This window comes from Strix aluco, chromosome 20 (genome assembly GCF_031877795.1).
Source record: "Strix aluco isolate bStrAlu1 chromosome 20, bStrAlu1.hap1, whole genome shotgun sequence".
Classification (NCBI taxonomy): domain Eukaryota; kingdom Metazoa; phylum Chordata; class Aves; order Strigiformes; family Strigidae; genus Strix; species Strix aluco.
The window spans coordinates 15,080,899-15,214,432 of record NC_133950.1 but is presented as its reverse complement, the minus strand read 5'-3'; the positions used below and the strand labels follow the sequence as shown (position 1 = coordinate 15,214,432).

The 133,534-nt window shown below is 43.3% G+C and overlaps 2 protein-coding genes across 5 annotated transcripts; one reads left to right on the top strand and one right to left on the bottom strand.

The window, feature by feature from the left end:
• Nucleotides 1-12,154: 12,154 nt before the first annotated feature.
• PSMB7 (proteasome 20S subunit beta 7) lies at nucleotides 12,155-38,963 on the top strand. Its single transcript, XM_074846594.1, has 8 exons — nucleotides 12,155-12,280; nucleotides 12,384-12,477; nucleotides 12,834-12,931; nucleotides 13,237-13,377; nucleotides 14,661-14,776; nucleotides 22,591-22,649; nucleotides 36,709-36,860; nucleotides 38,765-38,963. Exons 1-8 carry the CDS (start codon nucleotides 12,219-12,221, stop codon nucleotides 38,874-38,876), a joined length of 834 nt encoding a protein of 277 aa, XP_074702695.1. The 5' UTR covers nucleotides 12,155-12,218; the 3' UTR covers nucleotides 38,877-38,963.
• A 932-nt stretch (nucleotides 38,964-39,895) lies between these two features.
• NEK6 (NIMA related kinase 6) lies at nucleotides 39,896-109,127 on the bottom strand. 4 transcript variants are annotated; one of them, XM_074846595.1, is made up of 10 exons: nucleotides 108,919-109,127; nucleotides 83,468-83,592; nucleotides 74,289-74,429; nucleotides 72,888-72,950; nucleotides 67,322-67,432; nucleotides 63,675-63,783; nucleotides 62,303-62,410; nucleotides 52,361-52,455; nucleotides 45,857-45,970; nucleotides 39,896-42,017 (listed from the first exon to the last, which is right to left on the bottom strand). In XM_074846595.1, the coding sequence occupies exons 2-10, from the start codon at nucleotides 83,558-83,560 to the stop codon at nucleotides 41,907-41,909; spliced, it is 945 nt and encodes a 314-aa protein (XP_074702696.1). In that variant the 5' UTR covers nucleotides 83,561-83,592; nucleotides 108,919-109,127; the 3' UTR covers nucleotides 39,896-41,906. The 4 variants fall into 4 exon arrangements, with proteins under 4 accessions (XP_074702696.1, XP_074702697.1, XP_074702698.1 ...); XM_074846596.1 differs by having other exon boundaries at nucleotides 83,468-83,589; XM_074846597.1 differs by lacking the exon at nucleotides 108,919-109,127 and adding an exon at nucleotides 91,445-91,464 and having other exon boundaries at nucleotides 83,468-83,589.
• Nucleotides 109,128-133,534: the final 24,407 nt, after the last annotated feature.

The following is a 133,534-nucleotide window of genomic DNA, read 5'->3' as shown; positions in this document are numbered from 1 at the left end:
GAGCGAGTCTGGAAAGCGGGGTCCAGTGCCCAATCCTGCTGGACGCTGCCTTTGGACCTCAAGCTCTGCGGAGGATTTCCTGCAGCCAGACGCGCACGCGGGCACTGCCACCCGTCTGCTCCTCGCCATGGCAGCACAGTCGTCGCCACCAGTGCTGGTAATTTGTCACTATATCGGCACTAATTCCCACAAAGTAAATATTCTATCAGTCAGCTGTCTCCTTAAGGCAACTGCAGCTCCTGAAGACAACCTCCATTCATAAGTCTCAAAATAAATCAGAAATAACAGAGTTCTTAGAGTTAAGAGGTGTCCATCCAGTGCAAGAAGACCTTGGCAAGCAGACATGAACTTGAGACAGTTAGATGGTAAAATCCCAACGTACTTCTAATGCCTGTAAATCTCTCTAATAAGCAGCTGAGCAGAGGGCAAATTGTCTTGTGCAGTTTGGGTGATGCTGTCACTCTGGGTTAGCTTATTTTTAAATAGGTTGCAATTCTGTTTACATGCAGTCAATTTAAAAAATCAGCTCAGGTGCATTTTAGGAAGCGTTATCCTTACCAGCCAGTAAACCCTCATCTGCCACCCTCAAGGCACATCTTTCACACAGCCCTTGGAAGAGCTTCCCAGCACATGGGCTAGCAACATGTTAATCTTTATAAATCAGATATTTGCCAAGTGGAGTAGAAAGCCACGTGTCTAAGCAAGATGCATTGAAAACTGGAGCAAGGCGCTGTGTGTGTCAGAGATCGCTAGGGCGTGTTGCAAGCCTGTCCTTGCAGAGTTATCCTTCAAAATAACATTTCCCTAGCCCAGCTGTAGATGTTACTGCACTCCAGTTTTTTCCCACTTTTTACTGCACAAAACTGTTCCTCCCTCTGACCCAGCTCCTCTTCGTGGAGTTTAATGTCACCCAAATTTTGTCTGAATTCAATTGGGTTTGGAGCCGAGACAGGGCTTGCCAAGTGTTGACTTAGGAGGCATTGGTGGAGGAGATGCAGGCTTACCTCCCTCCCCCCAGTACTGGGGCTGTGCAGATATGTTACATGCCTGCCGAATCTCAATTATTTTACACTTTCACACATCTGAAACTTTCACAAGCTGCTGTTTGCTGCTGATGCCTCACAGATACCAGTGCTGCTTCTGCATTTCAAAACTCTGTGGTACCCTTATTTATCTGCATATGGATGTTCCTCCTTGCTTCTGCAAGGGATACTCCTATTGCAGCGTTTGGAAGGAACTGAAAGCACAGAGTCTCCATCCTAATAAACCATCTTTGACTGTCCAACTACTTATTACTCAGAAAGAAGAGTGAAGCAGTTGCTGCTTCTCTCTTGGCTAATGCTGAGTTCTTGACAAGGGGCAGTTGGGCTGTTTGTGAGTGCACAGGTAAGAACTGGAGCTTCTGCTGCCTCTCATTCAGGCACTTTATGAGTGCAGACAGAGCCCAGATATCTCTCACATGCAGAAACTAAAACTTCAAGATGCCTCTATGGGGTCAAAACACTTCTGCTTTCCAGTTCCCCCCAAAAACCCTTTCATCAAATGCCCCCCAGCCCTGCAGAAGGGCATTGCAAATGGGCGGTTTGTGACTTCCACAAATAAAAGTCTGTGGCAGATTTAAGGCCGAGAATGGACAGTCTACCACTGAAACAGGAACAGGACTAATGGATTTCTGAGCGTGTTCTCTGCCTGTATATTTAACACAACCTAAAGCTCCTCTCCTTTTCCTTCCCACACCCCTGAGATTCCCACATGTGAAGAGAAACGGGAGCTTTCTGTCCCATGAACTCCCTCTGGCTGAAAGGCTGCTGGCTTCTGCTCCTGCAGGACCTCCAGGTCAGCTCTCCTGAAGGAAGATTCATCAGCGTTCAGGAAGCAATTAACACTCCATTGCAGCGATCCGGTCATGGCACAACTTCCCGCGGTTCCAGCTGACAGGGAGACGTCAGTCCAGGACATCCCATGTCTGTCACCCCAAGCAAGCTGTTAACAGACGTTCTCATTCTCACACGGATCAAGTGATCAGAAGCAGCAATGCCTGGAAAAATCTAGAGAACTCTTCCACCTCCTCTGGACAAAGTCACGGCATCACCACCCAACCTCCACATGCCCATTACCCAGAAGACTGGTCTGTAGCTACACAGCAACCACTGACTGGCCAAGCTAGCTGGCAGCAGTCATCAAGTGCACAATTTGCTCTTTGGACTTTGGATCGTGGATGCAATTTCACATTCACAGCTCTGCAGGAGAGAGGCAAAGAGCACACGTGTTCAAGCTAATTCTTCAGGTTTCCAAACAAGCGTCCTTATTCTGCACACTAAATGTCTGTGCTGATTTGCTTTTATGGCCAGACACCTGCATGTTTGGCGATGCCATTATTTGTCTAGTCCTCTCAATTTCCTCTCCCCCTCTCCTTTTAAGTCTGTCACATCAGGGTTGACCAAACTTCCTGATGCTTCACATCGAGATTCTGGCACGTCAGGGATATGTCCCCCAGGAAGCCGAGGGGAGGGCACAAGTTCACAGGCAGGGAGAGCAACACCTCCCCAGGGGGACAGAGTGACCCAAGCACGTAGGTCTCAAGAGCCTGTCTGTACCACACAGCAATTCACTCTGCAGTCCTCACCCCACCATGCCCCCGTTAGCAGGAACGTGGCCTGCCTCCAGTACACAAGCCACACCGCAACTGCTTGCAAACAGGGAGCTGTGCAAGAGCTCTGCAGTGAATATCTGTGTCTCCTCTCCCTGTTTTGTGCACTGCCGAATGTCCAGTGTGGGATCGATCACTGAAGACCCACAGCAGACACTACTTCGTGGCATATGGCAATCATAAGTTATATGCCTGGGGAGATGAAACCAATAGCAAGGAAAAGATTTTCCTAATTTACCTCCGTGGCTTTCCTGATGCCTGTGTGTTGGAACAACTCCTGCACCAGCAGAAAAAAGTTTGAGACTTGCTGACCAACTTAGTTCATTCTAATAGCTCTCTCTGCAACAGCTGAGGTGGTCAGCTGCTTCCCTTCCAGTTTCAGTACTGGTCACAAGAAGCAGCTGAGACTCCTTGTGTTGCTGCATTGCTTTCAGGGCCTTTGTAGGGTTAGTAATTTGGGAGACACTTAAACACTCAGAATGCCAAGGTGGAGTATTGCCCAGGGCTTAGAACTTGCATTAGTTGGGTAAAAAATCTATTCCACGGATGCTGGTGCTTAGGCCTAGTCCTGGCTAAGCAATACAGAACTCCCACCGCAGTTTCGGTGCACAGAACCCCCCTTGGTGTTTATGTCCTGTGATACACCGCTGACAGCTACAACACATCTCAGCTGAGAAGAAGGTCTTTCCTCCACAACTCCAGGCTTATATTTCTAAGGCAAACAATCCAATTCCAGTGGTATTTTGTTTTCTAGACTTGTTTGTACAGTTAGATTTAACCAGGGTTTTATTTTGTTGGTTTTGTTTCTTAAACGCCTCCAAGTCGCAGCGAGGTTTGGTTCAGCAATCTCTTGCGGACACGCCAGCCTTAATCTCACTCTTCCAGGCCCTTCTTATTGTCTGGGATGAAAGCGCAACACAGAGCCTCCCCTGCTAATTGCCAGCTTTCTCTTTCCCAATGACAGGTGTATTGTCTGGAGGAAGAGACCCAATTGTGTCCCTGCGCAGGAGGGCATCAGCTGCTGGTATTAGAGAGCCTTTCAGGGGAGCTTGGGCACGGCTGGTTATTTAGTGCCATCATTTATAACAAATCTGTGTAGCTTAGAAACTTTTAAAAGAAAAAAAATAGGACCTGCCTTTATTATTCATCTTTGTTTTTTTCTCAAGCTACTAACTACTCCTAAATCTCTCATCCTCCTACCAGCAAGACAGGGCATTTGGTTCTGATCCTCTTTGAAACACTAAATCTCTCTGATATATTTTTTCATAGCTTTCTAATAAAGGGGGTTTTGCTGGGTTAACCAGACACCCACTGTGCATCTGCTTTAACCTGTAATCACAGCTAGCAAAAAGTTTGCAAACTGTTATTCCCGTGGGGTGCATTCTGAAGCAGTGGGGCTAGTTGATATGCACGGGCTCAGATTCACAAACAACACGAAGAGATGGTTTATACCCTCTGGAGATCCTGAGCAACAGCCCTGAGGCAGGGAGCTCACTTCAGGGCCAGTGACTCTGTGTCTGCTTTATCAGGTAAAAAGAGGGGCTCTGGTGCTTGCACAGAGTGAGGAAAGGCAGCAGCAAGAGAGCTCCTGAGAGATAAGAGGAAAAAGTACAGGAACAGTATTAGACCCAGATTGCATCTGTCTTTCCCATTTCTCACATTAAAGGGTGAAGCTTTCCATACGTCGCTGTTGCACAACAGCAGAGCTCCAGCCAGTGCTGCAGCACCATGCGACCAGAAACGCAACAGACCATTAAGCAGATGGCCCAAGTTTTCGCTGCAGGAACCTGGCAATAGAGAAACCATCTCTTTACTGGATTTAATCACGTCAGTCACGAGACAGGAGGGAGGGTCTGCAAACAACCATCATAAGCAGTTCAACCTCAACTTACAGGAATACAGATGCTGAGAAAGAGGAAGCATGTTGTGTCTGGCCGAGCCCTGGGTGCAATTTTGGAGCAGTGTTTTGGTCAGACTAGCACAGGCATCTGCAAGGAGGTTCCCCCTTATTTCTGCTCTCTCCCACACTGTGACATCAATATGTGCATCCAGTGACCAGTGCTGGGGGACCTGTGCCTACAGGCAGGTATCCTGCCAAGGAGCACGGGCAGCCCCGCCATGGGGTGGCCATGGAGTCACAGCACCTCCCTGCAGTATGCACTCTTGCCCAGCAAAGCAGATCCACCCACACACAAAAGACTCTTTAAAATACTTTATTGATATTTATACAAAGCAACAGTGAGTGGTAAGAAAAGTAATTATGGCTTTTATAGCTTAAAAAGGATGTGAAGCTTTGCTTCCACCAGGTACAGAGCGAAGCTTTTTCCCAGTGCCAGCTAATTAATCCTGTGAGGCTGGAATGATCAGTTCAGCAGTTGATCAGCTGCCATCAGTATCTGACCTACTCTCAGTTTTATCTCTAGGATGTTCAGTGGTTCCTGTTGTGATCCCAGGGAAGACAAAAGGAATTTGGGGCCCACGGGATGAAATACAGACTCAGCTCCAAAGCAGTAGCACAGGTTTATCATCACTTGTCCATTTGAATGAGACAATTGGACACTTCCCTACTCATCAGCTCTTCCCATCTTTGTCAGAATCGGGACATCAAATGAGATTCCTGGCACAGAGACCCCAGTAAAAAAGGTTAAATGTGGATATTTGGGGCTATAAATTATAGACCACAGAATTATAAAATATGCTCAGGTGTTACAGTAGAAGGTCCACATGTTGCTTTGAAGCTCACAGAAGAGAGCCATCTCTTCTAACACTGCCTTGGCTTTCCCTGCCCGAGGAACGAAGCGGTAGTACTTGGCAATGAAAGCCCAGAAAGAACCAAAAATTCACGGGACGTGTAATTGCTCCCTCAAGGACAAGTCACTGCTCAGATTCAGGCTGTCACACGCTCGCCTCCTTCCATCCCTTTTGGGTGCAATCCAGGTGATCCTTTAGATTTTCTAGCCCAGTGTCAACTTTACTGTACTCACGTGCTTTCTGCAGGTGGAGAGGAAAAAACGCAGCAGTCTGGGTACAGACCCACCCTTAGATGGTGAAGGGACAATCTGCACACAAGGCACCCACAAAGCTAGGAAGACCCCAGTCTAACAGCTTGCCCATTTCTAAGAGACTCCCTCCGCTCTTCCCAGCCATCCCTGGTGTAGCTGAGCCTGACTGCAACCTTTGGAAGGCGCTCAACCCACTAGAGGACACCAATATTCTCAGACAGGAGCAAGCAGAGCCAGGGAAGCTGTGGGCCATGATCCACACACACCTGCAAGAACAGCAGCATCTGCCGCAGGTTGTTTCTCAAGAGCCAGGCATTGCTCCCCACTTCCCTGCAGTTTTCTCTATGCTGGATTGCGGAGCTCCAGGCAGCCCAGCTCCCCATCACCCCAGTTTAAGACTGGCTCCTCGCTGCTCAGTATTCCCACTGTATTTTTCTTCCCACCTCACTCCCATTTAGTGGTATTCCTCAGTGCAAATGGGAGACACTTTTCCTGCAATACAGCAGGTTACAGCCATAATGCATATACAGCCTCTACCTGCTGCTCCAAATGTGTTCTGCAAATGTGAACGCTGACAGGTTACCAACACCTATTTTTGGAAGTATAGCCTGTCTTAAAAACGGCTGTACCTCTGCAGTCATGTTCAGTCAACTCAAATGCATGTTCACAGTCCAGATGGACTCCCCACTTCACATCCCTTTTAATGACATGCAGCAGCATCTCAGAGAGCGGCACAGAGACCTCTTCATACCTGAAACTCTCTTCCTCCTCTTTCAACTTGTGTAGTTTTGCCAGCTTGTTCTGCCAGAACCTAAATAAAGCTGAAAACTTGATTCCAACACTACTAACAGAAGGACTTTTGCAATTGTCAACAGAACACCAGAAATTCAGGCACTTCTCCTAAACAGTATTGACAAGTGATAGACAGTAGCATAATGATTTGAGTATCATAATGCTAGGAAATAGCGTAAGATCAGCACTGGGTTTTCTTGAGTTTCTAGCCCCACAGCATTTAGCTGAAAGCAAGCAGAGGGCTCCCCGTGTACTTCATTTATCCCCCTCCCTTGGAGGGAAATATTCTATTTCTTAGGTCTACACCTCTGCCAGCAACTATTTCCCATTCAGAAAATGGTTCTTTTGGAAACCCTCGGGAACTTGCTTCACATTTCAGTGCATCATCCCCTTGACTGCAACACTTGCTTGCTCCCAGCTTCAACCTCTTCTTTCAGTTTTCAAAGCAATGAAGACACCCTCTTGGACTCAGGTCAACTCTCTATTTCCTGTAATGAGTTTAAACACCTCAAATAAATCTCCGGCTTTTGGAAGCCACAGTTGCACAGCAAAGAAGATCCCCAAGAGATCACCTTCTGTCCTGACCTGGGCAAGCACTTACTTGATTAGCATTGTTTTAGCCACAGGTTGGTAAAGTTTTAGTCTATCTAGTTCTGATCTTGTCAGAATTGTATTTAAATTCTTCTGACAGATTCTTGGCCTGCAGTTTGTTAACAGATCGTTGTTGAGGCAAGATGTTTGAAATTAGAGTGGTTTTGAACAGGAGAGACACATGGTGCATTTATTCTCCAGTTCAGTGATTATCTCTCTGCCTGGCTCCACTCCTAACACAAGTTCACCTTGGGACATTACAGGAGTTGCTGGCTAGTTGGGGAACTAGTGAGTGTTTGTTGGAATACGCACAAGACATGGCCATGACGAGGTGATCAGGTGCAACTGCAGGATGTGCTTTCAGCTTCTGGGCAATTTGCATTGCCTCTGGCCAGCTCCAATGAAAACCAGTCCCATGCAGGGTTGGACGGTGCAGGGCCCCAGTATATTGTCCCACGAGTTCTGCAGACACATGTTGAACGTAAGGGCAGCCAGCCATTCAGTTATCCCTGCTTCAGGCAGCAGAGATGTAAGTGTGGCTACTCATAGCACAAGAAAGCTTTTCTTGGGTTTCTCTAATTGACTGTCATTTCACATGTATGTGCCAGGGGTGATTTGTTACCTTTCCTTTTGAATGGTTGTAGGCACCAGTCCCATCGCCACAAGCTACTGGGCACCACACTCCCACCAGTGCTATACTGGGATTCTAGCTTACTTCTACCTAACAGTGCTGCAGGCTTCACTGGTGCACCACTGTGCGCTCGAGACTCCGTGTGTGCAGCTGTTGGGCTGACTGTGGCTATCAGGGTTGGCTGGCTGTCCTTTGAAACCCTTAAACAAACAGGTTTAGGTGCCAAGTTATTCCATCAGAGAGTGCTGGAACAATGGAAACCCTCTGCCCATCACTCTATCCTGTTACATAAAACCACTCCTGCCTCTACAGGATCAAAAGCCTCATCTGCCAAGACTTTACTTTTTGCAACTCCCTTATTCTAGAGAGCAAAAAATTCACTGGTGATTTACACTTGTTACCCTGAATAAGCAGCACGTTTGTCTTTCATACTGCAAGAGCAGGTGCAAGCTTCGTAGAGTAAAACTGTACTGAAGATTTTGTTAAACATTCCAAGTTACCCAATGTCTCTTTAAATAAGGTCCAAGAATTCAAGATGTCATTTGGCACTCACGCACAAAGAAAGCACTGAATACAAACCCGGGAAACCAGGCAGGGTATAAATGCAGACACCAAAATACCTGGGAGTTTATACATTATATATACACACATACTGTAAAGACATAGGCCTCAGCTTGAATGCCCACCTGTTGAGAAAAACACTAACATTCCTTGTATCCCAAATAAGTTTTCAAAAACGTTTCTGGAGTGCTATTTAACTTCCCTGTCAGATGTCTTGTAGGATGATAAACCTGGATTGCAGCTTTGTTAAGGCTAGAAACAGACTTCAGGACTGCTTAAAAAAAATAAAGAGAAAAGTTTGCATTCTTCAGGCGTCAGCACAGTTCATCATACCAGGTGAAGGTAAGCCCTGGAAGTATGTAGCCCTAGATTTTCAAAGAGGATATTTCAGACAGTACAAAGATGATCTTCCTCACACTAAACAGAAACTGCTGAACAGACCATTTGCTGTCTGCCAGGAGACCATGCAAGCCCTCCTTTATATATTGGCCCAGAACCTCAAAAAATCATTTACCTTGACACTCTTTCCCTGAGTCTTCTTTCTTCTAAACACTTTTAGACTTACCAAGCTCTTTGGAACAGGACTATCACATTATGCCTCTTCCAACCCAGTACAGTGGGTGCCCAATGACAGCGGTTATGCCTAGTGATGCCACCCATTACCGCATCATCTGTTCAGTGGCAGCTGTCAGGGTTTAGTGGTCCTGATGACACCTGCACTGGAGGACTCTGAAGGGCTGTAGAAAACATGAACAAAACATCTGTGTGTACAGTGGAGGGCGTCAACCCAGGAGCAAAGTTTGCAATACAACGGGTGTGAAAAAGCCCATGTAAGATGTTCAGAAAAGGTCTTATTCTTAAGACCATCAGTTGTATCTACATATATGGGACTAGAAATAGGTATCCTATAAGTTAGGAGGGAGAAGCAAGTGTTTGTCTGAATCTCAGCCAGCTGTTAACCAGCAATAGATGGAGCTAGTGGTGCACTAAGATGGCTTTGAACTAAGGAAGAGATGTACCTGCACATCTGCAAAAGAGCCAGTCGCATACCTGGGAGGATAGGAAAAGACACTATATTACCAGAAGGTAAAACAATAATTGTAGGACATCTGCTTAGTTGTCAAGGACCAAGAGGGAAATAAAGCTGTTGTCCCCTCTAGCTAAAACCTGCTGTTTCTTTTTCCCCAGACTCCCAACCACCAACTGCTCTACAGTTTGTATGCCAATCCAATTTTGACGCCTGTAATTCACCCCAGAGACTGTTTATTTTAACTTTATCAAGTGAAGAGAAAAACAACTGTGTTAGAATTAAAAAAAGAGCATCTGGCAGCAGGATATTCTTTCTTTCAGACAGCTTCCCAGCCTAACTGGTGTACAAGAAAATGGGATTTAATTACTCAGGGTTGAAAGAAGAGAGAGAAGAGAGTGCAAATTCTCTGTGTGCTTATCTTAAAGATGATCTTTCGTGGTCTGTTGGAACAAATGCTCTCAGTATACTGCGCTCCACCCCAAGAGGCAGCCCAGCCTCATCTGGGCCCTACAGGACACATCAGCGACGGATCCACACACAGGACACTGTCCGATGTAGCCTGTGCCAAAAAAGTGACCTCTGGAACTCCACCAGCTTAGTAACGTATCCCTGGGAGCCCCCGGGCTGTCTGGGACAGAGCAACACAGCTTCCTGGCAGTCGAGAGAAACCAAAGGCACTTAGGAAAACAGACAGATCCGTTCCTTTTTCCAGATTTCGGGTATCAGGCGCCTTTCCCCCTTCTTCAGCGGCACAGCAACTTTGAGCAATGTCAGCACATGTCACAGAGTTTGCCATCTGCAAGGTGTCCTCAGTGAGAGCTTGTAAATCAGAGGATCTCTCGTTTCCCGATCCCTAACATAAGCTCATGCTTTCATATTTCATGACAGGACTTTCCTATTCACTGGCAGGGGATAGTGCCACGCTTGGCTCTGCAGCTCCTCCACTCTCAACATGGCTGGTGGTTTTTTTCTGCAAGACTGGCACAATCAAGAAAGACGCTGGGGTTTGGTTTTCTTCCCCGTGGCTCTTTTTGTTCCCTCCCATTGGCAAGTATTTTTGAACATTGGAGGAAAAAGCAGACGCCGCACAATAGCTTTGCCCACCCACCCTATTTTTGTTTGCATACTTTCATCTGAATAACACACGGATGGACAACACTCATTTTTAAATAATTAGGAGGGACACTGCAGACACATAGATTTGGTCTGGACACATGGGACCCTAGTTTCACTTTTAGGCCATCTGCTAATTGGGTACCGTTCAGAGGGAGTCTGCAAGATGTCTGGCTCGCTTCTGATGTATGAGCCATCGTTCCTCTTGGAATGAAACGCAGACCTGCTCCTCTCAGCGACGCCACCTACTCTAACGATGTCGTGTTCTGAGCATTAACTACCTCAAGAAGGAAGAAGACACTTTACTCAGTAAAATACTTGGAGAAAGTTTCTTTTAGGCAAGAAGCCAGTGCACTACTTACCTTCTTGTGTTGTTCTAGAAGAGTGAGGGTTTCAAGTAATTAACATTTAATGTTTGGAGCAAATAACATTTTAATTTTTTTTAGTTTCAAGTAATTAACATTTAATGTTTGGAGCAAATAACATTTTAATTTTTTTAATCAACAGGATTTTTAATTTCAGGCATTTATACATCTAGAAAGCAAATTAGATATAAGGTAGACTTTGGAAAAATCTCGCTACATGGCTGCCTTGCTTTAAAACGCATCCTTTCTTGAGATGTTGCCACAAGCTCTTCTTTCTACAGATACATTAGGGCATTCCCTTTGACAGATCAGTAAACTGGAGGAAAAGTTAAGTGGAGGTGGGACGTAGTTTACCCAGAAAATACTAAATTAATTTTACTGATCCCTTTGACATACAGCAGTACTTCCCTAATTTTGAAAAGGGGCATTTATCTTTTTTCTTTCACCATATAACCATCACATTAACAGCACAGCAATTTTTGGTAGGTTTCCATTTTCTCATGCAGTTATAGGTTCTTTGTAAGATCTAAACATAAAAGTTTGGGATTTTTTTCCCTTTTTGTCCTTCACCATCATTTTCTTTGAAAGTTGCAAAGCTTTTTACAAAACCCATTAGACAAGTCCTGCAACCCAGTAAACACAGCTTTATTTCCATTTTAAAACAAAGGCAAAGGAATAACAAGACAGCCCAGGTTCACATGTGAGAGCACGGGCAGAGCCTGGACGAGCATCTCCTCCATTCTTGTCCCTTCCTGCTCCTGCCAGTCCTGTCCCAGGGACCACGGCACCTTCTCGACGAAGGATCACTGCAGCAGGTCAGGGCAGTCGGATGCGGAGATGAAGGAGCACAGTTTAGTGCTAGAGGATAGACCAGCATCAACTGCTTAGACTAAATCACATGTAAATTTGAGGTTTGTCTGTGCGGGCTTGGCCACTGCTCCTATGGGCCTGGAGCAGGAGCAGCACCAGCACTCGCTCCCCGAGGCTCAAACACCTCCAGCTTCAAACCAGGGACAAATCCTGCCCCGTCCCACCTGCCAGCCACAGCCTGTCTGCGGGTCTGTGCTAAACTGCGTGCGTCTGACAGACGAGTGTGCACAGCACCTGCTGCTACCAGGCTCGGCCTCCCTCATGATTTGCGCAGCTTTCCTCCTCACGACCCGCAGGGTTTGGTTTGCAGTTGCCCATGGCCAGAACACCCGCAGGCCCCACACAGGAAGGGAAGGTGCAGACACAAACCAGGGCACAACCAAAGCCGAGCCCCCAGCGCCGGCCCTCCCCGACACCCCCAGACCGGCAGCCCCGCAGAGCCCCTCCCGCGGACAAGATCCCAACGCTGCCCTCAGCGCCCGGCACCCGCCGCCGCCGCCGCCATTTCGCGGGCCGCGGGCAGGGAGAGGCGGCCCCGCCCCTGCGAGGCCCCGCCCCGGCGCTGACCCGGAAGCCGTCGGCAGGGCTCGCCCGTCCCTGCCGCAGCGGTAAGATGGCGGCGGTCTCCGTGTTGCAGGCGCCCAGCGGCGGCTTCAGCTTCGACAACTGTGCTCGGTGAGGCGCGGGGCGGCGCGGGCGGGGCGGCGGGCCGGGGTCCGGGCGGCAGCGGGCCGGGGGGAGCGTCCCGCCCGGCCCCACTTGCCGCCCTGTGTTGCAGGAACTCCCTCCTGGAGGCCGAGCTCACCCAGAAGGGGCAGCGGCTGCCCGCCGCCCGCAAGACGGGCACCACCATCGCCGGCGTCGTCTTCAAGGTGAGGCGGGCGCTGGGCGCGTCCCTCCGGTGCTTCTGGGCCGCTCCTCCGCCCCCAGGCCCAGAATGGGGCCGCCGCTGTTGCCGCCCCTCGCTCTGGGGCCGGGGAAAGGCCGCTCGGCGCCGCGGCGGCCTCCTCGGGAAGCGGCGGCCCGGCGCGGCTGGGGGCGGAGGTTCCGCCGTGCTGAGTCATTCTCGGCGTCCCCGGCCCCGCATCTCGGCCTGTGCGGAGCGAGGTCCTGCGGCCCCCCCACCCTACCCCGGGCCGCCCTGGGCCTTGCAGCCGGTCTCACCGTAGGTGCCAGACAGGTGCCCTTTGGAGATGGAGGCGTTGGGAATAATTCTCCCTTTCTGTAGGATGGCATCGTCCTCGGAGCAGATACGAGAGCAACGGAAGGAATGGTTGTTGCTGACAAGAACTGTTCAAAAATACACTTCATCTCCCCTAATATCTAGTAAGTCGTTTATTGTGTAATGGTGTTGGTAATAGTATTGGGCTTTTTAGCCGTGTCTTTTGCTAACAGCAAATATTAAGGTGTACTTTGAAATTATAACTTATTAGTAAGGCATGGGGATTTTTGGTGTTTCATTTACACTTCATCAGGCTATCTTGTTTCATGCTCTGCAAATATTGACTGTATGACAACTTAATTTCCTCAACTTTACAATGGGAAAACTTCTACTTGTTGGATAAAGCAGAGAGTTATTTGATTCCTCTGTCCTCCCCGTCTTTTCCTAACTTGCTCGTAATATTTTTCAGTTGTTGTGGTGCTGGAACTGCTGCAGATACCGATATGACAACTCAGCTGATTTCATCCAATCTGGAGCTCCATTCACTATCTACTGGACGGCTTCCAAGAGTTGCCACAGCTAATCGAATGCTAAAGCAAATGCTTTTCAGGTAACCGAATGGGTTTCTTGTTTATTAACAATGCTGTTAAAACCACTAGATAACATTTAAGCTTCTGTGAAGGAGCATCCTTCCTCAGCCTACTTAACATTCATAACAAGACTTTAGAAAAGATTTAATAATTGCTTTCTACTTCATAGGCTTTTGAACTGAGATGGAAGAGAAATCAAGCCTACAGTGTTTTAGAGGATTGATACTATAGTTGTACTGTGTTAGTAGTATTTACATGGCAAAAATAGAAGGACAGTAGTTTAATAAACTGTTGATCACACCCATGAAAGCTGCCGTGTATCTCTGCTGAGGTGACTGAACCAGTAATAATCTTGTAATGTGCAAGCTTGTAAAATTGAAAATTTCATATGACTTGTAATAGAATTGCTACCTCAAAATGTATTTTATTTCCAAAGGAATGAAATGTTTGACCATTTGAAGCCCACAGCTGTTAATATAGAGGCCTACCAGTGGTATAATGAGACAAATGAGTAAACTGGTTGGAAGTTGTACTAAGTTATCCTAAGATTTGAGTGCTTGACTGGTCACAGGCAGTCAGTGGCAGTTGAGTTTCCTCACCAGCAGCCTGACATAGAACCTGCACTTAGAGTGAGGGCAGACTCTCCAAACCTTTAAGTATTCCAGTACTGTTTAGTGCTGTCTTTTGCAGAAGTAGAAAATGCTGTTGAAGGAGAAGGAAAGAAACAAGTGTATTCAATTAAAGATATTGTTCAAGCTATTGGAAAGTCTTTAGGAAGGTGAAATAAAACAATGAAAAGAAAATTCTTTGTGCAACCAAGTGACAGAGATAAATGATAATAATTCAGCTCAGTCACGTAACGCTGTATTGCTAGGCAGTTTGCCTTTTTTAAAGTGTCACAAAACAATAAATTAAGAAGTTAAAGCAGCCAAGAACATCTCATGGGGGAAATGAAGAAATTTCTTTGAAGTCTTTAAATAAAAATTTAATTGCAGATACAGGAATTTCATTTAAGGGTTGAAAACTGATTGGAATTCTCTCCCTGTTAGCACAAATGTGTCATCCAGCCTACTTGCTTGTCCAGTGCTTGTTCATTCTGCTTGACACTGAAATACACCATATTTTATTCAACTTTTTAATTTAAACTATTGCTCACAGATAGTAAAAGTAGTCTTTCAATAGAAAGTGTTGCAGAGATGTACCTGGTGTAATTGTGAAAAAATTTTCAAATGCGTAGATTGTGTTAAAAAGAACCAGAGCTTTATTGTGGACCTTCAGATTCACGTATAAACATTGCTCCTAGGTATCAAGGCTACATCGGGGCTGCCTTGGTTTTAGGGGGAGTAGATGTCACGGGACCTCAGCTTTACAGCATATATCCCCATGGATCGACTGACAAGCTGCCTTATGTGACCATGGGTAAGTGCTACTCCCTTAGTACTGTAACACAACTGTCTGTTAGAAAGGGTGAACAAATCAAATTTAATGTGTTTTTACTTAAATTCCGTTGTTTGCTGGGAGCTGTACAAACCTCAGACTTCAAGGATAAAGTTGTACCCATATTTGTAAGGCAGGTGCAGTGTTCTATTTATTTTCTAACACTTCAAAAACATGGGCTGTTATACTATTTAAATCTAAGCTGCCAAAAACCTGGTATTAAGAGAGTTACTGTGTGCATTCCCAAGCAGACCTTAAAGAAAGAGAAATGTGGGATTCCCAAAAGCTTGCTGCAAAAAAAAAAAAACCACCCTAGAGACTTGATTTGCAGGTAGTCCTAACTCATGGTTTATATGAAGTCTCACTTGGGGAATTACATTCTGCCTAATTTTTTCTGTAGTTTCATTAGGAGGAAAATGTGCCTTGCCTCTCCTTTGGGACTGTTGTATTTATGTATTTCTTCCTGAGTAGCAGCTGTATTTTACTCGAGGTGCTTCATTGTAGTGAAGCAACACCTGGTTTACTTGCTACATATAATAGTTGGTCTTAACTACTGTATGGAGCTTTTCAATAAAGAAGTTTAATTCTGTCTATTGCTGGGGTCAACTTGACATTAGTAGCCCCCCATCAGGTTGTTAAGTGTTAGTACCCCAACTCTTCTGTCTGTAATGTTTTCTGTAATAGCAGTAATTTGAGCTATAGGTATGTGCAGTTCTGTGTATGTCTCAGTTTCAAATTCAGGACTGTGATAATACTGAAAGCTGAAACCACAGATTTTAGCATGCTTTTTTGGCATTTAGGTACTGTCAAGACCAATTACAAAAGCGATGTTTAGGATACATTGTAAAATACAGTCTTGGTAAATGTATTCTTATTTGCTGTTATTTCAACTATAAACAAGAATATGGGATAATGTGGAAGTAGGTACTTCGTGGTAGCAGAATGTAAATCATCGGTAGTTTTCCGGAGTGTCTTGTCTTTCTTGCTTAAAAAGCAGAAACATTGCTCCGTTACTTCCCAGTTCTACAGAAGATGATGAAGAATACCTACAGGAGAGAACGAAACTTTTGAACTCCTCAGTGCTGCTTTGCAGTAGCAATATTTTAAAGTTGTGAAGTGGCTCTTGAGCGTATACCCTTTTACCTGTGATCTTGCTAAACAACCCGATTAGAGGCCTCTTAGGAGTATATTCAGGAAAACACTGTGTTACGAAATACAAAATCTTCATTCATTTCTAACCTTGATTTGTAAATTAAACTTGTCATTCCACCTATGTCTTCTAACTATTCTTTGTCCATCTCCTCTAGATAAAATTGTTTCTTTAGATGTCTTGTTCTGTTTTGTGATTAGCGAGGGATGCTTGGAGAGTTCCTGCGGTAAGAATCCTGAAGCAATAAGCTGTAATAAGCTTTGCGACTTGCAGAAGAGCCTTAGTGATCACCATCATCCTCATATTTTTTGAGAAGGGAAATAACACCTGCATTGTTGAAGGGAAGGACGCACACATCTTGAAATATTACAGAACTTGCCCAGTCTTTGCCAAAGGGAGTATTTTCAATAGTAGTGTCAGCTTGTTTGATTAGTTCTGAATTCTTTTGTGATTAATAGGCAATAATCTGGGAGTAGAGGGTAAAAAATGGTAAGAGATGTCACTGAGACATTGGTAAGATTAAACTAGAGCTTTCTGAGCTAATAATATTCTTGCGCAGTTTCATCTGTGGCTTTTAAGGTTAATGCCCTACTGAGAATATCATATCTGGAAAAAGTAAAATTCCAAACGTAACCAGGGTTGCAGTCATTTTTACTCTCTGATCACTCAAGAAGACACTGTATCATTTCAGACATGCATTTCATTTTGAAGGTTTGGATGATTTTAAGTGAAGGCTTGGTTTTGGTAGAGCTCTGGAAGAGTAATGTAGAGTCCAAATACATCAGAAAAGAAAATTGATCTGGAAATGAAGTGTGTCAGGTTAGTACATCAGATTCAGCCTGTGTGTGATGCAGTTTTTATGCTGTGATAGGAAAACACAACTTTAGTTAATCTTCTTCTGTTCATGGTTGACATCTCTAGATAAAACACCTGCTTCCGATACACTTGGAAATGTGAAAGGTTTTTCTTTTTCTTCTGGGTCTCTGCACTGCTGAAGCAGTACAGCTTTTAACCTGATCAGCTGGTTACACCCGAGTAAGAACTTCTGACTTGCAGAGGCGGTGCCGCACCAAGAGATGGTGCCGTTACCTCAGGAACCGGCCGAGTACTCGGCAGATAAAATCCACTGAACGGTCAGGTGATGTCATTGTTCAGCCTTTGATACATAAAAAAAGTAAATTTCTGATTCTTATAGTTGTCTTATATCCAGTATTGTAGTACACTATAAGTGACTCCATACTGAGAGCTGAGCTGCTGGTAGTCGATTGCCTGAAAAAAGTCACGCAGTTTATGTTATGTACATGGTTACTTTCGTGCCTGTTTTAAAAGCTTTAAAATGTGGCATTTCTGAAAATCCTGGCCACTCCTCTTTCCTTCGACAAAAATAAAATAGTAGCAGAACAAGTTCAAACAAGTAGGAAGTAGAATATAAATGGATTAAGTTTATTGTAGTTTAACCTTTGATTTGCTGTCGGCTTTACCAGGTCTGTGTCTGGTGATTACATCTTACTTTTGGTCATGCTGTCAGACAAAGCCCTCAGCGTAAATGTCCTTCACCTTTCTACGCCTGGTACACTGCTGCTTTCTCGAGTGACTACAATATATTTTAATAAAAAGATTAGCTTATGCATATAAATGAAAGAACTGAAACAACAGAAAAAGTATCAGAGGTCAAATCAGAGGTAGTTGGAATTGCATTTCAAATTTAGACTAATCTATCATTTGCTTTTTTCCCCCCACAGTGTTCTAAGGGCAGTTTATTAAGTCAGGGTGGGTATTTTTGGCTAGTTAATTTCTGGAAATTCAGTGTTAAATAGGAAAGGTGGTTGAGGTGTTGGGGTTTTGTTTGTTTTAATGTGCTGGAGTGTGTTTTTATTTAGCTGGAGTGTGTTTGTGGATGGACAGAGTGGTGTCCTCCCTTGCAGGGGAGATTTAAAAGATACTCAGTGCTTACTCAGGAGTGAAAACATCAAATTAAACTGTTTATGCTGACAAAGGACAAAATTGGATTTCAGCAAACGATGCAAGATTGTCTGATTGCTTGGCTTGTCTAGGAAAGCTTCTGGCCAAGACTTATAATGAAATGCATGCATAAAATTAAAGCACTTGAAGTCTGTAGTTCAGCTTTCGGAAACAGTAAGTATGTTCCTGTAGTCTCTAGTGGCTAAAGCTGGTCCCCTGGTACCGATGTTGCTTCATATTCATAAATCAGCTCTTCATGCATTGGCAATGTCGTCCTGCAGAGCAAGCACTACCACTGCTGAGACTCAGCCCCTCAGCCAGGAACCGGGGTGAAAAATGATCCCAATCGATGGGGCTGTGGAGATCACCGAATTTTTACCTAGAATGAACAGCAAATTGAATAACAATGAGTGCATGTGAATAAATGCCCTGTCAGGGAGCCCTGACACTGATGGATTAGGAAGTGCTAAATGTTGCTCTCTCAAGGCTCTGTACATCCTCCAGTGTGGCAAGCTGAGGTAGCAAACAGGTCCTTGGGTGATGAAAATGGACTGTGCTTAGCAATAAGAAGTTGTCTTCAGTGAATGTTCGGCTAAAAAGATCCAGTTCATCTGTTTAGAAAAGCTACGGCAGTTGCAAAACACGGTGGAAATTACTGTTGGTTGGATTTTTTTTTTTGCTATGTATCAATAATCATCTTTCACTTTAAATCAATACTGAAGTGGTAGACCAGATGGGATTTTTAAAGTGAGGTTATTACAGTTGAGTCCAGAAAATTCTTAAATAACTTAGTTGTGAAAACTTATGAAATGACCAATGTTTCTTAAAGAAGAAGAAAAAAAAAATGTTATGGTCACATAACTTACCTGGTTCATGCTAATTATCAGACTGAAAAGCATTTGCCTCGGAATAGAGCTTTGCATCTCAGTTTCTGTAGTTCTTTATAATTGTTTGTTAATCAGTATTTTTATTTAGATGCTAGATTAATACTTCCTGAATATTGGTTTCTAAAGTGTAGCTTACTGAAAATGTTTGCAAAACAAGTTCTTTGGAATTGGTACGGCATTTTTTTCTTGATGATTGTTTCCAGGGTTGTTGAAGTATAAGTTACTGGTTTTTAAAATCTGGCTGAAAGGTTTTTTCCTGAATGTTACATAATACAAATACATGATGACTTTACCAGTTATACTTTGTTTTAATTATCCTTATTGCTCATACACCGAACAGTTGTAAACTTCCAACTTTCTAAAAAAAATTCCAGCAAAGAAAATTTCCTATTTCTGCATTGGTTGTGTGTTGTTAAGATTTTAGACTAAAGTTGTCTATCCAAGATAAATACCTGGTTTGGTATTACTCTGAATCTGAGCTCTGTTGAAGACACTATTTCATGACACGTTATCGCGCAGCTTTCTTGAGTGTTTTTAAGATTTGAGGTTGAACTGCTGCATCTTGGCAATGCTGAATCCTAACTGGTAGTGACTTAAATCAGTTATTCTTGAGTATGAGGTGGGAACATCTATCCCTAATTAATGGATGGTGTTTTGCAATGTTTGGATTTTTATCTTTCTCCAGACATTATGTTTGGGAATTGTTAAGCTTGTTTCTACATAAAGGCAAAGCATGCTTGTTAAAAATGAATTATTGGTGGGCGCTGAATACATGGACAAGAGAACAGCTGTTTCCCTACATACAAACAGGTTCTCCATAGACCCTTAATATGTAAGTTTTCTGTGCTTTTATAGGTACTGCAATAAGAAAACCCTACTCCCAATGTTTACTTAAGTTCACAGACTTTATTGCCAGCTCTCCTGTTACAATGCATAGCTTTCACAGGTCAGTTGAACTGCTTGGAACATTGTGGGGTTGATTGGATCGTATGTGGAATTTGACAAGTAGAGGGAAGTCGGTGTAACTGGATAGGGAAGTTCACAACTGTGCTCACGAGCAACTGTCCGCTGCCGGCTTTCTGCGTGGAGAGTCAAGGGACGGGTTTCAGTCCCCCAGCAGTGCAAAAGGGGAGATGGAGGGTTTTTCTTAGTTAATGTGCTACAGGTGAATTATATGCACATCATTAGTATTTTTCAAAACAGCTCATGCTGCTGTTGTCAAGCAGCAGATGACTTGTTCTGATGGAGAAATACAGAAGTATACATCTATTGTGTTTCTAAAAACATAATGTTTACATCTGGTGCTAGTAAGAATAAAGACTTTTCATTGTGCTATTTAAGATTACAAAAATCTGTTCTTTCAGAGAATGGTTAGCTGTGCTGTGAGACTTTTGCTGAGGCACTTTTTTTAAAATGCAAGCTTATAAAGCTTATGTTTAAGATTTATAAGCAGTAGAGGAAAAAACCCACAATCGAGTTTATTCAGCTTTTCCAGCTTTACTTCCTGTTCTGTTAGAACCTCCCTGGGATCTTGGTTTTCAGATGTAAATGTCTACATATAGGTTTAATTAAATTAAGGCTTTCAACAGCTCTTTGAAAACTTACATTATAGGGCTGTCTGCATTTATTTATTTAAAGTTGATATTAGGTTTGGCATTTATTTGTGTCTTGGAAACACAGTGAGATAAATAATTAAATAATAGTCCTTTCTACATAATGGATTTAATGTAACAGAACGTAAGGTTGTTTCCCCCCCCCCCCCCCCCCTTTTCCTTTTTCTTCTTTATAAGCCTGCTGAGTTCTTGCCCATAGGTTATTTTGGAAACTTCTTTTAAAAAGGAGCTGGAAGAATGAATCCAGTCTGAGCCACACACGAGACTATTGCAATATTTGTGTTATTGATAATTTTTATTTGTCAGTAGAAGTTTTAAGAAATTAAGACCACTTTTTCTTAGCTCAGTAGCTAATATAGTAATCTTTCAGATACGCTACCTTTTATTCTTCCATTCTTGCACATTTTTTTAATCTTTACATGCTAATTTTTTTCAAAAAAACATTACCTAAGGGTAAGATTGTTTTCTAGTTTTGAGGCTTCCCATTGTGCACATGGTAGGCCTTCATTTGAGTGTAGTAAGAATGTGGTCTTCGTTTGAGACCATATCTCAGGGTTTTTTTTTTTTCCCTCGTTAGAAATGTTCCTGTGTCATTCCACAAGAAGAATTATTTTACGGTTCAAGTCCTGTATTTGTTTTGGAACACACCTCATTTTGACCTTGTTTGAAGGCTCAGTAAAATTCCTTTTATTCGTGATTTGTTCTGTGATATCAGCTGTTTGCATCAGCAGTTCATTTCTGCTTTTAGTTGCTTAAAAATCTTCTTTATTCCCAGTTTCAGCATTTAAAAAATGGAGTCATGTATTGCTTCAAGGTGTAAATGAATAGTCATTGCCTGTAATACAAGTACACACTTAGAGTGTCCTACTGCTTTTAGATGTGATGTATTTGGTACTGTAAAGGTAATGATCCTCAACCACGGCAATATTCTGTAACAGGAATATCTGTCATATTCATTGGGATTACCATGTTCATTGATTTGTGTCTGTAAATCTGCCGTTTCTACCCTTTAAATTTGATCTATAATTGGACCTCCTTAAATGGTTCAGATAAGGTAGTCTGTATTTTCTCAACAGTGTCACTGTCAGCTTCTCCTTTTTCATTATACATTCAGCAGACTTGATAAAATCAGCAGGACACCTCATTTGAAACTGTTTAATCGCTGCCTTTTTCTTTCACTAAACCATTGAGGTGGTCAAGCGATATACACAAATCATTTTAAATAGAAAATATGGCTTTCTCTGTGACCCAGCTAAACAGATAGCAGTATGCAAAACAAGTTAAAAAGTAATAAATGCCAAAAAATCTTCTAATTGGAGTAAAAAATTGCAGGTAACTTTACTCACTCCCCAAAAGTAGTGCGCTCTGAAATATGGTTAGGGCCACAGATGGACGAGGTATCTTCCTGAAGACTCACTCTTTCTGAACAAAGCAAGTTTACAGTTTCAAATAGGATCATACTGCTTTTCATATCAATTTACGGAAAGCACATTTATAACACCTGCAGTTCCAGTGCTTTGGGTAGAGATGGCTTCTGCTCCATTACTGCGCTTGCACTGCATCCGTTAAGAGAAGTAACGTTAAAGCCATGTTTCCCTATCTGTCATTTTGTCTATTCAGCTGTTATTGTTCAATGTAAAAATAATGGCACAAAGTAAATGCATAATAAACTGTTTAAAAGTAGATATGGGAAATAACCTGATGGCAGCAGCCAGCTACCCTATTACCATTGCTAGTTTACTGGTCCCCATGTGTAAAGGTGACTGTGCCAGGGCAGCTCGTTAAAGCAATCTATTCAGTCTGAGTGGCTTAGTATTAAGTGACATACCCTCTAATGTGGCCAGGCACAAAAGTGGGGCAGGAGAGATGGAGAAGTAGGATTTACAAACTGTGGCATTCGCTTAACTCTCTTTTTCTAACCTCATTTTCATATTTTAGTGTTCAAAATAGTAAAAAGAAAAAGGCTGTCAGAACCGGGACCATGACAAGTCTGTGTACAGTAGCTATAAATTTAAATTAAATTAAAGGACTTAAAGAGGGTAGAGACTTCGGAGTGTGTAGTAAGCTAAGGTAGACTTCAGTCTGGTTTGTGCTGCTGCTATTTGTTATCTTTTTGCTTTAAAAAAACCCCAAGCTGTATCTAAATACACTGGCTAATAAAGTGTCCTCATTTTGTTACCATAGGTTCTGGATCATTAGCAGCTATGGCAGTATTCGAAGATAAATACAAACCGGACATGGAGGTAAGAAATTTTTTTTTTTGTAAACCTCAGTGTTTCTTGCCTCAATAATCCTTATGATCATAAGAATTGAAGAGGTTTGAAGCTTTAAAAAAGTTAAATCTCCTCTAGTTTTCCTGCACTTAAAATGCACTAATGTCAGCTTACTGCAAAGCTGTAAAAATTGATGGGTAAAATAAATTTAAAGAAATATAGCTTCTTGCAAATTTATATATGGAAAAACTTGTGTGATTTGAATGTAGGTGAAAGCTTTAAAAACATACAATTTACTGATTATAGTTGACTTCAGGATTTTAACAGCCCCTGCATAGGCAATATTGCTGTTTTTCCATCAGTAGTCAGTCCTCTCTCTCAATCTTGAAAAGAGACTGTGATTGTAAAATCAACAAAAAATGTTCAAGTAGTGTATGAAACCAATTAGATTTCTGGTTGATGGGGTATGTTCAGAACTAGTAACTGCACTTTTTTTTGAATACCTACTTAAAAGCTGATTATCAGAAGATGTATAAGGTTGTGGGTTGTTTGTGTTTTGCTGATGATCTTGAGAAAATCTGAAAAATATTTTGTTGTTCATTATAAAGGATTGTTCAGGAGAGCTAAAAGCTGGAGTGTCATAATTAAGATCAGAGTAAGTTACACAGTTATGCAGTACATTATTTTTGTATTTTCTATAGTATTTCCTTACCCTCAGTTACACCATGTTCAGTGCCTGCTAAACTAAACAGTGAAAAATCCAGTTATCTGCAGATAATTGATGAAAATAAAACCAAAACAATTACAGGGCTTTCTGTGACTGTGTTTTGTAAAATGCCTCAGTAATGTCAAGCCCTCTTTAAACCACATTAATCTCTTCAGACTTTCTGTGAATGCTCCTTCTCATTCCAATTGATTAATAATTTCACAGTAAAGAAGAAAACCTGAGAATTGAACACAAAATTGAAAATTGAACCCATTAAAAATGACTTGTAACACTAACAGCTGCAATAATTTCACCCTAAAATGCAGATATAACAAATCTTACGGCTATTCAGTATCACTGAATATTGTGGAAAAGGGGAAAGTTGTTTTACTTCAGAAAAGGTCTTCAGATGTTCCTCATCTTTGTAATGCAACTGCTGTGGGTCATTTCCTCCCCTTCAAATGCACTACATTTTCAGGTGATGATCCCATAAGTCCACGGAGTTCCCCTCTAAATTTGATCAATTAAATTTAAAATCTAAAGTGATGTGTCGTATCCTGTTACATCTCCTGAAGAAATGTGGTGTGTAATACCAGTTGATTTAAAAAACCCTCAAACTTACTAAACTTGTTTTGAGAAGTTTTTCATTAAACTGCTTAAGATATAGTAATACCATTTTCCCAATTATTCCTGGAACTGGCTTCTTTTTCTGCCGGTATATACGAAAAAGTTGTAGGTGTGCAAAATTACAAAAAAGCATTAAGATCAGGATTCCTGTGTTGCTGCTATGTGTTAGGCAGTATCTGAAGACACTGGACTTCTGGCCTCTAGTGTATTTATAAATGCTATCAGAAATACTGGAATATTTTTAATAGGCACTCAAGTTTCTTCTGTAAGTAGTATTACACTAGATGACTGATGGAAAGAACCACTAGATAGAGGTAGACTCTTTTTTTTTTTCCCCTCTCCCCTCATGCCGCTCTAAGAATGACAGAGTCTTTTTCCAGCCTCTTGTGTGACACCGCACTTGGCATGTGTGCTATTCATACTGAAAACATGGGCTACAAATCCTTGGAATCAACAGCTACAGCATAATAGTCTGCTTTCAAAGATACAAATGTCAAAGAGCTGTGCTATGAAACTAAAAATTTCATCTTATTCTCAGCTAGTTTTCAAGCTTGTATTTTAAGTCATTCTTTGTGTAAGAGCAACCAAAAAAGGCACCAAAAATTGGTAAATCTCCAACTTTTCCTATTTAGAAAGGTCACCCTAATTAAATTGTCTTCATACACAACCATAAATGGCAGCAGATATTCACCATTAAAACAAGCATGTAGAAATGCAGCCTACTAGTTTGTTGAAATAGATATTTAGATCTTTGAGACTTGCATGCACCTTAACCCTTTGTTTTTACTTGAAATTCTGTTATAACAATTTAGTAATCATATTAACTGAACCAGTCACGTTTCCGGTGATAAAGCTCAATTGTACTCTTAAATACTTCTTCATATTCTGTTATGGCTTGCCAGCTTAAAATACTTACCTTTAAAGTTGGATGTTGTTGTTTTCCCTTTAAAGTAACAAAATAACAAATGATATTTCTATTGAAATTAAACCATATTAAACCAGAAGTATGCTACCTATATTTTACATAAAACTTGATATGAAATGGCAATGATGATAAACTTAAAATTCCTGGAGATTAATTTAATAAAATGGGTAGAGGATTAATATTTTTCTGTCAAGATCAATGCTGCTTTCTTTTGCACTAATTGTCAGAATATCTTGCTAGGGCTACTGGAGGGTAGTGGTGTGCTTCAAGACCATCACATCACAGAAAAATGATTCAAAGGCAAACTGTCCTGCACCCTCTGGTATCGACTTGCAAATTAGCATCTGGAATGTAATTAAACAAGCTTAATGAAAGTAGCAGCTGAATACTACTGGAAAAGACAATCAGCTTTTTTGCCTCTGATATATATTCTGTACTATTGAAGCTGATCACCAAACGCATCGTGTGAGCACAGTTAAAAAAAATTAGCATTTATTTGAAGAATAGGAACTGTTTTTCATTCTGTTATGCTTTTGGCATGCACTGGTGTCCCATGAGAGCCATGCCACAGCAGATAGTGCACAATATTTATAAATCCATGACAGGCAATAATAGCAACTTGAAAAATTCTTTTGCTAGAATTTCAAGTTGAGAGCTGCCAAAAGCTGAGAGGATCAAATCTGCAGTGGCAGCTGCTGTGCCCTACAGTTAGAATTGTAGACTTTGAAGATGCTCAACTTAAAAAAAATAAAAAAAAAAAATTAAAAAAAAATAAAAAAAGACGACTGCAGGCTTAGCCAGTTTTTGCAGGTTTCTAGAGCCCTGGCTCTCTGCCTTTTGAAGATGAGCTGCTGAAGCTTCTCCCACCGCCTGAGGCATGCTAACACCAGCAGGATGTGTTTTTTTCCATAGACTTAGTGTGTCTTCAGATTTAAGTAGCACATGCTTTATCAGTGCCAACTGTGATGGTCCTTTCCCTGGTTGCAATGCCGGGAGATGATCTTTACCCAACATCCTTCAGAGAAACTGCTAAGATAGATGGTGACGTACACAACTGCCACTTCTGCAGTCTGATTTATGGAGGCATGTTTCATTATGAAGCAAGTGCTGGCCTCTAGAGGAACCATTATAGATTGCTGAAGATGTGAACACTTTCAGCCCTGAAGGCCTGTGGATGCTTCAAAAATGTAATGCCAAGCACCTAACTACTGTGGAACAATATTAATCTGTCATGTGGGCAGCTATAGATCTACTTTAAAAAACATAAGTGGAAGAACAGCACATCTAATGGAGTGTTTTGAGCTTAGATCTTTCATTGCAGCCAATTTTTCTTTCAACAGAGTTTCAATAGAGTAGCCACCTGGTTTTCAAACCTTACAGTCAGAATTTGCAAATGCATTCATGCCTTCTGGTGTTAAACAATAGAAAAGAAATTCTCTGAGTCAGTGGATATGGAAACCATCATGATCTGGGAAAAAAATGTCTACAGTATTAAATGCTGGAATTCTGGCTTTATACTGTGGTTGTTGAATTCTGAGGGAGATTGGGGTAGAGGTATTACATTTTAATCTAGTATTTGACTTCTGTTGTTTGAAAAGAAGCAGCCTTTTGTCTGTAGAAGAATTACTTGATGTACAGCGAGGCTATGTCCTAGCCCTCTAACAAAAGCTTCATGTTTAAGCAAGGAAACAGGCTGCTTGTAACTTCATTTTTCTTTTCTGTATTTCATCAAAACAGCCAGGTTTAATAAAAAGAGGATCCAAAAGGGAGAGAATCGGTACAAGCCACAGAAAGCAGAACTATTGCAGGGAAAGGGAAGTAAATCTTTGTGTAATGAGTTCAGGGGCACGGAATAGGTGGAAAAAAATGGAAGGAGGTAGTCTGGCAGATATTTAATAATTATTTCTAAAATAGATCACCCCCAAAATGTGAGATTATATTTACAGTCATTTATTGTACCATTTTTTAAGTGTAGCAGGAAATCAAGTGGTACTGAATGAAAAGAAAAATACTCTGGAGGGGTAAGAACAGATTAAAAATAAGGAGGGGGCTGTTGTGGTTGTATTCCACTTGGAGTGTGGGTGCTTACCCTGCTGTCCAAAAAACTGCATCTTGCTCTCCTACCAGAGATGTGCACTCCTTCACCTGTTGGCCAGGTTTGCTTTTGTGCTCCTTCTGCAGTGATTACTTTTGCTAACTTGTTTGGTTTTTACAAACATGGGTTAGGGAACAATCTGAGGAGCCATTCAGCTGCCAGATTTGGGTAATCCTCTGTAAAAGGAGCAACGAGGAGCAGACTGGAGGAGTTGGAGGTAGTAACCTTTTCAGTTAATAGTTGTAGCTGTCAGGGTAGGTGTGTTCACAAAGAAATGATAGCAAGGAAGAGGACTGGAAGTTGCAAAATGTGTAGACTCAGGCTCTTCTGGTCCAGAGTTTTTTGTTTCTGCTTTTGCCACTGATTTTTGAGGTATTTTTTGAGCAGTCCCATGTCCCCAGCGTGAAGCAGCTGAGGCATAAAGAATGCTTTCCTCCAGATGCTTGATGTGTGCTGATGGGCTTTGCTGTTTCAGAGTAAAAAGTGGTCTAAATGCAACTTTCACTGTGTACCTCTTATTTCAGTTAAAAATACATGAGGCATAGTACAAAATACTATGAAAACATGTCAATTTCTTCCATTTTTAAACAGCTGAAGTACAGATCATTCAAATGTTTCTGCACTCATATTTCCTACTGTCCCTCAATATGGTGGTATTATTTTTGTTAACTACTGACAATAATACTGAGCTATTTTTGGAAACTGTCAAAATGCTCTAATCTTCAACAATAGTTGTCTCATCAGTCTTATTTAGCCTGCATCTGTGTGATTCGAGGCTCAAGAGCAATGACAAGCTGCATATGAATTCTGTATTCATTAGTGATGGTGATCAAAATGCCTGTGTCCCCGCCATAGGGCTCAGGTGTGGGAGTCTGCAGGCTAATCCCACCAGCTGACATTCGGAGGTTTAATGACTCCATAGGAAGGTGACCACTTGCTGGGAGGTTTGTCGGCTGAACTCAGACAGCAGACAATAGAGATCAAGCCAGACTATCAGAGTTAAGCTGGAGAGCCTGCCTGAGATACTTGAACCCCTGTTGGTGTCAAACACAGAGATTAAGTAAATGGGGGGGGGGGAGTTGGAAATCTGACTCTGTGAACAAAAATAAGTACTTAGTATTTATGTGCTCTGTGTATCTGTTTATTTCATTAGCCAGTGACAATAACCGAGATGGTTAGTGGCATATCTTCACTGCCTTTTCTGAGGGAGCTCATGGCAGTACAGGTTTCATGCTTTCCCTACATACCTGTATTATTGTCTCCTTCAGAGACTGCAATTTCCATGGGTATATATCAGGTGTTAGTGCAGACAGTCATCCAGGAAATAAAGACTTAGCATGCTGTTTCTTATTTTTAGATTATATTAAAATTATTCTGTGGTAACCTGGTTTCTGCTAGATCCACCGGGCAGTTAGTACTGTTCTCATCTTTCACAGAATTGTGCCCTGGATTGATTTCCTTTGCAGATCTAACTTTAAGCAGGAAATAAGAAGCCGATTTAAAATATGCTAGCTAGATGTGCTCTGGCATGGCTGGGATTACTGGGGAGGTGTTTTGAGATGTGTGTTCTGAATCTAGCAGAGCACGATTTCTGTGCAGGAATCAGGTGGGAAACTGCTGACAATACCAGTCTGAGTTACCAGTGATACCCAGTAGCACCTTCTTCTAGTTTCCTGTTTACAAACTAGGTTGAGGAAAGTAAATTTTACCTTGGTTTAAATTGGGCCTTCCAGCATGACAAAGAGCAACAATTTCTTCACCTTTATGAAAGTAACACTTAAACTTTGTAGGTAATAATGTAGACAAGCTGGTCAGAAGCAGGGCTCCATGTTAAGAGATCATTTCACTGCACAAGGTGGATGTAGGACAGGTAATTATTTTTGATGCATTTCTCAGGAGCAGGTGTTCCAGTTTAAATTGTTTCGGTTTGTATATCTCCCATAACTGCAGAACACAAGCAAAACATACTGGAAAATATTTCAGATGGCAGGAAGCCCGAGTGCTGCTCCTGTGGCGAGGGCTGTGGAGACAGAGTGCAATTTCTGTCTGAGCGGGGCCAGTGCCTGGGACTGAGGCAGAGGGTGGGAGTCAGCCTGCACTGGCTGAGCCAAGGAGCTTTGTGCAGCATTTTGGTGTATTAGGCAGGAAAAATTACCCGAGGGCCCAAGACTTGTTTTTCCAAATAAAATGTTGACCTTCATTCCCTTCCATCCTTTTTTCAGTGGTAGAGTCCCAGTCATATGAATGGAGATTTGCTTTACTTGAAGTCAGATACGTTATTGCTGGATATTAGTTTTTTGATGTGCAGCAGTACTATATAGTAATTTTAATTGTCATCTTTTGCATGGTTTACAGATCTGGCTACGTCCTGGTAGCTAAGGTCCAGTATGTTACTGTACAGTAATGCGGCTGTGCAGAAAATTGAGGATGTCGCAGTGTCAGAGTAGAACTTGCAGCCTGGCAGAACTTACAGCTCTGTTACTGTTGAGCGAGTTCTTTTTATTTTCAGAATCAGTTCCTTAAAAAAACCCATGAACTTCACACAGACATAAGTGATGGATTAAATGAATTTTCATATTCATCCTTAGTTCAGAATATGGGAATAGTATTAAAAGAAATCCTGTAGTTGTGAGAGGAGCTTGTAATTTAGTTCTGTACCGTTGGAAATGCATGTAAGGAATGACATATAGGAACTAATGTTATTGAATAGTAGTTCCGAATCATATAAGTTTCTTGCCTTGGCAGGTAATTTGGCATAAATTGTTAATGTAAATCCAGGTTAGTGGGGAAGACATTATTTTACTAAAAAAGATAAACTGCTGATTAATTCAGTATAGAACTCAATTACAAATTGAAAGTGTCTCTGCGGGACGCCAGTACCCTAAAGACAGCAGATGTTGAATTGATACTCCAGCATATTTCACACTGGTATGAAATATTAACATGGTTTATTATACTTGTGTGGTGTACAATATCAGAAAGGGGGAGGGTGGTGATGAGTCTGGGCTTGCAGGCTTCTACCATCGGAACATGAAAAAACTGTAATCGCTGAGAATAATAATTAGGGACTAAGGTGCATTTTATTTGAAAAGTTCTTCGTAGAAACCAGTTAGAAAAATAAACATTTACTAATATATTATTCACAACAAAACTGACATCAAATGCAGTGAAGAATTACCTGCTCTATGATTCTGTGACCTGGTAAGGAATGACTGTAGGTACACTTGTGTAAAAACGTGAATTGCTGTGAATTGTGTAAAAACGTGAAATTTAACAAGACTGTTAGGTCAGTGCTACGCTCTGATTTCTTTTTGCGTGATTTCCTGCCCATGCCATATTTGTGCTGAAGATTGCTACTTCCTAACAAAACTAACTTTTCTGTGTTTTTTTGTGTAAGGTAGGCAGCACATTAACCCTGGTGTGTTCATAATCCAGGGATTTAAGCAGCTTGGGGTTTTGTCTTTTAATGTACTGTTTTGGTGATGGTGGCACGGACAGGCTCTGTAGACTTTGCACTTGAGAAGGTGCCCAGTGATGAAGGGAGTAGTGGTGCAGGGAAATACAGGAATGTATGTAACTGATACTGGCCTCTGCTTTTTTTTTTTACCCCCCTTCTGAATAGAAGTCCAGCTTTGAAAGCTTGCAGAGAAGTTAGAATTTAGACAAACGTATTTGAAGTCACCATTCCAAACAGAAGGCATGTTCCACAGCGTTTGAACAGGATGTATTCTGGAGAGAAAATTCTAATCATATTTAATAGTCTTTGAGTCCTTGACGCTGTTTGTTGTGCAAATATTGAGTCATTCACTTGCAGGAAGGCAAGTGAATGAAAGTAATGTTTCAGAATTTGGAGCATTTCAGTTTGTTAAATAAGACTGTGGAAACAGAACTGGAAAATAACATGATACACATTACCCTGATTTAAAATAACTTAGCTGTGCAACACACAAAGTAATAGAGTTATTTTGCTTCCCTCCCCCCAAACTACTGAGTTTCTGTTTATCTTAAACAGCTGTTCAGTAAAGCTAAATAAACTTGTATATAATACTTGAAGGCATATTTTTTCTTTAAAGTTTTTTCTTTAAAGTATACGTGATTCCGAAATAGTGTATGGTTGAAATTCAGCAGAATGGATTATACCTGTACAGGGCATGGTTTTAGTCCCAATATTTGGATAATTTCTGCCCATTCATCTTTGTGCATGGACTGGTGGTTGTTCCCAGGACCCATCTTTGTGTTTTACTGCTCCATGTCTCCCAGATGCTGCTAATCTTACAGATTCTGATTTTCATAACCCCTTTGCCTTTGGTGTGATCATTGCTTTAAGTCTTTCTACTTGCAACTTCTGTCTTGTAGATGTTTTTGTGCTGTAGTCATTTGGCATGTCAGTTTAATGCTGTTTTCTGTGATTTGGAGTCCTGATCCTACATATTCATCACATATATCTATTTTAATAGCCTGTTTTGCATTGTTTGGACTGTTAAATCTCAGCATTCTGCCTCTAACTTCTTTTGTGACTTCTTAGAGCACAAACAAAAGATGGTGGAGGAAGAAGGACAAGGGGAAGAACCAGAAAGACTGGCTACTTCTAAATTTCATTCACCTGATCAAAGATGAAAGAAAAGCAAACTATTTTGATTGTAGCATAGGTCTCTTAAAAAAAAAAAAACGAATTAAAAATTATGAAACAAGATATGTCATTCATCTGCTTAGGAGGTACTACTTGAAACGCATACTTTTTTTTGGTGAAGACTTGTTAAGCCTGAGTGGTTTGAATTCCATGTGCCAGCTTCTTTCCAGCTTCAAAAGGTGGCCAAAACAAATTCATTCTCACTAATGGAGTCTTTCAACCTCCCCTTACAAGAAAAACACAAAGTACTTTGCTTCTCAGTTTTGTTATCTCTTTGGACTTAGCCAGCAGATTTTAGCATTGCTTCCAGTTACATATTGATCTCCACCGCAGCTTCTCCCCACAGGCAGACTTAGACATCCTCTCGCATGTTGTAGGCTGCTGATTACTCTTCCAAAGTCTAATTATGCTTCTGTAGGTGCTTATGTCCTTCAAGAGGTATCACTTCCCTAGCCCCAAATTCCCAACACTCCTTTATAGATTTATTTTTTATTATCATTGTGCTTCCTGAAGCTTCTGATATTTTTTTTTTCCCTTCTCCTTCCATGTAAGTCTTGTGGGTTCTCACTTTAAGTGGGATCAACGTTTTACACAATATAATTTGAACAAATTTCATTTTATTGTAAAAGAGACTTGTGATAAGTATTTGATTTTTTTAAATTTACAAAAACGGTTACACACTATCATATTAATTGTAAACTAATATTCCTTGTGCACTATATTTCAAATTCTTGGCAAGACTTACTGTTGGAGGACTGCGCTATGTGTCATATCTAACAGTATACTGGCGACCCGCAGACGCTATTAATTTCACTCTGGTAAGAATTAAAAAAAAAAATAAATCCTTTCTACGGTTTTTAAATCTGGAAAGGGCATCTCCTGTTTAACTTGCTTGCAGAGCTGCAAAATGTTGAGGAAATAATATTCACAAAGCCTTTCCGGCTGCTCTCTTTACTGCTGGAGGCATAGTGATAAACTTGTTTAAAAGCTATTAGTAAAGACAGTATTAATATGATGTAGAAATAGCCACTCTTCTGTAAGAAAGTCTCTTTCCCTTTCTCCTTCAGTAGCATTTGAAATCTGGAAATTGCTTAAGTGAGAAGAGAAACTTGATTCAAGTCATATACAAGAATAATGTGTAAAAGTTCCTTATTGGTGCTGTTTGGGACTTGCACCATAGCAGCTGGAGAGGGGTAATCTATCAGTTCCTGAGTGTCTACAAAATGCAACTCTCCAGATAACAGGTTTAAAGTAAAGATTTAATACAGGCTCTATCTACTATGATGTTGCAGTGACAGTTTAAAACTCATTCTCTAAATCTCAGCAGACTTTATAGCTAGCAGTGGGCCCATATAAAGCTTAATGGCATTACAACACATAAATCATCTTTTAAAGATGCTACCAGTAGCGCCAATATTAAATGCAGACAATTGTCTGTGTTATAAATAATTTATCAAACACCATTTCAGATTAGCCTTCCATGCTGAGTTATTTATTTTAGCCTTTACTGTACTATTCCTAAGACACGTTTTGAAAGATCCATTACTGGTCACTTTAATGAACTTGGGGGTCTGTTTCCCCCCCCCCAAGCACTGCGGTACATCTGTGGTGACCATTACACGGCTGATCTGGACCTCTTTGCGCCTTTTACAAGTGCTGCCCATTTGTCATGTAGTGGTAAATGGAGTTGCACATTGGAGTCCTGGGACACATTGTGCGATGCAGTGATGGAGACAAACAGATAGCTCTATAAAGTGCTGCTTGTCACCGCTGACTTGTGGTACAGCGCATCACTCTCGCTGTAATCTCATTTCAGAAGCAGTGTGGACCCGAGAGAATGATATTCCCAGTTAGCTTGGTCTTTGCAACCATAAAGTAGGAAGTGCTCCTTTTATATACTCTGAACTTTTAGGGTTTTTTAAGATTAATTATTACAGTGCCTCATTCGTGCCCCTGTACTTAAGCCTGTGTCAGCACTTCTCATGCTAACCCCCTATTTCCTGATGTAAAACAGCAGTCCTTGCTAGAACTTGGTGTGCAGGATCTCTGTCGAGGAAGGCTGTAGGTTTTTTTCTTTCTTGTGGCTATTCTGGTCATCTTTCTAAATTATGAGAAGAGGAGGAGGAGTAAACAGCATGGAAGCAGTGTTTTCTAAAATTAAAATGATTCCAGGTTCATGGACTAGGCTGCGCTGTGTCGGATGAAAGAGCTGAGGTCACATTTTAGGCTTTCTCAGTGTAGCGGATGCCTTGGTGCAGTTACAACTGAGCTCTACTGACTGCACTGGGTATTTTTAGAGTGATTTTGATAACAGTAGGTTGATAGAGTACACTTTAAAATGTAAATAAAATTTAAATAGTGAGAGGATTCTGTGAGACTTACATTGTTGTCTAAAACAGATTAAAAGGGAGAGTGGAACAAACCCCCACCAATCTGCTTTGGTTTTCCTAAGCTGTGGTGCTTTTTTTATACTAACACTCACGTAATAGCTTAAAATTATTCTGGTTTGCTACCACAATTTAAAAAAAAAAAAATACACACACTTCTTTATTTTAGTGTATTTACTGTCACTATAGTACTAAAATACCCTTAGCATGCAACAGATCAGTGAAAGTAGTCTTCTATCAGTTGAATGAGGAAATACTCACTTATCACAGTTTTATTACCAAAAACACTGAAGAAAGGTACAGGAATTATTTTTACAGCGTGGATGTTTTGTTCTAGTCAGCTTGGTAGAAACTGTAATTATTTTTTTTTTTGGTAAGAGTAATACTGATAAAACTGGGAGTGAAATAAGAATTTATGCTATTTCTATAGTTTACTGAGGAAAAAATGTGTCCCTCCTGGTCAGTGCCTTAATTAAGCTGTTAGAACAGGACTGCTGTTATTAAGAAGTTCTTTTCTAGAGGGCCATCGGAGAATGCGGAGTATGTGCTGGGAGCAGACGTGGTCATAGCTGAGCTAATTTTGGGCTCCTCTTCAGCCGCACTTGTACGCTGGGGCCTGTGCAGCTGCTCCCCGCTCAGACGCGCCGGGTGCGGGCGGTGGATCTCGGCAGCAGCATCTTCATGGGGCAGGATACGGGCAGACACCGAGGCCTTTAAGTGCAGCAGATTTTTAAAAAGCTGCATTTATCAAAATTAGCGTTGAATATTTGCTCTCTTGTTCACCATATCTAGTGGCAGAAGGTGATTCAAAGGTGTGAAGTATCAGCAAAGCAGGGATGAGCGATCGTGGTGAACCGAGCCCTCGGCTGTGATCGTGTTGGGCTGAGCAGCAACTGCCTGAAATGGCGGGAGGGTAAAACAGTCCAAATTTCTGTGCTTGTAGATACGGTTCAGTCTTTTTCTTTCTTTACTGGAACCTGTACGCTCTAGTCAGAGTTTTCAAGGAAGGTCCTTACACACCTTTGAGAAGAATTAAGGGTCTTAGGTGCCCTGGTGGGCACTTAAGAGGCTCCTGAAAAGCCCGAGGCGTGTGTAGGGGAGTGTGTGTAGGTGGACATAGTCCGTTTCTCCTGCACCCAGAGGCCTTTGGCAGGTGGTGGGAGCTGGCGCTGGCTCTGTGCAGGCTTGGGTGGCTCCAGAACACCAGGAACCGCGGGCAGGAGGGACTCAGCCCCCCAGGGCCCACCAGGGCTCGGGCAGTTCCCTGCCCTCAGCCGCAGGGACCGAGAATGTGCCTGCACCTGGTTTTTACAAGAGGGAAAATGACAGATCAAGACAGTTGTTTTGCAACGTTTCTTCACGCTCACCATCTTCAGTTACAGTGCGAAACTAAGCGTTCAGTGGCTGCATCAGATTATTTCTAATGGCACTGGATCTGGCGGTGATTTTTCAGTAAGCTGCCTTTGAAATAAAGCGAAGCCCTGCCTGGGATCTGTAGAGGGAGCCAGCGCCGCTGCGATGGCCTCTCCTCTCTTGTAGCGCCATCGGGCAGAGCAAAACGGCTCTTTCTGAGCCTTCCCATCAACACCCGTCATGGGTTGGACTGGAGGGGATGGTGATTACGGGTCTGTTGTAATATTTTAATGGAGAGTTTGATGCATTTGAAATGTTTCCTTGTCAGAGACACTCATCTGAATGTCACTTCTGTTTGTGTGACACAGGCTCTTGGTGTTTCAGGCTCTTTCGACACTTCTAAACAGTAAATTCCGGACAGTTAGGTGCAGGATGCGCATCTCAGCAGCCGCACATTTGCCCTTTTAAAAGGAAGTTGATACACAAAACCTCTAAGCAAACTTCAGAACTTCTGGAGGATTAGTGCCTGGCTTCAGAAGCAATAAAAAGCTTTATTTCCTGTTCTAGTTCTGTTGCAAATATGGTTCTACTAGCTGTACAAATTTAGAATTATGCTTTTGAAATATACAAATACTGTGTGCATTAAATGAACTATATTAAATACATTTTACTTTAATTACCAATGGAATTTCTGTAGTGTGTAGCAGAAAAGAAACTATAGCAAATTTTTATTTTTTCACTTAAATGGTAAGAACTTAACTACAAATTGCAGTATTTTGACAGAGGTACCTAGTTTGACCAGTATTTTCAGCAGGTTTCTTGAAATTCTCTGTACTTGTGTTCAGGACTGGAATTAAAAATATTAGCCAGCCCTGGTTCAGTGCAGACCAAGGGTGCTTTGCAACACAGTTACTATTAAGATGAGATGAATAAATTTTGAAAACCAGGCTATTGTACAAAATCACAGAAATCATTTTGGTGCTACAGAGGATGATTAAATAGTCCCTACCTAGGGAAGTCTTGTAACTAAACTAGTATGAATCTTTAATTTGTATGCGGTGTTACACAGAGGGCACTACAGGGAACTTGTACATGTGCACAAAAGCCTGGAAGATAAAACTTGTAGAATTTATTTTCTCCGTTAATTAAGGCAAAAAATCTTAATTTTGCTTCCTTGACTGTCTTCACCAAGTCTGGTCCGTCCTGGGGGGTGGGTGGTGAAGGGGGTGAGGTTGTCCCTGCCGATGCTCGTCAGCATGTCGGTGACTAACGAGGCGCTGGGATATCGCAGCTCCCGCCGCTGCCCGGCCAGCCCTCGCGGTGAAACGCCACGCGTGTGCAACAACGGCTTTTTTAACTCTTCCAGGAAGAGGAAGCCAAGCAGCTTGTGAGAGATGCCATCGCAGCTGGCATCTACAACGACCTGGGCTCCGGCAGCAACATCGATATCTGTGTTATAAGCAAGAACAAGTTGGATTTTCTCCGTCCATACGATGTGGCCAACAGAAAGGGGGACAGGTCGGTATTCCTGAAGCTCTGTGCTATCTGAGCTCTTCCCAGCAATCCCTATTTTCCATAATACTAAATTTTGTCAGTATATTGAATTTCAACTAAACAAGAAAACAAAACTAGTGGCTGTAGCTGCAGCTGAGCAGAGCTGCTATGGCAAGCACTGCTGTGTGAAGGAAACAAAGGAATTGCCTGGCTGCTTTACCAGGCCGAGGGGCTGCTCTGGAGTGTCAGGCAGTGGGAGGGAGTAATGCAGCGTCACACTTGTGACGGGGCAGATACTTGGGTTTCTTTTGCTGTCAGGCAGCAACGTCACCTTGTTTCCTGTGTTCTTGCTGAAATTCTGTGGTGTCAAAGCTGAGCGGCACCACGGTGCCCTCTGCAGTCCTGCCTGATCCCGGCAGGGGATTTGACAAGGTGCTGTTGGGCCACTGCGCAGTGAACCATGAGAAAACTCCCCGACCCCAGCCTGGGACTACAAGGTTGTGTTTGATTCTATTTCTAGAGGCCCCCTCCTAGCCAGGGACTGCAAAACATGCTCTGTGCAAGATTAAGACAACACAGGCGTGGTTTTGATCACTACAGTTTCCCCAAAATTGTCCAAAAATACACTGTGGTGTTGAAAGGACAGTTTCCAGCTAATGGCTAAATACAGCAGTCACAAGAGGTGGTTTTTTTAGCTGGACAAAACATGAGTCCCCTTTCATGTATAAATAAACTAAAAAGTGCTTGTAAGCATTCATGCTTTCCTAATCAAACAGTCCTCTCAACCATTTCCACTATGTAGAAACTGGAGCTTTTTTCCCCCTTTCATTTGACAGGTTCCATCAGAGGTTTCTGCACAGCCCCCCTTCGCAATTCTTGGTGTTCATTTCCTTAAGGCCCAGGGAGGGGTTACACAGCCTGGGGAACTATTGTTAATGCTTCACAGAGGTGACATTTACTCTGTCACTTGTTTCCTTAAGACAGTAATTCTGAACCTCTTAAATTTTTTGTCATGAACGTTCAAGCATGTCTGGGAACATGGGTACGTTTAAGTACGTGTCCCGTGGTCTCGTCCTACTGATAAATTCAGGATCCGGAGGTGATGAAAGTCTGAAGTGAGCGGAACTCTGGTAGAGGAGCTGGCAAACGTTACTTCTGAACACTCGGGTCTGTTGTTTGATGAACCGTGTTGCCTCATCAGTGAAATCACAGCCCCCAAGGCAGCTACAGGATTTTGCAATATGTACTTTTCTGTTATGTGTAACAAGTTGTGCAACTTCTCAATCCACTGCCAAAATAGTAGAGTGCAAAGAACTTGCTTTTCCCCTTCTTTTAAGGCAGTTGCTATTGCCACCGCTCCAGGTAAAGGATTTTGGATTTCCTCCTGTGCAGTTCCCTCTGAGCAGAAATGGCTATGGGAGCTCAGCGAGTTTTTATTACACGTTTTAAGTGAGATTTGCATTCTTCTCTGTGAGTGGGTGAAAAGGGTGACAACTCCTTTAGCCAGGTGCAGTTCAGGTTTTGGAAGCATGGCTCAATTCGAGGCAGTCTTTGTGTTAAGTGTAGGCTAATTTTAGCACAGAACTCCAAAGCTAACACATAGGTAAAATTATTCTAGCATTGCAACAAATAAATAATTTGCTTGTTCTTTGAGCAACGCTGTCCTACACGATAATGAGACCCCACTCCTACAGAAGAGCCTTTCCAGTTACTCAGAATTATTTTTTTAAAGACTGTGTGTTTCCTGAAAACACTGGTTTATCTGAAACTCAGTTACTGCAATTGGTTTAGATTTTGCAGTAAGCACAGTTCCTTTACTCTGGACTTTCCTAAGAAACTTCTAGAGAAAGCTGATCAGTTCTAAAATTTTAAATGCATTTTCCTATGTAACCATCTTCCAGCTTAATTTTCACCTATTTCTTTAACAGGTATGGTAGGTACAAGTGTGAAAAAGGAACAACTGCTGTGCTGACAGAGAATGTGGCACTGCTGGAAATTGAGGTGGTGGATGAGACGGTACAAACCATGGACACGTCCTGAACGGCCACGGGCGACCAGCGGGAGCTGTTTAGGCGCCTTCCGGAGAAACACACAGCCAGGACAGAATAAAGAGGGTTCTGACCATAATGAGTGTTTTTATGTGGTGCTGATTGCTGCTGCTTTTCCCTCCTTAAACTGCTGAAAAGGTGAGGATCATGCAGAGCAGAACGGCAGCCTCTTCCCCCTCTCCTCAGTGGCTGCCTGGGAAGGAGAACCAGGCTCCTGGCACTGGGGTGGAAAAACCACCAGCTGGTTTGTTACTTTACTCTGGGAACAGAACAGCCCGGGTAATGCCGGGCTTACACAGGCTGATTCGATGGGGTTTAATTTACCATAATGTTCTGTTCTTGATGGAGTCCCACCTGATCAAGAAATGATAGGAAAGTGGTGAGCAGGGGTGGTTCTGAGCTGCTGACCTTGACCTACAGCAGACTGCAGGGAAGGAATTCTGGTTACCAGGGGCTGTTTATGCTCCTTGCCTCCTTTCTGGGGGTAGAGACAACCCCCACACACTTTCATTTCTAAATCACGTGGCTGAAGACAGTGTCATTCAGAGTCTGTCTTGTTACTTGCCTCCACTTGGACTTCTTTTGTCCTAAAACCCTGAGCTTGTAGTGTTTGAGATGATTAACTGATTTCAGACTGTTTCATACACTACCACATAATCCTGGGGGGGGGAAAAAAAAAATCTAGCAGAAAATCCATTTGCAGACTTATTTTCTCATTTAGTGAAAAGAGAAGGGCCATCATCCATGGTTGGCTCCAGAAGGTTGACTGTGTCTGCACATCCCGCGACAACTGTCCGGAAAAACAGCTTCAGCTGTGCCACGGGTCAGAGGGTAAAGGCTCTCGTACTCAGTTTTCCATCAGGACAACCACTACAGATCACTTCCTGGAAAAGTATCTCCAGATGAGAGCTGGTAGGAAGAGTTTCACACATATTTAAGCCGGTTTTCAGTGGTTTGTTACATTTTTATATATTTCTTTTTTAATAGGGGACTTTTTTTTTTAAACAAAGATTTTTATTTTGTAAATCATTTTTTTATTTATCTAAAAAGGCACAATTGCAAAAAAATTACCTTTTGAAATACATTTACTTATAAGCACTACTAAATTTTATGTAGCAGGAAAGTGACTGGGCTCCTCGAGATACTCCAGTTGAAGCTGAGCTTCCCCGGAGCCCGAGCTCCTCTTCGTGTGCCACCGCGAGGCGCAGCACACCCGGCCCTCTGACTGTGCCGCCGCCGTGGCTGAAGGAAAGCTGCAGTAGACCAGTGACAGTCGTCACTCTTAAATCTAAGAATTGCTAAAGAAGCTGGGTATAAATTAAACAAGTTAGCATGGGAATGTTGGAAGCAATTTGGTGCCTCCACTGCATTCTCATGCTGATTTGAATTTCCTGAATCTCTCATGAGAGCAGCAGGCTCAACTTTCTGCTGAGAAGACTCAATAAAACAGCACCTTGCATTAATGATACCAACATTATTCACAGCAATTAATAGCTTCTCTTTGCTACCCTAGATAAATATTTTGAAATTTGACAGGAAGTACTTGAAGATGGCACTGCAGTTTTCCTTGTAAGTAGAGCAAATTAGGTTAAAAAAAAATCCACTAAAAGCATATATATGTATGTAACCCTCTAACCCTAACCTTATTTCCAAAAAATTAAGGATTGTATGCTTTTGAGAAAACAAGCAGGCACAGGCTGCATTTGAACTGTCACACACAAACCTACACTCGGCGTCAGCGGCCGCAGCGCTGTGACAGAACAGGCCTGGTTACTGCCCGGCTGTAGCCCTCCAGAAGGTTTAAGTGCAGCCCTGTTCCTCCAAACAGGCAAATGAAATGGAAACACTTGAACGTGAATCCACGTTTGTTCCTAAAGCAGTGAATATCTCATCGACAGTAATGAAACAAATCATTGATTCAATGAATGAATTTAGTTGGTTGAAAATTTTCATGTAGTTAAAGAAGATGACTCCTTCAAATCAGGTTGCGATTTTATAAAAATTCACATTCTGTAAATAATTAGCTTTCACAGTTAAATAGACAGGGGCTGATCCTCATGTAGAATTAGATACAGAAAGCATTTTATGTTTTTCTTTTTCAAAATTTTTCAAAGTGTTTAAAACACTGCTTTGCTTAAGTTTTACCTAGAGTACCTAGTGCACTACTGAACCTGTCAAAGTATCTTCACCAAAATCGAGTTGGCTTAGATAAACACTGGTTTTAAACAAGAACCTGTAGTCTAAAAAGAATCATGGCAAAGGGGAAAATAAGTTTAAAGAGAAATTATTTGCAGAAGCAATGCTTGTTTTGGGTTGGTTTGGCATGTTTTTCCCCAGGTACATGCTTAACTCCCCTCATTGGCCTCAGCCAAGTTACAGATAAATGCATCAGCAGAATACTCACTCTAAGGTTTCAATTAAAAAAAAAGAAATCTTGAAACAAATGTGTTTCCCACCCCCCGACCCTTCCCAGTTCCTAAGTCTGAAGAGGAGGGAATTAATAAAAACACATAAATGGCTGCTTTAAAATATACGAAGTAAAAACTGAATTTGCTATTAACCATTTGCAGAAGAGGCAAAGTAGCAGTTACACAAATTACACAAAATCTACTGTAATTCTTACATTAATATAAAGTGATTTCACTGAAGGAATTATTTCAATATTTCACATTACAGTTAAGATAGAAGGGCTGTGGCAGATGCTCCGACACCCTTGTTAATATCTATCCTAGATTACACACGACAGTTTTAAGAAAGGACCCTTAAATGATCTACATCTGTAACATGTTATTGGCCTTAAAAAAAAAAAAAACAAAATCACTTGCAATACCTCACAGAATCGTCACTTTAAAGCATGACCACCTTGTAAGAGTCCTTGTCAAATAACCTGCAGAAATAATGGAGCCTCTTGCTGAGTGCTCAACCCTCTCGCTGTGTGACTGGGCACCAGTCGGTTTCGTCTGAGAAAAAAAATTCAAGTAAGACTGAGCTGTGCTGGCTTCTTGAGAGCGTCTGCAGCCGTTCATGTGCTGGAGGTCCAAACATGCATTTGTTTTGCTATTTGGTGCACGTAACCAATGTCAGGTCTTTGATCTGGATCAGGGTATATGCACATGCTGACCAGCTCCCGCAGCTGAAAGAGAGAAGAGGCAGCAGAGGTGAGCAGAGCCGCAGCGCCGCTCCCTCCTGCCTGGAACAGGCTACGGGAGCCCAGGGCGGGCTGGGAACCTCCCTCCCGCGGAGGCTCCTGGGCAGACTGCAGGCTGTCCATCCCATCCCCCCCCACCCTATGAAAGGCCCAGGAAGAACCTTTTTCACCCAAACCTTCAGCACTGATGATTTAGCTCTTCCACACGACCCCGAGTGGATTTTACATTGTCATTTACAACGTGCTGCTGGCACACACGGGCCGAGGGCTGCCCCGCTCAGTCGTTAGCGAGGCTCTACAGAGAATGCAGCCACCACCTCTGCCCTGCTACTCCTGACACCGGGAATTTCAGAGTTTTTTTTCTTTTTTTCCTCTGAAAAATCTTTTTTCCTGGGGGGATTTTTGATTCACTTCAGTGAACCCGAGCAGAGATGACCAGTATCATCAGCTGACCAGCACAGCTCGTGGTCAACAGGAGGGTGAAGCAGGAGATGGCGGTGGGTCAGAGGAGCAGGGAGGGGAGCCCAGCGCAGGGGACCCCAGGAAGACACCAAGGGCCAGGGCTGGGGAAGCAGCGTGGGGCGGGGGGCACCAGCAGCATGAGCAGGGCACGGATGAAGGAAAGGGAAAATCACTGCCAGAAATCCAACCGAGCGCGGAGAGGCGGGGATGGACTGGCCATTGCAAATGGACTCTGAGGCAAGGGGGAGGTAGAGGGAGGGGTTTAAAACCGTGTCCTGTACAACAACTGCACCTCCCTTCCCACTCCAATCCCTCCCAACAGGCCAGCTCAAGCTTTTTAACGTACAAAGTCTGAACAGCACTTGTGTATCTTAAGACAGGGGAGTGCAGCTGTCAGACACCAGTGTTTCCTAAAAACCTTTGCAAAGAAGAGAGACTGGCCATTGATTATGTTTAATAAATAAAATGCAGAAGGGCTGAAGTCTCCCCGCCTCCCAACCCTCTTTATCGTGCACATGAAAGATTGTAGCTTTTAATTATACAGACGCTGAAAGCTGCTCGTACCCCCGAGGCACCGGGAGAAACAGCCTTGAGCCTCTGATCTTCTCACATCCTCCCAGTAGCCACAGTGCCAATTATTTTAATGGTAATTAAAAGCATGACCATACAGCTATCAAACACACAGCTTCAGCTGCGTTACCCAACGTACTGGAGTGAGGTTTTTGGCTCTGGACGGAGCACGGCCCTGTGCTTTGCTGGGGATTCCTGCCGGGCGGCCGAGCAGTGCAGGTGGGGTGGCGGCAGGGACAGGCTGTGACGCAGCCACTGCCGAGCGCCCTGCCTGGCACTGCGGGTGTGAACACCGGCCACAACACAACCCCCAGCCAGGCAACCTCTGGAGGAACCCCAGCGCCACTGCCCCGTCCTGCCCCGTTCTCTCGGAACGGCTCCGGTGACTTTGTGACTTGTCTGAGGGCAGCAGGGGTGCTGCCTTCGTAACCCCGAGACCCCAAAGGTTTAACACGTCCCTCAGACACAATCACCACAAAACACCCACAGACAAAACACTTCTAAAGCTCTGACCAGAGCCTGCGCTGTTGGTACAGTTTGCCCAGCCAGTAACTGTGCTCCCACTTAAGTCTAGCACTTAAACCCAGCCCTGGGGGTTCTGTCCTCGTGGGTGACCAGGACAGTGCCGGCCTTTCACCATCATCTACAGGGAACTGGTGGACCAAGCCCTGATGAGCACTGCCAACCAGTATCTCCAATTACTAGCAAATTTGTTCCCAATATAGAAAACTAATCCTGGCTGGAGTCCCAGCTCCTCCTCCTGCTACAAGCAGCATGCCAGCTCATCACGGGAGGATTTGGGCTGGTTAGCCACAAAAGGCTACAGAGAAGAGGCACGTCACTGAAAGGAAACACCATTAAAGCAGACATTCCTCACTAAATGCTCTGCCTTGTTCATCTACAACAACACGGCAACTAAAATATTCATGTGATCAGCAGTCAGCCTACAGGCGAGGCTTCGCCTCAAGACCGCGTTACCGCGGTGAAGGAAAGGTGTGCGGATGGCTCCGGAGCATCGCTGAACCTTGGTACTGCAGCATGGCCTAATGCTCGGCCCTGCCTTCGGGCCGGAGGGGGTAAAGGCTCTCCTGCTTTCCACATCCCTCACAAACCTGCAGCAGTGACAGTATCAGAGTGGTCGTAAAGACTCTGCCCTTTCAGTCTACAATGAGACATCTGCTCTTGAAGGAAAGGGTGTACGTCCAGACCGAGGTAACCACCCACCCACTGGCCACAGGAGCAAATTCTTTCCGGTGCAACCTGCTGCTGCAGGCATCTGCCTCTATGTTCCCAATCCTGCTGCCTGCACGGTTTATCTAGCTTGGCTGCTGCAGACACCAACACACCTTTCCCTCTGGCTATCCATTCCAAAAGCATCTGAAAATCCCATCTTTAAAATTATGTACTAAACCCGATATTGTTCACGGTGGAGTCATGTTTTAATATTCACAGAAGTGAAGCTCTGTGCAGTTCCAGTAAGGAGCAGCAGCTAATGCAGCGAGATGAGCTACAGCCAAAGGCACAGCCCTCCTCAGACTTCGTCAAGCATTCTGTTAATAGTGTATGAACACCATCTGGAGTCTAGTTCTCTGGGACCTGGCGCCTTTGAGCTTTAAACCATCCTTCTCACCCTGGATTGTATCACCACACTACACACACTCTTTAGCACTGCCAGAGGGAAGCAAACAGACAGTAATTGTAAAGACAGGAAACACATCTGTCAACTTACACTAATTCTTGCTGCCAGCAGGCATATCCTGAAATGCATGCTACAACAGCATGGCAAACGGGAATGCACAGAGCCGGGACTCGCTGCTACGGCAGCTTGGGGGGGGGGGGGGGGGGGGAAAAGTAAAAATTCACTTTTCCAGCAGAATTCTCAAATAATCTTCTCGCATGAGTTGCTTAGCAGGTAAAAAACTCAGTGAAATGTAAAAGGTGTGGTGCAGGGTGTCTCTCAGGGTAGAGACCAGACCGTCTGCTGCTGGCCTCGAAGGGTGCTTCCCCTGCATCCTACCTCTTGCTCCTCAGAACTCTGAGGTAGAACAAAACAAAAGAAAGCCCCCAAAGGATATGGTGAATATTTAAAAGCACATTAGCCATTTCCTTTCAAATAGAAGGGAACTGTAACGGAATGAGGAGGTAAGGAAAAACAGCTGTTTTGTCTAGGTAAGGGAACAGAAATAATTAGGAAAAACAACATGTCTTTGCAGCTGAAGTGAAACATTGCCGAGCAAGCATGCACAGTGACAACTTTTTTTTTTTAATATACTCCAGTTTAGCTACTGCTCTCCATCCCTTGCTTTCATATGCACAAAAGACAGACTTTAAAAAGCCCCCGTACTGCTGCTGTATAGATGCTTATTGCATTAAACAAAATAGCTTTCCTCCCTCTCTTTTTCTTAAAAAGCATCTTTTCCTCCTTGTTACACACTGAAGACTTCATCAACAAAAATTTAATCACTGTTTTATAGTATGTTATTTTAAGGGAAAGGAAGCAAAGGAGAGGGCTTTCCCACGGTTTGTTGTTGGTTTTTGCCAGCATCAGACTTTCGGTTTCAAAATATTCCCCACGTTAAGAAAGCTTCTCTTTCATCTTAATTTAGCTTGTCAATATTCAGACATCACGACAGTATTTCCTTAGCCAGCCCTAGAGGTACCCAGGACACTCTGCCCATCTCCTGTTCCTCCTCGGATGTGGGGGGGCTTCTCCTGGGCTCCCTTTCCCCTGTGTGGGAGGAACTTCCCTGCATCCCCCACCACATTCCCCTGCAAAAATGTTCCCAATTTACCTTTTCAGAATAATGTTCAGCTGGAAGAGGTGGGTAGTCACATTGCTCTATTTTTTGGCAAAGAGAAAACAGGTTCATCTTATCTCCATAGAAAGGACTCTGAAGAGCTGCCATCTGGAGAGAAAACAGAAAATATTTCAGAAACGCAAAGGATTTAATAGCCCTCAGTGCTACTGATGTGCAAGAGCAAATTTTATTCTTTGACAGGGAGCAAGTGGTGCTGCTGCTCTCCGAGCCCGTCCACAGCCACAGCTGCCCCCGGATCGCGGCCGTCCTGCACGCCGGGACGGCCGGTGTGACACGCGCTCCCCCGCGTCCCCGCACGCAGGCGTGAGCCAGCGCAGCCCCGGCCGCAGCTCCTCCTGCGACACAGCACCCCGGCCCTGGGGAAGACAGGGCAGTGCCAGCGGTGCCTGCTCAGGCCCCCGCTCCCCAGAGCAGCCCTGCCAGGCCAGCCCCCACCCCGGCATGCAGCCACTGGGCAGCACCCAGCCTGGAAAAGTCTGAGCTTTCCTGTCACGCTGATTCCCGATTCCCAAAATGTTTCAGATATGGAATGCTGAGGGTACACAGGCAATTCTGCAGGTACACAGAAAAAAGTACCTTTTTTTAAAAAACAAAACAAAACATAAATAGGATGCCCTGACAGTAGGGCAATTGGAAACCAACTGGCTTGAAGATGACTATGAAAACCTCTCATAAATACAATCATCTTTAAAAAGTAGCAGCTCTGTCTTCCGTAACGTATTGTGGTTTCAATCTTCCTCTGTTACGACCACGTTCAGTTCATTTGCTCCCTGTAACTGGTAGATTTTTAATAGACTGCTACAAAGAACAAAGGGATTGGTTTTGGACATTTAGCTACCTAGAGTACAAAGAATCTTATAAGCATGAGCAATGTACTTCAGCCTTTAAAAAAAACCCAAAATGACCTTAAAACAAACATCCCCTCCTGCGGAAATCTGCTATTTAGAAAAGAGTGTCCCAGGCAGACTTGGGAACCAAACTACTCAAAACTTTTCCTAATCAATCTGGTCTTTTTCCTCTTTCAATTCTGTTTTATGAATCCAGTATTCCCATCTCCAAAAATATGACAGATGTCCGAGATAAACCGGCTGTTCACACAGCACGGAGAGCACGACGGAAGGTGCTGGGTGGGGAAGAATTCCTTCCAGGGCACACGGAGACTCCTCACAAAGACATGTTTGTATTACACTTAAGTCTCAGGAAGGAAACTGCATCTTTGTGCGTGGAAAACCATTTACACTGCAAGTTCTCAACCAGGAGGTCTAAACGAACACTGAGTGACGAGGCTCAGAAAAGCAGCTGTAGCCACGCAGGCATTTTTGAACTTAGGAAATGGGGCTGAAGTCGTGTCTATGAGAAGCACCCACGAGGAGCTGAGCACCTTCCCCCTGGCTCGCCCCCAAGCCCAGCGGACCCACCCGCTCATGAGTCCAGGGTGTCACTCCAGTGCTGCTCATCACTCGCTGCCTGTCAGAACCCGCCCTGTGCAGCCCAGCAAAACCTCCTTCTCGTGAAGACCACTGGATAATCGTGGATATTATCCACCCTGTTTAGATCTTTTTAAACCATTTTGCTACAAGCCGCATCAAATCGGCAAGCTTTTCATACCGAGGCTAGCTGAACTTGATGCTTCTCACTGTGGCTTTAATAGGGGGTTATTTGACAATTATTAGTCTTTTGCTCATTACCATGCACTGTGAAAGCCATCTGAAGAACGCTGTCTTGTTGCTGACACACACAGCAAGCTCCCAGCAGAATTAAAAAAAGTCAATACAAGATCCTCCACTCTATTATCCTGCAGTTTAGGAATCAAGATCGATGGATTATTAGCGATTTGGTGACAGACAAGCAGTTTTGATTAGGGCAGGGTTTGGAAATGCTGCGCCTGGGCTGGATTTCCAGCAGCAGGACACGGCCCGGCGCAGAGGCGTCCCTGCAGCCGGGGCTGTCTCACCGAAACCTCCCTGCCATTAACACACGTCCAAGTGTTCAGCAGCGCAGGACACATCAAGATAAACGACTCTTGGTTGAAATCATAAATCTATCTTTTAAATAATTTAAAGTCATTATGTTTCTTTCTTGCTTATTTGCAAGACATATTGGTTCCTCTGTGAAATTAGGGAAAACACACCTCAGCTGCAGGGGTCACCTCGTGCAAGACAGCCCTGCAGGGGTAAGAGACCCTCTGCAATGAGTTCTGAGCCATTACGAGAAGTAGTAAGATGTATTCTGGACAAATCTCCAAGGTTATCTCCTTATATACCACCAGACTAAAATATTTTTCAGGAAGCTCTTCCAGAGGTAGTTATCAGATACTCAGAGAGGCTTATAAATGACAATAACAAATACACAAAGGCACCCAAACTACACTGAAGGACCTAACGAACTGAGTACACAGCTCCCCAAAACACCTCAGGAAATCCCAGGCTTGCTCAGTTTTGTGTCTGTAATGCTTCACGTAACGTAGCTTGAGATATCTGGTGCTAGTGACGTTTTGCTGCAGGCTGGGCGAGAAGAGGAATTAGGCCTTTAACAGCTGCACAAACCGGGCTGGGGAACGGGCACCGTTACCTCTCTGGTTTCACCACTACTACCAGTAGCACTGCCAAGCCATTCCCCATAACCCTACAGACCCGAGGTTGAGGAGTCACCGAACAGGCTCGTGTGGCTCATGGCAGCCCCATGCTCATGGCCTTTTGGAAGTTTTTGAAGGTAAAAGGTGAAGTTGTATCACCATTATTTCATTACTGTCATAACACTAACAGGCTAATCAGTGGGGGAAAAAAATTACGACTCCAATTAGAGACTCTAATCTCCAATTAAAGATTGATAGCAAACTGCTCTCAATCAATTAAAACAAAACTGGAGAGCCCAGCACACAAGATTGTTCCAAGAAAAACACTAATGGGCACATTAGGAAAGGCACAGACGGCAATCAAGGGTTAAACAAGGTCTCCGAGACTTCAATACACACGTCAATAACACCAGTAAGGTTGAAAAGGATTTCTCAATTCCCATTAACTTTTCCTTCCAAGTCTAGTTAAGCAGTCACGTGCAAAAGAGGAGCAATAAAAAAGGAACACCATGGGGTTTTGGGGTGGTAAATGCAGGAAATTCAAATGGCAAGAGATGGCACACACGTTCTGCCTAAAACAGCGAGGTCTGCGGGGCTGTGACACGGGCGCTCCAAATCCCTCACTAACAACACTTCGTGATGCTACGCTGGGGTTTGCTCCTGACATTTTGATTAGAGCAATTACCACAGGACAGCTAGATCTCCATTTCAAATGACCACCATGTAGTATGACTGGTTAAAAAATATATATATAGGAATCGCTGTTAGTGCTTAAATTGATCGTCTTGCCAGAACCGCTGAAGTCACTGCTTGTAGCTATATTCTGGGAATTAACAACTTATTTTTATCCCCTCCAAGTGATCTTGCTGACAAGATATCTACAGGAAGTGAGGGATGAAGACAGTTACTACTATATTGATAAGATTTAATAAAAATCACTGTATGATTATCAATGTCAAAGTTAAGTGGTGCTACGTGGCATCACATCCCAAACCCCTCAACGTGCCCTAAGTGGATTCCAGTGGACACGCGTGTCTCTGAAGGCAATTTGTACATTAAAGCTCTCTGCAGCTTATCTACACAATCTATCTGGAGAAATATCAGAAGTGACTCATAACCAAACAAACATCGCTTCCTTACTTCTAAGCCAAATGGAAAAACATTCTCATTACAAGAAATTAGTGAAGATAAAATACAGCTCCTTCAAAGACATACCAATTTGATTTCTAATTTTTCCAAATTCTAGAAAGTTTAAAAAGTCAAGTAGCTGTTTATCTACTGAACACAAAATTGGTAACTGTCCAGTCCTCCTTGGAATTTGCAAGATCTCACAGCTCCTGTTCACAAAGTTAAGGCTTACCTACGTAGGAAGTAAATTTAAAAACGCTTCACATGCCAAATCTTTCACATGTTACTATAGTACTGCTACTCCTACCAGAGAATTATGTTTAGTGCGCAATTAAGTCAGCTTCTTGAAATATAAGGAGTACCAAGACTACTGTGCCATAAGGGGACCATATTGCCTGCAACAAAAACATTATCTTAGCACAACGCTAAATATTTCTCTCTGCATAAATCTGGAATCCCATCTCCAGCAGCGCTCAGCCTCTGAACTGACTCCGAGCAGCCTGACGGAGAAGCTGCACACGACAGCAGCAGACGAGTAGCAGTGTCCAACTCGGGCGACTTTGACTGTTGCCGATAGACTTGGCAAGTCCAACACACCACGGCAGGGCCAAAGTCCCCAACTCAGCAAAGCCTTAAACCGAGAACTCCTCTTCAGGCCCAACCCATGAAGTGTACCTGGAACCATCAGCATAATGAGTTACGGGGAGCTGAGGTGCCTTCCCCCTGCCCCCACAGAGGAGTCTCCAAACCCCTTTTCAAGCGCCACCAGCAGACCCAGGGACATACGGCTCTACTGTACCATTCCAGTTTTCAGTATCTCATTAAAACACTACAAGCAAAACCATCCTTTATTCAAACATACCAGTTTTTGATGATATGTTGTTGCTGCTGCTTTGGGAATTATTAGGTCTTGAATTCTTTCACTAGAGGCAGCAAGAATTTGAGGATAGGCACAAAGCTGCTCAATTTAAGCTCACAATTTTCCAAATATTTTTGATCAAGTACCTAGGGTGTCTGACACCCTTTCTCTCCCTCCTATCCCATGGAATTTTAATAATAAAACAGTGACACAACTGCGTCGGGCTCCAGCATCTCCACCAAAGTGGCTCTTCCCTTCAGCAGATCTAGTGGCCATTTGCTGGCCCTAGTAAGGCCAACACTGGGACTCTACCCCACTTGTGGTGACTTACGGGGCATTTACACCAGACACCCCGATAAAGCTTCCTCCTTAATGAAACTGTGCCACGTCAAGTGTGCAGCAGCCAGCAGTTGTGAGCAGGCTGCCTGAAGCACTGTGGAGATACAGTCTTTGGATGGACACTCATAGGAGTATGAAACGAATGGGCAGTTGTGGGGTTTTTTCCCCCCAAGAGCATTTTTTAGACCACACTCAAGCCCATAACGTATCCGGGCCGGCTGTGCTGCCATCTTACATGCGAGAAGCAAAGAGCTGTTGGAGTTGAGCCCCCAGGACTGCCCAAGTGCCTTCAGCAGGAGTTTACTGGTTTATGTCAGCGAGTTCCCAGCACCAACCTCTCTCACTGAAGACACACACCCCATGGCACTTTCACACTCTGCAGCAGTAAATCAGCACCTATCGAGCTGCACGACTCGGGGCTTGGTAACACACCAAGGACTGGGAGTCACCTCACTGAACAAGCGTTTAGTTGTGTGGGCTGAGTGTTCCTCCCAGAAGTACGTAGCAGTGACAAGGTCTGCTGGGAAGACCAATGCTATGGGAAAATTTACTTTTATACTGTCTTAAGAGGTTTGTTTAATCAACTAGCTGATGTATGTGCTTAACTATAGTAGTCTTCATATCTGATGTGCTCACAAAACAAATTACATTTCTGTTTATTCTCTAATTCCATGTGGTTACAAGAAGTTGTAGCAAGAAGCAAAATGTCATCAGTTCACACAATTTATTATCCAAAGAGGATGTGAGCAATATTCTTACTACTGAATATCCCAGGGATTTTTAATTCTCTGGGCTGTGATAAAAGCCTTCTAAATGTTGACATGCACTTTCGCTTGAATTCAAAGATGCATACATCTAAAAGAAGGTTAAGATTGGATTATAAACGAGTACAAGACTGTTCAATACCCTTTGATCCCTGCCAAAAATGAAATCACAAAATTCAAAGTACCGTTACAAAATCTTAGCACTTATTTTCAGATTATACGGAACAGCTTTTAAGAAAAAGTTGCACACTAAGCGTGTAGTTCATACAGAGTGTGCCTGCTTTGTATCTGTGCATTTGGCTAGAAGACAATGTACAATTAGAAAAAATGCCAGCTATAGCCTAACAGAGAAACTGATTTCACATTACATAAAACCTCTATTTTTCTTTACTGAAAGCTCCCAAAATTAAAATATTCCAACTGGTCAGAAATCAATTTAACAAACCAGTAGCTTACATTCAAATGAATCTGATATTTTTAAAACAAAAGCAGTATTGAGGAGAAACTATGAATATGCTGCCCTAATAGCAGCTCTGCTCACAGTAGGAAGAAAGAATGCAGCGAGCTGGCTTGTTTATGTCTATAGCCTGAACATCTACTGTGACCTACTGACTTAACTTTGTGCAAGTACTGTGCTGTATGACACAATCCCTTTGTTGTTCATGCAAAAAGGCACATGATGAGCACAAGAAGAGTTAACTTTTCATAAAGTTTCTCAACAATTAAGCTAAAGTAAGTCTGACCTCCTCAATTCCTCTACCGTATTGTGTGGTTAAGACAAACCTGGGGAAAAAACGTTAGAAGATACTTGCCTCATACAATAAACAGCCCAAAGACCAGATATCAGATTTAAAGTTATAGCCGTTTTCATGTATTCTTTCTGGGGACATATAGTATGGAGTTCCCACTGTAAAAAACAAACAAACAAACGAGGAGTTATGATCTTAAAAAGTGACTGTGAAACCTGTATTATACAGAAGTTCGACTTCACTAAAGGATTAGGTTTAGCACAAATAGCTAATTAGAAGAGATTGGCACAAAAATCTGGAAACATCATGGTTTTGAAGGCGTAGAACCAAATATATCATCACATATAGAGCTAGAGGACTGGTGAACATTACTGAAAATATCTTCTATATTTTTGAAATTTGAGAAACGTTTTCTTCCCCCCCCCCCCCCCCCCCCTCCAAGTACCTTCAGAGTCTCTCAGACGGACAGAGCAAATCGTAAAGGATCATCCTCCTTTGGTTCACTCAACAGCACTGGAACTGCACGTCAGGTGTCATGAACGTGCTCTGCTAACACAAGCCCCCCATGACAGCCATTCACTGAGCGTTCACCCCACCCACGCTGCGCCAGCGGCACGACAGAGCGGCTCCAGGTACGGCGGGGTACCCTTTCTTAAGGAGACCATTTACCGCAACAGAGAAATGGAAGTAACAAGCCCAGCACCAGACAGGTATTCAAAAACTTTCTGACAGAACCAAGATAATAATTCCAAACTTTAAAACACTGCTCCAACTTGCAGTCACATCAGAAGCTGTGGGATTTCTATGTACTTCCAGAAGTCTGTATTTTATCAGAAGAAATTTACTCCAGCATTTTGGACAGAAGTTACAGGAAATTATTAATAAACTCCTTACCTCAAAAAGGTTCTTTTTTAAATCCTAAATAAGTTTCAGTTGTGGTACTGAAAATACAAGACATCCTGGCAGTCTCAACTACATCAAATAATCCTCAGATACATCATTTATTAAAACATCCAAGGACTTTATATGCTCTCTTTTCTCCTGCTTCCCCTGCTTGCCTGTCCCCTGTCAATTTTTATTTTTTTTCGCTTTTGGCATTCGAATGTATCCTTCTCCTAATTAAAGACCTTTCCTCACAAGATGGCAAATGTTTAATTTGCCTGTAACATTCAGTTTACAATTTCTCCATTTGAAATGCTGACTGCAGACAGCTGGAAGACTAATAAGCAGATGAAGGATGGTGTTAGAGGTGGAGGGGGAAGAACAGCCCCCACCTTCCCGCAATGTTCCTAAGGAGGGGTTCGCACACTGTAGGAAACAAATGAGTTCTGGGGCAGAAAGCAACAACTTTCTGAAAGGCAAAAAACCACCCCAACCGAGGGCACAGACAACCCAGCACAGAGCTGCTGCTATCAGTGCTGTATCTGAGCAAAATCACTTTGGGGTCCCTCTAGCTCAGACCATGCTGTGCCAAGCACACACGTCAGTCCAACGCTGAACGGCATTCCTCCGTCATCCAGAAAACTAAACACAGGCCAGGACAAAAAGACGTTTACAGCCCCAAGGAATTCACAGCACTTATATAAACCAAGACCCAGAGGAACAGTTGGACGTGGGGCAGCACCTGAGGAGTCGGGCAGTACTCGCTCTCAGTACATTAGTGTCCTAACAGAAGCTGGAAACTGGAGAAATACAGAAATCTTCTCTTAAGTTATTTAGCCAAAACAAAGAGCATTGATTTGAAACTAGTACTGTCAGCGCTAGCATGCAATTACCCAATTTACTCCAAAGCATCCCCAACATCCCCCCACATGTAGGTCTTGCTGGAAGTATGGATGCCATACGCACCGGATCCTCCCAGTTTATCCCATTACTGAAGTCTCTACCACATCAGCATTCTGAAGCCCCTAAGTTTTCTGTGGGGTAAACTGGGATCACGTTGCACCACCCACTCCACCTTAAATATCCAAGGCATTTTCTTCTCTGGGGTGAAAACTAGGCAGCTTACCTCAAAACAAAACCAACAACCCTCCCCCAGAAACCAGCACCCTTCAATCTTTATTCTACATTTTTGTCACACATTTATATGCCCAAACCTTGAGTCTACTGAACCACAACAATTTTTACTCAGAGCTATTCAGAAATGTAGCATATAGTGTGAAATTAATCCTATGGCATCAGTGTGAAACATAAGACGTTACAGGAATACATATATAAAACTCTACTTACCAAAATAGAACAAGTAACCAAGAAAGGGGACTGCTGCCCTGACTGGCTCATTTATTTGGTCCCCTGGGACTTTCAGTAATCAGCTGCTCTATATGATAAACTCGGCTTGTGCTTGCAGGTCATTCAAATAAGAAATTACTTCACTTTCAATGTGAAGAGTACCCTAATGAGAAGTTACATTTTTGCAAATTCTATACAAACTGCAACACAGGAAAAACAACACATGGAGATGATTATACTTCCATGCTCAGTACTACCACATCCAGCCTAGGAGCATGCCAGACTGACACTGTCCCAGATCTGGCTGGTTTTAATTGCCAGTGAAAGGCCTCTATATATGGATGAGACCAGAGTTCTGTTAATAGTTGCTAATTTCTAACAGATTGTACAGAGTAACTTGACAGAACACCAAGAGCAGAGAGGACTCATTCAAAGAGCCCAACAAGGCTTCCATGGATCTCTCCCACGTGCATGCAAGATGCACACGATGGACAGCACAGCTCTCCAAGTAATCCCCACACATTTGCCAGATTTCTGACTTGGTTGGAATAGCACTGATTCATTTTCCTGCTTAAAAATATGCAGCTGCAAAAGAAAGGGTGATTCGTTATGTGAAGTTCTGGAGGATGGTTCTGGAAGTCCCCACTGGGCACCAGTGTGTAAGACACTTCCCTACCTTCAACTTCTCAGTGCTGCTGCTCTTCTCAGCTCTGCCAGGAGAGCTAACGGAGCAGCTGAGCAGCAGACATGCCAGCCCTTCACTGAGAGCAAGTACAGGAGCTGAGCACGGCCGACAGCAGCACAGGAAGATCGTTCCCACTCCTGCCCCCCAAAGTCTTCGTGCTTCGGAGTGCTGGTGCCAGGGGCCGTTGCTGTTCTTGTGATCAGTTATTCTGGGTCACTGCGTGACAAGCTCAGAGCAAATAATAATGTGTGGGCTCTAAAGTTATGGCCTTGCCTTCCACGTTAGCAGGGCTCTGCTTGGTAGGCTAAAACTGTCATTTCACATAATGCCTTAAAACGACCTTCGATCAAAGCAGAATGACAGGGTTTATAATATGGATGAGTGCGTTATCGTCCGTATTTGATTTTCCGTGCATTAGTCTGTTCCATTATAGTAATGGGCCTGTGGAGCAGTACACGCCTGAGCTGGTTTTATGAAGTCTACCTTGCACATTTACCTATCATTACTGTGGTGTTGTCAGCAAATGTACGAACAAGCAGGTCTCTGCGTTTCAAAACTGAGGCATTAATTTTTAAATAACTGTCATGATAAAAGACTGACAAGCCCAATTCTCTTTATGGCCCGTCCAACATTACGTGGGGATCTCCTATAATGAGCACCTTCTAGAAAAGCGCACAAGGCTTCCAGTGCAATCAGTCAGGGCTCACCATTGCATTACATTAGTCAATTTGACAAGAATAGTCTAATCGGAGACTACTAATCAGGAACTTTCTTTGGCATTTCCCCTGCTGAAAATACAAAATATTGCTCAGACTCAGTATTAATCACCAGGTGGTAAAGTAATGCCTTTAAAGTTATAAAGGTCACAAAACTGTAGAGAAGATTATGACTAAGTAAGCATCTTCCCATTCTATTCCTGAAAGTTGAAACACTTCACTTGAATATCAGCCTACTTCAGCGATACCAGAACAACATTTCTTCCTACTCTCCCCAGCACTGTCTGTGTGCACAGCTACAACACCCACACGGAACAGAACAGCTCTGGGATATCTGCAACACCCAAGATAGGGAAATGCTAATTATTTCCAGTTAGATTAGGAGCAGAGTCTCTTGTTTCACCAGAAAAACACGCAGGCAAAGGCAGCAAAGTTATTTCAAAAATAAAATTCAAATTCCTCTCCTCTCATATATAGTCTGAATTAAAAACCCTACCCGTGCAACTACAGCAACCAGTGTGCACAGGCCCTCTGAGCTGAATTCCCACATCTGCCACAGAAACACCCAGGTGAAGAGCTATGTTACTTCTGAACTCAGCAAGTCTTTCACTACGCGGGAAAGATCAGGCTCACCCATTTTGAAAACATTTTTCAGCTTGAATCAGAGGAGTTTTGTTGTTGTGAAGGTGACAGCAGCTGGGTTATCAGTACAGTCACACACAGGATCGTTATCTCCTATACAGAGCTTCTCCCTGTGCAAATACAGTTCAGCCAGGGATCAGTGCTTCCTGTGAAATTCATCCTTAGCTGCTCGTAGGCAGAAACGAGAGAAAATCCGATTCATACTTTTAGGAGGCTCTATCAGAGTCTCATTCACTGAATTTAATGTACCACAGACAAGTCTCTTGCAGCAGCAGCTCTCCCACACCTTTAGGCAGATTTGTCATCAGACTGAAATCAATACACAATATTTCCAAATATTTTAATAGGCTCTGTATGTTGGATTTTTTTAAATGCTATAAAAAATAAGCATCTCTTGAAATTAATCAAAACTCCATAGCCATATTTGGCTGTGAAGTACAAGAACAAGTGATAAGGAAAGCTTTTATTCTGCCTTCACCAGCACCTTCCAGCTAATCTTTAATAGTGAGCTGAACAGTGTTTCTGAATCTACCACTCTTCTTTCTCACAGCAGGGAACAGAGTTCTGAATATGAAAGAACCTAACAAATTCTGACCTTTATTGTATCTTTACAGAGTATTCCCAGTTTCAAACCAAGAGATATCAGAGCGCAACGCGGGCCTCAAAGGGGTAATACTGATTAAAGCATTCCTTCATTCTAGAGATGTTCCACTCCTGTCAAAACAAACTTTGCAATGTTTTGAAATACTTGTGATTTTTGAAACATGCTCATTACAAATGTAAAAGGCAAAGAACTATGCTCAAAAACCTGAGGTGCCATCCGCGAATAACAAAATATCACCCAGTTTCTAAAATAATAATTATTTCCAGAACTATTAGCTTAGCTTTAACATGTAAGACACACTATTACATATTCCATGAACATACACATAGTTGAGAAAAATACTTTAGTATGTTTTAGTAATGTCCAGTGGTGCAAACACAGCAGGGAAGCAATTCTGCTTGAAAATTAAAGTCCACAACTCCCACCTGCCTCATCTCTCCAAGATTCTCTTGTAGGTTACCAAGAAAAATTTGCAGCATTATTTAAAAGAAGTCTAGTTCATCAGGTTCTGTTTCTAAACGTTTGCATTACTTGGGGTGTATTTCCAACAAGAAGGCTGAGGTCTTTTCCCAAAAGGATAATTTGGGAATTAGCTCAACTTTTGGGAATTAGCTGAAGTGCAACAGTCAAAGGCACTAAAAGATACTTTAAATGCCTTCAAATCTCAGTGTGAGGTACCCCCACTAATTGTTTCAAGGAGGGGAAAAAAAAAGAAAAAACTATTAAAAAGAATAAATATTTTCTGCATAATATTGCAGCTGTTTTTACAAGACCTGTTGCTCTAAGCTTTTTCTTTTTCTTTTTTACATGTAGGTAATATAATATACCTGCAGTAATTCTGCAGCAGTCTTTTCTTCCACAAATACCATACTACAGGCACAGACCAAAGGGCCAAAATTTCTCAAAATGCACAGAACATCAGCTGTTGAAATTTTAAGCAGATTTCTTGTGCCCATTTTTTCTTAACAAGTGCTGCTTACTAGCTCCTTAAAGTACTGTGATTTTTTTCAAATGGCAAACTGGCTTGGCAAGCAAAATAAGAGAGACAAATTGTCCATCCACAAAAGAGCTCTTCTCATGACTGCAGTTATTCCCTGTTCATCCTCGTATCCAAAAAGAAACCAGAAGGAACGTGTAACACCCCACGTACTCCAATCCACTGCTATTTGCATGTTCTAAACTGGGAAGCTTTGACTTATATGCATCCCCCAAAAGGAAAGTCTGCTCCAAGTTTACTCTTGCCCAAGAATAAATAATAAATCATCTGCTCCAAAACAAGGCTATTCTGTGTAAAATTGTTTTTTGGTTTTGAGGTTGTTTTGTGTTTTACTTTTCTCTTTTTTCTTCAATATGTAAAGCCAGTCAGAAGCTTTGGCTAAAAATGGGCATTATACCAGTTCACAATAAAGTTACCTATTTTAGTATTAATGGAAATTCTCTATATTTATTACAGCTTGTAGTAAAATGAAATCTACCTGCTTACTGTTAAGTTTTCCAAAGCCTATGCAGTTTTCTAAAGTCTATGCAGTTTTTAAATGTGCTCTGCTATTTGTAATTTTTGTCTTATAAGTAATTAGGTTTTTTAGCAAAGTTAATGACTTAAACTTTCCCACAAGCATATTAGAATAGCCTTAACTGACAATATATTCCTCTGGATACCCACGTCATAGAGCAACAGAATAAATAATGGACACAATCAAACATTAAAAACAGACAAAAAAATACTCCTAGTCCTATTAAATCTTGGATGAAAGAGATGACACCTGGAAGCACATCACACACCAGTACTATAAAATCAACCCAAACGGCATGGTGTCGCACACCTGAACTCCAGCATCCAGGTGTCATTTCATCATTTCTGGGTGCAAAGCCCTGGGTTCAGTATAGTAATTTTCTGTAGTGAAACAGTCTGTCAAACGTGTATCATATGGCTCCTGGGGGGAAAAAAATAACCATACAAATGAAAGAAAGAAAAAAAAAAGACTATGAATGTAGTATAAACTGCAAAAGAACAGGCTATAAAAGTTTTTCAAGAAAATCATAAGCAGTAATGAAAAAAAAAAAGCGAAAAGCATTCCTCCTCACTTCATGCTGAATTGTGCCCCTCTTCCCTCCTACACCCCCCAATAAAGTTTCTGCAATACAGGAGTCTGTCTCCATTAAATTCAATCCTGGAGCTTCTCCTACAGGGGAGCTTAAATTAGGGAAGGAAGAAGAATAAGCCACCGTGTTGTAACAAGTAGTAGTAAAATTCACCTTGGCTACACTCGTTACCTTTAAACATGGGAGAATTCTGGTAAAGCTTGTGCATGAAGAGCTCTCCCCTACGGAAAAGCATCTCCTGCCTTCTCTCACAAGTCACGCGGGGAACAGGGAAAGCGGCAGAAGTGGTGCCGCCTGGCTGGATTCTGGTGCTTATCCCCCACTCCACCCCACCGCTGCCTCTCCCAGCGCAGTTCTGTTACCCCAGGAGACAGGAGGTGCCCACGTTTCCCCTGGTGCAGGTCTGCCCGTGGAGGTTTTCCAGGGGCTGGAGCTTTCCCTGCCCGGCAGTCGCCCATTGCCCTGGCGATGCTCCCACCGGGCCGTGCCGCCGGTCAGGCATCCCGCCGTCGCTCCGAGCATCTCGCGAGCTGTGTACGGGCAAATCTTTCATTTTTCTTTCATTACCCCGGCATGTACTGTCACTTAATTTTTATGTATGCAATCCTTCCTGACAAATATGATCTGCTGCCTGGTAATTCATCTGACGTTCATTCTGTTCTTTGCTCTAATTATGGCTCCCATTCCTGACACGGCGGCGGCCGCGCCGCCGCAGCCCGGTGGTACACCTGTCAGACGGGTCGTGGTACTGCCTAATGCCCTTTCATGCCAGTCTGATGCTAGCAAATACAACGAAAGAAAAAAAAAATTAGATGAATATATTTGCATAAGCCACACGTTCAATTCATGGGTCAGCAGCCAGAGAAATGATGGTTCAGGGCGGTTGCCGGGGCAACGTGGCTACGGGAAGTGCCCAGCATCACAGCCTGGGTCCGCGCGGGTACCACACTCTGGTTTGCAGGGTGTTCATCACTCACACCTACTTAAACAAATGTCTTAATTAAACCAAACCCAAGATCAGTAGATTTCCTGCTGCTACAAAACCTGTATGTCTGGCAAATTACCAAAAAAAAAAAAGCTTCAAGTCTGCATATTTTTTTGATTGTTAAAGTGTTCTTTTTACTTGGATACAAGAACCACTGGACATGGTGGTGTGTCCCGCAACACAACGCACTGTCTCCAGTACCATTCACTGCTGCTCCCTCAGTGTTCTGCACCTTATTCACCTGTTTCCAGGATGCTGTTGATTTGAGGAAGGGCAAGGTTCTTGCAGAAGAGGCTTAAGTCTTCCTACACGAGCTTTCTCAATTAAGAGAGAGCAACCCTGGTAAAGGTCACAAGCTTGGCTTACATGCGCAGCCAGTTTCCAAGCCCCAATTTATTCTTATTAATATAAGTGCAGCAGTCAAACTAGATAAGATCATATAATTAGACATGATCATATTTTTGCCTGTTCAGATCATGTGATTGTAACTTTCTCTGAAGAGGATCCTAGGATAGCTTTTGATGCAAAGGGAAATCTCCTAATATTTTATGAAAGTAAACTAGAAATTACTTTTTTTTTTTTTTAAGCACAAAGGCATGTATCTATCTTCTTTGCCTGTGCACTGAGAAGCACCAGCGTTGATGGTGAGTATTATCAATTAAGTTTGTAGGCATATAAGAAATAATTGAGCAAGACTCACACTCAGTGGAGGAAATTGCACAAAAACAAACAGTGAAACAAATGTCGTGTATTCCAAAGTCAACTGAGAGCTAAATGTGAAAGAGCTTCCATACTGCACTAAAAGCTAAAGTTTCTTCACTACTGTGACACAGAAGCACCTTTGTGACTCAAAAACCAGACTCGTTAATAAAACAGAAAATCAGCCACCTCTCAAAAGGTTACAGACACAATTATGAAATACTTTATGCTGTAAGACTTAAAGAATGAACGGCATATACTGTACACTTTTCTATAGCATTGTAATTTTTGCTAAAGGTAAAGATGAGGGAGAGAAGAACCCAGATGCTCTAAACCAGTGAACTCAATTTCAATTCCCAGAAAAATGCTGGAGGTATAATCATGCTACTTGTAAACCACAGAAAAAACCCAAGAAATGAATCATTATGACTGGTCCAGTAAACATGATGACAAATGATGATGTAAGAGGCTTCAGAGGGAGGGAAACAGAAGCAACAGAAGAATTACAACTTTAACACTTACCAAAGGCTTATATAACTTTACTTATAAGCAAACTGTTAAATCTGTCTAAATGAAACTACTTAATGGCTGCAAAATTGGTCAGAAAAGCAGTTCACCATCAAAGTAGAAGGCTACTTCACATGAAGTCTGGCAAGACAGCCAGTAGCTCTAGTTCTGTTCAACACATTAACACGGGGGAGTGTGGCGACGCTACTGCCTTTGCGGATAGCAAGAAGCTGGGATGAACCAAAGCACAGCAGAGTACAGAATAAAAATAAGGTACTACACTTTGACAAGAACAATTAGCTGCACTGACAGAAGAGCAGGAAAACAACCCTGAGATACATGGAAGACATTACAAAAACTTGGATTTTTAAAGCCTAAGCTGAGTTTCAAGTGAAGCCCTTTTTTGAAACAGATGAACAGTGAGGGCTTTGAACACTTCCCTTGCTTCAGGTGACAGTCACAACCCCTGCTCAGCGTGAGTCGGCTGACCAGCATCTGATAAAAATGGTGGTGGTGCAACATTTAATTCCAGTAAGCAGAGTGCAGGCAAACATGCTATTTAGAGTGGAAGAGCTGCATTTATTACATTTGCTATAAATCATACACTTACCAGGCCAGACCTTCCAGAAAAAAATAATGAAGTGGAGTTTTAAAACAAAAAAAACCCTATTAATTTCATATGAAGAGTATTTAAAATGCCTATCACAGAAAACATAGTTCGCATCCACTGAATTAAGCTTCTGTCATAGTAAGAGGACAGACACCACTTTTTTTGAACCCCCCAGCTGACAACTGTACAGTACGGCGTGCTTACTGTCGACAAGTACCATCTTACCTAAGGAATGTGCTGCAGTGGTTTTAGAACTAAAAAACCGGCCTAATCCAAGATCTCCCAGCTTCACCACCCCCGTGGCTGTTATAAACACGTTGGCTGGTTTTATGTCTGCAAGAAGAAAAAGGTAAAAGGTCAAACTCACAAAAGGTTATTTGGTTCTACTACCGCAGTAGAAACATAGCCTGGAGCGCTCTCTGGACAAAAGAGGCTCGAGCAGAACCATGTTTCTTTATAGCTTTGATAGGCTGAATCTTCCAAGACTTCAAGCTCTGCACATACACAAAAATCAGAGTATACTTTCCAGCACACAAAAAATACCAGTGAGGGAGGGGAAATGTAGGAAACAGCACAACAGAATTGAGGCATCCTCTTTAACTGATGGAAATCAAAGAAACATGTCTGCTCCTCTTTGGAAATGATTGTTTTCTACTGGAAACTGTACTGCCCACCATTGCCCCCTCACACCACGGGCTAATTATTGTCCCACATATACATAAATTCTGGGCTCTGTACAGCCCAGTTTGTTCAATGGAGTGCAAAAATTACTAGAACCCCAGTTTCCCAAGCAGTCGTGTCAGGATTGAGTTACCGAGGCTCTTTCCTCATGTTAAAGCAGACTAAACGTGCGAGGCTCCAGATTTCAGCCACCAATTACAGACCTATTTCATGTACAAGTGATAAACTGCATCAGGGGATGTATAAAGGAGCAAAAAAGGTATCACGTTGCTGAAAAAAAAACAGTGAAGAATTCACTACTTCAAAGGAGAAAGGAAACAGCAAGCAGCAGAGACTGGTATTGGTGCCTTTTGGGATATTTGCACTTCCTGGGTCAAGCCCCTCACAAAGCATTTCATTTATGCTGAAAGCAGCAATGTAATTTTTGGACAGAGCTCAAAGTTATGAAAAGTTCTAAGACGAGAGATTCAAAAATAATTAATGAAAATAGAGAACAGCTTATGAGAGTGTGGGACATATTTGTATTAATATTTCAGAAAAGCTTGCAAGACAGAAAAAAAACTCTTCTAAACTCTCTAAGGTCACAGCTAATATAATGAAGACTATTTCTTAGAGTTCAGTGTATCCAGTAGTCTCAGCATTTTACTTCTGACACTTTTCTAATGGCAAGTTTGACACTTCTACTTAATATCAGTGTCTGGAATACAAAGCAGCTCATCTTCCTAATACCACACTCACTTCGGACTGAATCCTTTAACAATGAGGCAAAGAGACAGAAGGAGAAATCCATCTTGCAAGCTCCAGCCTCTCTAAACATGCATTGGCTGAACATCAGCATAATTGTTTTTGAATGTAGGCGCTTACTAATTGGAACATTATATTATTATTCAGTGAAAAGAGACTGAATTAATGTTACCTCTGTGCATCACCCTGCGGGAGTGCATGTGTTCAACTGCACTGCATAACTGCACAAAATATTTCCACACCGTCCTTTCTGGGATTAACCGTTTCTGCTTTTTAAAATACTGTGGGAGGAAATAAATAAAAGATCAGTGAAAAAGCAACATAATTGACTCGTTCCTGGACTTGTGTTAGTCAGCTGCAGGTTGCTCATGTCTTCCAGATCTGCAGCAGCATGGCTTTTCTTCTGATTAGCTTTTAACTCCTTCTCTCTCTATGTAAACTTCAATGCAATTCACTGATTAACAACTATTATGAAAAATATGCTTAAATAGGTTTGACATTTTTGAATGGACACCAGTTATAATTAGCATTAATCTCCTTAATTACTTTGCAAAACATATTTAATGCCTCAAAACAACAAACGTCTCAAACATTTTGCCTTAAGTAACAAAAGATCGTTAAAAAAATCTTGTAAACATTCATTATCGTACAGTCTACTAACAACAATAAGGTAATCTGTTTCCCCTTTTTAAATGGTGGCCAGAACATCAATGAAGTATCCATGTTTCTTCTGCAATCAGGTAGAATAAGATATTCCATTTCATGCGTAATAGGAATACTAAATTAACTGAACTATCTCTAGTGAGACAGAAAGACACTACTGATCAAGAGACACCCAGACCTGGGAAAAGACCGTTTTGTGTGCATGTATGCAGCGCCAAGCATAGCTGAGTCCGGATTCGATGGACCTCCTCTAATAGCTCTCAAACAAAACCATCGTAAGCAAAACACACACAATATGGAGGAGTGCAGCATGGTGACGGTTCTCTGCAATACTGAAGTATCCTTCCCAAGCAACTTATTACAGGAATAAATAACCAGCTGCACACTGCAGTGAAGACTAAACATTATCTATCCTCAATGACTCTTTTTCCATGTCAGAAACACACACCAGCCGTGTACGTGACAGGCAACGCGGGACCGCCCCCTCCAAGCGCCCCAATATCGCTCTGCTTTGGATTAGTGGTGCCTGACTTCTCACTGCTTCTTCCTGTGCTAGACACTGAGTCAGTTCTTCATCCACAGCATTAATAAAATACACTTAGAACACACTTCCAGAGGTTTAAGATTTATCCTCATCCTTTGATATACAAGGTGTCACTGGATAATGACTACCTCTGAAACACTGTACACCCTTCTAGCACACTACAACGGCATTGCTTTTGCATCGCACCCCTGAGAATTTCCATCAGCAGTGTGTGAGAGCAAGAATAAAGGAAAGGGAATTGGTTGTTGCCCCTTTCTGCATTTGTGCTTTTTCCTCTCAGTACAGACATCTGATGTCCGTTGTCACATTTTATATTTTATGTGAAATGCTGTTACTGGTTCGTGTTTGACTCAAGTAACGGCAAATTTTCTTTTGCAGATCAGCTGCGAAGGGGCACGACCGTGCAATTCCCCAGGCAGCAAATCTGACAGATTGCAACAGTTTCAAACCAAAACTTGATAGAGAGCACAGAGGAATTACAGAGGGTGAGGGATAAAGTGTTATATACATGATAAAATTATTTAATTCTCATTAAAGTATTTAAGAGTGGATATGCAAGACCACAAGTGATAATTTTCTAAATGTCATGTCCAATAAGATTTGCCTGACATTTACAAGAAAGTCCCAACTCTCCAGTGGGTTATCCTGCAGCACTCCCTTACATCAGCTTTACAATACCTCATAAATAATGCAGGCACCAGGGGCGTGACAAAGACAGTCCCTGTTTTTATCACTCTCACACCTTCGGAGTGTTGTTACTGCTGTTCCTACCGCCTCGCCAAACTGAAAATCCTCACATAAGCTTAAATTCCCAAGGGGTGGGTGGGGCGTGGGGGTGACACGGAGGGGCAGGCAGGCAAACTCCACTCCTGCAGTTAAAGCTATATTTAGGAGGAGACTTTTGTTCCCTCTTGGTTTTAGGGGTCTTTTTCCTCTAATAAAAAAATGGAATTCCAAGATTTTCACCAATGGAAAAACATCATTTATATGACCTTGAAAAAACCTAGGGCATCATCTTCATGCCTGTGATAAACACATGAGAAAACAGATCAGACTGGGGAGTGCTGGCAGAATGAACACAAGTTCCAGTGCTGTTCAAGTTATCAACCTAAGAATCTACAAATTATGTTTTGGGAAATGTAACTCCTATTTATAATGGCAGAAAAAGTAATTTTAAAAAATTAATAACCAACTCTAATAGATAAAATGAACCTATTTATCAATAGGGAATGTTTTAAACTAAAAACTGTAAATGACAAAAAATTGCAAATATTTTATATGATGATATCTCACAATTATGTGGACAAAACTTTTTATAAGCTAAGATTTAAAAATCAAAGCAAAAAACTTGCACACCCCAGGATGATCACAGCCCTAACTCCTGCTCTCAGTTCTTCCTCATCTGTAACTCCAACTACAAAAAGCCTGAGATAAACTGCAGGTTTCCCAGGATCTGTTGGGAAAAGGGCAAAACATAGAAGAATCCACAAGAAAACAGCGAAAGATAAAAATATGCCCGAGCTCTCCCCAGGCAGAGGGACAAGCTCTGTCTCCACAACCCCTGGTGAGCACAACTGAGACCCTGACACCAGCGGCCACCTTTGGCACGAGCCACCAGCCCGCGTGTGCGGCTTCGGTCCCCGCCGGGTCGTCGTCCCCTGGGCCGGGGGCAGATCTCACCATCGCTCCTGCTACGGAGCGGCTGCGGAGTGAGGCTGTGTCTGCAATTCCGGGGCTCTCCCCGGGAGCGGCTCTGCCAACTGCCTGTTCCCAGCTCGCTCGCCCAGGGGGACTCTCCTGTGAGATGGAGCAGATTTTCATGGATACTGTAAATTTAGCCATTGACTATGGACTAAATGGATAACTTGTTTGACAGCCTTTGGCCTAGTGCCTCATAGCTCTGCTGGCAAAGAAAACAAATCTGTTAATAAGATATTTTAACTGTGACAACAAGGAGGAGGAGAACTTTCCAAACATTCATTTATGATAATTACAGAATAATGATGGCAAAAATCAGGTAAAACATGGAGAGAAGGTTGAGAGTGCTAACAAACATGATATAACACATCTGTTCTCACAAGGGATGTATGTCTAAAGATTAACATGTCAAAGAAAATATAAAAGCAGGTGGTAACAGCTTAACTAAAGCTGGTTTGCAGCAATACAAGTATTCCTAAGAGCAACATAAAAGAAGAACAAGTACTTGAAACATTTTCTCAAACCCAAATCCCCACTGCAAAGAAAGTCAATACACTTCCTTGAATGTCTTCAGAGTGGCAGACAGGCTATACGAATCGTGAATCTAACAATAATTAAACGTCCCCATCAATCACGGACTGGATAAATCAGCCTCGCAAATAACGACGACGTCCCACCAAACAGACAGAGGCTTGCTCCTTTCCAAAGCAGCGACCAGAAGCAAGTGGCATAGCCCCGTGTATTTAAAACACCACCAGACACTTCGGTTTGGGCTCTGGAAGCACCCTGTGGGTGTGCACAACTGCAAGGAGAGATTAAAAGTGCTTCTAGCACAGATGTGCTCACCCCCTCTGCCTCTTGTCTCTGCCTAATCCTGAAAGTTTGTAGCACCTCTAGAACTGACACGTCCTTACCTTAATCATCTGAGAGAGATCACCAGCGTCAGCCAGTTCCAGGACAATGTTAAGTTCATTGTCTTCAATAAAAGAATCCAAATACTTAATTATATTGGGGTGGTTCAGTTGCTGCAGACAGAGGGAAGGCAAGAAGAAAATTTACAATGCTGTAGTAACGACAACTCCAAGATACAACACCTGTACCACTTTTGTAATCATTATGCAAAACAGTTCACAATAGGTGCAACTACAAACTGCTCTGAGTTACTATAGACAAAAATCCTGTAAGAAATATCATTTATCGTAAGCACAGCATAATAAAAGTGTCTTGAATAAAGAGCCGTACAGCCCAAAATAGTGTGAAACCACCTCTTCTATTGTAAACTCACAAAGTATTTAAAAGCAATGTCCTGAAAGAAGCTTTGTTAAGCAGTAACTGATTTTTTTCCCCCATTAAATATAAACAAAAAACCCAACTGTTGATTACAGCACTCCTTGAGGTCTCTCTGCCTCTCAGAAGCACAACAGAATTAATTAAAACTTTGATGGAGGCAAATAACGCACAAATTGCACACGTCAGTTTATTTTTCTGATTATTTATGCTTGCATCTTCATTAATTACTTTTTTCATTTCAGTATAGCTCCTTATATTCACAACTGATATTTTAATTATTTTTTTTCCTTCCGTGTTTCTTAAAAAATGGCATCTTCTCAGATTGTTACACGTTACTCACAGGGCTAAATTCAGAAACAGGGTCCACAAATTAAAATTTCTGGTTTAATATTTAATATCTGAATTTCTTAAAGTGAAAAACTGTAACCGCTTAGAAGATGACGTAGGATCTAGATCTCTATTCACTCTCCCTCACTCATTTTGCTTTAGATTATCTTTCTCTTGTGCTCTCAAAAATGCAGTAAATTTAGAAACTACTAAAGTGAGCATTTCATCTACTAAACAGCTGTGACTCAATCTGTCTATTCCAGGGGTTACAAAGCCAAAAGAAACACTGTTATGATCCATCATGCTAATCACTCCTCTCCGCATGCACATTAGGGGATAGATTCTCCTTTGCAATGCCTTGACACTAGCACACATTAGCGTTAATGGGATCCATGTGCAGGCATCAGGAGAAGAACATTCCCACAAGCCCAAGCCTTAAATAAATAAATAAGTGTCACAGCCCACCATTTCTGTTGAAATTTCTTGTAAATGTCTGCTCTCAGGCACATCGATCAAAGATCAACTTCCAGCGGAAAAAGCACTGAAATCACGAGCAGAACAGCCCCCAACACCTCATGCAATCAGGGCGCCTTCCCCCGCATCACCTCAGGCACGGTCTCTCACGGCAGACCCGATGCCTGGGTACGGCCAACGGCTCTTGTGGGTGCAGTCAAGCCCACGATTCAAGGGATGTTTTCTGTCCGTCGGAGGATGCTCGGGTGGGAACTCTCCTGAGTTCCCAGTGGCACTGGGGAGTCCAAGTAGCGAACAAGCCTCTTTCTAAGCCGCAGCACCATGTGCCAATAAAACACAACATCAAAATACTACAACTGTAACAGGGAATGAAGACCACACACTGTTGGGAGAGCAACTACACTAACATTTGTCCCATCCTGCACCCCAGCCTTTACTGCATTTATTGTGTATAACAAAGCTCAGCTTACTCAGACCCAAGCACTGCTTAACCGATACAAAGAATTTAAATCGTTCTGTGAGACTGTACACACTTTTTACTGATGGTTTGTACTGATTTAAAGAAACTCATTAGATCTAAAGAGGAATATTTCTTCTGTTATGATCAAGTTGTATAAAATTAAAAGCAAACAAACAAAACACCCTTCTGTGGTAGCTCTTCTGATGAGCTGATCTCCGAGGACTCTCCCTTCCAGCAGCAGCAGCTGACACCACTCCTTGCTGAAGCTAAGCAGAGGGATGAGCGCTCTAGAAGGAGCCTCACTAGGCTCTCTGCTCTCCTGGAAAACACAGGAGGCTGCCCACAACCTTTTAGAGGTGTGAATGCAGAAATACACATTTTTTTCTACAATTCACTGACCACTGAACTCTTGTTTTCCCAGAACAGCCAGGTAGACCACTCTGGATAAGCCAAACATCCATTCCCCACTCTTCCTTTTGTCAAACATATTTTAAATAAATATATTGACTCTGAGGATTTTTTATAACTATTGTATACTCCTGTGTCATGGAAAAGACTACCTGAATTTTGTCAGAAAGAAAGTATATTCATTCTCACAAATCCTTAAATGCACAAAACATTACAAACAGTTTATTGTGGGTTAATGAAATTTCCCATTTCTTTAATGCATCCTAGAAGTATGATGGTAGTTAATGCCTGATGTGTATGCACAGCAGCACTGTCAGGAAGAGGCATGGGGAAGGGTAAGCCACCTCTAAATGAGAGGGTGTGGGTGCTGGCAGCCCAAATGCTGATTACAGCCACATTATTGAGCTGCTTTACCTAAACCTTTTAGACAGAATTACACTGAAAGTAATGCACAATTTTGTCCGGCTTCTATTAAATTTTGAGTAATTATAAGTCATTTACAAATCACAAAAAATTCCTTTGTTTCCATGGTCACATAAAAGTCTTTCATCAAAAAAGACGAAGTATTATTTTGACAGGGATAGACTACAGCAAGTCTGTGTAATTCCTTCAACAAATTCCTCAATGGTCTACATTAAAAATATAAACAACAAAGAAAGAAAAGCTCTTACAGCAAGTTGTTTCAGTAAGTCTATAAATACTTCGTACTAGACATCAGAATTTAAAAGTAGCATCAAAGTTTTAAAAATATGAATATCCCATATTGCATGGCCAGACATTAGACAACTGCAAGGCAGACATGTACTCCACATCAACAGGGATGAAAAGTAAAGTTGAGCAAGATTCAAACCAACTCTGAAATACTGTAATTGGGTCCTTACACACTTCACGCTTTCTAGACACAAGAACAACTACCTTAATCGATAAATTTAGGAAGTGAAATGTATTTAAACTTTTCATATAATGACTCTAAAAATGCTGAAATTAGAATTATTGAGAATAGCTCATTCGAGAAAAATACACTTGTCCTACTTTCCTGAAGCTGCACAGAAACTATTCTAAAGGAAACCAAAATGTGAAAACCTCACAACAGAACAAGAAACCCCATGAAATTTCGTCAGAAGCCAGGCCAGAGATCACACATACTCTGCAGCAGGAACTGAAATCTCATTTTTAAAACTTTTTCCTACGCCCAGGCACGGACTATTCTGTCCCACGCTGCACAAATGGTGACAGCTACTGCCCAGCCCTGAGAAGGGACCCGTGTCCTACTCTGGTGAAGCAGCTCTGAAGTTTTGAAATACGACTTTTCATGACTGTCCCAGCACATCCACACACAGACCTTTGGTTATTTCCATGAAGCTGTGAGAGCAGGCAGCATGGGAGCCATCAATTAGCAAAAGATGACTTGCAGATATTTCGATCTCATCAGTTATTTGTCTTAGGACACGGAGTGACGTGCAGGCCCGCCGCTGATGCTGACACAGCAACCCTCCCCTGCCTGCAGACAAACCTGAGTAACTGCCTGGGCTGGGTTAGCAAACATGCTGACCCGCACAGCATCAACAGCACGGCTCTAAAACCGGGAACTTCAACTTTGACAGCCTTTTACTTATTATCTGCTGATCTTCTCAGAAGCTGAGCTACATGCATCTTGGCTAAATTCAATGGATTTTGTTGGCTCTGAGTTGAAAACTAGTAGTCATTTGAAAGAAGTGAACTATAAGCAATGCTAAGAAATATATCTCCTTTGCATCTGTAATACAACAAGATTCATCAAACTGACTTTTTAACATACTCAAACTTCACATTCCTTGGATGGTACTACACAACCGTCCAAGTAGGAAGATACATTGACATTCAACAATAAATAATTAAGCTACCAGCAGAGTGGTGTTTTGCATAATAAACAGCATATTGGTATGTTTCTGTAGACTGTCAATAATTATTCCTGCTCCTCCCTTCAGTCCCAACTAAATTAATTTACTGAAATGTTTTCTAGTCTTCTATAAAATATTGTGCAAAACAATCCAATTTTATCAACCAGTATTTTTCAAAGCAGAACTCTGCTGGTATAATGGAAACTCCCTCCCTCCAGAGAGCTACAGCTACTATTTAAAAAAAATCATAAACAAGAGGTTGTAAGTGTGGCAAACATGCTACTCTGCTCCAAAGACAACCACCGAAGACTTCAGAATACACACAGACAGTTCTTAATTCCGGACAAACAGAGGTTTTTAACTTAAATACACTGGCTCAGAGACAGATGCAACAGCTTTTGACTTCAAAAGGAGCTGAGTCAGGCTTCCAGTAGTGCCACGCTAGACTAGAGAGCTTTGGTGATGGTGTTGGAGTGGGGAGTGTGAGATGTAATTTCACTGACTCCAGCAGTGGATAGGGAAGCCCTGCGTGGCTCAGCGTATCGTACGCACTTTCACAACTCGCCACTCCGGTAACCCCGGTGCGATGCCCGGCTTCCTGGTGAGCTGTACTCAGGAAGTTAAGTGCCTCTGGGCTTCCCACCCAAGTGATGGGAGCTGACCTTCTAGAATCTCCTGTCTTTGTGGGTATTTCATTTTCAGTCTCCTCCAATTCTCAAAAATTTGCACATTCTGCTCTAAATAAATCCAGTGCAAGTTTATGACATCTTCCATAACCAGAGATCAAGACAAAGCTGTAGATTATCTAGAACCCAAAAATATCACAAATTCTCTTTCTGAATCTTAATGTTGGCATTATTTTTCTCCATGACTGTTAAACAACTGGATCACACAAACTGCAATCTTCATGTTTATCCTGCATGCCTTCACTACAGTCTAGAGGACTCAAGCTTTGTCTACAACTGCATGAATATAAATCGACAATTTAAATAGAAATACCTAAAATCACATTTACAAAATGAATTATTTAATACTTTTAGAATTAAATTTGACTAAACTAAAATTTTAGCCTTCTACAATCTGTTGCATTTACTCAAAACAGATATTTAAAGTGCAATGCATATATATTTTCTACCAACATTTTAAAATAAACTACTGAGACAGGAAAAAAAAATCACTAGTTGGTTTAATTACTTAAAAAACACTCTCTGGTGTCAGAGCCTTTATCTAAACTACTACTTTTCATGTGTGATATGTGTACATATAGATACATGACATGCACATGCAAAACTGTTTTCCCATTTAGCTTGTTCATTAAAGTGACAAACAAATCAAAATGCATAAAGGGCAGAATTTACATCCCTCACAAAGAGGAGTACTTGTGGGTTTTTTATGAAGAAAGATTTTTAATAGATTCCTTAGATGATAGGCAGAAAACTCAATAAAATTAAGCTTTAAGACAAAATTCTTGCATCATGTAGGCATTCTATAGCTTGCAAAAGAAAGCACGGTCTGTTAAGACCACTGTGCATGCTGCATAAGCTTTATTTACCGTAACAGGCAAGTGATTGTTGCCAACCTGAAAACAATTTTTTTTTTCTCAAAACAAAAACCAGTAAAAGTAATCACAAAAATTCTTACCTTCAAGAGGTCAATTTCTTTAATGCAATCTTGCCTAGCCTTGGCATCCATCATTTCAAAAATCTTCAAAAGACAAAAATGTACAGATGAAAATTAAACAACAACAACAAAAAAAAATTTATATTTTAACAAGAAATTGATCTTTCCTCTCCCAGTTTGTGTATCCTCAGCTGTAATGAGTATACACACAATCCCTAGATCAAAGAAAGACTAATGTTTTCCTTATTTTGAAACCACTGAAAAGGGCTAGCGATAGGATAAAATTTATTGCAGAACCTGTAGGCAATAGTCTAAGCAGGATGAGAAATAAAGATACTAGTTTGAAAATCACGACAGCAAATTCACAAAACAGAGTTAGCTTAGTTACTATTAATTTCACATAGTAAAGATAAAATGTTTACTTTTTTCTTTTAAACAGAGATATAGCTTCCACTGATTTCTCTGTAATAATTAACAAATAATACTGAGCATTAATATTCATTCTGTAATAATCAGAGCAAGTCACTAGAAACAAGAGTTTAAAGGACGTGTTGAAGGACTAAAGGCAAATTCCTTCAAATAAAATGCTGTTCTGAACACTGCACAATACATTAAGCCAAGTTAAAACTCTATACTGCTTGCATGAAAGTTTTTCAGAAATTCTTCTAAAATTAGCAAGTGCAGGCATTTTTCCCTTTCGTGCTCTTGTGTTCTCATGATTCGTCTGTGTCGAGATGGCAGTCTCCCAGCTGTACGACTACGGCCATCAGGGCCTTGTTCTTTCACACACATTTAATTATAAATTAGTGAACCCTTTTCATGAAGTAAAAAGTGAAATTAAAAATAAATATGAAATTGCACCACTGCTACACAATTCTGTTTTAGAAACATAAATCCACTCCAAGATGACGAGGGATAAAGACTATGCAGTGCAAACAGAACACTCAAAATGGAAACAGGGATATAGGGGCTACATGGAGAAGGTGGCTGCAGAGGATACAGCCGAGGGGCAGGCAGGAGCCGTGGGGCCACTTCACCTCATATCCAGATGTAAACTGTGCACCATGGAACTAACCTGACTTAATCAGTATTTGTAAAACTGCTTTGAGACCTTCAGAAGGATTACTCTTTATTCCTTATCTTGAAATAAAAAAAAGTAAAAAAACCCAAACACACCCTCTAAAACCCAACTGAATAAAATAAGAAAGCAGGGGTATTGGGTTTTTTAATGTAAAAATATCAAACCAGATCATCCAGTGCTCCCAAACCTTAAAACTCTTAATTTTTAAAGCATTTTATTGCATTATTACTGCTGACAAAAGAATACTGAAAGAGGTATCTCACTCAAAGTAATCTGTGTAGACACTTAAAACATTCCCATTCTACTTGCTAAATAGTAAGACTTTGAACTTAAATGCTCACCTGAACTTTCTTTAATGCCACAGGTTTTCTGTCCAGAAGACAAGTTGCTTTGTAAACTTCACTGAATTGTCCTCGGCCAATCTTTTTCTCTATCTGAAAATCTGCCAGTGTGCAGCGATATGGGTACGACGTTAAATGTCTCTGTTCAAGTCAAAAGAAATTGTATCAATGAACTAGAAAAAGCGAAGCAAAAACATGAATTTGCATTCCCAAGCTGTCTTCTTTATGACCACCAACTAGCGGTTTCTATGACTAATCCTATTTAGGAGCATAAATTCCTCACAGTAAGGATTGCTCAGCAAGAAAGACAAAGAAATTTGGTGTTGATCTGGTGTACAATGGACAAGGGAGCGGTCTGTCTTTCCTTTTCCCACCTTCACTTGTCTTTTCCCACTTCAGACAACACTGTCCCAGAGCAGCTGCAATATAAACACACAGCACAGAGCCGCAAGCACACACGTGTAACTGCAGAGACTTGCACAAAACTGTTAACCAAAGCATAAAACTAGTAACAGCTACCAAAACCGTAAAGAACAGAGTGAAGATCACCAGATGTACACAGCCTCTTGCTCTCATTGCTGATGGTCAAGAATTTCATCTAGGCTGATCAGTCTATAGATAATTCTGACCATAAATTCATTAGTTCCTAGTAAACGTATTAGTAACATAAGCTGAATTAAGTTAAATTACTTTTTAAAAAAGGAAATAAAGTCTTGCCTTCCATGTAAGCAACTAATTAGTCTCAAACTACTGTCTCCCTAGTTACACACCCTCTCATCAACTTCGCCTGCTTGTGTCACTTGGGAGATGCTGTCACCTACTTCTGAGCAGTCCCAGGTAAACACCCACCCGGGCAGGTAGACACAGCGTAACGAGGATTACGTACTCCACGGACTAGGAATTGCTCTCTAGGGCCATTCTGGTCTCTTCTGTAATTAACGTGACTGCTAACCAAAGTTTAAAAAAGAAATTATGAAAATTAATTACTTAAAGTTGCCATGCACGCCAAGTAGAATAGGTTTTTAAGCTTCAGCATCTTGAGCCATTTCAGAGTTCCCACAGAAAACCACAAAAAGACAAGTACACACCAAAAGCTGGGGGGGGTTCCCAGGGATGCAGCCATGGTTTACAGCTGAATCTTTAGTAGGCAATCCCAGCACAAGTGTCCAGGGAGAGCGGGCCAGGAGGGCTGCGTGTTTTAAGGAGATGACTACTGCTGCCACTGTCATTTCCTAACACAGAGGGCTGGGGCTGGAAGTAAGATTTAAAAGGCCGGTAAAGCTTTCAGTCCAGCATCTTTTACCAGCACTACATACAAGAGTGTGAGGATCTCTTACAGTGTATATTTATTTTAACAACTAAGTTTGGACTTCTTTTCAACAGAAATGAAAATGACTACAATTCAACAAACAATATAGAATATCAGATCAGACATTTGAAAAAGCTCCCAGATTTTGAGCTGGCTGTGCAACTCTGAACTACAATTACAGTTATTTGGCAGAGGTTTTGTAAACAAAGTTGTAAAATTCAATGTTTTTAAGAAAACTCACCAATAAAGTCCCCTAAATAGTAATTTCTGACCCACAAACTGCATCAATCAACCAAGACAAGGTGTTTGGAAAACTGCCACCTTTACAGCATCTTTATCACAAGAAATGCGGGAGAAATCCCCACAACAAAAGCCACTCTGCAGCAGGCATACTCAAGAAAAATGATTACATTTTACAAATGCTGGGGATACAGAGATGCAGATATAAGTCACAAACCAGACAGTGAAAAGACTATCAGGTCTTTTCGCCGTCATCTTCCCACTCATCTCGCTGGCAGTGAAAGGCTGTTTGCTGCTGGAGCTTGCTCTGCACTTCCACACCACTGCCCTGTGCCAGCCGTTGAGAACTTAGGGAGGGGAAAGCTCTGCAGTTATGAGAAGAGAGGACTGTTGCTAAACTGAAAAGCTTAGGCGGTTATGAACTCCAGAGAAGACAAAAACGCAATACCATAATGTGCAGCCAATGCCTGCTAATTCAAGTAGGCACGTAACTGGAAATTTAACTCCAGGCCATCATGATCATCAGCCTTCTCAGTTTAAGTTCCTTAAAAGAGCAAACTCACTCCTTTCCAGTTGAAACGACACTTTGAGTAATTATTTTTGAAATGCCAAGGCCACAGGTAAGTTATTCCATCTATCACCACGAGCATTTAAGTATTCTCATACTATGAGAAATGGTTTTCATTTCTCTAGGCTAAAGACTTAATTCATGAACAATAACCTACACAAATAAGAAGGGGGCATTAGAATTTAGAAATTTGAATTATTCATGAAGGCAAGTCAAACAGAAATAGGAAGCCAATTTCATAGAGTATTTCCTTTAAACAGTTCAGGGAGCGTTTCCTTTTTAAGATCCCTTTAGTCCCCCCTAAGCTCTGAAAGAAGCCCCCTTACCGTGCAGCCACCGTGGGCTGCAGGCAGTTGGTGTTCACAAGCAAAGGAAGGTTACTCTGAGTGCTTGTGCTGTGCTGGAGTTACACTGTGTTTACAAGCAATGAGGAGTCACGATTCACTTCTCTACATTTTGCAGTGTGTGCTACACAATAAAATGGGAGCATCCTTTCACTGATGAGGAAGAAGGTAGCCTATGGGTCATCAGATAAATAGCAGAACCTTAAGATAACACTGCTTTATTATTTACACACATCCCCCTGTAAGTTACTAAATTATCAACAAAGTAAGGCAACAGAGGATGAAACCGGACAAGCAAATATTTAAAGTAATCAGCCCCTGCAGCTTTCTCGGTTTAAACTGGTTGCAATCTCTCTTTGCGGGGATTTGATAAACAGTAACACTCATCAATATACAGTAATACAGGAATACTCCTCTCATTCCAGGGAGTGCTAATGAAACATTAGTTTAGGTGCATTTTTTGTGTGGTGAAATCACCAGGAGGACGTCTGAACACAAGTATTTGTTCAACTTGACCAGTAACTAACCAGGACCATCTCCATCTCTCAGCTTTTTTACATATGAGCTACTAAGCAAATTAATTGAGCTGTCCAGTCAAATCTCTTTATCCAGCCAAAACAAAGGTGTCAGTATACAGAATTACAAAATCCTTTTTCCTAATTAAAACATAGAAAGGAGTCAAAGCATTTCCTTAACTGTGAGAACGTATGCCTCCTGAGCTTCACTCTCCTTGAGTAGTAAGAAAGTTTGAGCAAAAGCTTTTCTTACTTGGAGTAAAAGCTTTTCTGACTTGGAAAGGTAGCAGTTTTAACGAGATTTTTATGAAGCAACTACCACAAAATTTTCTTTTTAAGAAAGAAATCCAGGCTGCAATCAAGGATGGTACCCATTTGCCCTTCATAAATCATTAAACTCTGTGTTTATACTAAGAGTGTTTAAGTGTAAATTAATATTTTAAGCATGTGCCAAGAAATATCTAGCAACTTCTTACCTTGAAAATACAAATAAATGTTAGGCAAGTGACAGGGTGTATGTGTGTGTCCCAGCCACTTTCACATGGTTAGCACATAAAGTCTGCTTGCCATGCTGGAGTTAATGCCGGGTGATGACTGGACACCTTAGCTGATATGTTCTGGCATCCTCCAGGACTACAGCTGCACATTTACATATGCAATGACCTAGATTTGCATTTGCTATCACAACCTATCAGACCTAATTAAAATAATGGAGCTTTCACACAGGCTAGAAGATGTTTGATTACAGTATAAACCAGAGAACATGCTCAGGTTAGACCAAACCATACTGGAAAGCTCCCTATCGATTACAGCAGGCCAGTTAACATTAACTTCCTCTTATGCTTTACCGTACTGAAATGTAACCAGGTAACTTCTAAATACTGTTACAAGGACACATTTAGAATACCTAAGAAATATCTACCTCCTCACAATACCATCCCTGTAGTCTGGCCTTGTATACATTTCACTTATTTCATGATTTTTGACAAGGGGAACTCTGTTTTTTTCAAGTCCTTCCATGTTTAACCACCACAATTTTTCATAAAGCTATCAAAGAACCAATACCTATTCATTCAAATAAACCCTCATCCTTATTTCTGCAAGTCTCACACTTTCCATATGCAGATACAAATTGTGTGTAAAATTAGATACCACCATCATCTTCAAGCCTGTTCATCAATTTTCTCATTTTCAGCACAAGTTCAGGCTCAGGAAAGGGTTCAGGTCTGCACGAATACAGTAAAACCAAGCCACTGCCTCTGCAGAACAGGTTTCAAGGTCAGTGACGGAGGCTTGAATTAAAAAAAAAAAAAACAAAAAAACAAAAAACACCCAAAGAAAAAGCAAAAAGGGGAGAAAAAAGGAACCAACCAACCAAACCCTCCAACCACTGGGCCTCTAAAGGCACTATGAAAATTGTGCTGTTTGCACATTTCTGTTCCCAGGACAGCTGTAGGAAGGGACAGTCTGGGAAGAACTGGTTTTGAGACAAAGACTGTTCTCTTTATGCACACAATGAAGTCTCATTCTTCTACTACTCCATTAAAAAAAAAGCCAGAGATTAAAGTCAATTAATTCCTCATTTGAATAAAGAGGCTATTCATTTTTAAGAAGAAATACAGAGATTATTCCAAGAACAAGCTATTCTGGACAACATTTCTGGCATAGATGTTCTCTTTTAGATGTAACCACTGATGCGAGAGCAAAACTTTGATGCAAGTTGTAGAGGTATGCAACGCCAGCCCTCGTCACAATGCTTAAAGGAGACGTTTGCCTCAAATTTTGAGGTGTTATGAGATTTTCTGCAAAACAGACTTAGTAAGGTTTTGTAATACTAAAAAAATCCAATTAAAGGAAAATTTCAGCTCTATTCCCTTGCACGCACGTGAACAGATATGCTGCAACGATAAGGAACTTATTTATAGATTAATAGAAGTCTTTATATACCAGATTATAAAGCAACGCAGGCAAATACGGAGGAAAGTTCCTTGCTATGGACTTGCTCCTTGGCGTCAGGAGGTATTTTCTACTCACGCTTCCACATTTTCGGAGGTGTGTGTTACTGTGCTACCAGAGGCGCCTGACCACAAGCGACTCCCCGAGCGTGCAAGAACAGAAACATGCCAAAATTTACAACTGGAGACTTGATACAATTTCCTCCAAATCCTTCCTACACTGCTATAACCACATGCAGGTGGGACAGCTACATAACCTGAACACATTTTTTGTATTTTTTTAAATGAGTAGTTGTATGGCTCAGAATTTGTATTCTGGGCTCAGGAAGAATAAGAAAAAAACTGTCCTGTAGAAAGACTTTCAATCTCCAGAGCAATGAATGTTTGGCCAATAAATTTAGCTCTTTGTCATTACTGAAGAGCTGGGGAAAACGTCAACAGTCCTGAGAAAACTGTCCAAGCAGCCTTTCCTGCAGCCTCTAACCTGACCTTTCAGGCAAAGGAGAGTACTGAGAGACTGAAGACAAAAGTATCAGTAAAATACTAATGTGCTGCAGAGCAATGCCTGTATGACTGCTTCTCCCAGAGGCACAGAAAGAAATAAGCCTGAATGAGCTGAAAAGAGGGGAATGTTCACTGCTAATTGCCCAATATATAAACCCAGAGTGCTAATGTTAATTAATAACAAAGTCAGTTGTTTTACTGCTGGCTGATTGGCATGTAGAAAACCAGCACTAGTCATCAGTCTGCACAAATGGCTACAAGGTCACAAGACATTCAGATTATTTGTAATCAACCTAAAAATTGTGAAAAGACTGGTTAACCAACAGTTAAAGTCAGACACTACAATCTTTAGATGCCAATAAAAGCATCTTTCCTGTAGAGCCATGAAATGAAATATTTGTTAGAAGAGTAAAAACATACTCGCCCAATTAATTTTCTGAAATCTCATTAAAAAATTTAGCCCGACTAAGTCATACACTTCTGACCTGAATTTTAATTATCTTTATGCTGGATATAAGTTTTTTTCTGATATTTGCAATGCATCATTAATTTTAAAGGAATGGTTTCCTTGCTTCTAAAGTGCATACTTCATCTGAATGACATTTACCGTAAACTAATTTCACCTTTAAAAGACATCTGCGATAGTAGATGGGGAAGCTTCAGCCCCTCCAGTTGAACACATATACATTATAAGCAATGATTTACTATCAACATCAGTGTTTCAAACCACTTTACGATGTCCCAAATTATACACCCATCTCCATTCAATAATGCCTACCTGAAAATAATTTTGCATACTTTGAGGTTGAAATTCCAGTGTGAATTTATGAGAACGCACTAGAACAGATTGATTAAAAAAAAAGAACTTCTAAGCTCACAAGAGATGAGGAAACTTTTAAAATATGGATTACCCTTCAAACAGGTAGTCAAGTAATTATTGAAGAATACATTAGGTTTTTCAGTCTGCAGCTTCAAAACCAGCCACCATAAAATATCCTTAACCTGACCTGTTACCTAGAATTTAAAGTCTGAAATTCAAGTCAAGTTCTTCAGCAAAGTTTTAACATCCCTATCAGCAGATACTTGTACTAGCTTATGACAAGGAAAGAGAAATACCAGCTTGAAAATACTAGACTGAGGTGATACAAAGAAATTAACATTAACATAGAAATATTCTAAGCATTTCAGAAAACGATAAATTGCTGCTAGATGACCAGTTCAAATCTACCTTCAATTCTCAGGCCAAAATGAAACTACCATGAACAGCTCTGCTGCTAAGCTGTGGGAGTATATAAAAGGGTTGTTTAAAAGTGAGTTGTGTTTATTTAGTACAAAAACTAAGTAAGGAATTATAGCTTCATATTTTTATATCATTGATTTACTCCTGAATAACTTTTACTGCTTACTGCTATAAACACTAACTAATCTAGAGACTTAAATAATTGTCACTTTCACTCTGGAACGTTACCAGAAAATGTTCTGCCTCTTGCTGATGAACTTCATCTGGGTAATGCTGGGCAGGTAAGGGAGCCAGAAGCTAAGATTGTAGTTTTATGGTGCCTTTTTTATATTTATATATTCACTCACTCTAGAAAACTTTAAAATATGAAGCATTACTCAAAAGTGTCATCTTATTACTAAACTATAGCAGTTAGAGACAGAAAGAAAAGTCTAAATTACTAAATTACTCATAGCTCTGTACTAACTAGTTATAAAACAGAAATAACACCTCTGTCAGAGTGAAGGAAAAAAAAAAAAGAAAAAGCCTTAGGAAGCAGCGTCGTTATAGGAAAAGTTTCTGCTAGAGGAGCACACTGTTGCTCTGGTCTTTTTGGGGGTGACACAGTAGTTTTGAATGAAATGGCTGGAAGGAAGAGAGGGCCATTCCATACAAAAACCCCTCATCATCCAAGACTCTAAAAGCTCAGGTTCTGTTTTTTCTGCTTAAGCTTACAAGAAATGTCATGAATGGCAGGGCTGAAAGACAAGTTTGGTCAATTTTTCCTTCCCAAACCTCTCTCTTCCACAAGCTATTATATAGCATGCCAGCATTACTTATATCTTCAGAAGAAAGAAATGATGTAATTTTGGATTCTTCCAGGTAATAGGTGCCAGAAAATTGAAAATTATATATAATTACGTTCCTGCAAAATGAAAAATCAGAAGTATGTAATAAGCAATCATATCATGCCATCAATGTAAGGTAGCCTGCCCCTGAAATAGCACAATTTCTGTTAATTTCTAAACTGAGTTTGCTGAGGAGACGCAATTTTTTCAATTCTCTAGAAGACTATATTTTTGTTATTCAGCTTTTTTTAAAAAAATTTATTTTAACAGCAAAACCAAAAGCAAGTCTTTCTGTAATCCCAAATCCAAACTAGACCATTCTCAGAACAGTTAATATACTCTGAGACCTCCATTAACACAACTTGGATATTAACATAGTTGAGGGGAGGTTTCACTGAACAATGACCATACAGCAAAATGAGCCCACTCAGCATCAGCGTAACAGCAGAACATAGATTATTAGCTACTAATTACACTTAACTATGTCATTACAAATTCTAACATGTGCTCTAAGATGCCATGAATGTATCTGCTGCACAGGAACACTTCCTAATCTTGTTCATGAAATAATTACAGGGGCTCTATCCTGCCAAATGAGGCAGTAATTAACCCTAATTGCTCAAAATGCAACTGGCTAATTCTAGGAGATTAATCAAGGGGATTCAATTATTATTAAATGACTTAATATGACAAATTGCTGCATTAGGAGAGGGGGGCTTTGCTCCATACAGCGTTACTTTCCCAGCAGTGCTGCATAAGATACTCTCATCACAGTACTCTGCGCGCAGGGAACTCACCACTTTTGCAAACCCTACGCTGCGCTTCGCTACAGCTCTCCTAACGACCACTGCTTGGGGGGGAACCTGGGTCACCACTGGACTGCACGTGGCGAATGACAAATTAACACCCACAGCCCCCTCCCCAGCATAACGTTACACCACAGTTGCAATAGCCTTCTTTCTGACAGCTTTTCCATGATGCTGTTTGTTTAGTCCTTAAAATACATATAGGTAAAACTTAATTGCTCTGATAAACAGTCAGTCTAAAAAAGGCAAGCAGCCAGAATTCACAAAATACAAGTTTCATGATTGCAGTGAAGGTATCGACATTCCTTCGAATGCAGGTCTAACCCTACTTTTAGCCCACTTCTGCAGAATGGCTGGGAAGAGAGAGAGATACAAGCTGCTAAAGTAAAACTTGGTAATAGTATAGACAAAATACATTGCAGGAGAGATTCCAGAGACTCACAGGAAATGAAGTCAGAGAGCCTACAGTTTCATGTAGGATTAACTTTTTCTTGTATTTGGTAATTACCTCTTCAGCATTTATTATTAAACTATAAAAGGACATAAAATACATTTACCACACAATCAACCACTTTTCTTTGGCCTTTTCTTCAAAGAATCAAAGAGAAGATAAAGCCAACACAGTACATATTTTTATAAGATGATTTAAAAATACTTGCTTTAAGCAAAATTCAAACTACTTCCTTTTTCTCTTATTATCAAAAAATTGGATTCAGGAAACTCTGGCTGGCTGGCAGAATCCCAAACTGGATATACCCTAGAACTGCTATAAACAAAAGGAGGGGGGGAGGCTAAATGCTAAGAAATCTGTATAGACCTCTATAAAAGAAAACACAGAAGGAGAAAGATGAAAAGAGACACATGCCCTTACCTGAGGATCATGCTGGTATTCCTGCCCCGGCAGCTTGCAGAGAGGGTTGTTCTGGTCCCCTAGATGATGTGGGTGGTTATGCTGCCCTTCCATGGTATCATACCAAACTCTGCCTCACACGTCTGCTGGGGTTAGAAGAAAGAGGGAGAGAGAAGTCTCATCACTGTCTGTCCAGCGCTGAAAGCAAGAAACTCTTTCTAGGGGTGTGCCTGCACGTGGTTGTACATCAGGACAGCAAGAAACGATTCCTCCCCTTTCTCCCCTCGCGCTCACTCAAACAGCTCGCACAGAAAGAAACCCCTTATGTACCACCAGCCCCACAGGAGCTCAGCTGGTCACCGACAGACCGAACGCACCCGCTGACACCTGCAAGCTGAAAGGGTGCAGCAACAGGTCAAAGCTCTCCCGAGATTACAAAACAAAAATACCAGTATCACAAATATTACTGGTGTCATTTCATAAGCAGCAAGTAGCAGAACATGGGTTTACTTGCTTTTGTGAATTCTAAGAGCAGCTGGCGTTACTTTCCCTAGAACTACTGAGCCCCGATGATCCCCAGTGGTGTCTCACACCCAGCGGACAGTTCAGGGAAGGTTAGCACCTTTCCGTTTGTAAAACAAAACTGACAAAAAGTCCCACCAGACAGTTGCAGCTTTCTTTGGCCAGAGACCACCTAAAAGTGTAACTTTTACCCACATTCTTTCTTCCCAACCCCCGAATTAAGCTTTTGTGCAGGTTGGTAAACCACAGGAAGCAGCAGATAGAAACCATATTAGATCCAAAGTATTATTCTAGGAACAAACAAGGGAAAGTTCCATGATTGAATTTGTTCCAGTTTTACCTGCAGCAATTACTAAAGCACAGTTGTCCAGCAGAATATCCTACAAAAATTACTGAAATTAAAAGGATGTGGTGTTGGAGAAGAGAATCTAGCAAGTTATCAGATACAGAGCTTATTGTAAGGAGGCAAAAATAAATTCACCATCTCTGTTTGCAATGACCCTTCACTTTCATTCTAAAATTACCCTTTACCCTATAGAGACCAACTCAGTCTCCCCTCCTTTTAAGTGCAAAGATCTTGTTTGTGAAGTTCTAAGTCACAACACAAACCAAAATTTAACCTTCATCTATGCTGGTAGCACAGCTGGTGAAGAGCTGTGAAATCCAGCACTTGAAACACAAAACTTCTACACATCACATCTTGGGTCTACCATGGATCAAATTATTTCACAGTGTGATGAGATTAGTTTTATTTTGAGTAGTATTATAAAACCAAGCAAAAGCTTGTGGGTAACCAGAAGGAAGAAGAGACACAACTACTTGGGTGAGAGTGTTCAAAAAAGAGATTATAATCAACCATAACACAAACCAGTTTGAAAGAATTAGAAGTGTGGTAGCTGGTTTCGATTTTTTAGAATTTAAAAAAAAAAAAAGGCAAAAAATTGAAAAGTTAAATTCCCACAATGGTTGAATGAGGCAAATAAACTTATTTCCTGAACTAGATGTACCAGACTTGTATCTAAACAGGTTGCTGGACATTTGGAAATGCCACCCAAGCCCAACACCCGGCAGTACAGGTATGACAGCTCTCAGCTGCTCATCGCCACTGTGGGGAAATACCGCGTTCCTCCGAGTGTGTGTGCACAGCCACCAGGCCTCAGCGTCAGGCCGAGCCCCCCCTGCCCACCAACCCACTGAGACCTAAGCGGTTTCCACGCCTTCCCTCTCACAAGGTCCCTCCCTGCAGAGGGTGGGCTCGGATGCTGCAGTTTCTAGGCCAGCAACACACAGTAATCTGAAATGATCACCTGCTCACCTTCAAAAGCCATACCCTGAAGTGCAGAAGTTGTGAAGAGCTGCCCATCAGGCAGCTGAGACATTCGCAGTGCTGGAACACCACTGTGATCCCAGATCAGCTAACCCTCCTCCGACACAGAGCTGTGCACAGAGTCCAGGAACACTGTAGTAAACAGTAACGGGGCAGTTCCGGGCTTTTGGCTGAAAGCCTTCCAGATACATCTTCTGTTTGCAGAAGCGTAGCAGACTGAACATAGGCATATTTACTAGCCCTTCTAGGAAACAAAAACCATACTTAAAGGGTTAGTCTGAGCTTGACTCTGGGACAAATCCTGGTGATTTTATCGGCTGTTCAGGGGACGCTCTGAGAGCGGATCACAGTGCTCCTTGCTCCATGCCAGTTCTGGGGTCAGGCTCTGGCCCTGAGCAAAGCCAGTTCTCAAAATACATTCACAGCATATACAGAACACGCACAAGAAATACACTAATGTCCTTTCCCCACAAAGGACTCTATGCAGGTTTTTTGACTTATTTAATAATGTTATTCATAGCCAGTTATTCATTATCCACACACACTCTAGATAACACATCATTTAGAGTCGCACTGTTGCTGTCCTTAGCAGCGACTAGAAGCCTAATGGTGACAAGGGAAGATTTAGTAGCCAACACAAGCATTTGCAGAAACTTGTTTCAAGAGTTTTGGCAAGTATTCACTCAGTGAAAGAGCACAACCTGACCTCATTAGTGTATTAATAGTGCATGCCTGGCACTTGGGCAATGACTAACTCTTAATTTAAAATACAAAGGTATTTAAAATATTTGGGGGAGTGGGGGAGAAAATATGATGGAGAAGAATTTCTGTAGCAAGTTGCACTTGGTTCTTTTAACAGTTGCAAGTAAAACAAGCCTTTAGCTCTGGCAGATCTTTCCTGTAACATAGTATTGGGGAAGAAAGCAGAGAAAAGGCTCTTCTTGTTTCTTAAGCAAATGAACTTTCACTCTAACAAACACTCACCAGAAAAGAGCCATGAGAGCTGGAGTATCTGCTGCATATAAACAGGCTAAAACACGGGTTGCTCTCAATAAAAAGTTTTTCAAAGTCAGTACTATGAAACTCCAGCAGGAGAAGGATAATCACTATTACCATGAAGTTTGATTTTAAGATTCCTTCAGTATCAGGCATCTACAGGTTTATTAGTAACGAGCTGAATACATAAAAAATAAAAATATGTCTCAATATCAACATTAAACTGTCCTATGAAATTTCTACCTTACATTACACTGCCAGAACTATCTTAATTATTTTATTATTCAAGATTTGAAGAAAGGCTGTTTACTGGAAGGGCAAATGCACTCACGTTCCTTCTCTTCTAAGTCCACAAGCACAGAGAAAACGCTGCTAAGGACTGCAGGCTACTGACAGCCTCACTTCTGGACACTTATCTCTACAGGATTCAGAAATTTCACATTTAGAGCCTCGAGATAAAAGGCATGTCCAGGCAGCGTCACGTGAAACGTCTGTAGTCTAACACTGATCAAACATCCTATCTACTGTGTCCTGCCTTTGGAAAGGACTAAAGCTCAAAAAGAGAAAAGGGAGTTATTTCTGAATACAAGAACCTGAGTCACAAATCTAGGACACTCCTAAGAGAACCACAACTTTCCAGTTGCCACAAGGAAACTCAAGGTACGCTCACTTATTGTGAGGGATTAGACAAGGGGAAGGCAATTAACAGCTCAGACCAGCCTGGCTGCCAGGAGCATCTATGGGAATGCATTAGACAGAGTATTTGGGTTTGGTCACTGTTTGTTTAAAGCATTACAGCTGGAAGCAAAGGAAGAAGTAAGAACAAAATATCAGCTTTGAAAAGAGATAGGGCACAGCTCACATGACACCTACGGGACAGCGTGTCCTGCTGGACGCTGTCGGCTCAGCTATTCTGGGCTGTGGGCAAGCACACGCTATAGGTAGGCTGGAAGGGGGATCCCCAGGAAAGGGCTTCATGGAGAGTCTTCAAATAGCAGCCAACAACACAAAGGCACTTTATTATGTCAAAAAAGGTACACAAAATGCACAGAATTGTAATTCTGCAAAATTCTGTGGGGTTTTTGAGATTCTCTCTTTTTAAAAGTCTAACTACAGAACCAATAGTACAGTCATATTTTTAAACATGAAAATGTTGAGCAAGGAACGTGACAAGTGTCCGATACAGCTGCTTAAAACCAGTGACCTTCACCCCATTCCAGATACCTGCACCCTCCTGAGGAATTGACCACATTTTGAGCTACATTTTACTAATCCTGAAGTTAGGTTGGATATTAGTGGCAACAAGTTAGATAGGAATTATTTTAGACTACTGAAGAAAACCACAAACACATAAGAAATGTTTAAACTTGTTCAGCCATCCCATACTCCATCGCTCCATCCAGGCTACACAATCTGTGCATTAAGTTAGTTATCTCATAGAATCCAATAGCTACCATGAAACCCTTCCTTGTAATTAAAATAAGCATTTGAACGAGCAGAGCAAAAGCCGTATCTTCATTCTATTGAAAAGGAATGATCTTCTCAATGTTACTTGAATGAGTTACAATCTCCAATCTCAGGCTATACGGGTTAGGATGGAAGTATCTCATGCTAAGAGAAGCTGTTTCTAAATACAGCACCATGTGAATGTTAACCACACCACAGTAAAAAGACTGAACTACATAACATTTCAGCTTAGTTAAAGCATGTAATGCCTCATTAACTGACGGCAATATTAACAGGCAATTAATTTTCCTTTAAACTTTAAGTAGCAATCTTAAATTCAACACTTAATTCACCAACACCTAGAACCAGTGGTCACCATATCTAAACCAAAGTTATGTCTCCCCATCTGATTCAATCTTTGACCCGCATGACAAGTGGGAGAAAATAAATCTACTGCCCTGGTGTATTTTAGGATGTAACTCTAACAACTGGACCAAGATCAACAAATTTACTTTACACGTCACTTCTCAGCAGCAACAGTATCAGACACAATACAACATCAAAGAAATCAAATAGGGAAATAAAAAAAAGCTACTCAAGACAAAACCAAGCAGTGACAATAACACTCCAGATTTGGTCTCATTTCCTTACTATCAAATGGGGCGGATGGGGGGAGCAGTTGCAGACAAATAATTGAGGATTTTTAAAATCTGTTTAAACAGCCAAAGACAATAGTAGGAAATAAGACAAGAGGTCTTGGAATAAGCTCTCTTAACACCAGCACATTTTTACTTTACATTGTTCTAGTTCTGCACTTTTACTTCTCAAGTGACAGGCTTTTTTATTCCTGCGTCCAAATTTCCTACGAAGCTTTGCAGTGCCAAACATTTTCAGACTGGGTCTTGACCATGACAGTAAATTAAAACATTCTTAAATTGCATGAAGCATCACATATCTTTCCAGAAAGTGGATAAAAGAACAGGATCATCATCTGTAAAAGGCATTACAGGAACAATCTAACAGCTTTCTAGAATTACTACAAATACTCCAGTACCTCATACACATAAGTCCCCAATAACACATATGCCTAAAAAACCCACATACACAAAAGGAAGGACTGTATACAGTTCATAAAATCTCTTGCAGTATTTTCCAGCTTTTGAAGACAGATTTCCACCCTGTTTTAATCCAAACTGAAGCATTTACCTCTACCTACAGAAAAGCAATTATCTGCTTTGGGAACTATACACCAAAAAATAAAACAATGATAGCAACTGGGTTCCAGTCCTGGAGAGAGGAAAGGGTAAGTGGAGCAGATAACAGTGTTTGTGCCTACTGGTTAATGAAGCGCAGGGAGGAAGATTTCACCAAAGCTCTGTTGATGCAACATTAATTCCAGGATATTGCAGTTAAGTCGTGTTATGGATGTATCACAGTTGTTTTAGTATTTGGGGTTAATTTTAACCAGCCAGGCAAATTCCAAAGTACTTTGCTTGGCTGTCAACCAACGTAGTAACTTTTACAATAGCAAAAGCAGCAGCAGTTCAGGCTACTTTCAAATACCAGAGTTTATGATCATTCAATATTATCAAAATCAATTACCTTGCATATGTGCCATCTCCATTTTACAACAACGGACACAGGCTCACTTCCCTCTGCACCAACCACAAAAGTACATTTATCATGCCAAAACCAGCAGGAACTCTCATGAGAATGCACTGTATTTCCAATTGTTAAAATATCAGTACTTAGCTGCATAGTATAAATACAGACATATGTTGTCTTGGTGAAGTTTTTAACTTTTTAATACAAGAAAGACATCATGACAGCATAGACCCCCACACAAAAATGGCAGCTCCCTTATAACTGAATGGTGCAGGATTGCTTGCCTGTACCTGAGCCCCTCGGGGAAACAGTTCCCAAAAACAATGGAAGGAAGTGAAAGATTTCCAATTAAATGAGAGGCCAACTTAAAATAAATAAATATTTGAGAAAACATAACTGAACTCAGCGTAGACCTGCTTCACTTCTCCCAACAGATCTTACAGTATAAGCTGAGAAATTTTGAAAACAATGCACTGAAAATACCCAAGGTACCAAAAACTTTCACCTCATTTTCTTCCAGTTCATATCTCCATAGTCTTGCAGGCAATTCAGTTACACTCTAAGAATTCAGAATAAATGTAACAACATAGCAATGAATACGACGAAAGCCCACAGGGGATGAGCAGCTTATTCTCTCAAACTGCAACTTGAGTTTGTCTGTCACCATGTGCCATCCACTCTACAGGAGAAAAATGCAAAAAGGAGAAACACAAAATGTATGTCCAACTATGCCAACACACCTAAAAAAGAAAAGACCCCATCCACGCAGTAATGTAAGCGACTGGCATCGTAGTCTTCAAGCACCCTGCTAGTTACTGTCACCCTTCTGCAGTACAGCTATTGCTGCATACAGTAGCAGTGTTCACAGATAACCTGGAGTTTTTACAAAGCAAGGGAAAATAAAACCCCTCTCGTGCAGTCAGCTTCCGGACCACGTCCCAGGTTGCAATGCCTCTTTGGATACCAAACTGTCGTTATACCCATCCTGTCCATCTGACACTTGAATCAGGAGAAAGCAAAACAAAAGACAAAACCCCATCGAACCCTGTGGTACCTTGCAGGTACCTGACAGGTGGGATTCTCAGGGCAGAACAGCCCAGGGCACTTGGTAGCAAAGGCCAAGATCATTAGTTACGAGATGCTCATTAAGGAGCAGAACCTCATCAGCATCTTGGCGTTCAGCCTCACACCCTACTGCCCCGGGTGCAGCTCCTCTCTAAACCGGCTTGGCGAAACAGCTGTGACCAGTCTAATCGGGTATCACCATGTGTCTCTGGATGCCTCAAACTCAACTACAGGCCAAATTATTTCCTCCCAGATGTATAACCGACGCAATAGGGCCGTGTGCCTCGGAAGTAGACAGCAGAGCAGCAGCCTGAGTGCTCAGTGTTACAACTGTTTTCTGTATCAACACTCTTCACCTTCCTGCAAGATACAGCAGTTGCTTCCACGTGCCCAGGGTCCGGCTCTGCTGCTGCCCGCAAACCCAGACACTCCAGCCCCAGCTAAACCGATCCGCGGCCATCAGGGACGCAGCGAGGGGAGGCACTGCACAGAGCAGCTCCTTCTGTAATACGTACTGGAGACCTGACAGTGAACAGCTCTGTAAATGCAGAGCTAGCCACAGCAATTCCAGCTTTCCCTAGTACTGCCACAAAAAATATTCTGCAGAATAAACTACAAGGTTTTCCACCTTTGCACCGCTTCCTACTGTAAAAGCAATACGACTCCATCTCGAGGAGTCTCAGCGTTCCTGGCTGTGAAGAGGGGGCAGCTGTGCCCTCCCTGGAAATGTTACAGGGCTTTTTGTACCTCTGACCTGCTCTAATGCCCTCAAATATCATGTGAGAGATATATAAATGCTTTTCCACTCAGTTACTATATCCCTCTCATATCCTCTTGCTACACGGGGACTTGGGAGGGGGAGGCAAGCAGCTCTGGTTGGGTACCTTGTGTAAAACAAATCAAAAAGGCAAGTCTTACATAGTTCCAGAAATCCACAAGTTGTTTAAACACAGTCAAGTACATTCCTTAAACTACTGCACAAATTTCCATCTTTTAACATATACAAAGAACTGAGATTAATGGTGAATAAAACCCACCAGTGCACAGAAACCAGGCTCCAAGATCAGCTGTCGCTGTCCACAGCGGCCGGGGGGAGCCCCGGCTCTCCCACCTCCCCGGAGCCATCAGCATGCTGCTCGCTGCAGACTCCCCAAAGACTGGAGCAACATGAACTATTTTAAAAAATAAACACAACCACATCAGTAACACTTTCTTCCTCTCTACTGCCCAATAATATTCTTTCTCTTGCTTGCTCATAAAATAAATCTGTCAGGATACTATATGAGATTACCTATATATTTAAATGATGATCTTGGCTTATGATTACATTATCGCTGTGCTTCAGGGTACGTGCTGTGGGGAAGGCAGCCCAATCCTAGGAGAGTATTATTTTCAAGTGACTTTTATTGTCCATTATCTTACACCATTTCTGTCACAGCTATGATGTCTGGTAGGAATAGTTCACAACAGAAATATCTTTGTCGTTAGTATTCTCATTGCAATTTAGTCAGATCAACCTTTAAATCTCATCCATCATACTGAAGAGCTCTGGCAAAGCAAGCGCAGTAATATATGCTTCCATGCAAAACCTAATTACAGACTAGGTTAAAAAGCCTACCCCATTCCTTCTGCAGTGCAAGGTGACAGGAAATCCTGAGCATCCCTTGGTTTCTCACTCTCCCTTTTTGCTGGTGAAGTGCGTAACCCGTTCATTACAGCAGACTGATTCTGTCTGGCACATGACAAACTTACTTGAACCTAACAATTAAACTTCTGACAGCGTTTCCAAAAGCAGAGAGTATTTACTGTAAATGCTTGACAATTTTTTCCTCTCTGCTCATCTCTCTCAACAGTCACCTTATGATGACTGGAAATTACCATAAGCAAATAGCAGTCTAACATCCAAAAAAACCCTCATGTTAATGTGAAATACACACCTGCCAACACTGAAAAAAAATATGAATATGAATGTTGAAGGAAACAACATGAGGAATGCCACTGAAATGCATGAGACAGGAGAGAATGCTGCAAGAAGAGAGTTAAATAATACAATTCAGTAAAATACTGTTCAGAACGAGCTGCCTACACAACCTACAGCTGGCCGGAGCACTGCGGCGGCACGGCTGCCTACAAACACCAGTGGCCCTGCAGAGGAAGGACCGTACGGTTTGTCTTACCAACAGCTCCAGATTGCAATGAGGGCATTCCAGCAAGAACTGTTAAACAGAGTGCAGATTTATCACCAGTAAATAGGTTCAAAATTTCAGACTTAGCACTAAGATGAAACTGTATCTATAAACGTACACACGTAAATGTAACACAGCAGGAGTTACGTACACCTGCAAAGCCCAAGAAAGCATAAAATATATGGAAGCATGAACAGACTCTTAAAAGCAATATATTAAGATCGCTCAGTTACACAACTTTGTTAGATTTAGTAATGCCATCCATGACCAAAGTGCTAATATATTATCTAATATAACTTTACTTATCCTCACTGACATAAGCTCTAAAGGACAAATGAAAACTGGCAGAAATCAACTTTCCCAGCCTTTAATGTCAGGGAAACTTCAAAGGGCAGGCCCTAGATCTAGTACTAAAAGTAATAAAAGCATCAGTCACGAAATGCAGCTAAAGACAACAGTTGTGTTTCAAAGTGAAATTTTCTTTATCAGTATTTTCAAGTACTAAGGACCCCACCTGTGTTTTTTAACTCAACCTTTATTTCAATTTAAAAGATGGATATCTTTATCTTTGAACACTTTCAGAAGCATATCCTCATCCAACCTTAAACAACTCATATTAACATGTTACAAATACTCAAACTATGGAATTGACCTCACAATAATACAAAAATATATTTATGCATTTATATATTCAAAATTTTACAAGTAGCTGCTGCCCAATCAAAATGCAGAAAGTCACAGCCCTCAGTGAAAATGTAGCTGCAATTTATAAACCCCTAAAAAAGATGAGGATGTAACAAACTGACCACTGAGCAGAAGAACAGTGTTTTAATCGCACCTTCCATTTTACAAGTGTTGGAATTACCCTGAAAGCAGGTGCAGATGGGTTTGTGTTAAGACTTTGTGCAGACCTTTTGGTAAGATTTTGTGCAAAGTAGATTTTCAACAGCCAGTAATGGAGTGCTGGCTTCTCGAAGATCCAAAATCCACTAACTGAGAATGTTTTAGTAAAATGGCTGAAAAGCCCTAGAGCCTTTTCATACTATGTCAACAACTGATATTCATTAAACAAATGCTGTGACAGACACTGTAATTCACTGTTCCATACCTAGAAGCAAAATGACATTAAGTCAACTATTTAAAGCTATTCAGAGCCATCTCGCTGTAGATGTCAATAAAACAAATGCTTCCTGCCAATAATTAAGTATCTGTGTCAAACTCCCCACTCTCTTTCAAACCACTCTCTACATCCAGCTCAGGTCCATATTCTCATTTTAAACAAGCAAGATTATAATTTCAAATACTCTCTATTCTAGTTTGGGGACAAATCTAGTAAAATGACTTGAAAATACCAAGGTCTGACACAGTATTCTCCCATCTTCAGCTGTATTACTATGCTTCAAAATGCTACTTGAGTTTATACAATACTTCTGATAGAAAGTTTCATATGCCCTTTACTATCATCAGTTCTCACCACCAACCAGGAAAGTAGTTATCTTACTTCTAGTTTTGGTTTAAAAAGGTTTAATCTGAGCTAAGAGTTAGGTTTTGGTTTTTTCCTATATTGCAGTATTTGCTCCCTAGAACTTTGTCCCAAATCAAAAGACTTAATTGTTTGTAAAAGTCTTATGAATACACTTTCGATGTTAAGTAGCTCAATCCATCCATTACAAGGGGTGGTTTCACACAGCTCCTATGAAACATTCCCAGGATCAGTGCCAAGAGGACTTGGTGATTTATAGTTATGACTAACTAATCAATGTGATAAGGTAAATGTTCCTTTTCAGCAGCCTCATTGGAGTATTCCTTATTTCACTGCATGGAATTTCCTAGAGCAACACCACATGCAAATATTTATGTACAATGTTTGTCTAAGATGTAGATAAATATCAAATACACATTCACATCCAAAATTGAGGATGGATAGCAGTCCATGGCATTTAAAGTGACAATAGTTCCTCTGAAGAGAGGTAATACTGTGAACACAGTAGAGCAATAGTAGGTTGCATTTTTCCCCCCAACTAGTTTTCACTTATGCATGTTTCTGATAAAGAAACCAACATACCTTAATTTATATTCTTCTAGATGCAATTTTGAGCCTTCCAAAAGTATTCACTATATTCATTTTTACAACCTTTGCAACATTAGAGATAGACCTCTCAGGCCACTACTGCTGCTAACAAAACGCATGTTAAAAATAAACACATACTAAATCTACCTGGAATTTTACTCTATTGCTTACTAAGCATGCAACAACATGCTCACCTTTTAATTTATAATGCAATAAAGCTTTCAAGCCTGAAGCCAAATTATTTAAGAACATTTCTGTTATCCTTCTCAGAATTCATTCATTTCTGATGAAGGAAAGATTAAATATAGGCTGGAAATATATTCATAACGTATATGTTCACAGAAACTGCCAGACATTTTCACATCATTAAATCATAACTGAAGTAACTAACATCACATACAGCTACGAAACGTGCACTGTCTGTACCAGTAATGTCAACTTCATTATCATGCTGGCTGTACTGGCTCTCTTCTGCATCAAGGGAACAATCAGCTATTTGCACATAAGTAAGCAAACTCACTGTACTACCAGCCAGTTGACAATCTACCTGTGAAATGCAAACAGTTTCCACTCTCGATCAACACCTGAAGAGCCCTCGTAAAAAAGAAGAGCCAAAAATCAAGTAGTAGGGAAGACCAACTGTTCCCAACCTATGGCAAAAACATCCAATTTAAGCCAATCCCTAAAATAAGCTTCTACCACACACAACTAAGAATCCAAACTACTCACACAGCTTGTCCCTATCAAGACACCCTTAGCAACTAGCCATCTCAAACAAGAGCACAAGCAAACGGATCATCTTAAGCCAGTAAGACAAAAACATCCAAAGTACAACAAAAATTTAAAATAAGCTCTGCTGCTACAGCCCCAAAACCCAAATGTGGGAACTGTTCAGCATGGTCTGTTCTCAGAAAGCTTAACAAACATATGACCTTAAATCCTAACAGTCTTCTATAAATACATATATACATATGTGATTAGAAACACCACCACTTAACACTGATAAATACCTTTTAATTAGCACACTTCCAAGCACTTGACAAGTATTAAGCAAACCTCACAGAAATACTTCTGAAATATTGCTGTAATTTCTCAAATGTTTAAGGAAATCTTAGGCAGACCAAAGTACAAGAGTAAGCCCATGTCAGATGGGCTAAAAATTCCTGAAACCTGCTGTAACCACTGTTCATGCAGTTTATCTCTAGAGCCATTAATTTGAGTCTTTAATAGCCAACATATCTGCCTCAAATACAGGGAAAAGGAATGGAGGAAGATATAGACAGATACAGATATATGCTCACCCAACTTCAAAACATCAGAACAACAGCTTGAAGTATTTACATTTCTCATTATCAGAATTAAGAGGAAATGATGTCGAGAATTATGCAGCCCAGCCAATCTAAAGATTCATATGATTCAAATCCAAAGGCAACTTCAAAGCCACCTCATAAAACCCTGCGCAAACTTCCAAGCAGCCAGATGCTAGCATTGCAGGAAGAGCTTTCACAGCATCTGGATCTTGCAAGCAACAGCCAAACGGAAGCAGAAACTCTTCCCCGTATAAAAAGATTTAACATTTTTCCACTTACAAAAATAGCTATGTCAGAAATATGTTTGTATTTTTTCCACCTCAAAATATTCTAAATAAGACTGTATTATCAATATCGCTACAAGCTGTCTTATCTGTTCTAAACAGTCAGCTTCCCTACACGTTCCTGAGTATCTGGACCTAATGGCACCAGTTTTTTCAAAAATTAATGCAGCTCTTTAGTTCATATCCATACTTCTATTTCACTGTACAGAACACACCTCCATCTCCATTCCCACATGAGCACAGTTTTCCTTAAAGAACGAGATGCATTCACCAGAGCCTTGCAGATCAATGCTACGGGGTAAAACAAAAAAGATCTGTTCTTTATAATGTCTGCATAGTTACTTTTATTACTTATTTTGACGACAGACAGGGTTAATGAAGTTCTTGCAGAGAACTCTCCCTTTCCTGGGCTAAATGCCCAAATTCTTTCAGGATTCACAAGACTTGTCTATTTAAATTGGGTCCAATTTTTTTTTTTTTTCCTACAGAAAGGCCTGCACAGAATGTTCTGAAGAGAAACTGGGAATTAACCTTTCAAGAAAATTATAACTAAACGTGCAAGCTCTGTGTAAGAGACAAATCACATTTCACACTATATTCTGCCCTCTCTGTAACAATTTTCTATTATTCTAATAAGCTTCAATGTTGAAGCATAAACTCAGTAGTATCAGATTATTAAAAACCATAAGCTTACTCATGCAAACAAAAATATTCTATCCTGCCCACCCTGCATTTCTTTCCCAACCTCCCTGACTGCCCAGACACCGCACTGATCTCGGATTAATACTGTGCTGTTAGAACCTTCACCTATTTGAGGAGCTAGAAAAATTATGCTTTACTTACCAAGACAACAGCTCCACAGTTTCCCTTCCAGTTTCTTGTCTGAAAAATCTCAGCTATATACCACAAGGTGCCTTCCAGACACTCCCAGCTCTACAGTAATATATTGATCAGAGATGGAGCAGTTTCTCCCCATACAGGTACAAGAAACTGGCAGAGTGGCGAAGACTTGCCCTGCCCTGGTCTTTCCTTCCCCCTAAAACTGAGGTTCATCTCACAGCTGGTTTGCAGATACTACACAGTCCTTCAGATAATAGTAAAAAACCCACTTGTGTCGGAGAGCATGAAACCAAAGAATTAACAGACGTTTGCAAAGGCCTTTACCTTATGTTCTCAAAATGCAGCATCTGTTCTATCTACCTCCAGATACCTATGAGCCACAGCCATGACGAGAAGTACTTCAGGTTAAAATGCTAATGCAATTAAAAGAAAGAAACAAAAAAGTCCAGCTGAGGCACAGAATGCAATTTAGTTTTCAGCAATCCACGCACTAAGTAAAATGTAATTTTCCAACCATCTCAAATAACCAGTTTTTAGGAGTAATTATGCAGAACACAGCTGAAAATATCTAAAATGGACCAGTTCATCAACATTCGAAGACAACTGTTTACCATCAGATACTTACACAAATGCAAAGGTTTGTTTCAGAAAAGAAACACAAATATTTACAGTATTTCAAAATAAACTATAATACGGTTTAGTAATATCAACGCACATTATGTTGACACCTGATTAATACCTGTAAATAACACCCTACTACTCATCAAAAATTTTTCAAGTCCAGCAAAATCCACACACAGCCAGTGAAGCAGCAACCAACAGAGCAAAGCAAGTACAAAAGCAGAAAAATAAAAATTAAAGAGCAGTGACAGCAAAGGATCAAACTGAGCTAATGTAGAACAAACCAGCTTAAAGAGCTAGTAGAAAAATCTAAATGAATAGTGATGTAGCAATTTATTTTGAAATAACATGAATTAGTGTATTAAGTGTCCAGACTCGACTGGAGTCAAAGCTGAGGCCAAAACATGCCTGTCCTGATTCCACACTCCACTTTGCTCTAACCTCTAGACAGTATCACAGAATCAGCGTGGACCACCACAGTGATGTCAGCAGGATCCTGCAGGGATTTATAGGTATTTGGAAAGCAAAAGGAGTGTGTGGGCAAGGTTTCCATAAAAACAACAAAGCCATTTCAGTAGCACGCATTCCTGTGAGTGGACAGAGTTCCCACACGACAACCAAGAGCTGCATAACAACTTGTTTTAAAAGAGTGTGTGGAAAAGGGGAACACATGGAAGAAAACCACTTAAATAAATAGAAAATAGTTATTAATGAATTTGCAACATTGACCAGGTGGTTGACAGACATGGACTATTTCAGATCAAACCAAGGCAAGAGAGAGGTGAATCCAAAGTCCCAGAAACGCGAACCCTCAGCGTAGGGAGGCAGAGGCAGGACTGCACCATCCAGTTTGAGAGGTCAAACCCAATCTTTAAAACATGGGAGGTGGGAAAGAGAGCTGCTTCAGCACAGCAGGTAGTGACCCTGGCTCCACTGCATGACGACTCACTCCCTGAAGAGTTTACTGTCTAAACCAAGCCAAAAGGCTACTAGTAAAATGGTATTTAGTCGCTGGAAGAACATAACTGCCATGTGCTCTCAGCAAAATGTACAGCCACGTACTTGCAAGCACCAGTGTTTCATGCTACGGTAACAGCAGGAAGGAAAAACTATGGACAACAGCAACTGAGTCCGGAGGGGAATTAATGCCACTTATTGGATGCATGAACAGAAGCTACCCTGGTTATTACTGCTGCCTGATGACCTAAGAGTAGATGTAAATTTAAATATGGCCCTGTATAACAAATTAGAGACAGTCTCCAAAGGGAAACTATATTCCCCACATCATCTAGCTGCTTTTATCAAACTCATTACTGCCATCTATGTCACCAAAAAAAATGAGCAAGCTGGCACTCAGCTGTCCCCAATTTCAGAGGAACAATAGAAAAGATAACATGCGACTTCAGCAAAGTCTGATAAGACTCGTGATGAATGATTCATTTCCAACTTTACTTCCTCTGGAGCACCACATGCAAACAGATTATTAAAAAACACACACAATGCTCATCTCCTGCCAACCCAGGCTTCACTTTCACTTAAGCTTTTCTAGCTGACCAACACACCAGCCAGAGGAAAGACACTGCCAGGTTCTCCAGCCAGTCCACAAACTCTGAAATAAAGCTGACAAAAGGCAGGAGGGCACCTCAGAGACCCATGCCACGGCCACGCTGTGCGGGAGAGAAGATATCAGCACAAAGCTCCCCCACACAGCTGCCTTCAGGAAAATCTAAAACCAAATACTCCAAAAGATGTGAATAAGATGACTAGGAGAGGATGGTCTGAGCAGTGCTGAAATATTCTTTTTCATTGCCTTGTTATTGACGGAATGAATGATGCTGAGGCAGTAAACATTTGACCTTACAATTCTGAAAATAAAGTTCTTATTTCCTTCATCACCCCTTTGACATTTTTCTAATCCATAAGTAAACAGAATATTGAGGGGTTTTATGGGAAAAAAAAACCCACACAAAAAAACCTGGAAACATCGTAGTGTGATGTGCTTACAAAACAACCAACACCAAAAAACCCCTGTCTGAATCCTTGAAAACAACACGCACTTCACCGAGGGCGACAACCTACAGCACATTATACCAAAAAACCTACAAGGTCTGTTTGTCCATGAGAATGAATCATGGTTTACCCCTGGGAAAAAAAGAAAAGTACATCTAGAACACGGGCTCCTTTGGGGACTTATTAGATTCTCAAAAAGCCATCGTAGATGCTCAAACCTGCTTTTGCAGCAGAAACTTCATCTTGAAAATATACAAGAGAAAAGCCTAAGTGAAGAAAAGCTGGTAGATCTCACTTCAGCATTCACAGGTAACAAAAAGAAGAGACTACAGCACTAGACTGTTTAGCAACTCTGGCCTTATCTACCTTAGGCTTTCCAGAAAATTTCCTACCATTCTACTGTTTCCAAGAGCTTAGTGGCCACGTGAACACTGAGAGATGCTCCCCAAATCCAGGATTTCCAAGTCACCAGCAATTTTCTTGACTACACACACCTCTCTCCCACCCTGCAGCTCCAAACTTGTTCTCAACAGGTAGAATGCTACAGAAACAGGGCATGTCCCTGTGCTACACCAGGATCACCACCATCAGGTCGCACCACTGTGGTGGTGCTGATGACAGCAAAAGAAGCAAGGGGAAAGGCAATCTCGAGAAGAAAAACTCCAGAGCCGGGAGATGACTCTATTCTCTCTTTCCATAGGCCAACTGAAGGCCCAGAGTCAGAGCAGATTTTCACTGTAACATGGACAACTACAGTGAGAACATAAAATCAAGTCAGCCATCCCTCCCTACTACAGAACCAAATCCTCCCCTAGAGTGCCGTGTGCTCACAACACAAAATCTTTGACTTACAGCAGTTTCATCAATAATCAAAAACATTTTAACACTATTTGCAGCAATTTTGCCTTAAGTATCTGCAACTTGATGAACAGTCTTTTCTTCACAGAGAACGGCTGCAAGTTTCCCCTCTCCCTGCATTAGTGATGAGCACAAAAGCTAAAATAAGTCATCACAGTCACTTTAAAGTACAACCCAGGGAGACTAAAAGAAATCCCACTGAGTAAGTCAGAGTAAGTTATTGCATACCTTAATATACAAAGAACTAAGAGCAAACACAGGTAAAGAACCGTACCCAACACTGTTTACTCTTGGATGGTAAAGTTCTTACAACTGACATCATGTTATAAATTGAGTAATTGACCCGCAAGGAAGTAAGGAGCTCAAGAGAGTTAAAAATTACCCTATAAATACCATAAAGATTAACAGTTTTGTAATACCCACCCAAGAAGCGCTTACTCTAAGTAGAATGATTATGAAAACACAGCAAGAATATTTACCACATAGTACTGAGTTCAGTATATACAGACTGCCACAAAAGGCAGCACTGGTTCTTAATATAGTGACAGCTGAAAGTCACCACTTAGGTTTCTCAACTGATTAAAGGGTAGCATACAGACACACACAGTTGTGACTTATTTGCTTCTTGGAATACATTCTTATATTTTTAAAAACCTTTTCAAGGTTGCTTGGAGGTTTTTTTGTTCCAGTTTAACATTTTTGATACTTCCATTTTGCACAGCTCTGACAGAAGAACTAATGAAATACTGACAGCACGAAAGAATGAAAGCAGAACTTCCATGAATGAAAGAGGGAATTTTTGTGTCCATGTTTGCTGATACCTATTCTACTCTGAGTCCCTGCTCTTGGAGGAAAGGAACCTTAAAACATCTATGGCTTTTCCCTCCATCTCCTCACCATAATGACACACATAAGCCCCAAGAACCAGAACCCACCACAAACTCTCCAAGACAGGCTTGACATTCAGGGTGTTCCTGTGCAAGAAACAAAATGTCCCAACAAGGAGAAAACCCCATTCCTTCTCAGGACAGCAGAGACAAGTGTCCACAAGGTCAAGAACACAACAGATACTTAAACTGAAATTCCTGAAAGGAATCATATTGAATGTACTGTGAAGTTACAATCCATCCTGTAGGTCAACATTCCCCAATTATTGCACCATCTGCAGCAATTTTGATCTCCAACTCCACAGTTTAAAAATCTCTAGGTTAAGAAAAAAGTTAACTCTCCCAAGTGAAAGAGGACAGTTGGCTCCAAGGAAAGAAGAAAAATTGGAATTTATATTAACTTGCACCACTTGAGCCAGGAGACAGTGGCTGCCTTGGAAGCGAGCACCACGTACGGACAAAACAGCCGGGGCTGTGCTACCTCCCAGCACACGGGCTCTCAGAGGGAGCAATCCCAACTATCCGGCACCCCTTTTTCCTGTCAGCATGGACTTAAAGCTCCACTTCGTGCACGCCGTGAGTTTTCAACGGGCTGGTGGATATTTCCCACCTCGTAGCAAGTGGCCTTCTCAAAGACCGAACGACAAAAGTAACTGGAGAACAGTATCTGTCACAGAGCTCTGCAAAATGAAAGACTTGCAAATCCTCCCCAGGGTGTGGAGGAACACCTGCTCCGTCAGCAGGCTGGGCTGGGCGCGGGGTCACAGCCCTTATCAGTTTGGTTTTTGACCCCTGAAATACTAGCGCAGTAGGTGAGGTGACTGTGATTCACTTGGCTACAGCGCGTGGAGGAGCAGGATGGCGAAAGCGTCCCCCGAACGGACAGTGTGACCAGTCCTGGGGAATCCCACCCAGATCAAAGACCGGAAGACATTTTGGGCCCAAAAGGTGGGATGCTGCGTTGAAACGAGACACTGTGGCCTCCTCAGGAAGGTCCCTCAGCTGTCTCCTGGTAATGCTGAAATGCATTTCTGGGGACACACCAGCCAGGCTGCTGACAGCCATTCATTTTGTAAACAGCCGCGGCAGCAAGACATTATCACCCCCCTCCTCAAAGGGGAATCTCTGCCCTTTTCTCTAGTGTTGTCACACTCGGGTTTATTACCCTCGATTTCTCAGTTAGGTTGATTTAGAAGAGGTTTAAGCTCACCAAACTAGCATTGCCCGAAATGTGTGCCAGGGAGCACTCCTACACGTCATTCTGCCACCGGCAACACAAGATTGGAGCCATCTCTTCCCCCTAACCAGAAGGCTCGTTTCCAAAAGGGGGTTCTGGAACAGTCTCAGCAGCGTCTCCATGCTTGGAAAAACAACATTTCAACACAATTTCCAAATGATGTTACACAAACAATCCATGCACTGAACTTCTTTTAAAAAAGGCATATTACACATTATATTGAGACAAATCAGTCCAGAGGTGCAGCCACATTTTAAAGATAGGGAGAACTGAACCATGCACAGACCACTGCACCTGCCAGCTCCTGACGGGAAATCAGAATGAGAACTACCTGAAAATTATGACTAAAACCAGTCAAAATGACAAAATAAACTGCCTTCCTAAAAAGCAAATGCATTGATCTGTCAGGGTGGGTGCCCAAGGTCTGTCCAAAGGCAGAGGATCGTTTGGCACCTACTTTGGTTCATCATGTGGAGCACATACAAAGGCTGCAGTCCAGAACCGAGACCTAAGGTACTCACTGCAAATAAACACAAAAACTTTAAGAAGTGCCTTGGGATTGTAATATACCTGTTAATAGTCCAGAGAGGGAAAAAAAAAAAAGATAGTGAGGAAACAACCATTAAGGGAAAAAGCTTTTTGCCAGCAGCAGTAGCATTTTTTTTTCATTTAATAAGAACAATCTTACCATCTTTTGCATTTTGTGATCAGACATGCTGTAACTATTTTAATAAGTTTTATAATTGCCATGGTGCACTAGCTCATAGAACAATAAAACAGCATATCCAATTTAGAATCTAAAACTAAATTCATGCAGTTCTGTGCACAAACTCCATTTCTACCATCTTGAAATCTTAGCAGAAAACACTCTAACAAAAACCATTACACCTTTCACACCTGCTCTTTTTCAGACTTCACTGCACTTGGACTCTATTAAAAATACGGATTTGCTACACACTCCCTTGACAGTTTCTAATCTACCCGATTTTGTTGTGTAAAACACCATGCAAGAACAGGACAGACAATACCACCTTACCCTACTGAAACACAGCAGACTCTAAAGAAGTAATTAATAAACTACCTGCAAGTCTTTTTTTTTCCTTTTTTTTTTTTGAGGTGTAATAAATAATGCATTCTGACTGCTAAACAGCATTTGTGAGGTTTCAAGAATGCTTTGGAGTATGAAATTCCTAGAGTCTCATTCACTTACACCATTTGGTTTCAAATAGTCTGCTGTCGGTTCACTTAAACATGTAACAGGAAACTCAAATTTGACTAAAAGGTTGTATTACATTACTACTGGTTTTATATGGAAACCTTTTTAGAAGTAAGAAGCTAAGGGGAAGTTTTTTTTCCTCTCCCATCTGTGACAGACAGCTGTTCACTGCCTGGAATCTATGATAGCAGACACTTAAAGTAGCACCAAGCTGAAGTAAACACTTTAGAAATTTAATTTCTTTAATTGTACTGACACCATAAAAATATTTGCAATTTATTGCATCGTGCTATGCAATAAGCTGTATCATATGACTAAACACTAGAAGCTAAATATACTGTATTAATTGAATTTAATTTTTTTTTTTTTCTGAAATATTTTAAAATCTTAAAAAACAATCCCGGAGACTTCTCACGCATGTACAGCAATGGCGCTTACAGCAAGTCCAGATGTTTAAATACTTAACACAGGTTAGAACTTGAAGTAATCTTGATCCAATCCAATATGCATATAAAAAATAAGCCAAGATAGAAAAAGACCTATCTACCCATAAAAAGTTTTGACAGCTTTACAGACTTCTGCATTTGAGCCACTATTAAAAATAACTGCCTGTGGTTTTCTGTTTTTAAACAAAACTTAGTTTACATGTCCAGAACTGCCCACCTTGTCACACACTTACACAGAACCTCGGTTCTCCCTGTCCTACATCTCAGCCAACTAAAGACAGCAGCTTCCAACTGGCAAATGCACACACCTCCACACACACCTCCAAAACGTGCAAGAAATTTTTAAACAAGTATTTTATACAGCTTCGTTTTCTATGTAATTTAGACACTCTGCAGCAATTTCAACCTGCTGGAAAAAAAACCACTATGATTTTAAAGTCCGTTTTAAATCTAGATTCTGCATGCAAATTTTTTGGCTTCTGTTTTTTTCTTCAAAAAGAAAAATATTGTCTGGGCCAACACTACCTCTCAGTTGGAACACATTCTTCTCCTATCTCCCACATACTATTTATTTTTCCTCCTTTTAACTTCAGAGACACAGCTCTACAGTGAAACATGGAAACATGGAAGAGACCTGTTACACCACATCATGGCCAACATACTCTGCAGCCCACGGGCTAATGCTCCCTTAAAAGCATCAGGCCAGAAGGGTCCAGCCCACTTTCCCCAGCTTTCAGCCCAGTCCCTCTGCTGATCCCTTGGTGGGTCAGTTCCCCTCTGGGAAAAGGCAAAGACACAGCTATGGAAAACACAAACTGCCCTGTCAGCAGCCACAAAGAGTAACGTGGTTCAACTCCCTTATTTAATCAAACATTTTTTAGGGGTTTTTTTCCCCTCCTTTGTGGGTTCCTTAGTTTTACACCGATTTACTCAGCAGTCCTACTCACCAATATTCAGAACACCAGCCCTGGCACAAGGGAAGAGAGAACACAAGGGAAACCATCCCCTTCCGTAGCACCAAGCTGGCTGGTGTAAGCTCAGCCATCTAAGGACTCTGCGTGACACTGAGACACACTGAATCTTCCTGATTCTGTTATCCTCGGCTTTCAGATAAACCATACTTATCTTCTAGGGCACTTAGAGATCTACTGATGAAAAAGCACAAGGAACTTGCTGAGTACATGCATGTGCTTGTACTAAAAGCTTTACAAAGGGAAGGGTGAGTATAATAAACACAGCATTAACAGGACTTAGTAACAGATGAAATTATTTTCAAGGCCTCTGCCTTTAAGAGGACAAAGTGTTAATTCTGTCCACTTTAGATAACCTTTAACTTCCACATGATTCTATACTGGGAAAGGCCATTTTGACCAGTCCACAGAGCGTAGCATGGACACCCGTGAGCTTCCTCTGCCGCCACGCCTGTCACCATTTTCTTGCCAGAAGCCACGTTTTCAGGGTCTTCAGTGATGAGTGGTATCAAGGCAATTGTGAACTCTTTCAACTGCATGAGTATTTAGTGTTTGCTTTCAACATTGCAAGAATGTTTTTCTTGCATCTTGCATTTATACTGGATACAAAGACATATACCACAACTTCCTACAAACAACCCGGTCAAGCACCTGGATAGGTGTACACTGAATTAGTCACCATCATTCCCATAAAAGGTAAAACAGACTGGTTAAGTGAGCTTACAAGACAAATGCAGGAGCGTGTGTCACAGGTAGAATGGCTACTCATGACTTCCTTAATCATAATCCTTTGCTCAAACCATATGGAGCATCATGGCCACTGACCCTCTGATGAGTGTTGAATTGTAGCAATACTGAGGAAGTTGCAATTCACAACACGCTCATTCAATGGTAATGAGCCCAACTTCTAAAATGAGGTTCCATGTACTTATTTTTCTCATTTGTTGGAGATCACCACGAACAACCTCTTCTGTAACAAGAACTAAAACAGAAGTTGGGCTTTTAAACTCATTTTCTGTAAGGACTGTATCCCAACGAGGCTTTCATTGAAGACAGAGCAAGGGTCCCAGAGGCCATACTGACGCCCACTTTCATAATCCACCTTTTGAAATCTTCCTCTACTGCTTCCTCTGCTTCTCCAGCAACATATGGTCAATGTTCTTGCTTTAAATTCAGAATGAATACATTTGATTTCTACTGCCCGCCCCACTTGTTGGCTGCTCCAGTTCACACGGTCTACTCAGTACTGCCATGTTGTTTGCTGAGTATACACTTTTCATAGCCTTGAGTTTAAATATATTTGGCACTACATAGAGTAGGAAAAGATGTTCAAGTACATCCACTAATTCACCTTCTACGCATCTAGAAAGTGTGTGGTGAAGGTGCGCAAGAGGTGGATTTGTTGGTAACTACCCCCATTTTACAGCTAAGAAAGCAGAGGTAGAGTAGGAGAAAAACCCACACAGGTATTTCTGGCTCCTCTCCCCATACAAAAAAACTCACTTCATTTTACTCTGAGTAAACAATCATTAATAGATCATTCAGTACACAAAAAACTCTTTAAAGCCATTGAAAGAGGCCTTGAGACCAACAGGTAGCTCTGAATAAAGCCAAAAAGCATGCTGCCCGATAAAACTCAGAATCTCCCACTATTTTCTCCAGTACAGCCTCAATTATTAAGAGAAATGAGAAAAGCCAGTGTAGGCTCAGTGTTTTCAATGTACATTACTGACATAAAACTTTTTGTGTAGGATCACAGAAAGCAAGTACTTTCAAAAAAAATCTGTTTCCCAGTGTGGGCTTGGAGCCCAAGCTATTAATCTCCACCTGCTTTGTCTCACAACAAAATGAATACTGAAGAATTTGAAAAGTTATATTAAAACTCGTATTCAAATTATGTGTCCGCCCTCTCTCATAAAACATTCATTTGTCAAGAAACAGCATTCCAGTGGAAGGAGGGAAAACGAAACAAGCAGAAGTGTTTTATATGTCGCAGGTGTTAAGAGACCAAAAGGTTGATTCTGTTCTGACAATTCCTTTGGGGTGACAGCAGTCACTCACACTCCGTCTAGAAATCTCACTTCCCACAGAAGATGCTCTTTTTCCACCATAATAAAAGTTCCTCCCAGTTCCCATTTTTTTTAGGTCTCTAAGGCACAGAGCCATAGGAAACAGGGGCAGCAACACTCTTATCTAAAAGAAGTTCCTTTTTTTTTTTTCTTTTTTTTTTCTGTTGTTGCTTAAAAGAATATGACTGTCACAAAGAATGTCGACAGGAAAAAAATAACAGTGGAAAGAGTTTGACTCAATGTCAAGAGATGTCTCAAAATGTAAAAACTGTAGAAATGTTGCAGAAGTTAAACTGTTGCTTACAATGATTCACAGAAATGAACTTTTAAAGAGACACAGAAATGACAGCAAGGCAGTCATAATGTGTCAGGAACTTGCATCACTGGACTTCTAATTGCTACAATATTTCCTATCAAACTACTTATCCTGCAATAACGCCATAGGCAATCACCATTGGCAGAAATATTCCGTGTGTGCGAACAGACAGACAAACAGATGGAGCTCAGAAATCCACCATTATTCTAAAAAAGCATAAATCGCACTTCGGAGGGAATAACATGTTGGGGGAAAAAAAAAATGGTATTTCATAGTTCAGCTCTAACATGTGCTCTCTCAAAAGCAACGTGGTAATCCCTAAAGCGCTGGTTTTATCTCAGAGTTCCTCTCTTTTGAGATAGCCCTGAAGAGAGCACCCCCAGAGCAGCACGCTCCTCTGCGGGGGGGCGAGGGGATGGCCAGGAGGGAGGAGCAGCTCGAAGGCTCCAGCCCGGCGCCCGGGGACCCCCGGCAGCCCCGGGGCTCTCCCCACCACCTCCCGGACTCTCCCCGAGAGGAGACGACGGAGGGAGAAGCACAGCCCGGGCTCGCCGGGGGGGCGGCGGCACTGGGAGCGCGACGCGCGGGGCGCTCGCATGGGACCCGCTCCGCCGGGCATGTGCGCTGGGCAGCACCGCTGCCTTTAACGTGGGCAAAAACCCCAAGAAAACCCTCAAAAAAAACCCCCAAACCCAAGCAACTCCGCACCGACACCAAGCCACACAAATGCTCGTGTTCTGGTAATAGTTTTAACTTTGCTCAAACCTTCACGCTGCCAGACAGCCCCTCCCCGCCAGCAGCCGGTGACGACCCGCCAGCCCTCGCAGTTTTGGGGCCATTCCCGTTCCCTTCCCGTTCCCGCCCGGACACGTGCCGGCCCCGGGGCCGGCGGCACGGCAGCTCCGGTAAGGCGGAAGGACACGAGGCGCCGCGGCCCAGACCCCGCGCCGGGATTGCCGCCGGCCCGCCCGCCGGCCCCGGCATCGCGGCCGCCCGCTCCCCCCCACCCCGGGCCCTCGCTCGACCTGCGGCCCGGCCCGGCCCGGCGGGACCGGGGCGAGGAGCCGGCGGAAACGCGGCGTCCTCGGCTGAGGGGCCGCGCGGCGCAGGGCCCCGCGGCGGGCACACCCCCGGCACGGCGGAGCGCGGCGCGGCCCGCCCGCGGCCCTCGGGGCCCTGTGGTGCTCACCTGCGGCCGGCGAGGCGGCGGAGAAGCGCCGGTACCCCCGTCCCGGAGCGGTGTGACGGGGGGAGGTTGAAGGGAGAAGGGGAGGGGTGTGGTGAGCGGGGGGGGGGGGGGGGGGGGGCGCGTTCAGGCGGCCTCGGCCCCCACACCCGAGCGAAGCGGCGCCGCGTCCCACAGACAACTTCGCCCCGCGCGCGCGCGCTCGCTTGCTCGTGCCCCGCACCGCCCCGCGCACGCGCCGCCGCCCGCCGCTCGGGCGCGCGCCCCGCCGGCTGCCACGCAGGCCGGGAGGGCCTGGGGCGCGCGCGGGGTGGGCGGGGCCGCGCGGCGCTCGGCCCACCTGCGGGGCCGCCAGCACCGGCGGCGCCTGGGCCGCTCCCGCTCCGCGCGGGGCGGGAACCGCGGGCTTGGAGTGAGGGGTTTTGGGGGTTTTTTTGGGTTTTTTTGCACGTTTCGGTGCGGAACGGCGCGTGATCAGAGCCCTCCCCCCGCAAAACGACGGGTTCCCCGCGCCCCGCGGGGGAAGGGCGGGGGGGGGAGAGAAATGCCCGCGGTTCCCCCCACCACCACCCTGCAAACCGACCCGGCGCCCGCTCGCGGGGTTTCCCGTTTTTAGCAGCAGACGGGCGGTCCCGGGCTGAGCCGCTTCCGCCGGCGGTTGCGCGGACCGTGGAGGTTGCGCGGCGGCGGAGCTGCCGCCGCTCCCCAGCGGGGATCTGGGGGACGCGCGGTTCGCTTCGCCGCCGCGGCCACACGCGTCAAGGGAAGCGCGTTGGTGTGTGCGCAGGAACGGGGGCCCGGACGGGTCCGGCTCTGAAACAAATTCAGCATTTCAGCTGGAAAATCCTGAATTCCCAAACTGCCGTGGGGTGCGGATGAAGACAAAACGTTAGTCTCAGCTGAATTTCAACTTGAAATCCAAGTTTCAAATTTCAACTTGAAATTCAACAGGGTTTTCAACAAATGAACAAAAACCTGAAAGTAAACTTCACAATAAATAAAAACGAAACTAGCACGGCTCATCTCGTCGCCTGAGCGGGGCGAACGGCGCGCGGTGGCAGCGTATCTGGTGAGAGAAGTGCGAGTGCTTGTATTTTGTCAACTTTGGTACCCAGGGCTGAGCTCCATCACAGAGTGCTTGCTGGTGCAACTGGGAAACTCCTAGAGTCGTCACAGCAGAAAGCGCTTGTGCCAGCACGACTTCGAGCAGTTCAGGAAATGAAACGAGGTCTGCGAGCAAAAGCACCTTTTGCCACTCTAGCTTCATTTCTACTCAGCCCTTTGCCAGTTAAAAATAATACTTTTTTTTTTTTTTTTTTTTTTTAGTATTTTTAAATCAACCCTCTAAGCAAGCCCAGTTAATCCCTGTAGGCAGTTAGAGCGGAGCTGGTCGCAGCCCCGCAGCAGCTGGGATGGGAAGGCAGGTCCGGGAGAGGGGTTCAGGCACCCAAACCAAACCGCTGCAGGCGGGGAGCCCCATTCTTTGGGACACGACTGGTGGTTTCATCCCGTTCGTCCTGTGCCTCGGCCTTGGCGCGTTTCCAGACTCCTCGGGTGTCCTGGTGCTGCTCGGAGCTGTCTGGGGACGCCCGTCCCGACAGCCCCGAGGGTTTGTGGTTTGCATTCCCTGGGAGCAGCGGGGCAAGGCCCCATCCGCAGGCTCTGCGGTCCATTCACCAACGTCCAGCCCATGTGGAGGGTAACGCTCGGCTGCTGCCTCTCCTCTCTCTCCGCTGATTGCATCACCTACACCTACACCAGCGCGGTGCGGAACCTGCTACCAAACACATTTTGGTTCAAATAAGTCACTTTTTCCAGCAGACTCCACTCACACAGTTTAAGCTCCAGAGGAAGTCTCTGTTTTGCAGAACCTGAAAAATCATGGCAGGTCTTTGCTCAAATGGCGCTGTTTATCCATCAAAACTCCTACTTTTAGGAAAACATTCTTGCTAAAGCAGTGCCACCTCTGGCATCCAGAGAGACAAGAAACCGCAGCAAATGTTTATGGGATATTCAGGTGGTTTTGCAAGATTTGAACTGTTTCTTCCAGAAACGTCACTAGGTTTTGGTTTTGTTGTAAAGTTGTTTACACAAAGCTAATATAAATTCAGTGCATTCAGTCTGGGTGAATATAAACATGAGCCTTCCAGGGGCTCAAGTTTCTGATACGTCTCACATTTAAGATACTGTAAAACTAGATTCTCCCTGAGCATTTCTGATAGCGTAAAGAGTTTTCTCTCAAGGGTACAGATGCCTGCACAGCTATGCAATGCTTCTCACTAGAGACAGAGCAATAGACACAACAGATGGAAACTAAGAGGCCACCTGGTTTTAAAGCAAATCATATCATCAATCTATCAGTACAAAATCTGAAACATGGGAAAGTGCTTAGAGAAACAAAATGAATTCAATTTTTTTCCCCAAACTCAATTTTCCCAAGGTCTGTCGATATACCATTTGCAAAAATGCATTTCTTCCTCTTAAAAAGAGAGTGTCAGTGGATTGAGGTACAAGAACTTCAGTGTTTTACATCAAAACAATGACCAAAAAAGGATCTTTTGTTACGCTGCCATAAGTTAACGTCTTTCTATTCAGAAAAGCTGTTTTTAAAAATCTGCTACATTCTTGTGCACAGCTTCAAGATCCAGGTTTTTCATTGTGAAATTAGACAGACCGGACAGAATTACTTTAGATTATCAACAGCAATTCGGTTAGGAAAGAAAATTAAATTTCCTCAATTAAGTCTTGACAGAAATAGACTCTCTTTCATAGTCTATGCTATGGTTCTGTGTGAAATTCTCTTTTAAACAACCCCCAAAGTGAGAACTTGCAGAAGACGGTTTTTTTACTTTACTTCTTCCTTGTTTTGATCTGGTTAAGAAGAGCCAGGAATTGATCCTGCGGCCGGGCTCGCCCTGGCGTGCGTAAGGCCGGCCCCGATCGCATCCCCGGCGCAGTGACACCTCCCTTCGAACACAGCGCTCGGTGCCCCAGGACACCAAGATGAGGCTGTATGGCTCTGGATCGCCTCTCCTGCAGTGGAAGAAGTGCATTTTACACACATCCATCTAGATGAGGGCTCCACCATCCACAGATCTCAGCTAACCGTTTTCATTTAATCAGTTTAATTATTTTATACAGTCCAAGGATGGGTTGATGTACATTTTAATCTACAATATTTAAAATCCCACTGATAACTGTCAGAAGGAACTCTTAGTAGCTAGTGTAAGCTTGAAGACCAGACTGTAAGGAACGGAGATCTACATAAATAAAAGTATTTTAAATAAATTAATTTTTAACCTAAAATATGAGGAAATAGTCTTTTATGCGTCTAAAGCTTTTATGGCTAATACTCGCATGGTTGTAGAGCAAGCACCACCTCGTTATTTACAGCCCAAATGTTTTAGGACTGACCCACAGCTAGTGAGGCCACTTTAATTGTTCAAGCAGAACCAAGCACAGCCAGTAAGCACCTGATATCAGTGGAGGCTGAGAAAATTAAACAGGAAAATTTCTATATTACTTGCGAGTATGAAGATTCCTGGCAACAAGTCTGTTTCAGAACAACTAGAATGATCTTGACCCAAATCTTGAAGGATTTTAAATCAACATACAGTCAATTTGATTGATTTATTTTATTCTGAGCACTAAATGCAACTGTCACTGTATCCTTCATCCTCAGTCCATTATCAATAAAATCCTGGCCTTACTGACTTAATATATGCCTATTGACTTAGTTGTTATTTTCCATTCTTAATAGCATACACTGAGGAGACTCTGCTAGAAGTTATTTTCAGGAAAAAAAACCCAACAAAACAACAAAACCCTTCTTCCTCAAATGAAAATTACAGAGTTTAAGGAGAGTCAGTTTTCCAGCAGTAGCTAGAGAAGACAGGCTGTGAATGTCCCTTTCCACAGCCATGGCTGCAGCGTGTCTTCTCCACACACACACTACATGCAGGCTGACTTTCATAGTGTGTCTGCAGCCTGCACGCTCGGTTCTCATATTTCTGTAAGGTTCGAGTCCCAGAGGAAGCATTAATGCTAAAGGAATGCATACCAGCGTGGAACTAGTCTAAAAGTCAGTACAAAATCTCTCCAACAGATTGCTCAGAGAAACACCTCTTTTTTACCATATTTAAGATCTGTAGATTGATCTCATGAGCATTTGTGCAGCAGTTTAGTCTCAAACTGATAAGAGTGCTGCAAAAAGAGAGAAATAGAATCAAAGGAGATTAAAAAGCACTGGTCTTCAGGAAGATAAGGCAACCTAGAGCCACCACGTGACCCAGCAAACGCTCCAGCTCAGCCGCCTGCGGATCTCATCAGGGAACCAGATGTGACCAGTGGCAGAATATCCTTCACAGCGTGAGATCTGGAGTATGTGATTGCCATCCAGGAAAGGGGAGATGGGAAAGTATGATGGAGAAAATGTCCTTTTTTTATGGAGTTTAATTGCTTAGAAGGAAGACACGTTTTCTTTTAAAGAAGAAGGGATGCTAGAAAGCAGGCTCAGGAAGGTGTCTGGAAGAAGGAGCAGAAGGATTTTTCACATGGAGAGAAAATTTAACATTGCTTCCTCTTTTCTGGTGATTGTGTATTTTAAATGATGAAGTGGCAGCAGACAGTTCTCATTCATTTCTTTGGTCAGTTGAAAACAGGGCAGGTAGTACAGAAAAAATAGAAGAGGCCTGTTGTCCCCTGCTAGTAGGGCAGAAAATTGTGAGTTTTCATTCATGAATTTGCTCATGCTCCTGCGCGGAGAGGTGTTCCTCCCCAGCAGAGCCCCTCCACGTAGCTAAGGGGCAGAGGGAGTGCCTCAGCATTGGCCATAGCACTCTCCTTGTTCCATCCAGGCTGGCAGTAGGGCCGTCCCGCTGTAACCGTCGTGGTGGTACCTACCACCGCCTGGACTGCAAAGAGAGCTCACGGCATGAGCTCCGTGCGGCCTAGCAGGGGCTGGGGGATGGGAGGTTCTGTTGCTTTTGTGGAAGGGCAAGTGGAAGATGGAGTTTTTCAGGCACACAGGCTTGTGGTCACTATTTTGGGGAGAGAGGGAGGAGGAGGAAGTATAGAGCTGGGACACAGAGTAAGCTGTGTGTCCTGCCCACACAGATTTCACTCACTGTGCACTTGAGAGAGAAGGAGTTGTGGATGCCTTGTCTCAGCCCCTAGCAAAGGATTTGGAGATGAAGCCTGTGCCCTTGGATTTGTATTCAAAGAAAGAACAGAGAAGTAGTGCAGGGAGCAGAGTGCTGGGGCGAGGCCCCCAGCAGCCTGTGTTGCCAAGCAGATGGGCTGCCGTGTTCTCAATCAACTGCAGTTTTTAAGGTCATGCCTAGATAATGAGCATCACAGCACTCAAGCCTACAGATCATGAATATATGGATGAATATTGACTCATGCATTTTCCTTTCTGCAGCTCCATTCATGTAACTTCCCCTCTGCTCCAAAGCCAGCACATCCTCCCTTTTGGTGTCTCTGCAGACTCTGCACCACCCTCAGCCCGCTCACAACTCTCCGGCTTTTCTGGCAGCTCGGCTCTTGACAGCATGTGGTCACTGTGATCTCCCCTGCAGCCAGCGTCTCCCACGGTCCTTTTGGGAACTTCAGAATATGGAAGGAGAAAGCAGATAGGACGAATAATGCCAAGCAGTAAAAGGTTTCCTTGAGTTAGATTTCAAAGAGAAAGTCACACAGAAAGGTCATCCCCAGCTGCAGCGCCTGGTCCTCGGAAGTCCTTCATCACCACTGGAAGGTTGTAGCTGCTGGTGAAACGCTGCCTTTGCCGGTACGACGGGACCTCAGCACCAGGCTGAACACCCGGGAGCCACGCTGCACTAGGAGGAGCTGGCTGTGTGTCGGTGTAAGGGCAATGCAGGAGGGGTCAAAGCAGAAGCTGGTCACCGTTGCTGCCACCACCCTGAGAGACTCAACAACCAGGCAGAGAGAAGGAAGGACAGTGGTGGGAAGGAACCCAGAGAGCATCCCCGAACTGTGTCCTGTGCCACCGCTGCAGGCTGTGGCTAGACCCAGAGTGGGTCTGTGCAATGGGGAGAAGGAGCCCCACAGACATCTCAGTGAGGAAATGTCTGGTGAGGAGTAACTTGGAGGGTTGGTAGGAGGCCTTGTGGAATTGGAAAATTATCCAACCTCCTGTGATCAGAGGGTCACAAATCTGAAACAGGCTGTGTAGCACAGAGCTCGGGGCGACAGAGACGTGTTGCTTTGGTATGTTCTCTGATACATCCCATGGTGTGTGCTGTCTGTTGCACCAGTTTTCTTCTATTAACCATCTTGTTGGCAGAAGTGTCTGTACTAAGTCAGCAGGTATCTGAGGCTTGCTCTGAGAAGCGAGACTGGCCACACCACATATGGAGCAATAAAAATCAGAAGCAGAGCTGTTCTCTTGCTGTTTGAGCTCTAAGCTGCATGCCATGCTACTTGTGTTACAGCTTCCACTGCCATTTGTACTGGAGTTTGAAGCACCTTAATTCAAACTAGTTGCCTCCCTCTTGCTTCTCCAGGTAGGGTTTGGATGTGGCTCCCTGGGCTGGAGCCATGGAGCGCCCTGACACACGGGCAGCGTGGACAAGTGCAGAGCTTGGGCTCAGGTGTGAACTCAAACCATATGTTAAACTGGTGCTAAAGATACACCATTCTAATGGCTTCATATTGTGTTAGCAAAGGCACAACTTTTACTGCTCTGTCTCCCCTATTTTCTTAATGAACTGTCTTCAGTTGGCCTCTGTTTATATAGTGTCTCTGGTCGTTAGCGAGACTCAAATGCCTTCCCTTACTCAGCCATGCTGTAGTTCTCTCTTTTTTTGGCATAGATTTGCTTTCTTACAGTTCTATGAGTGAATTTCTTGAAAAGAAAAAAAAAAAAGAAGATTAAAAGGGAGAAAAGAAAGGGAAAAGGAAAAGGAAAAGTGAAAGGGAAAGGAAAAGGAAAAAAAGGAAAAGGAAAGGGTAAAGAGAGAAAAGAGAATAAAAGAGAAAAAAAGGAAAAAAAGAAAATAGAAAAGAAAAGGAAAAAAAAAAAAGGAAAAGAGAAGAAAAGGAGAAAAGCAATTGAAGCCAGATTGAGCAGCTCTGGCTTTAACAGTCCTAGGCCCTTCCCCTATTTTCCCTGACATTCCTCCTCGTGACCCCTTCCAAGTGTTCTGGGCGAGTTTCGCAGGAATGCGCAGTTAGGCTCAGTCTCCGTGAGCACGGCCTGTTACTCTAGAGGAGTTGGCAGAGCTTCCCAGCTTTCACAGCCAGATGTTACAAGTGTGACCCTGCCAGAAGCTGCATGCATGCACCTTCCCATTCTCAGCCCCCTTGCACGGGGGATAGTTTCTGAAGAATCTATTCTAGGTAATACTTTGCTTTTGTGATTTGCTTTCTTCTTCACTTCTAAGATCTGTTCATAGCACCAATGCTATGTAATTTCTCAGCTAGGGAACATGGGATGAATTTTGCCATAAATTTCAATGGGAGCAGGACAGATTAGTAACATTGTAGGATTTTTGGGTCCTACTCATGAGTCAGGACCCAAAGCGTGCTTGGTGGTGTGCAAAAAGTACAGGACAAAAGAAGAGTCCTGCCCAGAAAAAGCCTGCAGGTAAGTTTTATGTTTCAGACTAACAGTGTGGATACAGAGAGACACAAGAATGCAAATGAAAAATGAGGCAATATTGGTTAGCATAACACAGAGGGATCGTACAATATCAACAGCTCTTCTTCCATCTTTTCTTTGTCTTTTCCATATATTCCTCTAGCTTATTAACAGTTACGGCGATGCATATACCGAGATGCACAGCCAGGATCCAATTCTTTACGAGTGCAGCAATATATCACTGCACGCTGAGTGACAGCACTACAATTTTATGATTATAACTTCATGTCCTGTGTGATGCACGCTTACAGGAGGTCTAAACAGTCACGATTGGTCTTATCCAACCTACTCCTTTCTCTTCTACTCTCTTTTCTTAGTTTTGAACTAAACTATAAATTCTGTGGGACAAAAACTTTGTCTGTTGTGGCAGCACAAGGGATTCCTGACCACTGTTACGCTCTCTAAGAGCTACAGCACTGCAATTACTTAACATACATCTCAGAACTAATGACTTGTCACTTCATTTAATTTATCAAGATGTCAAATGGAGATTATACCTTACCTCAAAATGAGCAGAGGTGGAGGTGGAAATCATGAAGTTTAAATTTAATACCATTTTATGATCCCAAGAAACAAATGACAAATTTAACCTTTAAAATAATATTTTGAAAGGAAGTTAAAATAATTGCATAGCATAGTTTTTAATGTTAAAGTGCTTTCTGTCCCTCCAGTGAAAGGTGCTGCAGAAATGCAGAGCATTATGTTTATTTATTAATAATCCCGCAAAGAAATTTTCATGATCGCCACTGGGGACTGTCTGACAGGTGACACAGGCGACCTCCTGCCAGGAGTGACATCTCTCCCCTACAATTTACATTCTCTAAATGATTTGCGATCAAATTACTTACAGGACAGATTAGCTTCTCCCTCCACTATTCACTCTCACAGCACCATATTCAACTGTTTGTTCCACAGGGCCATAAAAATAATAATATGGAAAGTCAGTGCCTCTGCTTCCAGGGTATTCCAACATGGAAACAGCCAGGAGATCGATTTCTGCACTCATTTTCTTGGGAACTGGGATTAGCATCTGAGGGAGATGCAGGTCATTGGCTTGAAAAGAGCATTCTGAGTTCACATTTTGATTGCACAACCAGATAAACAAACGAAGTGTCCCAATTAGAGGGAAGAAAATAATCAGCCTGCGGTTTGGTGGTGCAGGAACTGAGCGGACTAAGGAACAAACAGATTTGGAACAGTCAAAGGACAAATCCCAGACATTTATTGGATGTTAGGGAGACTGTAACCATCTGTGGCAGAGAAATGGTTAAGAGAATATATTAAAGGTGCAAAGGGTCTCCCGACCTCTGCCACTGTCAGTTCTGTCAATGGGTCTACAGACGCCAGTGGAATAATTATGGCCTATATTTAGATTATGGATGCATCGGGCAGGGTGAAGGTTGAACATGGGGAACATGGTTGTTTGCAGTTCATTAGCGATAGGAGCAGCCTAGGGTGGGAGGAGGGCACTGAACTGGATTCATCCCACCTGGAGTGCTTGTGCTGAGCTGCATAATGTCAGGGAAAGAGATCTGATTATATGGGGAAACAAAAGCAATAAACAACTGCGTTCAGACTGTCACACCCAGCGAGCTGAGGAAAGCAAGAGGAGAAAGCAAGACCAGCCTCTGGCTCTGAGCCACGCTGCTCCTGTACGAACGATGCAACGGCCGCTGAGAAACTGCCTGGAAAATGCAGAAGGGCCGATGAGAGCTCTGTGTGTGTGATTGCTGGTGTGTTTGCACGCGTGTGTGTAAAACAGAAGAATCACACAGTGCATAAAAGTTGTCTTGAGCTGTATCCTATGCTCAGGGTCCAAACCTGCATCTGGGAGCGCTGGGCAGCTGAGGGGAGGGTGCGGGCTGGGCTGCCCCTGCCCCCTGAGGTGCCTCCTGCTCTAAGCTGGACAAGTGGATGCCCAGCAGTAAGATGTAGAAGGGCTGCAGAAGCAGGAGCTCAAGTTCAGGGAACAGGCATGACTAGTGAGCTCAAACGTGTACTGTGCAACGCCTGGCCAGGAAAGCATTAAGGCTGCTGCTGAGAAATAATCTCAGGAGCCTGTTGTGCTAAGGCCTGTAGGAAAAAAAAATCATTGACACAAAGTAAAGGATGTAGGAAATAAAGTGACAATGCAAAAAAGTTGGCCATGGCTCACTGCAGTGTGATGGAGTCCTTCTCCATAGCCTCTATCTGAGTGAGCTTGTCAATGATTAAGCGACGCTAGGGGAGCTAATACCACAAATACAGCTCAGGTTGGAAGATTATGAATTTTCCTTTTGCTAACTGCTGGACCTCCAAACCAGAAGAAAGCTGAGCTCCACATCAGTTAAAGGCCAGAGCACTCACTGGAGGGCCCACTGTTGCTTATTTAGGGAAGAGGAACCTGTGTTCTCCATGTTCTGCATTGCCCCTGCTGTTCTTGTAGTTCCTTTCTGATTTGGAAAGCAATCCTTAAAACCTTGTGCTGAAACTTCCCCAAGTTTAAGCTAACCCCTATTATTCCGGGCCATGGCATCAAGGTCTGTTGTGAAACACAGGGGTTTTATTGGTTTAGTCCTCTATTCACATCATCATGTTGTTTTGTCAAAGTCCTAGCTCTTTCTAAAAGAGCCGGCAAACAAGACCAAGGAATGCTGTGTGCAAAGTAAAAAATTCCAGCTCAAATCTAAAGTGTGTTCTCTTTAGAGGAAAGAAGAGAGAAGGAATGAGATTGAAATGGTTTTGTGGCACATCACACCACTGCATATGACCGTGCCAACACTGGGAGTCCTTGGGGATGCTGCTGCGCAGGCCTTCAGCTACTGATCTGTTGACACAGCTATTAGTAAATAGCAAGTGAGGTAAAGAAGAGGTTGTAGGGAATGTAAAATGGAAACCAGATGCCACAGCATCACATTATTTCTGCAATGCATACTAAAAATGACTGACAGTTTCCCATCATACTGTCTACACAGGGCCCCAATCAAATGGCTGGCAAAGTTTCTTTACTCCAAGACACTGGGGATAATGAATTCAGAAGTTTCTGAACAGCTGCTTCTCATGGATCATTTAGAATTTGTGATGCAAATATGAAAAATCCATGTTAAATGCCCTCAACTAATTGAGTGGAGTACAGTGAATACAAAAGAATAGATCGCTGACCTTGGTAAAAACAGCACAAAAGCCTTAATCTGCCCAGAGAGACCAAGAAGGTAACTGAGGAGTGGAAGAGAGCGAAAGCCTGTATGCTCTCGCTCAGGTTCCTAATTCTGCTTGCCAAGAGATAAGTACAAGACTTTCCTTTTCGGAATATGCAGCAGCCCCGAGCTCCCTCCCTTACAAACCACAGCGATAGAGAAAGAGGTGGGTGGGAACTGGGATTCTGCCAAATTGCCAGTGTCAAATTTGACAATTCAAGGCAGAATTTGACACTGGGGGAGAAGAGAGAACAGTTAAGGATATCTTTTAGAAAAGGTGGGGAGATGGTTTTTAATAGCTTAGAAGGCACAAGGTGAAAGGAGAAGCGCAGGGATGGCTGGGAGCGGGGTGGGCGGGAAGCAGGACTGCTTGGACCACTGGGATTGCAACACTGATACTCATGTGAGTGAGAGATGGAAGATGCAAAATGGGCAAATTATAAACAAAGGATAACTCTGGCTTTCCAGGCTGACAGGGCCGAGCTGTTCACCTTGGAAAAACAAGGAGTTCATGTTGCCTGGCTGCATAGTGCAAATCCCTAACATTTTTCCTTAGCTAGGTGTATGCTCCAAAGGCATTAATTGTTCACCATCAGCTGCCTGGCCAAGGGGCTGTTACTGCTGAGTAGGCTGGACAGATAAGACGTTGCTCTCCCAGGGCTCCCTGTATGGAAAACAGCGGCAAGGTCCAGCAAGTGAGCCAGTCTCCCCAGTTGTAGTTTTCTAAAATTGGAACGTCACGTCCGCTGGGCTGCACATACCAGCTCTGGTCCTGTCAGCTGTTCCTCACTTTATCATCATGTTCCTTCGAGGGAGGCCAGATAACTGCTCTCTTGTTGCTACAGGCGCCGCCACACCTTTCCCAGGTTGTGCCTGCGAGGAGCAGTGAAACAGAAACACTGGGAACAGTAGAGGCCAATCTATTATTTATACCCAGCTACTCCCTTTGGGCCTGAACAAGCAAAAAGCTCTCTTTAAAGGCTTATAATTCTTGGTCAGATTCCAAGAGAGACAAAGGGATGTTGTAAAAAGAGTTTCATATGAGCTTGGTAAAACAGTCTCCTAGGGAAGAGGCAGCAGGTTTCCTTTGTGTGGGAAGGCAGGAGGTAGATGATTTTGTTTAAATTTACATTCACAATGAAGGATTTTCCTATATGTTTTCAATGGCACTCATTCAAATTTACATTTCTTTGAGCAGTTTTCTGCATTTGTAGGGTTTTGGTGCCATTTCTAAAGCAGCAGCCCCAGTTTCATGCCTTCTTGCGTCTGTACCACTCAGGAAGTTGAAAGTGCTGACTCAGCTCACTGGAGAGCCCATGAAGCGTCTCTGTCCTCACTGTTTGCAGTTTTCAGTTGTGAATAACCACAGAACAAAAATCTTTTGGTGCCCCTGGGTTCAAATGCTGGGCTGATACGGGGCTTTCTTTTAAACAGGAAGGAAACAGGGAGGTACCACAGTGGTGCCATTGTTGTCAGAAATAAGAGCAAAGACAAGTGAAGCGACCAAGCATCGGGAAGAAAGCAGGGTCGCAGTCAGGTGTGGTGCTAGAGGCCTGGGAAAACACTTGAAACAGGCTTCTGCTCCACTAGTTTCAGCCGAGTTTTAAATGCCCAGAAAGGATCTGGAAGGTTGCCAAGACAACAGCGTTCTGAAAACCGCAACGTTCAGGTTTGGGTGGGGATGAGGAACATGTTCAAGTTATTCTGCAGTATCTGGAGTCACAAGCCAGCAAGAGAGTACAAGCGGTCGGTAATGCCCGTCAGGAACTGACACAGCCGTCACAAAGTTCTATTATTCCTTTTACTCAGCACAAACCACATGTTTTTCATTAGGTCCAAATTGTAAAAGAAAATATATACATATTAAACAAAAATACCAGAGTTCTGTGAACGTTTGTTTGGCAGTTTGCATTCAGGTTACAAATACTCACACTGTATATTTTAGAATAAAGCTGTTTTACAAGGTTGTGATCCACAGACCAATAATGCGAGACATGCCATATTCTCAGACATGATTTTGGCCCACACGTCCTCAAAAAGCAAATAAACAAAACCAAGTAAACTGAATCATCCTGCACGTCAACAGCTTGGTTGGTTTGGGTAGATTAGTGCTTTGGAACAAAGGGGTTTATGGATCAGAGACCTCTTCAGTTTTCTGAATGTTTTAAGCCTGGTTTCCTAAGGACGCAAGACGTCTGCATTCACACCGTCCATCTGTCATCTTCTCCCACCTCCTCCACCCCCTATCTTTTTAACTCACTGGCCAATTTTAAATAATTCTATGTAATTTGGCAGGCGGTCGAAGGAGGCTCCAACACAGATTTCAGTTTGACAAAGTTTGTGAAAAACCAGTGGACTAGAAAGTGATCAAATGAGCGTCCTTGCTGAGGAGAGAAGCCTGACAGCTACATCTGCCTGTCCCGCTGCCCAGCCCCTGCGCAGCCAGGGCCGCACGGTCCCTTACCCCGTCCAGCCAGCGAACAAGGGGGGGCTGGTTGCGCCCCAGCAGGGGCTGTGTCACATGCACACGTCAATGCACTTGTCACCGTAACTGCAGCTCACGCCACCCAGCTTTGGATGTAAAATTCTGCCGCCCCTTTCTACAAGCACGTTGTTCACTGGCATTGTGCGCGGCCCTGGGTTTCGCCGTTGAGAAATCTGTGAGAACAAGCAGTAACTGTTCAGCAGCAATATAAGTTAAGGTAGTGTTTACGCCATAAAAGTATGCTGTGCTGGTGAAACATGTATGGAAGGAAGCAGTATCTGAGAAGGGATTGTTTTATGAGGGGCTGACTTTAAAATGACTCATTTAGCACAGAGCAGCAATTGTGACTTTATTAAAAATCTCCATGTTCTGGAGTGAACTCCTTGGCTCGGCTACATGTCCTGCCAACTTCGACTTCATCAGAAAATAGGTCTTGCTGAATTCCCATGGAAAAGTTCTGGAGTGGGTCCCAACTCCGTCTCCTCCCCGGGGACGCTGCTGGCACCCCGTCTGTGTCTGCGGCTCGCTTCCTGCGTGCGCGACGGGCCAGAGCCTGATCCTGCCGTGGTGCAGATCACATCTTCTGCTGCTTTTGTAACAGCTTCCTGTTATTATTTTTGTTCCTCTGCATTCATTAGGTACATTTTGTGCAGTGCTCAGACACTGCAAAGTGCTGGTATTAAATTAAGCAAAAATGCTCACTTGAGATAAAAATCTTTCCACAAAAGATTTGCAAACGGCAGCCCCTCACCAGCCTCTGCCAGCAGAGCAGGTACCAACTGCTGCACCCTCGGGGGCAAGATGGTTAGTAGAAAAAGCACATAACCAAGTAACAGCAAGTGTGGGAAAAACAGGACTTCTTGTATTTAAGTTTCCATAGCCTTTAAGAGGATCCAACAAATTCAGATATAAAACAGATTGCTTCATATTTTAACTTTTAAGTGTATGGACTTTACATGGCCAATTTAAAACTCTGCATCAAACCGCCTTCTTTTCTCCCTTCCCCCGAAAACAGGTTTTGGGGATGGAAATACTGATCTAAACTAAATCCCAGGAGCCTGACAATCCTTCTGCAGAACTTCCCTGAGACCCTGGGACGTTGCCAGCTTTAAGCGATGGAAAGGAAGACTGCCAGGTCACAGGGCATGCCACAGATGGGATTTGACTTCTAAGCAGTCATTTAATTTAGGCCTGGAACAAGATTTATGGGAGTCTATCTGAAATCACAGAGAAAGAAAAAGATACAGGGCTGGGGGGAAGAGGCAGGTAGATGTGAGTTCAGATGAGACAACTCCATCTGAAGGGAGCAGAATATTCCTGTGAGGCTCCTAGTTTCCATCTCTGTTTTAGGGATGGGGAAACTAATGCTTCAAGTAAAAAAATCCATGCTAGCAGAGTGAATAATAGCAGAGGGAAGAATAAGGACCGAAAAGTCCTGCCATCCAGGTTTATGGTCTAACCCTCCTCCTGCTCCACACATTCCCTCTGCGGGGAGGATGGGGTGAAAAGGCAGAAATTTTGTGTTATTTTCTGCTTGTACCAAACAAGGCGCATCCACAACTGGAGATTTAAAATTGGGTTGGTCTTGCGGACACATTAGGCAGGAGTCATCCAGCCGTCAGCCACAGAGAAGCTCCCCCAGCACGATCCCTTCTTGCATGTGGTCCCAAGGCAAATGAGGCCTCAGCACAGCGAGAGGCCACAGGTATTTCAGTCACGTTCCCTGGAACAGTTTCACCAGCTACCTCTAAGGCATTTTTTGTTGCTCCTACTGTGCAGCACCTGGCCCAAAACCAAGCTGGTCCTCCTGAGCGCTTGTCATTTTCTCTCTTCCCTCTCCTCTGCTCTTAAACAAAAAAAAAAAAAAAAGGAAAAAAAGAAAACAAAACTGTTTCCCCACAGGCTGCAGACATAAGTGAGATGCAGGTGCAGGCTGCACAAAGCTAATGAGTTCAAATCCCAGCTCCCCGCACACCCTCATACAAGATGCCCAGCCCTTTGAAGAGTAAAAACGAGAAGAGAACAAGCACAAGTGTGTGCACCTGTAGGAGACAGCGGGCTGCTCCCTCCTCCGGCCGCGGTGCAGGCGGACAGGACCCCGCTCCAGGATGCCATGCTCACTTCAGAGTAATACCTTTCCTGAAGAGCTTAAAAGCACGACTTAAATCTCAGCCTTTGTGGCACTGCAGTGAAGCTGATCATTATTATCCCGATTTTATAAGTGTAGAAGCCGAGGTGTTGGGTGGAGCAGGGAACTCGTTTGTCCAGCTCATGTGGTTTGTCAGGGCAAAGACACAGGGTGGCTGTGCCCACCCTGGTGTGCCAGCCCCCTCCCCACCAGCTGCGGCCCTTGAGCTCTCAGAGCTCAGCCAAGAAACTTGGTCCCTCCTGCCTGTGGCAGTGACTGGCCACCGTGGCAAATTTTACATAGAGGGAGGAAATGAAAACTCCGCCTTTCCATGCTGGACTAGCAGGAGCCAGGTGAGACTCCAAACTAGGGCAGGCTCAGCCATGTGCCACCCCCTGGCCTGGGTACAGCACAGCTCACAGGTGCTTTCCAAACCAGGGCCCACAAACCTCCCCGCAAGGGAGAAACCCAAGTGAGGACCAACGGGGGATAGGGACAGGGACCAACACCTCTTCTGTCTCACTTCAAATCATTGTGAAGTCCTGTACCTCACCCTGTCCCACAGGGAAACCACCTAATAGCAGCTTTACTGCGGAGTCCTGGCAGGGATGTGTGGCTTAATCGCTGCAAAGCTTTCAAAGTCAGTGGGAGGAGAAACGTGTTGCTACAGCTTTAGCTGGTGCTTTCCAGAATAGTCTCTTGCTTTTCTGCTGGCAGCTTAGGTTCCTGCTATTATTTTGCCTCTTTGCTACATATGGAGAGAAAGGGAAGCTGCCTCCTTCCCCTGGCCTCGACCAGCCAAGCTGCTGTGGAGCCCTTGCCACAGAGCAAGCCCCCTCCAGGCCTGCAGCACTGCACTGCTTGCCCTGCCCCACACATCCCTGCACTAACCAGAAAAACAAGCGAGGCTTCAGCCCTGCCCTTGCAGAGCCCCAGCTCCACGTCTGTGGCGTTCCGCTGTGCTCCCTGCCCTCCCAAGGCTCTGCCCTTCCTGCTGCCTCAGCCCAGCATTGCCTCTGCTCTGCCAGGCAGTGCTGGGAGCCGTCGGCCCTTCCCTGCGCTGCGTTCCAGCCCTGGACCCCGCGGCAGATCCTGACTCCGTGCCCTGTTTGACAAGCCTTGTCTCACCCTCCTCTCCACTCTCCAGCCACCAGCCCTATGCGTGTCACACTGCAACATGGCAAACTTGACTTAATCCCAGCACACCTCCCCTGTACCCCAGGCTGGTGGGCACACAGCCTTTTCCTACGTGACAGTCACGGCCACGAGCCTGTCTGCTCATGGGCAGCACCACAGAGCTGTGCTGTTACGGTGCTTCACATCCAGAGACTGTAAAAGTGCAAACCCCGGGAATGAGGACGCAACACCCACACCCACATGCCAGTGCCTGGACTGAGACAGAAGCCATTAAATCCTGCAGTCAAGAGCGGGCGCTGAGATTCCCCAGAGCTCCCCACATGTGCAGAGCCAGGGCCAGTGGAAAGCCTCCCTGGAGTTCTGGGCCGCTCTGCATCACGCCTGGGTCTGCACCATGCTCCTGGCAGCTCCTGAGGAGAAGCCCACGGTGCCCCAACTGATGGCAGCAGCCAGCCTGGGATGCTGGGGGGAGAGACTCGGACCCTCCTCCTCTTCCATAAATCCCTCTCCTGCCTCCTCCCATCCTCTATTCGCTGGTGGAGAGTTTCCTTCCTCTGTGGTGGGTTTTTTCTTTCACAAAACCCTGATTTATTTGAAGTACATGGTCCCACAGCAGGCTGTGTGGAGGGAAATGTGCTGGAACCAGGCTCTGCCATGGCAGGTGATGAGGGGTGGGAGCACGAGGCGGGACCCTCAATCCTGTCCCGTTCCCCAGAAACTCGGCTGTAACAGCCCTGGGGGTTGGGAAATCCAGTTGCCCACTGGACAGATTCCCCTCGGCTGGTCTGCCCAGAGCACAGGACACTGCTCCTTGCTTCTTGCTGGGAGTTAGTTAGCTGGTGGAGGTTAACCCTTTCACCTGCATGGCAGCTCCTGTCGCACTGCAGCTGCCCGGGCAGCGGGTGCCACGGGCTGGGGCTCTCCGCCTGGCTGGGGAAGCCCCTGCCGTGTGTCAGCCAAGCGACGCGTCTCTGCAGCGTTCCTCCCTCAGCAGCTTTCCCCACCTTGGCTGCTTTGCCCTTTACTCACCGGGAAATGTTTCAGCTTTGTCGAGAGTTGCAAAGCACTTTCTGCCTCTGGTTATTAACCTGCAAGCAGGGCTGCAAGGGGTGGCAGAAAATAGGACAGGAAGCCGGGGGTGTGTTTAGCCCCAGTTCAGGCGGTCCTGTGTGCATCCAGCCACAGCGTCGCAGCTGGTGACAAGGGGCTAAATCCATTCTCGGCGCAAACAAGTGTGACTCGCAGTCCAAGCCCAAAAGCCAGCATAAAACCAGGCCTGAGCTGGACCCCGTGGGGTGGCAGTATGCAGAGCTCTGAGCTGAGACCAGCTGCCTGTTTCCTTGGGGAGCTAAGCCAGAGCTCTGGCCAATGTGCCTGATTTCCCTCTCATTTATTCTAGACTTTCAGCAAGACATTTCCACAGCTACTCCCGATTTACACCAGTGGGAATAAGCGATGGTCCAGGCCCCTCCTCCCAGAAGCCTGGCTGTGGTTCCTCAGATTTCTTCCTCGCAGAAAGCATTGAGAGTCCATTTTTTCCCTGTTAAATCATCTGATTTTTTTGGCTCCCCTTTCGATTAGGAATTCTTTCTTTCTTTTGCATTAATTTTGCCCAGTTCCAGCACTGACCCATGTTTATGAAAGGGGCTTATGAGCTGTAATGTTAACTAGCCTCAGTTTGCTGATTCAGCAGCAGAATAAATAGGTAATTACACTCTGCCATATGTGTCTCTAATTCCAAATAGATGATGTCCAAAAGGCGCTGTGCATTACCAGCGGATGACTGGAGTTGGGACTGTAAAAATGAGTAAATTGGTCCCCAAGGCCAGAAAAAGCTCTGTCAAATCCCACTGTTTATATCATACTGAGTGGCTGACTTGTGGTTATTTTGTAATTTAATACTGCTAAATGTCAACGGGAAATCCTTTCAACTACAGTTTGATACCTAGTGACAGAAAATCATTCAAGACTTAGATAAAGCATCTAGCTCAGAGAGGTGCATTTTTTTCTTTTAATCTTTGCATAAAGGATGATCTTGCAGCAGCTGCCCTGCCCTGGAGGGGAGAGGGCAAACACACTGCTTGCGTCGTCTTCCCCCAAAGCTGCACCCTTCCCATGCCGTGCCTGCGTCCTGCCTGGACCGCTCTTTCCCAGAGCAGGAGTCTCTGGGCTCGGCATTCCCTGTCCAGCCCAGCTGGGCAAGTTTCTTTCCTCCTTGTCCTGCACAGCCCAGTGGATGAAACCAACTCTTTTGCCTGCATGTTTGTTTATAAGAAAGCAGAAACCCCAGAATGGCCACATTCTCCAAATGCTTCCTGTAAACAAATCCAAATACTCATGCACACGCAAAGGCTGCTCGGGCTGCACTGGGGAAGGAGCTCCAGAGAAGAGCTTGCAAGGGACTTGCAGCGGGTTTCTTTCAAGTGATGACCTGAATCTGGTACCCCGTGTTAGATAAATATGTCTAAATTCGCCCAAAGCGGCCTACTGCACTGCATTCAAGGTGCTGTCCTGCCCACCCAAAGAGCTCCTTGAAGGACTTGCTGGGGAGCCATGGAGACAGTGATCAGGAGCCATCCATTCGCTGCTCCCAGCTGCTGCCCCTCCTCAGGTGGGGACAGTCAGCCCCTTTCCCTGGGGTCTGAGCAACACAGGGCTGCATGTGGCAAGGAGGAAGAGCCTCAGCCCAGAGCTGGCTGTGCACAGCCCTGCCATAAACTCTGCACTTGGGCAGGAAATTGCACCCGGCGCTTGCCTTGGGAGGGCACCAGCCTGTGACACACACGGCGGCAGGGACGCTGGCCACAGCCCGGCCCAGCCATGCAAGCAGGGAAGAGCTTTTTCTTCTTTCTATGCAAACACAGAGCTCTGCTTGGTCAGGCTCAGACTACATCTCCACAGCTCTTTGTGCTGGGCAGCAGCAGCCGTGTTTTCCAGGGCTGCTGTCCAAGCAGGGTCTATCGCACCTGATATTCTTTGCTCAGTCTGTCTCCAGCAGATCTCTCGTCTCTAGGGGCTGAACAGAATAATTAGAGGTCTGAGAGCTGGACAAAGCCTGTCTGCTGGATGGGGTAATTTACAAATGCTCAGACTGTCCACACTCCTAAGCCAAAGGGGAAGCTTAATTAGAGGCACACGAGAAATTCATCTGGGAGAAAATTAGGGCAGAGAGAAGCCCCACCCCAGCAGAGGCAGAAGGACCCCCTCGGTGCAGCCTGCCCCTCCGCTGGCATGGGCCAGGGAGCAGGGCTTTGCTTGCAAGCGATGGGCAAGTGGTGGCCCTGTGCCTAAGAAGCAAAAAAGGGACAGTCGTCCGCTCATTGCCTCTCCGCTCCCTCCTGCTTTGGGAAGCTCTGACAAGACGCACTGTACTAGCTCAAGCATCTCTCCAGGGCTGCGTGGCCCGGCCTTATGTTGGCAATTGCCAGCTCAGGCTAATGGGGTCTGCAGGGAAGCTGTTTCACACTCGATTCTTCTGTTACACAGTTAGCTGCAGAGCGGGGGGAGCTGCACAAGCTGCTCAGGCAATATGTCTGCACAGATCCCACAGGATCCTGTCTACTGCTCTTCAGTGGTCCCTTTGGATCCAGTCTGCTTCCTCAGGTTTAGGCCAGTGGCTTCGAGAAAGGATGACTGAACAGCTCAGACCTTTCTCTGCCAGGCCGGGGGAAGAGTGGAGTCACACAGCAGGAGCTGCCTGGCTCTGCGTAGCATCAAGGCAACGGGCACCAACATAAATTCAGACCAGGCTAGAGACTGTCACAGTACCAGGAGTGAGGCTTGTGCCACAGCTGCTGGGGCTGTGCCAAGACTTACAAGAAAGTACTTCAAAGGTTTGTTCCTTACAAACCCCCCCAAAATCTGGAGAAGCCCTGTGATTCAGGAGACGATATTCTTTGCCCAGTGTCTCCTCTCCCAGTCTGGGGGATGGAGCTATTTCGCAGCTAAGGCAGCCAAAGGCTGGGGCACAGAGTCCTAGATCTGCTCCAGCGATTTGCTCTGGGGCTTTAAGCAAATCCTTTTTGGCCCAGCTTCTCGCAGGCACCTGACAGAGACAGGAGCCAGTGTCTAAATGCATTCCTTCTCTCAGAGTCTTACTTTCCCCATTTCTAAGCTTGGTTAATACTATCTCACCCCTTCCCAGGATGGTGTTAGTCTTCATTAGTACATTTGAAGCATGCCGAGATCTGCAGATGAAAGAAATACGATAATGCAATGATACTGTGTGATTATCTGTTGGACTTGGAGACTCAGCTCTCACCCTGTCTCTAGACTTGGCAGCTCCTGGCACCCCCAGCAACACCAGTTAAACAGCTGGAGCGCTGAGGGGAAAGTCAGCAGCATCCATGCCATGGCTGTGGAGGGGTGAGCAGCTGCTGTCCTTGACAGCCCCAGTACAACTGTAAATGTTTCTACAGGACTGGCAAATCCTAATTTCCTCTATTTCTGGTAAAGGCACTTGAATTCACTGTCTGATTCTGCAGCACAGTTTGAGGAGAGGGAAAAGCCCACCACCCAGTAATCACTGGCACCCCAGGAGTGTCACCCAGAGGAGTTCCCTTCCCACTTGCAGCATTCTGCCACGCTGTGGAGAGATGGGAAGTTTGTTTCCTTGTGGAGCTTGATCCGGCCCCTCGGCGCTTCTGATAAACACCTAAAAGTAGGACCTACTCAGGGTGGTTCAAAGCTGTTCTCCCACCCTCCCCAGCATGACAGAGAAGGCTGAGGGTGGGTCCCCTGCTCCACCTGGTAGCCTGGATGCAGTCTATGTGCTTTCTCAGATACTCCTTATTTTTTCATCACAGTGGAGCTAGGTCCTGTGCAGGGCTCATCCAACCTATTGCTTTCTAAATTCAGAAACTCAGGAACTGCAACCAGGAAAATAAATTCAACTCACTGGCCCAGCTGAGCTGAAATAAGCCCTGTGGTAGCCCAGCATGTGGAACATGGAGTCATCTTTAATGATGACTTGGGATGCTACAATACCACTTTGGCGTGCTAAGTACTGCCTCTCACCGACTCCCCATCGGAGACCACAGCTATTTGTGGGGCTTTGGGCACCTCGCAGGAGGGGTCAGTCTGGGAACAGCAGTTGTTCCCACTCACAGACTGACTCCCACTCAAAAAGCAGGAACTTCCCTGGCTTGCACGGGCCGAGTCAGACATTTCCACAGCAGGCCAGGCACTCAGGTTAGGACTGGTTCCGGCACAACCCGCCACCAGCTGCTACTGCTGCTACCTGCAGCCAGAGAGGCACAGGAGAAGCGTGGGATGTCTCTAGCCACTAGGAATTACTATTCATGTGATCTTTCTTTCCCCATGGCCTCATTTGGCCCAAACTCCAAATTCCACAGCACCCACACTGTGTTGCATCTTCATGCTTCGCTCTGCCCAAGGCCGCTGGGATGCCTGCTGCATGCACACAGCCTCCTGTGAGTGGAGATAAGGCTGGGGGAACTGAGATATGGTATGTAGGGGGATTTCCTAGCTTGTAACAATATCTCAGATTTCTACTTTTGAGATCAACATGGTGGGGAAAGTCTAGTTTGCACAAGAGTCCCTGTAAAGCAAGGCAGCCACTCCTGCACAGCAGAAACAGCTTCACTCTGACACTCCCAAAGCCAAGTTAACTCCTGGACCGCTTACCTTTAAAGCTCCCTACAGTGAGATCCAGCCCTCTGGGGTACTGGGGGGACCCATGAGACAGGGGTGTGTGGCTCCCCCGTGTTCTGAGAAATAACAGCAGAAGCACCCAGTCCTGGTTTGTTCGACAAGGTCTCTGGGCCGGCCATACCTCCTGAAGTGAGCTCTGTTTTTCCTTGCATCCCTGGGCCTCATACAAGGGACTGCCGGCTCATGCATTTGGGGACCAAGTGCCATAAAGGGGATGCCTGGGCACCTGTGGTGGCACTGACTCCTTCACACTGAGCATGGCTAGAAAAGGGGGCTCTGGCAGGCAGGTGCAGAACGGCCTCAACAGGATGTGAGTGGCCATGACAGTCATTTGAGGAAAACCACCCTGCCTGGGGAGGTAACATGACCTGGCTCCAGCCCGGTGGGGTGGCAGGGACAGGTAGAGATGAACTCCTCAGACCTGCAGGGCCAAGCATGGAAACATGGGAACAGAGCTACGTGTGCTGTCTGCCCTGGGGTAAATTGTGTTTCTGGGGACCGGGGGCTCGGCGAGGGGTTGTCAGACATGTGGCTGTGCTTTGGCAGGCTAGATCTGCCCTGTCACCCCAGCCTGAAGTGACACCTGCCAAGCCCTTCCACTCCGCCTGGGAGAGATTAAAGGATGGAGTGGCTCACAGTTAAGACTCAGTTCATTAGAAAGAGTCCTGTTAATTGGGTATTAACTGGCCTCTGCTGGGGATCCGGGACACATGGGCTGGGAATACAGGAGCTGCAGTGTGATGCTTGTCAGACATTTGAACTTTGGCAGGCTGGTGTAGCTGGCATGGGGAGGGCAGCCCAGCCCTCAGCTGGCATGTCAGGCCATGCCCCTTGGAGATTCACGGCTGCTTTTGTCTTGGCCAGACTAATCCCTCTTACCGGGATGCTGGTCTGGTTTTTCCTCCCCATCCCAGATTGTGTATCACACCTCTTGGGTTTTGCTCGGTTTAAAAATACATGTTTAGGGCTTAATCTGTGCTGCTCTAGGGCACAAAGACCAGGCTGGCCCTGAGATCACCTGACATTAAGTCCTGAAACAAAGCCCTTAGGGCAGAGTCCTCATACTCTGGCACTAAAGTCTCAATTCCTGTCGCCTGGAAACATAACAGGATTGTCTCCGTTTAGTGGGATTATGTCTGAAAAAGCCTTTTGTTACTGCCACTCTCTGCTCCAGGGTTGACAGCTGAATCAAACCAGATGGGAGTCCCACGGTCAGAGCGAGGAAATGGTGGAGGGCTCCTGGCTCTGACATGGGTTGACCTTGGACAAGTCACTCTGTTGCCCTACACTTGGCCTCTCCTCCCTGGGGCAGAGGCGAGGAAGAGGCCTTCAGAGATCAAATGCCTTTTGCCCTGGACACGCCAGGAGGCTGTGTGCAGCTCGAGCAGGGGCAGGGCTTTTTTGTCACTTCTGTCCCTCTTTGACCTGAGAAGCGAGTCTCACATGTATGTCAGGAACAGCATCTCGCAGTGGGTGCTGCTGGGGGACAAGTGTCTGACTTTTGGCAGTACAGCAGGTCATGTTCACAGGGGAGTGCAGAGATTAAGTGGGAAACATGAGGCTTCCCCAAAATGATTCCTGTCTCCCCTTTACGTCAAACCACAGCAGTGTCCCCTCGCAATGGAGCCCTGTGCTATAGGCCAGGCCTCAGCTCTCTTGGGGTTGGTGGCATGAAACTGCCCAGCCCAGAGCTCCCCCGGCTCCACTCTGAGCCATGGCCCAGGGACGATGCTGCTGTAGGTGTCTTTCAATGCAGAGTTGCAACCAACTGGCTCCCCCTGACACTTGCAAAGCTGCAGCAGTGACAGAAGCCTCTCTACCTTTAAGGCATGAGGTATGCTATACACAGCAAGAAGGTTTGCCTAATTAACTCCGATTGTATATGACATTGTCATGTTGATTTACTAAATATACGCGGGAAATCTCTTTATTTCACCAGCTGATTGGTGACATAATCTGGGTCTGTAAGGAGCAGCCTTGACACCAATTCCCTCTGGTTATGTTACCTGTCTTTTCCACCTGCAATCGCATCAATGAAGCCCACAAGGATCTTCAATAACTAATTTATTCATTTTGCTTCTGATTTATAGTAAAAAGGAAAGGATGTCAGGATACACTTGTCTAGAATGACAATCAAGCCCAGAACCCTTCCAAGCTCGCACCTTCTCAAGAAGTAGAAGGCTTCACCTTAGCAGCATGTGCATCGTGCAGATCACAATTACCAACCACTTTTGTGTTACTGGAGCCTCAGATAACACAAGCCTGGAAAAGTCAATTACCTTGCTCCCTTATCTGCTAAAGATATGGGCATCCCTGACTGACACATGACATGTTCAATCATGCTTCTCATGGCCTCA

Coding starts and splice junctions, on each gene's coding strand:
- NEK6 (XM_074846595.1), bottom strand. CDS start 83,560: ATGGAAGGGCAGCATAACCACCCACATCATCTAGGGGACCAGAACAAC. Junction 62,411..63,674: donor CCGCAGGGTGATGCACAGAG/GTAACATTAATT, acceptor TTCTTCTTGCAG/ACATAAAACCAGCCAACGTG. Junction 45,971..52,360: donor TGGGCTGTTTATTGTATGAG/GCAAGTATCTTC, acceptor TTTTCTCTCCAG/ATGGCAGCTCTTCAGAGTCC.
- PSMB7 (XM_074846594.1), top strand. CDS start 12,219: ATGGCGGCGGTCTCCGTGTTGCAGGCGCCCAGCGGCGGCTTCAGCTTC. Junction 12,281..12,383: donor AGCTTCGACAACTGTGCTCG/GTGAGGCGCGGG, acceptor CCTGTGTTGCAG/GAACTCCCTCCTGGAGGCCG. Junction 12,932..13,236: donor TTCATCTCCCCTAATATCTA/GTAAGTCGTTTA, acceptor AATATTTTTCAG/TTGTTGTGGTGCTGGAACTG.